The following is a 105,807-nucleotide window of genomic DNA, read 5'->3' as shown; positions in this document are numbered from 1 at the left end:
TTAGTACATAAGACCTGTTATGTTAAGTCCCCCTTTAAAGCAAGCTTTCCCACAAGCGCTGGCCAGACAGTGGTCCCCCCCTATATTTTTGTCTTTCTAAAAGGCTGCAATAATTGCTGTTTTCTAAACTCAAGATGTGCTCATATTTGCATGGCATTAAATTTATCAGTTCAGCTTCAAATATGCACAAAAACTCCATTATCATATTTCAGCTTTTCAAAATAGCAATAAAAGAAACTACCTTAGTGCAAAGTACAATTACAATTGACATCCTTAGTTCAGTGGGGGTCTTATTTTCAGTGTACATACTAGGCTATGGGGGTAAATGTCATACCCTTCAAACAAAGGGAGCAGTGAAAGTGAAATAGGTATTATATTTCATTTACTTACATCTCTTTCCTGGAGTATATCAACATGTCAACATTGGAAGCAACATTAAAGGCACTAAATGTCTGGTCACTGAAGTGTTAATAACAAATAACAATTAATTGAACAATCTCAAAGGAATGCATGCACTCATGATCAGTCTTTGTAGTGACTTGGATAAGACACAAAAAGGTCTACTGGCGCACTCCAGTGGAAAGAAAAGCAACTGCTACCAGATGTTCCAGCAAATTGTTCTTAACCAGGTCAGTTATATCTACATAACTCCTGCACTGTGATTAATGTGACTTTTGGAAGAGATGGCCATCAGATATTTACAGAATTGAACTTGTCAGTGCTGTACTGTCCAGTACACTATATCATGTGTTTAAATGTATTTACATTTGCATAAAAAGTATTTAAAAAAGTGAACAAATGGAATATTTACATATCGATACCATTTATTTTAATATATAGGCCTAATATACTGTATGTAATAATAATGAGATCAAGACTATCTGCTGAGAAGGAGCCACTGTGGGAATTACAATAATTCTAAATGCTAAAATGTAGTCGGACAGTGTCATAAATAGAGAAGAGTCATAAAGTCAGCAAAGTGATGCAATAATTACACAGAAATATGTATCTTAAAGTTAACATCGGCAGACATTTGCCCCCAGAAGTTACTGGTCCTAAAGGACCAAGTAAGACTTTAGAGACAAAACCCCTGCATGTATTGAAGTAAGGGAGTATTATTGCTCAAGATTTCAACTTTTCATTTGTAAGAAGAAGAATATGTTATTTGTTCTTCAAAAAGGTCCGTAGTCTGGCTTTAAGGAAATGGATGTTTGGCTTAGGAGACATAATCTCATTACTTCAGTCTTGCTGAGGTACCCTATCAAACAGATCCAAAATCCAGCACATGTAAAGCTTACAGCTTTGTGAGGAACCTGCTCAGGAGTAAATAAAAAAGCGTTGGCCTTGAAAAGACAGATGAAAAGATCAAAAGCAATATGAGATTTTGATAAAAGTTGTGATTCAAGCCAATTTGCAGCACATGGTATTTTTTTTTCCATCTCTTCATCATTTATGGTTCCACATCCTAGTTTATAAAGGAAATGAACACTTGGAAAGTGTTAAATAAATACCAGCATATGTGGAAACTCGACCCTGACAAGAAGACAGAGAAACACAAGGCCAAACATTGACATATTGTCTTGCTTTATTCAAGAGAATCAAATTAGTAGCATAAGCATACAGAAATAAATATTTATTTTTGTCAAATTGCAGTACTTATCTGTAGTAAGTCACTGAGTTCAAAAAATAATTGTAAACAGAAAAAAAAATACTTTAGTTTGTTCAGAAACAAGCAAAAGAGCTCACAGTGGGTCATTGTAGAAATAGTTGAGTAACCCATAGCTTATACTCTACTGATGACAACAAGTGGCGTTGGGAGGCTTTGCTCTTTTACAGTGAATGTAGTTTCTGTAAGTCAATTCAAATTACATCATAACAGCAGTTCACAGTGTTGACGGTCGGAGTTTGAGTGTTGTATTGAGCTAAAACTATAGCTATTGTTCCATTTACTAAAACAAAAATCAGAAATGTTGAAAATGTAAAAATAAAAATATGGTCTACATGTCAATATTAAAAGAAAGGCAACTTAAAACTGCCATTTTTACTTATATATGGAAGGAAAAAAATGTAACATTGTATGTAGGCTTTGTGTCTCATCTCAGCAAATTGTATCCATGAGTATGTTACAAAATATGACAATACATAGCATCTGTTTTGCATATAGATAGAGAGAGCTGCTGTTTAGCTTATGATCGCCCCCTGCAGATCTTATGGTGGAGTAATATATTTGTAGTCGGCGCTTCTTTGAAAGGTATAGTTTGAAAAGTTGCAGCACCACTACACATTAACTGGCACAATTTTTTTCATAGGAGGCGCTGAGAGTGGATATGGTGTTGCCATGATTAGAGGTTGGACGTCTCTCCCAGGACAGATTTGGTGTTCGGGGAGCTGATGAGCTCCTTCACCCAAGGGGCTGAAGGTCTGACGCACAGCTGACGACCTTTCACTGTCTTCAACCTGAACACACACATAAACACGACGGTCATGCTCAATGCATTTATGAGGCGATACAGTGAGGTTGGTTATATATTTCTCTACGGTTGTGTACTTACAAGATGGCAGGGTTGGAGCACTGCTGGCTGGTCCTGATGTAGCTGACCACTCGCTCTTTAGGCACCGGTTTCTCATTGAAATTAAAACAGCATCTCTTCGGTCCAGGACCACGCAGACCTGCCAACAGACGGGAACAAATTAACAGTTTGCAACAAACACGGACTCTGTGACATCATCTGCTTGTTCCTTTTCTGTTCCCTTTTCTAATTTCCTGTGGGCCTGCCTAAGAGGAAATCTGATAATGTTTGTTTTTTTTTTTAGTTGAGGATATTGTGGCATTGCTCAGATGTTCCATTGTGATACGTAAAAGCTCTTGACCTGTGTTTCTCTCCTGTTTAAATTAGGACCGGTTCAGTTTAGGTAAGTAAGCCATTCAATATTCTAATCTAAACATGTGCAGCTTTAATCATATTAACATTTAGTCCTATTATAGGGTGGATTCTCTTTAAAAATGAGACTGGATCAATATCAAAGTCCTTCAGACAGCTAGTGTACATGTTGCTGGAGCCATCAAATCAACCGTTAAAGCTGCAAGTTTTTTTTGGCCCCTAAGGGGCAGCAGAACAAGACTTATTATCACCTTATAAAGCTGATATTTACACATCCAGCAAACACAGACAATCATTAGCTTTCATTTGAAGTCATATTTACAGCTACATGATAAATGTAAATCCAATAGTCACACTCTATGCTGTTTGGTAGAGCAGAATCAGTTTATCAGAGCCTTTTCACTTAAAACAGCTGTCTGCTGCTGCTGGAGATGAAACTTATGCTAGAAGTGAGATTCAACCAAAACAATGAGCTAAAAGATGCTAAACAATTTCCATAGAGCTGTCTGGAACTGCAGAGTTGGTGATGGGTCTCAACATATTAATGAATTGTTTTTAGGGTCAGAAATACTCATGACCCCAGCCGTTAGAAAGCTGTCAAGTTGTGAGCCCACCCAACTGTTTTACAATTTCAGCAGGTAGGTTAACCTCTTCCAATACAGTACATATTGATGAGTCATACATTATCCATCAAATCAGATGCATGAATGTAATGATCATTTTTAAATAAGATCCCATTTCTTCACCTCTCTCACACACTGATTGAATGTATTACTGTCAAGCTCCTTCTTACCTTCGCTCAGAGTGATGACAGCCAGCATCAGCACAAACACGGACAGAGCGAGACGAGGGGCAGCCATTCTGAAGTGTGGGAGCGTGTACAGCAGTAGGTGAAAATCTCAGTTTAGCTGTATCAGCCTGTTCTCTCTGTTGTGTGAACTTGTACTCCATCTGCCTCCACATTTATACAGCTCAGGAGCAGCCAGGGGAAGACCCCGAGCTCCGTGCTGGGACTTAACTATGACGTGTCACAGCGTCTCTCACCTTTATCTGTCTGTGGGGGTTTACCAGGAGTGGGAGTTTCATGCGTGGGCCTTTTTGTGTATATTTTTTCATTTCAGTTCCCTAAATACAGTGACTACGATGGCGAGAGGAGGCAATGAGGAAGTATATTTTCTTTTCAAACGTAATTTCCCTTTATTTACACCTTGCTTGTGTGAATGTGACGGAACTATCACAGCTTCTGTCACATGGGGTTCTTTTTCTTTCTGACATCACTGACCTTTTATAGCTGTTAAGTGTTGTTTCAATTGTAGCAGCAGCTCACTGCAGTGTGGTTTGCCATGAATATCAGCTATTGTGTGCAACAATGAAGAAACCTACGAAGTGGATAAAAACAAGTCAGAACATCCACTTATAGGTTGTGTATAACAGTGTGTGCAAACAGATTTATGAATCTAATCTAATTAATCAGCCCCTTTCCCTACAAAAAATTTAATTGTTTTTTTGTCCAAAATACCAACTTTAAATTTCCACATATTATAACATTTTGCTTCAGTTTAATTATGTGCAGCTATGAGATAGGTAATGGTTGCAGTCGGGAATGACTTAGTTGATTTGCATTCATTACACTTTCATTACAATGGAAGCTAAACTGCACAGCAGTAAAAACAGTCGGGGAATTCTCAAGGGTTTTCACAAGGATTACTGCATAACGATAAGAATTATATCTTCAATACGAGGATGATCATTCATTTTCACAGTTTGCACTGAAACAGTGGTTCCCAATCTGCGGTTCGGCACCCTCAATGGGTTCTCAGGATACAAGATTAAAGAGGCGGTTTTCTCTGACTTAACAAAGCTCCTCCAGAGGCACAGACAAGATTATACATCAGTTTTTAAAGGATGAGTATGAGTACAACTCCAATAACGAGTAAACTGATCTTCATGGTGTTCCGCTTCCAAAGGACTAGAAAGACAATTGGATTTTTCTCTCATTTTTCTTGTAAGTTACAGGATAGGTTAATCTCTCCAACATCAAGTAATCTTACAAGGAAAAAGTATTTCTGAACTGCTCATAACTCCTTGTCACACTAAGGCAAGGCTGGGAAGTGGGCTCACAAGTAGACAGAATTTAATTTGAAGGGGTTACAGCAGCTGATATTTGTGTGAGGAAATCAGAACATCTCTAGGCTTACTGTCTGTCTGACTCATATAGCTGTCTATATTTTTGCATGATTTAGTCATAGTAATCATCCTGCCAGGTCAGAACCAGTCATGTGTGAACGCACCTTGCAGCAGCTGGATGGGATGAAAGGATCTAGACTGGACAGTTACTTTCACGTACAGAGATTAAGCCATCCAACTGTTTCATTCTTTCACTTCAGATTTGTTGTGTCTTGAAATAACATAACTAAAGCTGTTCACTCGACTGGACAAGAAAATCAGTCTTTTACAGATGCAGTTCTTCAATTAGGTTCCATGAGAGCATAATCTCAAGTTAGTCTATGTCTTCAGCAGCATTGAAAATGGATGAAGACCATGCTGTTGAAAGCTCAAAAAAAGCTAGAAGTTGGACATAATGTGCGGCTTTAGCTCAGTCTGTGTGGGCTCGGCTCGGGAACCAAAAGATGCCTGGTTCTTGTCCAGCATGGAATACTACTGAAGGTGCGAGACCCTGAACCTGTAACTGTTCCCGGACGCTGCACAATGGCCTGCCAGTGCTCCATGTACATTTGGCAGACGCTTTTGTCCAAAGTGACTTACATTTGATGAACAACGTACAAGCATGAGTAAAGTAAGAGTGACAATAGATACTAGTAAGAGCTATTAGCGCGTACGGCATCAAAAGGGTAAATACCTAGGGGAAGAAGTAAGAGTTGACAAATAGTGCAATCAATACAAGAGAATTATAAGCAGAAAGAAGAAGACTAGCACAGGAAGTGCATGTTAGTGGTTAGGGTCTAGAGGTGTTATAAGAGGAAGTGTTGGAAAGGATGCGTTTTGAAGAGCTTCTTGAAGTTAGAGAGGGATGCCCCTGCTCTGATGTTCTCATCTGCGATACCACCATCGTGGTGTCACAGATGAGAACAGGGACTGAGATTGCTTTGTGTGAAGGGATGGCAGAGCCAGGCGGCGTTCGTTGGGGGAGCGCAGTGGCCGAGAAGGAACGTAATCTGTGTGTGTGTTGTGAATTCAATTCATACGGTTCATCAAATAAATAAAATAAAGTAAATAAAACAGGTAATTAGTGAACTTGAATTTGATCCAGGAGGCCATGGGGAGCCAGTGGAAGTCGCTCCAAGTTAGGATTTGTTAAATGCAAATAACACATTTCTCCTCGGTGATCAATAAAGTGTAGCACAAAAAATAATTATAATGGTAAAATACAAGGACTTCCATGCTCAATTCAGTAATGGTGGATTTGCAGTGGAGACAGGTTAAATGAGCTCAACACAATTACTTACTTTTGTCTACTTACTGTGTCGTTACTTCAAGTGTCAGTTTCCTTAAACAGAAAAAAGCTGAAGCTGAAAGAACGTTTTTGATTCTCCAAAATTCTTGAATTTTGAGTCCAAAATTTACAATTCAGGGCAGTGTTAATAATTTTTTGCTTACTTGTGGGCAGTGCAATAAGTTCTAAACACAACACTGACATATTATAGTGAACCTTTATAGTAGATGTGCATATTTACACATGCAGCATGCATAGAGCAACATTAGCATTCACTCAAGATGTGTGCCAATCCACTTGATAGAAGTGCAACCATTCACTTTCCTTTTAGCTGTTTTGGTCACCCTTAGCTGCTAAATTCTCCACTGTGTTCACCAGCTGGTTGCTAACTTTGTTTTTCTGTTTTCATGCTGAGCAGGTAGAGTACAGTGGGTTTTAAGACCTTTAACCAGTTGTTCGTGTAAATATTAGTGCATCTTGTAATGGAAATTCAACCTTTAGTGAGTCTTCTGAAATAAAGAATTCAATCCAGACGTCTTTAAGGGTTTTATTCTTTGCATAGGGTCAGACAAACATACAGAGTGCAAACAGTCTGCAGAGTCAGCGAAGAAACAGGTGACTTTATACTCCAAAGGTATTACACAGCTGTCTTAGGGAGAAAGGGAGTAGGGAACAAATGTCCTAAGATGAAGGCCTATCAAGGACAGTCAGATAAGAAAACCCTCTCATGAGCTACTTTCCCATGGGAACCTTCACCTAACTGAAACACAATAAAATGATCAAAGACCACACAGTGAAACAGACGCCTATAATAACGCAGCATAAAAGGTAAAACAGTAAACAGTAAACTTGTTCAGGTGCTTTTTGGCTGTCTCTGAGAATCAAATGAATAGGATGTTTAAATGTACTGGGAAATATTTGGAAATTAAAACAAAACCGTTTGACATGTTTTCAGTCCACTGATTTCGTGTGAGTCACATACTGCTAATCTGACTTCAGTTTCAGTGTAAGGGGAGTTTTCCACACTTGGACAGAGTACCCTATGTAAATTTTTAGTGCTAGATTTCTCACTGTGTTCATCAAAAGCAGAAGAACTCCTTAAAAGCTTCTTTCACTTCTTCATTCTTTGTCCTTTAAGAGAGACAAACAAGTTAGTTTTTGGTCTCCCCTCAATGTTGTATTCAAATAGCAGCCTCGCTTGTGTGCCTAGACCCAGTGATTCATATTGTGAATGTGACCATGTTGAAAAAAAAAGAAGAAACATCCCACCCATACACAACCCACTCTATGGTGCCCTTTGAGTTGAGTGAAACGTCAATATCAACCAGTGTTTTCACTGACCACGAGTCACTAGTACTAGTAGACCTAACTAAAAACTACTCCAGCACACACGAGGACTTTAGAATAGACACTATTTTATTGAAAGATTACATTAAAAACAGAGGAGCATCACATTGCAGCATCATCAGATTCACTTTGCGCTTGATCATGAGGTGTGCCTTTGAATTATCAGGTGCTGATTAGAATCAGAATCAGAATCAGATAGAGCTTTATTGCAAAGTAGTGCTTTACACATATGAGGAATTTGCTTTGGTGATAAAATGCTACACATACAGTTGACATGAATACATGTAGAAATATATAAATATGGAATAGAAAATGCAAGTTATATAAGAATATTAAAAAGAATAGAGAAAAATAATACAACTATTTGCAGAATAAGAACAACGTAATGGATTAGCGGAGAATCCCATTGATTCACAATCTACACAAGTGCACTCAAACAAAATATCAAGATACATATCAAATCAATAGAAATAGTAACGGGTACTATACAAAATACATAATACATTACAAAAGTAGGAGGAGGTCAATAGTAGAATGTATGTTAAATATACCTGTCTTAACAAGGGAGGGTAGGGAAAGCAGGTTGTGCCAAAGTTTTTTAGTGGCTCAACTTTACCTTCATACGAGGTCACCTGTAGACACAGAGAAACAATGTAAGTTGGGCTCAGAAACGGGCTCAAGCCTAATACCCCATTCAACCCATGTGAAGCTAAAGAGTAGAAAGAATATATCCAATATGCCTACCTTTTCAATAACAGATTTATATTGCCACCCGTAGAATTAGGAGTGATTCTCGATCCCTGTGTATTTAAGTGAGACAGCAGAACCGTGGTTTCTTTCCTTGTAGTGCCTCACAATTGCATGATCCATGTTTTCATTTCTTATAGCTGTTTTAGCTGTTGTCAGTTTGAGATTACGCTTTGTTTGGTCTCCACATATAAAGCCACATGGACACTTCAGCATATGGGTGACATGAGGTGACGACGCAGTGAATAACACACATCCCTTTGGTGATTTCTGTTGTGACACATTCACCAATGTGTCCCTGAGAAAGACACTTGACCCCCAGAGGCAATAGCAATTGTGAGTCACTTTAGATAAAAGCTCCAGCTATTTAGTTAATGTATGTGAAGAAATACGATTAATAAACTCTTTTTAAAAAGAAAGTATATAAATATTACAATTTTTACCTGTGTGAGGGTGGCAAAACGTCTTTGTATCATGTGTTAGAGCAAAATGTACATCTACCACTTCTATATTTCCATGCACCTTCTTGAAGAGCCAATTAGTTTTCATGTCCTCTAAACACAGATAGTAAAAACAGAGTATATTCTTACCCCTATTAAAGTAAAACCTTTGCAGTAGTATTTGGGCAGATATACAAAGACAGGTCACATTATATCAGACCCCAATCTTGTTTGATAATGTTTAAGTCTTCTAGGACTATCTCTGACATTTACTGTATCTCATTATCTTATGGAAATGGAAATGCAGTGCTGTTACATGTGTTTGTGTGGTGGAATTGTAGTTGCTGTTGCCTATTGTTGAAGTGCATTTGTGTTGGAGAATGTGAATATGTTGGATCCTTTGCGACAGCACCTGCTCAATCAAGCACAGAGTGAATCCGATGAAGTGAATATTCTCAGTCATCCAGATCATAGTTGATGACATAGTTTACTGCTTTGTTTTTAATCATCTATCAATATTAGTGTCTATTCTGGTATGCTGATGTGTGCTGGAATATTTTTTGGTTAGGCCTTCATTGTTCTGCTCTGCACCAGCTGGCCCCCAGGAGAGAAGCACTGCTGTGCATCTTCAGCTCTTCAATAGTACTAGTATTATTGTCACTATTGATTGTTGTATTGACTAGTTATGTCCATACAAGCTTTGACTGCAGCCCAGTGAAAGACCCCTGAATGCTCAGAGCTCAAATAACGACACAAAGACACAGATAAAGGGGGAAAACTCCTTTGTTTTTTTTAAAAAGCAGAAGAAAAGAAGCAGTTTTTTGAAGAAGCTTAGAAAGAGAAAAGCTATTGATCCCTCAGCAACATTACAGAGACCAAGCTAGTTGACCCCACCGAGAAACAACCCCCATCCAAAGACAAAAATCTATTTTAAAAAACATGAACAGAGACAAATCATAGAAAATCCAACCCGAAAAGTATAGCAACGTGAGGCATCAACTCTAAACTACAAGCCTGAAGCATTATTACAGTACATGCTGTACGAAAGCTTAGAGCTTCACTCTAAGGGCTTGCTGTGCCCTGGCTAACTGCAGAATACATCTGTCCTGGACTTGAGCAGACAGTGGTTGATGATCAGAAATGTTACAAAATACTCAAAACAGATATTTGTCAGCAATTGACCCATTGGTTAGTTTGCTTTAGACTATAGACACCAAAATAACGCAGGAGTCCTGGCTGATTATTAGTTGTAATACATTGTGAATTATACAGAGAAGACAGAATGACATGTTAGCTGAAATATGTGTTAGTGCTCATGTTTGATTATCAAGCAACAAAATATTTGCTAAAGTGTTTGCATTCAGAACTGGGGATACACAGCTTATTTTGGTGCCTACGTTCTCATCACATAAGTTGAGTTCCCTGTGTATTCCATTAATGACAGTTAATGACAATAATTTGAGAAAAACCTCTAGTGAGAAAAAGAGCCCTGGCTGGAGAGCAACATTTTCATCCACAGCTGCTCCTTCTTAACTCCTACATGTCAACCTGTACTGTGTTTGCTCGTTGTGTTGGCAGTGCTGGGGGTCAGTGTGGTGAGTGTGTAGCTCCACAGAGGCTGTGATGGCTTATATATAATTCAGAGACCATGCCTTGTTAATTCTGGTTGCTTGACTGCTTCACTTAGCAACAGAACCATGAGGCAGAGAAAACTTCTTCAAACACTGCGAGGTTCTCCATTTAGTTTGTCTCTCTGTGGGGCCGTCATACTATGTATCATGATCCTAAATGGCTACATGATAGAACCCTGACCTTTCAGTTACTCAGGCGAGCGTGATATTTGTTATAGTGGTAGGCAATCCTGTAAGGTAACAAAAAACATGATTTACTTCCACAGCAAGAGACGTCCTTCATTCCATGCTAAACAGTATATATACTAGAGTTGTACATCTCAATCACTGAGGCTGATGCAATATGGATCTCGATGCATTGACAAGATCCGATACATTAACGATCATTCCAACAGCCAGCAGGGGGCGACGCCACTGGTTATAATATAAAGTCCGGTTCCATTAGGAAATAATGTCAAAGTGACTCTACTTCCCACTTAATTTATCACATCAGTAAACACTTTCCTGATGAGTTTATGGTCTCAGTCGCTAGTTTCAAGTCTTCTTCAACACAGCATGATGTTCATTTAGTAAATTATGGTCCCATGCAGAGAAAAATAGACCATAAAGCTGGGGATGATGTAGGGCGGGACTACCTTGTGAAGTCGACCTGTCAGACTAGAGTGACTCATGTCCGCTGCACTGTGTAAATTATAAATAAACCAGTGCCGTTGAAAAAGCTTGTTAGGAGTTGGCTGTTCATGTTGAAGATAAAAAAATTAAAGTAAATTACAGATGCACTTTTCTAACCAAGCTAGCAAGTGCCACAGTCTCGTCCAAATATGGCCACAGTCGGTGCCGCTGGTTGCAAAAAATCAAGATGGTGTCAGCCAAACTGTCAAACTAGAGACTTCAACCATCCGGTGACGTCACGATGACTACGTCCACTTCTTCTATACAGTCTATGGACTCGACTCATAATTGTATATAAATAAATCAGATTTTACTGATGCAAAGTTGTTAGAAATGATACATCTTGATTTCATCCCAAATTGTAACCGGTACACACTTATTAGACTGCTATTGCTAAGCAGCATACCAGTTAATGAGTGCGGAAGAAATCCCACCATGCACTACCTGCCCAGCACCAAAAAGTTAGCGACTTTGTACCTTACACCCACCTAATAAGTACTACATGGGTGAGTAAGTATTTATTTTTCACCTTAGATTGCCATCCATCTGGTAAGTTCCCATTTCCTCCCATATTTAATTCAATGAGTGCCTAAGTGACTGAAATGTCAAGGTCCCACCACATATTTCTTCTGTATAAGGGATAAGGCTCACCATGAACATACAACACCAACACAAACCAGAAATTTGCCTTTACAACTTCACCATCACCTTTAATCAACCAATTAGCTTCTATGCCCGCCATCCTCAGTCTGTTATTAAAAATATACAAAAATAGAAACGTAGAACAAGTAAACAAAATAGACTTCAAATGATAAAATGAATTACCTCCACATTACAACTTTTTAAAACAACACAAAGGTGTATAATCATCGTGAAGATGATCCACTGTTTGGATGCTTGCTGCCCTGTCTCTGCATGCTAACAGACGAATTGTATTCAGGTGTTGTGTAATAACATAGGTGAGTTGAAAAGTAAAGGTTATTCAAATGAACTGTCATCACTGTGATCCCTCCAAACCAGAACTTTATTTTACCCTAATAGCAGATTCTCATGGAAACAGTGGCATCTTACTGTAACTCGCTATAAACATGGTGAAACTTGAATTGAAAAAAGCACAAATAAAAACCTTAGTAATATGAAGAATATATTAGTCATAATAATCATAATAATATGTCATAAAGAGACAGAGTGAGTGTCAGAGCAGCCAGGTGACCTGTGGACTCATACTGTAATGAAAAATGGCAGTGGAACAAACATAACAGAACAACTAACATGTTTCCTGTATTAAACACACAAACTGTACACACACACACACACACACACACACACACACGCACACACACAGCAGTAGGATGAATACTCTTGAAACCACATCTGTAAACGCATACTGTACTGTCCATCCTGTGTGTTCAGAGAAACACCAATTAGCACATTTGTATTGAAAAAAACACAATACGATGAGCTGCCCAAACATACACACACATCTGTGTTGAAACTGACACTTGGAAAGCTCTTCTCTAGTGCCAAGACAAAGGCAGGCAGGTCATAAAACTGTTGTAAACATTGTTCAGCGTGCAGACCATGGAAATCAAACAGTATCGGAAAACCTAAACTGTTACTGTAATACATGTTTTATTTAAAGAAACAGGCTTCTACATTAGTGATTCTTTACACACATCTCTAAAAGAAATATACAACATGATTTTGGTAGTTGATCCCATGTTGACTGATGACAACAGGGACACCACTATGATCCACGTGTTCCCAGTAGATCATTGATCTGGAGTTTCCTGCTAACTCGCTAGCATACCTAGTGTTGAGTGATAGGGAGGCCACCGCTAGGCTACTAAAACAAACTCTTCTTTTAAAGCATGAATATGTACATTTTCGAAAGAAGAAATAACACAAACGTCCTCTTAAAAAATAAAAGTTGAATTCAAAAGTAACAAAACACATCCTTCCTTAGTTCAATTCACACCTGGTCTGGTGCGACCAGTAGCTCATGGTGGCTAATGTTAGCAAACTTACGTACGTTAAGTTTTTGCTGTAAAAAGTCAGTTTGCTTACTTTTTTAAACAGAACTGTAAGGTCTGGCTGCATCTCATTTAAGATTACTGATAATGTAGGTTTAGAGCTGCTGTTTTCCAAATTTTGAGATAATGGTGGTGGCCTATCACTCAACACAGCATATGTTCACAGGGAGCCCCATGGCCAACAGGTCTACAGTCTACAGGGTACACAAGGACAATATTAGCATCTACAAGTCTTTTGAAAGTTACACTGACCAAAGACTGCTCTTTACAAAGTTCCAGCTCCTGTTTGAGACCATGGTCTGTTACAAATTGGGAGTTGACTGCTAATGTGAATACTATGCTATAATAACAATTTTATGTATTACAACATTTCCACAGGTTGTAATCTCTGCAGTATATTGCTGTCCAACCAGCAGCAGGAGCAGTGTGTCAATACTGTAACAGGTGAGGGGAGCAGAATTCGGAAGGTGTGTTTAGACTAAAGGTGAAGCAAATTTTTGCATTTGGCTCATTTGACTGCTAGACACTGTGCAGGGGTCAACTTTTGGTAGCTAATAACATACATACAAGATATAGACTTATCTCCCAGATCCTTACAGATCCTTTTCTTCTTATCTCTGTTTGTTCTTGGATTGGAGTCATAAAGCTGTAGGATAAATGCAGTTGAAATATTTATATACATTTTGCAAAATGAAATTCACTTGCATCAATGGAAGTTGTTTTGCTTTCAGTCTGAACACACCTTAAGTTGTGTTGCATTGTAGTATTACTTATGCACTTCTTGAGATCTGTATATTTCATCAAATGTGTGTACTTATACTTGGCATATTGTACAGGGTGTGCGCAGCCTGTAGGTCTTCAAAATGTTTCTGTATTATGAGGTTTTGCAGTTGCGTCACAATATGGCTGTCATCACGGTGATCCGTTGGACAACTGGCTGTGCTCAGACCAACAACTAGGCTGTATACTGTATGTTAGCTAGTACACAAATCAGACATGCTTACAGGACAGTGACGGCTCGCTAAACCAGATAGCTACAGTGGTTTGTTAGCTAACAAGCTCACGATATCTACTCTGTCAAAGACAGCCAAGTCACATGTTGTCATTTGAGTTGAAGACCTCCAATATGGCCACTAGAGGGTATGTTATAACACCCTCTGTACATGATGTGTATCGTTGTGTATCTGCTATATGTAAATCCTCAGTATGTTTCTGTGCATACCTTTATGTGTGTTAAGTGTCACCAGCAAGGTGGAGTCTCACATGCACAAATGCCACACTGGCATACAGTAAGTCTGTGTTTCAGGGCAAAATGCGTCTTGACTTGTCAAGCAGCCAGACTCAAGCAAGCAAGTGTATTAAGCCTCTATATTAATGTTGTAAACTGGTACCATTTCCTATCATGCATCCGCAAAGTCAAATTTTCACCAGTCATGGCTGAAAAACATGCTAGAAACACTGCATCAAACAAACCACTTTTTCTCCTATGCCATGTCTCTTTGTACAATCCCTCTTTTTAGAAACATACCATATAGTATTAAATAGGCATTTAATCTCCCTATAAAAAGTGGTGTGGCAACAATAGAAATTGTATCATATTATTTTTCTCCTTTTAGAAAGACTAGCTTTGTTTGTTTGTTGTTTGTTTGTTTTTTTTTTTTAGAAAAAAAGACACTTGTTGAGGTTCCTGGGACTGATGTGGGAGTAGTAAGGTTAAGGACTGACAGCGGAACTGACCAATAGCCTTTCAGGAAGGAGCACAACACAAGGACACAGATAGTCAGTGTAAAGGCCAGGCAGTAGCTGTACGCTTCATTCTCATCTTTTCAATTATGTGTTTTTTTCTTTTATACACAATCACTAAAGAATGAGGATCCAACTGTCCCTGAAGGTAGAGTCATAAAAAAACTAAAACATACTTACACTACAGCTAAAACAGATCTAATAAAAGGAGTGTATGTAAATTGGCTACATAAAACAATTCACTGTAAATAAAACCCTCTGGATTCAGTTCAACAGGGAGTGTTGGAGGAGAAGACTGGAGAGGCCAGGCGATATTCAACAGTCAAAATGTCGATCAGTTGTGTTTGTGTGTTACTGTATTTAGTGTGTGTGTGTGTGTGTGTGGGTGGTTTACCCAGGAAGATGAATATCTTTCTGGTGTTCTAAACTGAATTCCCCTGCTTATCTCTCCCCACCAGAGTCTTTCCCTTTCATACCACTCCTCTGCTGCTGCTCTCCTCCGCCTTCTTTATAGCCATTCATCCACTGAGCGCTCCTCCAGTGATTCATCCTGTCCATTTCGCCGTCCCGCCAATCCTCTCGCAGAACTGCATTTTGTCTCTGTCAAGCAGCTCCATATCTGTAAACTCGTAATCTCTTCTTCTCTTCTCTGGGTGTCTGTCATTCCCCCATGGCAGTGTTTTAGAAAAATGCTCAGGTGGTCAATCTAAGGCTCCTCTTCCCCAGTGGAAACAGCCAATCGCATTGCCACAGACAGGTGGTCGGTGAGGCCAGCCAACTGGGTGACGAAGCTGAACTCCTCGATTTCCTGCAGGAGGAGAAGAAGAGAACTGTCAGCAACTCCTGAGAAAAAAAAAAGCTAATAAATGCTTAACTGTCTTGACCAGCTAGTCACTACTTATGTCTGTCTGCTGTTTGGTGCTGGGCAGGTAGTGTACAGGTGGATTTATCAGAGCTTTGATGATGACAGCAGGGTTTGGGACTGGAAACCCCAAAAAAACAAGAAAGCTTTGTAGAACTGAGCGGAACTACAGCGATGGAAGACAATTCTCTGCGAGTTTGTCAGAAGTGGAGGCTGCTGTATAAACAGAATACAAATGTCAATATAGTAAAACACAGCTGTAATATTATAAAATATGTCTACATCGGACAACTTCTAATTGTTGACTAACACTCGACAAATGTCCTTATGACTACATTATAGTGTGTTCACTGGTTTAAATGTTTAAATGGAGGGGGGCATAAAGTAAAGTGTCCATCCTTTTGCTACTGCAACTACTACACTACTTGGCCAGAAGTACGTGCCTAGATATTTTCTCAGACATATACTATGAACAGTGTTTACTAAAGTAACAAACCAGATTTGCTGGTTGCTGAGTGCTCTCATGTGTCCTCCAAAAGTGAAGAAGGCAACTGAATAAACAGAAATGACACGTGATGAAATAGCAGGTGCGGAGAAATGTGACAGCGCTTTTAATGGGTTCGAGGTTTGTTCATGAGGAAGCAAAACAACAATATGTTTCACTCTGCAGTGTCGAGTGAAACAGGGCTACAGTGACTACATTCCGGCACAAGGTGGCATCAGCTGGCGCTGGTTTGAGAGACACGGAGTGAGTCAGACGAAGAGAGGGAAGGTGAGGGAGATGTTCTATGTAAATGATGTGATTTGGTTTTCCAATCCTCTCCAATCCCTCACACAGACGGGCAACCATGGCAGTACTGCCCTCATTTCACTTCCCAGTTTGTGTTGTTGTGTTCCATTGTTCCACTCCTTTCTCTCTTTTATGTCTTTAATCCTTTTAAACAAGTCAAACATTCTCCTGTGGTTAACGCTGACAAGTGTCTTGTTGCTAGGAAATGAATCAGAGCAGAACAAGGCAGATCACATCCCTGCTGAGGTGAACTTGGTACACAATTCAACAGAGTTCTTGCACTAAGCTTCTGTGAACGGAAACACTATACTTTCTCTATTGGCAGACTTCTTGGGGGTTGATACACAAAATACTGCAAAAACCTGTTCTGATTCAGATTCTTTTATTACATTTTAATACAATTTTGGCTGAGAATAAATGTTTGGGACTCCCACAGGAGATACTATACATCTGAAGGCTCTTTAGATGATTAACATGTGAGAAGAGCAGCTTTTTTTCTTGTTATATTATTGAAATAGAGCAAGGTTAATCACTTGGTTGAACAAGTAAACATATACAACCTGTGAGGACAGTTCGCAAGTACATGTTGCTTTGTTTTAAGGTTCACATTTCATTACTTTTTCAATCTGACGTTCCACTTTTGAATAAACTAATGCCATCAAATGTAATTAATCTGTCAATATTGATAACAATTTTGGGAAATTGTGAATAACAAAACCCCCATAAAGAAAAAACCTGTATGGATAAAACAATCAAGCTAACCAGCTGCTGGCTGTAGCTTCATGCTAACCGTACAGACATGAGAGCAGTACTGGCCTTTTCATCTCTCTCTCAGCAGGAACGCAAATAAGCAAATTTCCCCAAATGTCAAAGTGAACTACTTAAGGGACACAAAATGAAATTGGATGTTATAGGGTTCATAGATTTACATTTTGCTTAATGTGAGACAATTTAAGATGGAGACTGTGTTTTTATTAATTGTCCTGTAATCCCCTACTAAACCATACCAGTTTCCAGTCCTGCTGCAGGCCCTCGTCGCTGTAGAGGATGTAGTCAATCCGGCGTCCGTTGCCTTTCAGCGGGATCTTCCTCCCCTTCTGACTGCTGGCGGGACACTGGCTTTTACTGGGAGGGAACACCAGGTACTCCTTCCTGCCCTCCTCATTCTCCATCACTCTGACAGAGACACACACAGTGACGAGAAAGGCTCAGTTACTGAAGTTTAGACAGATTCACAAGAGGATGCAGCACACAGGTAATAAAAAGTAATAACACAACAGGAATTCAGAGGGAATTACAGAAATTATGTTAAAAGAGTGCAGAGAACCACAAATCAATGAAGTGTAGTGCTTAGGTCAAAGGTCAGCTTTTGACTGGGACTTAAAGTTACAAGATAATAATAAGAATGTTGATGTTAAGTTTGGTAGGTTTAAAGGAAGGAATGTGGGGCCCACAAATAAAGCAATAAAACAAGTGTCTGCTCCTGGCTGTTGTATCTTTGTAAGGACCAACTTTAGTTTCAGACTTTGAATGAAGACATTTTTGCAAAGCAGGGACATTTTAGTCATCAAACAGCCTTTCCAAGGCTTGGACAGGTTTAGGTTTAGGTCAAGGTTCAGGTTAAGGCTGGACTAGACCTGTGGCTGGTTTAGGGAATGTTTAATGAGCATTATCATCAGTCATCCAGAGTGACAAAAACAAGTCAGTGTGTGTGGGTGACTTACTTTTGTAAACTTTCAGCTGAGCTGACCTCGTCATCATAAAGGCCACTGGGATCCAGTAAAGTACCTGTTGACAATAATGACACATTGACCACAGTGTAGCCAGATCATTTTAATTGAAAGTCCACTCTACTTTTCATTTCTTCATATTCATTATTTCATAAATACCCTCCATTAAATGTAATAGTGTTTAGAAAAGAAGAGCCAGTTACATCCCACAACTTCCATGAGTTCAGTGAAGGACCCCCAAAGATGGAAGTGCTGTTGATCGTCTGAAAGTGGTGGGTGGTGGTCTGAAACTGACTATCCAAGCTTCAAAAAAGGCGCTATTACATTCCTTTACATTCTTCACGTTTCAGCTTTACCCATTGCCTCCTTTCTCTACAGAGCCTCTCAGGTGGGAGGTGTGTAATTGAAATCTGGGTCATGTTGGGAGCAATTGTCAGGACAATTATTCAGAGAGATGAACTGACCTTTCATCTCCAGTCCATGTTTTTCATTCACAGCAACATACCTGCATATATTGCCACCATTATTTTCTGTACACTGTAAACTGACATACTGTATACTTTACAGTCCTCCCCCTCACTATGACAACCAGCTTCTCCCTTTGAGTATCGCTGTTCTAAAAGTACAGCTTGGGTTCTTTCGATGTGGCAAAGTGCAGACAATGTGGGAGCATATATCTCCACCTGTATGGTCCTCAGACCAAAATCATCAACCAGTGAAATATAACAGCCAGAGAGAGATGGCCACTCAGAGCTCCTTTTGACAATGAGGATGTGCGGCTGTGGGCTGAATAATGTGTTTAAAATGCCCCATATGAAGAGAGCAGCACTCTGAAGTTACTCCAGTCAATTCCCGAGTGCTGTGAGCTCTTATGAAAACCAGGCGTCTGATGCACAGCCGGCACTTTTCGCAAGTCTAAGAGCAGGTTTTAGATCACTGAAACAAAGATGGTGAGGTGTTAGGCAGGAGCACGCAGCTACACAGACTGGCTGCTGCCTGTCTGCTGTGTTGCTTTCAGCTTGTTTGGGAGAGTGTAGATATACATAAGATACCCTCTTTCAGGTGGTTACCACAAGCTCTGTTTCTCCGTACCAGCAACCAACACGCTGCAGCATATGCGTGGGGAAGAAAATAAATGTTCTTTCTGACAAATTCTGACCACAGCTCCTAAAATACACAGGAAGCCACAGTTACTGTACTTGTTGGGTTTTTGGTTTGTGGTTGACACGTTTCATCTGCCATCAAACATGAAGTCAAGCGCATCCCCAAATGAGCCATGTCAGTTATGATCAACAGCGAGGGAGTTTTACTGAAACCTTTCATTTTCACAGCTTCAGTCGTGTGATTTTACTTCCATGTCACTGCTTTTTAACTATCAAGTGGTCCCAGGCTAGCTGCAATTCCCTCGTGATCTGAATGTAGCTCAAGTCCTGCATATTGTCTGGGGGACTGGGTGGTCAGAACTAGAAGATTCCTGCAGCTTTCAGAGATTTCATGAAATCTATCAACACACCATTAGGAAGACATCTGACAATAGCTGGCAGCCTAGCTCCTTGCCTGACTTTTTTCTCCGCTATTGTACCCATTGAGGTCTAATCTTCTTTGGATAAGCTTAATGAATCGGGATCATCATTCTTCCTTTTCTTTCATTGATTCATCCTTCTTTTCTTCTGCCCCCCTCTTCCCCTCCTGGCTAATAGCGACCAAATGGGAGTCACAGATCTGTTCCCCTGGATCGCCGAGCAAAGTGTTCCTCTGCAAATAAATAAGCCCTTCTCTAAGCGAGCCCTTTCACTCTGTCCTGCCCACACTGTCCCCGAAATACCGCTGGCCTAAATAACGCTTCACATCCAGACCAAAACCCTCCAGTCTTTGCGTCACTAATGCCCATGTATCAGCACGCTGTACTGGGTGTATTTTAATTCACACAGTGGGTGCATCCTGATTTAGCCAGACAGAGCCAGATTAGAGTCTGCTCTGCTCAGCGTGCACAGTATGGATCACCACATTTCCTGAGCTACAGAGGTTATGTGTCAATAGCAACACCTGCATTTCATAATGTAATGTCACATCACTGTTTGAGGATTAGTTAATGGTGGTGATGTATATTTTTTGTGAATGCATGCATGTATTAGATGTTTATGTATGTTTGCATAAAGATCTACAGTATACGAGATGTCTGACTGTGTTCCTGGAGGACCATGTGACTGTGCTTGTGTGGATGTGGATGTTCTTACCGAGAGCCCACGGTTTGTCCTCTCCTGGCCCCAGGCGACATGGGTCCTTGTATTGAGTAAAAAGTGCATGCTGCTGCTCCAGCTTGTCCTCTGGAAAAATACACATATAGTACAATTTTACACACAGTGTCAGAATATTAGTATAAAGCTCACAAAAGAGTAACACGTTCCTAATTCTTCTTTTGAAGATGATACATGATTTCTGCCTAGTTCTCCCCTTCTGCACAGTGTTCTGCCTGGGGTGCAGGGAGTAACATAAGCATTCATGATCAGGACACCAAATAATGTGGAGCATGCTGAAAAAACCCCCCAAAACATTATTCTTACAAAATTCTTCATTCATACCGCAACACAAAGACAGTCTTGACATTTATTTTGCTTTTTGATGCGTGTCCTTAGCAAGCAAGCCTTGAGCTTGTGTTATTTGTGTAACCCCCAGCACCAACAACTAACACTATTAAATATCACTGATCACTTACGTATGGAATCCCAAGTGTGATAGTATGTGACTGGCTGTTGCCTTTGTGTGAACGAGTAAATATCACATCACAGCCTCCGCCCTGTTTGCCTTGATTGACAGGCAGACTTTTGAGTTAGGAAAAAGAACATTTTGAAATAAAAATGACCTGCAATAAATAAATAATTAAAACAAATTTAATAAAAAACAGTCATAAGTTTAACTAAAAGTCCAGTGAATAGTAGTAGTGTCCCTCCAGCTGGCTGTTTTAATGTGAAGGGCTGTCTGTCATGGCTACCATCAGCTCGTGTCAGTGATGTTCCACCTCTAACCTGTGATTGGACGTTTGATTGTTTCATATTTTTGCATGGACGGCGTGTCTCCATCTCAAAAAGAGAAAGCTCTCCTCCACCTCCTCTTGTAAACGAATGACACTTTGCATTTAGTGTGCTTGCTGCTCTCACCACTGACAGTGAAAGGCAACACGATGCCTCATTTTTTGATTTTAATGCGGCACTAACATTTCTTGTCAGAAAAAGTTAAATAATGTCTTTTTAATGTGTATTTTTCATTTCACTATGACAGTGAATGCACATAAAAAGGAAATACCTATAACAAAGTGTATTATTTCACTTTATTTCTTTGTTTGATTTGTTTATGCATTAATCTCCCATACACACAGACAGAGAGTTGCAGACCATTTAAGAATGTGACACAACTCTTCAAGATAGCCAGATACATTTGATGAATGAAGCATGGTGTACTGGAGAAGAGTTGCGCAACCCGCTTTCATTTTTATGGACTCAGAGAATCATGACAGTGGTTAGGCCGGATAACGGTGTGTCATGTGCTTTCAGTAAATTAACATCAGTCATGTTTAGAGGAGGAAGAAAGAAAGTACTGACTTATTTAGTAATGATGAGTCAAGTGTTTCTACATAAGTTTGTAGTCAAGCTTTCTACATTAATGGTAAATACATTAATAGTTTCTTATTTTCCACTATAAAAACCCTGGCACCATGCAACTATCCTATGTCAGAGCTATGAGAGGTCTCATATACATACACTTCTATAAATGATAAATGATGCAGTTGGGTTTTATGATCACAGTGGAAGAGATACAGAGAGATGAATCCTCCATCATGCTGCTGTGTGAGCTGACTGGCACAGAATGCATAGTTAATAATATACTGATACAGCCCTCACAGCTTCGTACCTGAAGAGCAGTTATCAAAGTTGAGGTCTCCCAGGATGACATCAAAGGCCACCAGGTCTTCCAGCACCTTCTTTCCTGCAGGTGGTTGGGATGAGGATTGGCGAAACTCCGCCCCCCACTGGAGCAACAGGTCCAGCTGCTCACAGCGCACAGATGCGTCACCTGGTAGACAGTGCAGCATGCGTTTGTGGTAGAGAGAGGGTGGAGGTGGGGGAAAGGGGAGAGAGGAAGCAAATGAATACAAAATTTTCGCTGTAAAGTCACCCAAGCATGTCTGAACGAAAAGGACCTGAGCTACAAAAGAAGGAGGAAGAGAGGGACGGCTAAAGATCGAGAGAAGGTCATAGACCACCAACAACTGTAAATTCACAGTGCTGAATTTCAGCACAATGAGTACATAATATAATATATTATACAATATAAACCCTCAGGATATGATATAATAAGGTATGAAACATATATATTACAACAAAACAGGACACAGTATGATGCAACAGAGGACAACAGTCCAGCAATGTTATACAGTCCAATCTGCACTGATCAGAAAACATAGGTCCTGACCTCAAACGACGTATGTCTAGTCAGATCATTTTTGTTTATACAGCCCAAATGAGTTCTTTACAATTAGTAAAACACCACTTCTCCTTAGACCCCTGATTTGGAATCAGCAAAACACTACAAACAACACAGCGGGTCAGGATATGACCAGACACGATTAAAAACTTGGCCAAAAACATGACTCCAAATAAAGGCTAACTATTCCTATTGCTTTGTCTCGGCTGGATGAGTGAAAGGCAACTGCGTGTTAATAGCCATACGAACTTTGTATGATAATATAATATGTGCATATTGTTTTGTTGCCCCTGAGTGGCCAAAAAAATCCGTTAATGTAGGTTTTAAAATCCACTACAGGGACATAATTTATGGGAATGGAGGTTTCTGTGGTTTATCATGTCTTTTTCACCCCAAACTAATTGTTTTTATGTCTGAATGGTGTACTGTCACGTTGTAGGGACAAACTGCACAAAACTGTCCCTGATTTTACTGACAGTTTTCAGTTTTCAGTTCTTTACTTAATGACATTTATTAAACTTAGTCACTGAGTGTATCTATTATGTTACTATTAATAAGTCGCTTTTGATGCGCTTTTGCTTTGGCAGTGTTTTCTTTTGTCCACTCCTGCCAGTAAATTTGGTAAATTGGAGTTAGTGAGAGAAGGGAGGAGGTGAATAAGTGAGGCGGTAGGCGAGAGTGTGTGAGAGAGAAATAACAGCTGAATAGTGAAGAGTGTGAGAAACAAAGAGGTGTCAAGATAGTGGTGGATGAGTAGGTGGCTTTGGCTTTGATTACTCTCAGCTCCAGCTCAAGTACATGTGAAATGTAATGTGTGTGTGTCTGAGATAGATGAAGCTGTACATTTGCCTGTGTGAGTGTGTGTGTGTGTGTGTGTATGCCCGCTTGTTTGTTTCAGCTTGGCATTCTGTGTGTGAACATCCTGCCTGCCAAATAATATAATAATTGGTATATCCGTAACTCAACAAAACTCCTATTCTAATGTAGTGCCAAAGTATGATCAATTGTCCAACCCCCTATCTACAGCAATTATGGTGAAACAGATTTGTTCCAAAGGCTCCTCCAGATCCAAATGAGCAATGCTGCCTTCTTTTGTCCGACTTTGGAAGATACTACCAGAGTATCCGTCACTCTCAGGACTGTAAAACGTGTTAAATATTGCATTAAGGTAGTGTTTGCCAATTCATAACTTTGGGAATTCCAAGTCAACAACCACAAAGCCATCTTTGAATGACTGACAAAGTGGTGAATACCAGTGGGGAATTTGGCCAAGTTCACATGAACTGTGACATTTCACTTCAGCACATGATGGACAACGGTTTCACGTTAAATTTTTGATCTACAACTATTGGCAGTATTAGTTTTTGTCTGTCCAAGGTAAAGGAGTGGAACTTGCAGCAGCACTGTGTTGAATCCTTTGCAGACTGTCTCAGGGAGGAGGTGCAGTTTTTATATAGTCTGGTTCCAGACCTCTGAATTGCTGCCTACATCTCACGACTCTATCCAGCAGTAAAAACAACCAGCCAGTCAGGACACTGAGGCTGGACTAAGAATGGGCATTTAACTGGGCCAGAGATTAACAAATAACTACATTTGTAAAAAAAATAGTGGACCGGTGTTTATGAGTCAAATTAAGTAACAGTATCTGACTGATATGACAAACGTTTAGTTAACTGCTCCTAACAACCGCTACTGCACCTTCTGTGACGACTGAATATAGGGTCAGACAGATATGTCGCTGTCTTCGGATTGGTCAGGACCAAGCGACTAACATGATTAGATGTCAGCCTGAATAAGGAAGTGAAATTAAATGGCAAAGCAGTGTGATTATCAGGCCTCTGAAGAACGCAGCTTCAGAATTGTTGAAGAGCCTGAAAACTCAATCAGGCCGCATTAATGGCACACTAAAACTCTTCAAATAACATTTCCTTGAAATAACTACTTTCCATACTGTGTGGAAGTATGGGGAAATACATTAAAAACAAATACAAATCAGATTTTTACTTCAACTGCCTTGTTGTACATCTTAGGAACTTACAGACCCAATCAAATTAAAGACAAATACATGGTAAACAGTACACGTGATGTATGGTGTTAACAAACAAACAAACAGCTACTAACGGCACCAAAACAACTTGAGAGGGGAAAAATAATTGTATTTCATTAAAAGGGGTGAATTTACAGTTGTTGGTGGAACAGTTGTAGTGAGGACCTGAACATGTGTGCAACACACTGTGACTTTAAAGATATGTTAAAATTAATAGGATGAACAAATATAAAATGAACACTGTGATGTTTGCATGAGTATGTTGGGGCTAGTGTAAAAAGGTTGTCTATTGGTTGTGTATTGTAAAACAGGTAGGCAACTTTTTGGTCTTTAGAAAATGCTCTGTTGTGCTGTTTTCTAGTAAATGCTTTCTGTGTAATTAGTTATAGACCAAAACAACTTCTAATTTAAAAAAACTGTAACTGTCACCGAAATGCACTACTGTTACTAATGATGCTAGTAGCAGCACACTCAGTCAAGAAAGCCTTTACACACCTGAGTGGCTGTCAAGACAGGTGTGTTGGAGAAAACTACTCAAAACTACTCTGAAATTGAACTAATACAAGAGACAAACCAGAGCAATGTGAGATTAAGGGCTATCACTGACAGTTCATGTAGTATCATGTTCAGTATATGTTCTCTATATGTAGTCAGTCACACTGCATCATGCATCGTGCACTCCAGCAGGAAAGATTACTGATTTACTTTCCTCTCAGAAAAAAAAAAATCAGGTCTCCGTGCTCCTCCCCCTTTTTTCCTCCCGTTCTCTCTACCTTTCCCCCATATCCCACTCCCCTCCCCCCAAAGGCTTTATGTTTGATGTATCTTTAGAAACAGCCCTGGCACTGCTATATTTAGGCCTCTGAGAAGCGTAGGAGGAGCCCAGAATAGCAGGCAAAGGGGGGAGCCGTGTCTTTGGTAAAAAATGAGGGAGGCATCGACCGTGGCTTTAAATAGGGCTGTGACGCCCTAAACAGCTTGAGCCAGTCTCCATGGGAACAGCAGGAGGAGGCATGCAGGGGTTTTGATGCGCCCATTTATCTAGCTATCTGGACATACAAATAAACACGCACACACACACACACACACACACACACACACACACACACACACACACACACACACACACAGATTTCAGATGTTCTCCACTCTTAATACAAAACAGCCTTGAAATGCAACGTCATAGAAATCATATGAATACATTCATGTGTGTATGTGCATTTACCTGTGTGTATGTGTGTGTCTGAGACAGAGAGAGAGTTAGGACAGCTGCAGAACATGTAACTGTACCTTCTATGGCATGGAGGTGCGTACACGTGAGATATCCCACAACCCTTTGCTCCTGATGAGACGTGCCCACGTGAACCTGCAGGAGATCAGAGACAAACATGACAAGCTGTCACTCCGCTGTGTTAAAACAAGCAACATCAAGGCACACCAAACAAGTGTGTTTGCGTATGTAAAGCATGCTAGGTAACAGCACAGGCAATTAAATAACACAGGGCAAAATGAAACTTTATTGACCCCTGTGGGGAAAGTAAGTCATTACTGCAGTAATTTCATTACAGCAGTCAGGGTGCGCAACTTCACAGCAGTGGGGCATAATGGGAGAAAGAAGAAAATTGAGAAGTAATTATGTAATGCAATTGTGACTTCTATTTGAGATAAGAATCTTGGAATCACGTCATCCACATCCCATAATTACATGATTTGTTACTTGTAATAACAAGATACCTAGATTGTAATATTTTGTACGGTTTCCATCGTTATGACATCCTTACTTCATAATTATGAAACAGTTTGCTTGTAATTACGAGAACTGTGTTCCATAATTATAACGTTATTTTCTTTTAATCTGTACCTCGTAGTTATGAGATTTCTTTGAAATGACCACATATGGGTCTTGTAATAATGATACCTTTTTTTCATATATATGACATAGGAAAGATCTCGTAATGACATACGTATTGTCTCCAATTGTTTTTCTTTGCTGACTGCAGTGTGCTTCCGTAATGTATTTAGGCTACAGTATAATTATTGAAAAAACATTTTTGATTTCAGATCACAGGCAGTGGCAGTCTGGCCATCTGGAGTACTGGGACAATTCCCGATGGGCTGCCTTTCTTAGCCTGTACTTTTTTACTGAGAAAAAAAACATTGGAGGAAGGTTGAGTAACACGGGCCAACCAGGCTTGTTGGTCTATTCCATATGAAACTTCTACGCAGCCCTTAGCCCCGCCCAATCTGTCTCACTCACACACACCACAGTGACACTGACAGCTGGCAAACGAGCTACAACAGAAAATGGAAAAGCTGAGTTTAAAAATGAAAAACGAAAGAGTCAAAGGTCTTTGCTTAAATGCAAGTAAATGTAATAAAGTAAGTGACTCGTACTAGTGCCAGGGCCACAGACGCTAAGACCGAGAGGAGGAAGATGCCACAGCCCTGTTCACAGGTGAAAGATTAAACAGAGAGGACAGCGAAGCCAGAGATAGTGCTGCTAAACGGTAGAAATGTGTCTAAATGTGTTAATACAACATGTTATCAGAATCCAACAGTGAAATTCAAATGCTATTGGTCAGCTACTGTTGTACATGTACCAGAAAGAAAGAACTGAGGTAAAGAGTAGCCTACAGTTACTGTGTGTTCAAACAACGCGTTCTCATCTCAGTGCGTCATTGCAGACGCTTTCAGACAGCGTGACAAAGTGTAATTATTTTACGCTATAGGTACCCTTCTGCGTCCGTATGAAACGCCACTCTATCTCAGTGAGGATTGTGGATATTTTAGTCTTTTTATCTCAAGGCTTCGTGTGGTGTGAGGTAGTTCAATCATGACAGTTTCAGTGTTTGTTCTGCAGCCTTTTAAAAGTAGTACTGCCATAGTGATCGATGCTGTGATGCTGCTACGTGGTTTATTAGAGGCTGGTCCTGTTTGTACGTGCGTGCATTAGCAGGGCGGCCGTGGTGGAGTATACGGTGAACCGTTCTGGTGGGCTGGGCTGGATCAAAGTCCAGGGCCATTTTTTACTCCTAGTCCGTCCCTGGTCGGAGGGATATGACAAATGAAGAAAACACAGAGATGGCAAAAAAGTCCTGTCATATCTATAAAAACGTTCATATTTATTTATTGGACAAAACAAGACAAGTATTTTTAAATCAATTCCTGAAAACTAACATTGAACAAATATGAAATACAGTGTAGTCTCTTCTACTTGATAAAATATTCATGTGGTAGCTTGTGCATATTTTAAATGTATATGTAATTTAAAGAAAAATCTATTTGCATGAGCTCCTCTTCCTCCACACTGATTGTGCTCAGACAGCTGATTGCAGCCTGCTGCAGCTGGAGCATTAGCATGTATTTTCAGTTGACTAGTGTTGCTAAAAAAAGGCAAGATACAGCGAGCATTGCTGGAAACCTGCTGTCTGCAGTGAGCCCTGTTTTCTCTTCTGATCAGCAGCCAACATCCAGACACAGTATTTGCCTCTTGTGTCCAGTTTCAGAGATACAGTAGCACTAAGACAAAATATTAGTGTTATGAATTATAAATATCTATTATGAAACAATTGTCAGATGGGCTACAGAAATATCCTATCTAAATTAAAGTAGTTCCTTGGTTTATAATTATGCCTCCATTTTTAGCGCTTAGTGCTCTTTTGCTGCATCCTGTAATCAGACAGTCTCCAGTTTGGTCTTTTTCTTTGGATTTCCTGCTTATTTATAGTTTAGGTTTATTCAGGTGGCAATTTTAATTCTTTATGTCCAGCAATATTGTCTATCATTGCTAATGCTAACTATCCGGTTCTTCGAAATATAAAACACATCACTTTGAGGGATGGCAATGTCGGTCAGTCGGCTTTGGTCTAGACTGAAATATGAGGTTGAAAGTTATGGTTCTCCACAAGATGAACTGCAATACTCCATCCATCGTCAACCGCTTATCCTGTGTACAGGGTCGCGGGGGGGGGGAGCCAATCCCAGCTGACATCGGGCGTAAGGCGGGGTACACCCTGGACAGGTTGCCAGTCCATTGCAGGGCCACACACAGACGAACAACCACTCACGCTCACACTCACACCTAAGGACAATTTAGGGTAACCAATCAACCTAGCCTGCATATTTTTGGACGGTGGGAGGAAACCTCTGTGTCTACGCCTCACAGAGCTGCTAGCATGACTGTTTATGACTCCTAGTGTTGTTCTTTAACACAGGGTTTTAGATGGTAAAGACAGTTGCTGTGATTAAAACAAATGAATTTAAAGGCTTTTATCATATAGACATAATTTGAATCGCTGATTGTAGCATTAGGAAATAACAAATAGACATTTTCAACAACATTTTCCTACATGAAAGTGGTGATTATTATTTAAAAGAAGAAAAAATGCTAGATCTTCCTCTCTGATATAGGCAGTCTTGACATTTATACTGCACTATGTATGGTCTGCCATTGTCCCTGTGGCATGAAACATTTTTGTATCCGCAGAAAAAAAATGTCAGCAAAACGTAAGTAAACGAAAGGCAATATTGATGTACAGCTTCACAATACGCTTCATCCAGAGATGATATATTTAGAGTGAGTCTAGTCAACAAGTGAAGTAAAAAGAGAGAGTAGTTGAAACAAGATCATTTGTTTGGAGTGATAATCCCTTACAGTTGTGTCCAATTGCACGATTCAAATGAGCGGCGTTCTGGTAGGCTGACTCAAGCGGCGTGAGCTAAACACGGAGCTGAAGATTTCATTTTTTTAACATGTCCTCATACACTTTTATAGTACTTATTCCCGACCTCAATTTCTCCACTCCCCAAGCAGCAGCATGTGTGCAAAGCTGCAATAATTTGAACATCGCTTGAGATTTAATCAAACTTTAATCAGACACCTTTAGCATCAGTGTTGTGAAGTGCTTCAGCAACACAGGCACAAGACACGGAGCGAAGAGGAGGCAGGCGGCTGTGAAGTGCCAGTGGGTGGATGCAGACTGATGAGGAAGAGGAGGAGGAATAAAGGGTTGCAAAGAAAAGGAGCTGGCGATTGAGGGGTGGTTAGTTTGAAGTGGGAACACGTCTGGGTGGAGTAGATCTATAACAAGACAAACTACACCCTGTTAAGAGGCCAGCTTAGGGACAGCCTTGAACAGGAGTATTGTACAAGGTAAACTGCTCCAGCTCCGACATCATAATCAAGGAGGGATTTTTAGCAACAATCTACACTGCAACATTTAGATACATATATAAAAGACTATTGTTACATAATAGTAATTTAATGCTGTTTATCCATTTAATGAAAGCTTTTAACATTTGCTGTTCTAAAAGCTTGTGGTCTGGTGAGGTTTCTGCCAGGAATAATCCTCTAACAACCAGGAAAATAGGACTTTCACCTTTCTGTTGTTTTATTTCTTTATTTCTTTTTTTTTATATTTAACAGAAGAACAGCTGGCCTTTGTGTGTGAGACTTACATGTTCTCTCTGTGCCTGCATGTGCGTTCCAGTTCGGTTAACCCTAAAGCACTAAAGCTGAGGTCCGTAAAAAAACAAACCAATAAGCTGAAGGCTCCGTACAGCTGTGGGTTGATCACTAGTGACACCTTTCACATTACACACATGCTGTGTCGTCATATGGTCAACATAGCCCACATTACAGTGATGAAGCTGTACAAACTGCCATCTGGTCTGGTCAAAAATACAAAAATAAGCACAATTTTGTAAAAAGAAAACAGAACTTCCCCTTAAAATATGAATACTCTGCTTAAGGTAGAGTAAATGAATCTACCTCCTCATCGTCCTTAACTACCCTTTAACCTCCAGTGACTTTTTACGCAGTGATTTAAATACATGCTTGTTTTATGATGCTCTCATTATGTCAAATTATTGAGCATAATTTAAGAACAATTCATGTCTACTATAATGAAGAAAGATCTCAGTATTTATCTCTCTGGTGAATTAGCATGATATTAAAACACCCCACCGAGGAGAGGACTTTTATTTAGACAAATGGAAACTGATACCAATAATGGGATGGCTGTTTTGGCTGGGTATCTATGCGGGGCTTCGAATGAAAAATCCTAAAAGCCAGAATAAAAGCATTAGACTAATTAGTTTGACTTTAATACCAAACACAAAGCTCACATTGTAGAGTGAGGTACAGTTAATACGCCTTACAGCAAAAGCCATACATTTTCTTTAGAACATTTGAGGCACTAATTCAATCAGTTAATGGAGTGTGAGTTTTGTGAGAATGAATGGGTTACAGAGCAGAGCAACCCTGCCCAATTCTGTTAAATGCATTATCAGGTGGTGCACTAACTTTTCTAATAATGTGATGGGATTTGTAAGATGTGAGTTAATGAAAATTTGTGAGACCCTGTTGGTTTGCTGATAACAGCTGACCGCTGCAGGCAAACACCAGAAACCTATAGCGTACACTTTATTTCCCTTATTTGTTGTTTTAAAACATATCTTTTGCATGGATTAAACAAATGAGATATAACGTGAGCTTTAGAGGCGCTGGTTGGCAGAATTCGTTAACTTTTGGACAGAACCAGGCTAGCTGTCTTTATATTAACCTAAGCTAACCTGCTGCGGGCTGAAGCTCTATATTTATTTTGGGATTCAAAGTGTAGCTTTGCATGATTCACAGTTCCAGAAATACTTATTCATATTATACTGGCCCTGTATGTTGCCCCTCAGGTCATCCGAGGACCCCCTCCATAAACGCTCATTTTCCAATTGATTGTGATTTAGATTGTCCAACTTCCTGTAAGCCTGCAGAGGAGCTTGTGAGTGCTGTTACCAGTTTTCTTTATACACGCAGTACTTGTGACTGTTTATCAGACCACACGAGACAAGAATTAGGTTGGAAAAGTGGTAGACACCACCTGAGTGGAGTGTTTCAGGGGGCCGGTGTGGGTACAAGATATGCTTATTCAGCTGGAGCTGCTTGGTGACTCACTGCTTCCTGCAGAAAAACACAGCTTTTATAACTTTATTCACTGATTTTGGGGAAACTGGATCATATTTTATGGAGTTTCTAGATGGGGAGAAAGCTTTCAAGTATCCACTAACTGCTGCTAACTGCAGCTGGCTAGTTAGCCCAGCTAGCTGTGCAGCTAGTGGTCCTATTAGCTTAGAGCCCGGGTGAGTGCTGACGTTTACACCACTAGCACAGGAGCTTTGGACCGCTGGGAGGAGGGCTCTGAGCTCCCAATCCTAGCTATGGGGACCTCTACCTGCATGACTAACTGAGCTAACTAGTTAATGTCTGTTCAAGTCCGTCAAGAAACACTGTCATTTACAACCGAAAAAACACTCTCTGTGAGACATACTGAACAACCTCCAAAACATGAAGAGTAGTCCCGATCAGAGTAGTCAAGCATAGACCTGTCTCCACACTTCATTTAAGCGCTTTGCCAGCGCTGGAGAAAGCGCTATGAGGCTGATGGGTGCATGGAGTGTATCATAAGCAGATGACCATGTAAGGACATCCCCGCCTAGCAGATGAGAAAGATAACATACGTTTACCTCATTACTGTGTGTGAGTGATTATGTGTGAAATTGATTGGTGTAAACATTTTTTTGTCAATTACATATTCTCACAAATTGTCATTCATTGTTCATGTAAACCCAAATAAACCATTCATTCATTTATTTAAAACTTTCGGCACGTTTAATATGAAGGTCCGACATTGTAACATTATATGTAAATAGATATGAAAACAAGGGAAAGCATAATAGGTCCCTTTTAAATACTATGTGTTAAAATTGTGGAAGTAGTTTCTGTTACATGTTTCTATTCGTTCATTGCTTTTTATTTTTCAATTTGAGTGAATCTCACCACAGGGATCATTAAAGTTTCATCTTATCATTTCGTCTTTTCTTTTTTCTCTCCAACTCTGTCCTCATTCTTTCCCTTTCTGTTGCTTCTTTTCTCCCCTTTCCTTCCCCTCTGCTCTTCTCTCAATCTACATGCTGTGCTTTGTATTAATATTTCAGGGGGTTATCTATGCTTCAATAGGTGTGTGTGTGTGTGCGCCTGAAAACGACAAGAGGCCTGAGGGGATTCTTTTGTGTGTGTGTGTACGCACTCATGCATACAAGAAAGAATGGACTTTCAATGTGTGTGTATGGTCTGTGGTCTATGCAGAAGATGAAGTTCAGATGATGCCAGTGCTAATTGGAGTTCTGCGTACTGACAGACAAAAGCCTTGACTGGAAACAGTTTTTTTTCGGAACTGAGCTGAAAGTGTGTTTTTCCCTTTCTGCTCTGTATTAATATATAATAATGAAATGAAATTAACTGCATTTCTTTAAAATTAAAACAGCAAATGCGTCAGAATGCAGGATATGAGATGCTTTAACTTCCCAAGACTTCCTCTCATTACAGGCAATTGAGACAGAACTGAGCGGAACTGAAATGAGCTGTGAGAGGCGATTTCACACTGGAAGCCAACCAAACCAAGCTGAGTTATAAGAGCCTAATTATGAAACAGCCAAGATTGCTGTAACTAATTACCTTAACTTTACCCTCAGACAAGGAGTGAGCCGAAATTTCACCACGTATTACTCGCATGAGTTTGAGAACTTAACTTGAAAAGCAAGCAGCGATATTGTCATGATGACAGACAGGCGGCATAAAGCAGCAGGGTGACAGATGAGGTGTGGTTTTGTTTGTCAGTCTTTCCAGATCAATAAAACCACGGACACGGACTTATAGTTCAGTTTTTTCAATGTAAGCTTGGCAGCAGTGTTGTCTTTAGTGCAGTCAAAGGGCATTTTGCTGCTGTAAATCCCATGCTGTGCTAAAGATTTACTGGTGTCTGGGTAGAATTCTGCCTGTAGCTGACTAGCTTTCACTTTACTGAATCAGACAATTTGTTATTTAACTTCTCAAATGTTCCTCAAAGTTGCACCCATTTCACCCTGTTCTCCTCCGTTAACTACTTTTTATTACAGAGCTGTTTTGAAGTCTTTTGGGCCAGTTAAAATCAAATCCACTGAGACAAGTTCAAGCCGAGTTGCAAATCAAGACAATTCAAGTGAAGTCTCAAGTCAATCATAAGTACAAGTAAATTCAATAATGACAAGTCTTGAGTAAGTTAAGAGGAGTCTCGATTCAATGAAGAGGAATCTTGAGTCAATTAAGATGAGTCCACATCGTTAGATCCGTTAGATACAATTCAATCGTTCAGTTCATTTAACAGAAACAAACCCCAAAGTGTAATTCTTATAGATTTATCAGTGTAACCTGCATGGTAAAAGTGAGTCCAAATCAAATCTCTGTCTGATAACTTCTGCCACACTATTGTTTTCGTTATGTTGCTGCCTACATAATAAAAGTGCAAAAGCCATCTGTCGAAGCTAGATCAAACGAATGACGTGTATTTGCTATTATCTGACAATTTTTATACAAGTAATATTCTGTTTGAAATAAATAAACAGTTTCATAGTAGCCTGTCCCAAATATAGGCAGGGTCAATTCAGTTATTTTAAGCAAATGAATGGCCGGGCTATTAATCAAAGTTTTAAGGTAATTATTCTAACACTTTAATTTTCTCTTAATAACTTTAATCTAAAAAAGTCTGTTAGTAATTTGTTAATCAAGCAGTTAAGTCTAATTCAAGTCTCAAGTCCTCATTTTTGTTACTTAAGTCAGACTCACTCTGGTATATCATGCAGTTAGTATTAGAGAAGTAACTAGAAATTGGACCTTTTAACTTGGAAATCCACCACAAAAAACTGTGTGAACACAACAAATTATGAGCCACAGTTCCTAAGTCTTTATTAGCCAAAAGAAGTAAGCATTTTGAGTTAAATAAAAAAAGAATAGTTGTTCCGACTGAGATGATGCCTGCTGCTAAAAAGCAAAAAAAGAGAGACTGTACTTCAGAGCTGAGACCTGTGTTGTGTGCTGTTACCTTGGCCAGTGTTTGATTAAGAGACAGGTTGAAATGTCTTTGGTCTTGAATAAGAGAGCAATTTATGTCAGTAAATTGAGTTGACAAATGTATTTTAGGTTATTAAAGGCCAAAAGCAGATTTGGGAATTCTCCCATTGATTTCCAATCATCCATCCAGCCATTAGCAATGCCCGCTTATCCTTTAGAGGGTCGCAGGGGGATGGGTCCAATTCCAGCTGACATTGAGTGAGAGGCAGAGTACACCCTGGACACGTCGCAAGTCAATGACAGTGCTGACATATTGACACAACCATTCACACTCACATTCACACCTACGTGCAATTTTGGAATTGCCAATTATGCTAACCTGCGTGCCTTTGGACAGTGCGAGGATGGCGAGACAGGTACAGGGAGAACATGCAAACTCCACGCAGAAATTATGATGATTATGATTTCCATTCTATCCAATCTAGATTTGAGTGTGTTCCTGTTTTGAAGCCTAATCCGTGGTAATGCATTCAAACTGTGTATTTACATACACATAGATACACACACACACACACACACACACACACACACACACACACACACGACTCTTCAACCATGCACTTAGTAGTTTGAAATAATTATAAGAGGGGATAAATGTTGAGACTGAAAAGCTTTAATTACAGAGCCAGTGCTGGCTGTCTCTTTAGGGAAACATTTTGTAATTAAAATTCTATCTCTGCCTTTCTCTCTCTCTCTCTCTCTCTCTCTAGTGCGTCACTTCTCCACAAGAGACAATTTAGATTTATGTTGCTAACCTGCTGCTGCTCTCCAGGTAAATACACCCACAGGGAAATTATGAGAATGTGTGCGTGCCCCAAGATAGATTTAGAAGAACAGTTTTGTGAATAGTCTAAATACACTGAACAAAATTATAAACGCAAATTTTGGAGTGGCCTTTTATTGTGGCCAGCCTAAGGCACACCTGTACAATACCCATGCTGTCTGACCAGCATCTTGGTATGCCACACCTGTGAGGTGGATGGATTATCTCGGCAAAGGAGTAGTGCTCACTAACACAGCAATATTTGAGAGAAATAGGCCTTTTGTGTACATAGAGAAAGTCTTAGACTTTTGAGTTCAGTTCATGATGAATGGGGGCAAAAACAACAGTGCTGCGTTTATAATCTTTTTCATTGTATATAAATAATTGAAATAAACCAGTCTGGAAACAAGAGCGGAGGATGGTTGGAGGTAGACTTTTGATATCATGGGCTCATTTAATATAAAATTCAGTTAAATTTAATTTACCAGGCAAGGGCGAAGGCGTTGTAATACTGGAGAAACCTCTGAGATTTAAAATTGGGGGGGGGGAGCTTCAGAAGGAGCACCGAAGGGGAAAGGTGTATTTGTTTGGCAGTTGAGTTAAAATCTCAACAATCCTTCTGCAGAATCACTTTCTCTCCCTTTAACCATCACCTTGCTACATAAAGACACACTACTTTCTTCAGTTGGCACTGAACGTTGGCACTTTATTTTAATAGTTAATGATTGATCCCTTGGGTCGCAATAATTTTCTTATCCCACACAAAATGTTTCATGTGTGTCACCAGAAGACACTCTACTGAAATGTCAAGTTTCAGTAAATGGTGTATGGTCAAAACATCATATACAGTATGCTCATTGAAACTGGCTAACAACCTGAAGGAAAAACGTTACATGCTAGATATTGTCTCTAAACTTATTATTCATTTCAAATGAACATATCACACTTGGCTTGATCTGAGTGTGCGTTAGTTTGCACATGGTCACCCCTGGTTCTTTTTAAAATAAATACCAGGTTTTGTGTGGGAACTCTGTTTTTTTTGTGTGCAGTATGAATGAAAAGTTCTTACTGTCTAGCTCTTAAAAGCAAATGAGCTTGAGTCAGCTAAATGAATAAATGTAATGTAATGAGGGTGTTTGAAATAAATAGAAGAACTGAGAAGTTAGCATTAACATTCATAGCTATAATGGTTAACCAGACGAAGAAACCTATGGGAACCTCATCAACAGAAAATCCATGGAAGATGGCGTTACAATACCACCCAAAATGTTTTAACTGACAGGTGGTGTCTGGGAAATAAAGTGCTAAAACAACAATGAGTTCTTATAGTATCAAACAACACAAATTTGAAAAAGGAAGAATTTTAAGGATCATCACTCTAACAATGACTTTGGACTGAGTGTCTTTGTGTTTGAGATGAAAGAACAAACACAGGATCTGGTCGCTGCTAGACAAACGCAGTGTGAACATCAGGTACATCAAATGAACTGCATCTAATGAGATGCATCCCAGCTGGCAGGAAGGCGAACCGGAGATTCAAGTAGTTATGAGGGAAAATGACCAAAGGTTCATGGAGGGAAATCAAGGGTTCACAACAAGATGCTGCCTTGGAAGGCTGCCAAGACTGGAGGATGGAGAGGGGTAAGGAATGGCACATCAAAGGCACATCAAAGCCACTGCAGCTGGCTGGGCATCATGGGTTAAAAGGAATGGTTAGAAAAGCCAATGCTGAACGCTGTTCCATTGATGAGAACAACAACACACGGTTGGGACCCAGCATACAGTACTAAGAAATAAACAGTGTGGCTCTAAAAGCTTGGTCACTATTGATGGTTGAGAGCATGGCACACAAAGTGGCTCTAACAGCTTCTCAAAAGTCCATTTGAACTATGACATGTTTGATTAACTTGTTTGAATATTTGAAAGCGATGCAATTCCACTTCAGAAAACACTGACCTGTGAAGACATTTCCCAGTCTGTGTCAACTTATGTTGGCATCGGGGCTAGACAGTAAATACAATTTATGGAATCATGAATGGATTGCCAACCAAGTTAATCTTACACAAATCTTCAATAACTACTTTTAACTAATTATCTAGTTAACTGTTATTAGGATGTGGATTTTCAGGTCATACTGTATCATTCAGCCACTCATGTATTGGTGGCATTCAAAATCACCCAATGAGCATTTCAGGCTGCAAAAACAGCATGTATGCAACATTTAACAACAGAGCTGTGGGAAACACTATATCTGGGAAACACTGGAAACACCAACAACATCAGCTATCAGTGAAAGCCAGACCAAAACCAGGAGTCAGTCGTACCATCTCCCCAGTTGGCGATTACTTTGAAGCTATCTGTCCATCTATAGAAAATGACACAGTTTCATCAAAATCAGTGAAAAATGTAATAAAAGTTGTGTTTTGGACAGTAATCAGTAAGGCCCCAAACAGATGTGCTAGGCCAGGCATATCTGGTACATACACCAGTGTCTTTCTAAAGTAAATGTTCTCATTATGCAGATAAATGGTCCCTGTCAGTGTTATACTAATATATATGATGTGTTTTGGATTAAAATTACAGTTGCATTCATATGTAGGTTGAATTTTACTGCTGTAGTTGTTGTGGTTGTACTGTTACTACTTTATATACTGTTGGCTAGCTTAATCCACAGTGCATTGCATGCATGCATACCATGCATTTTCCACTTAATCCATGTTTTTTTAAATACTGTGGTTTATTTAGCTTAAAAGCAGGAAGATCTTTGCAAATTTGGAGAGAATCTGAAAAGTATCTCATAATTAAAGCTGCCGGACAAACATAGTGGTGGACTAAAACGTAATTCGCACCTGAGATGTAATACATAACAGCATTGGATGGAAATACTCAAGTAAAGTACAATACCTCGAATATTAACTTAAGTACTTGAGTAAATGTACTTAGTTACATTCCACCACTGCAGACATGTCAGTCATGCTGGAGACATGTGGGTCTATCTTCCTGGCAGTAAGGAGAATAATTTTTGTTTAGCATTGTTCGGTTTCCTTCTCTGTCAGTTAGGGGAGTATAAGCAGCATTAAGACCTGTACCTATCAGCTGGCTGATAGCCAGCTTGTCAGGGGGACCTGGAGTGACCTCATATACAGGGAGGCGGTGAAACGGATGTGAGGCCAGCTTGTCAGCTGCAGTGACAGTCAGCAGGCAGCAGGGCTAACAGGATGAGACTGTCAGCATGCAAGCTGTGAAGGAGTGTGTCTTTATTAGATCTGGTTTATGTAAGGGCATGTACAGACACAAACTAAAACATGCCCATACACATACACACATACAGGTACCCGTCAACAGAACCAGGTCACATAAAGCGGATTCATCCCAGCAGGAACTGCATCAGATCCAGACTCACATCCTGACAGTCACAGTATGTCATTGATTAATGATTGCTAATATCAACGCTCATCACAGGGGCATGCATACATACAGGTACTGACACGTAAACAATGAGGCATACACACACAACTGCTGCTTGCTTCATCGCTGATTCATTGCACGTTGTCTTTACGCAGTGCACTACTGCTTTTTCACTCAAAGGAGAACTGTGTGTGTTTTCTCATTATACAGAATAGAAAGGACTGCAGCTGCAAAGAATCATGAATGAAACTCAAACAGGGATAAGTACACTGGTAGCCATGTCATAAATCCATCCTGCTTCCTATGCTTGTACACTATGCATTAAGACTAAGTCTTGTCATATCTACATGGGATCTGTATTCCAGCTGAAAGTGCCTAATGGAGTCCATTAATTAGAGAACCGTCCCACATTGCTTCTGACTGCATTGAGAAACATGACAGGATGTCCCTCAGCTACTGTTAGGAAGTGGAGCACTGGAAAAACTCTTTCAGTGGCTACATGTGAAAAGATAGTCATCAGTGGTACAACAAATATTAACAAAAGCAAAATGTCGCACTAGTCTACCGACTCTACGTCACGGAGCTGACCTGCGTGCTGACTAATGATTCCTGAGCCACTGAAAGGCTTCGTGGTGAAGCCCACTCACCAGGCACACAGCTGAGCGAATCAATCACAGAAACTCACAATTACTGTAAATTTTAGATATGTGAGTAAAATTTGCCATCACGTATCGTTTATCATTGACATGAATGGGTGCCACATGGACATTTCAAGATGTTACTTCCTCAAACAAAAGAGGAGGGAAGACTAAATCATGCCTACATGCGTGCTGACTCAGCAGGGACGATATTAAATGAGAAAAGTTAATCTACAGGAGAATACATATTTGAAAGTGACGCAGCATGCCTGAGAGCTGCACTGCATTATATTCTATTTTTATAATTTGAATTGTCACCTGTCACCTGAATTTTGTTTCCCTTTATATAAATAAATATTTCCAGAATAAATTTTTACCAGAATGGAGGAAATGAAGTGTCTAATGCTCAAGACTGGTTATGTCCATACAGTCCTTTGGTAGCTGTGTTTAGAAAAAATGCAATTACATATGAATACATTTAAACAATAAAGAGAACTTTATACATTTACTGTAAACAGAAAATGTCAGTTGAAAATTATCATGAGCCATGTTATAGTTGTGTTTTCAATGCAGCAAATAACCTAACATGGAGTGGAGTGATGGTAATTGCTTAACAAACACGTAATGCTGAAACCTTGAAAACACATGACGACGTGTGTTTTTTTGCTTTTTCCACACAGCGGCGGGAGATGTGGAAAGGTTGTGAGGGTTCTGTAATTACTGTGGTGCGAGCGCTCACCACAATGACAGATGCGTAATGTGTGAATGGATGTGGGTGTAAGTAAGTGTATTTACCAAGAACTGTCAGCAATCTGCGGATTCTCCACCGCCGCAGCACTGTGGCAATAGTGCACTGAGTGGCATTATTTACATGAGGTCATCAAATGGGTTATGAAACACAGCCGATAGATACTGGTGTATCAAAGTCTTCATAGTAGGAAACGTTTTCCAATATGATGCCTACTACAGATCTACAGTAATTAATGCAGACAGCTGGCAGGTCATTTTAACTCTGACTCTCTGTCTCTCTTTCACACTCACACTCTTTCACAAATGTATAACAAGTTAATTTAGTATTAAAAGACTTAACGGGCAGATTCAATTACCGCCTTGCCGAAGCTATAGATAGTGGCATCAGAGATGACAAGATTAGCTTTTGGCTAGAACGGCACCAAGCAGCGATCAGTACTTAGACACATGTCTGCTCCAGGAAAAGCGGAAAATTAGGCCCACAGAGACATTTAGCTCTTATTCAGCTCAGTTTAAATGGAATTAGATGAGGAAGAAATTGTTTGTTTCCTGTTACATCTGCAAGTGAAAGCTTTCTCATTCTTTTTACTAAAGATTGCAGTCCTGAAGGCTGCTCAAAAATAGCCCAGTCTAAATATATATTAGTATATTAGTTATTCAATTTCTTAAAATGGCCACACTGACCTTTTAGCGATACAGGCTCTGAAAGTTATTTGTGAAACCATGGCAACATGACAAAAAGGCTGTCTGTCCCAAAACTTTAGACTGCAGTTGTTGGAACATTAATCATATTTTTTGTGTAGGTAGAATTTGATTAATATTACCGAGCTTTAGGGCACCTGTGTGTACTTGTACAACGTAAAAAAAATAAAAATAAAAATGTTTTCCCAATTGTGTATTGTTCATTATTTAAAGGAATTGTTGGAAATGTGTTTATTCGTTTTCTTGCTGTGAGATAAATGAGAAGATCAATACCTGTCCGCTCAATATGGGAATGCATCAAGGATATGGTTAGCCTAGCTTAGCATAAAGACTGGAAGCAGTGGGAAACAGCTAGCCTGGCTCTTTCCATGGGTAAACAAATCTGCCTGCTACCACCTCACACATTAACACATTGTATCTAGTTTGTTTAATTCACACAAAATAGGGTAAAAATGCCACGTTGGTGGTAGCTGCACTGTGTGTGGTTTCAGTGGGGGTTATGTGCTCTTCTATTTCTTCGCTGAGTGACTTCATGGAGTTTTGTTGTCACTGTAAGGTTGCCTCAACAAGTTTTACGGGGACAGAGCCAGAGTATTTGTTTGCCCATTTCCAGTCTTCATACTAAGCTTAGCTAATAATCTTCTGGCTTTAGTTCCACGATGAATGGACAGATATGACAGTGAAATCAATATTCTCATCCAACTCTTGGCAAGAAAGCAAATAAGCATTTTCCTAAAATGGCAAACTCTTTAAAATATGACTAGAATTGGCATTGTACATCAGTACATTTAAAGCATAAGAGTAGGTAGAGAAAGTAGTACAATGTCTGACCTTGGCAAACAGAGCCCCCTTAGCTGCCAGTGCATCCTCTCCTTTCCCGTTGGGGTAGCACTCGTACCGTGCATCCAAAATTGGGTAGCGGCTGGCCAGCATCAGCCCACTGTTAAGGAACTTGAACATTGAGCAGCAGCCTTTCCAGCCATACCGCCCAACATCACTCAGCACAAAGGGGAAGTAGCGATGCAACTGCCGCCGCAGTCTAGTCGTCGCTCCGTGGTCAAACACTTCTTGTAGAGCCAGGAAATCCAGATTGGCAGGGAAAAAGGCAGAGATCTCGTGGTCGAACGTCTCATCTCCGTGGCGGCGTTTTCGTCCAGGGCGCTTAAAGATTGACGTGCGAGGGACATGAGAGAGAGTATTGTTGGAGGATATCCCTACGCCACCGTCACTTCCATGGTATCGAGCGAGGGATTCCCTGGAGGCAGTCATGCTGCCTGTGTCTCCCCCCGCCTGCTCCCCTGGCCGATGGTTCCCTGTATCGGCCTCCTCCTCCTGGGGGTCCGGCTCTGGGGCACTGATGCTGATTTGAACCCCTGAGTTGTGAAGTGGGCAGTCTGGGGATGGTTTTGGCTGGGTCCCTTCACCATGCATGGGGCAGTCATGATGGCCTTGGCCATTCTGAGCCCCTGTGGAATGCATGGGGCAGTCTGAAGCCTCCCCTGTAGTATGAACGGGACAGTCTGAGCTGCTGTTCATCCCTGCAGAGTGGAGTGGGCAGTCTGCTGTCTTGTCTGCTCCATCTGGGTGAAGGGGGCATTCAGCGGAGCCCTGATCTCCTGGAGAGGGGTGAACGGGGCAGTCGGTGGCACCTGAGGGGTGAATCGGGCACTCTTCGGTGTCGGCTGGTCCATTGGTGTGTTTGGTCTGGACGCTGGTCCAGAGAGGAGGTACGGCGAAAACCTGTGGCAAGACTACTAAAGGATGCCGCACTGATAAATAGAACAGAAAGAAAGTAATAAGTATTCAAAATGTATTTGTTTGATTAGTAGTCAATAATTGTCTTTTATTACTGCTAAGACATAAGCAAAAGGAGCCAAGGAGATAGCTGTCCTTACCTGATTGAAGTGTTGGTAGGTGAGTCGATGTAGATTTTAATCTGAGGCCGACTGGCACCATTACGGATCCTCTTCCCCAGCTCCCGGGCTCTCCTCTGGGTGTCTGACAGGTTGTTGAACCTGGCCAAGGAATCGGGCAGCAGGCATACGTTGGCACTACAGAAACAGAAGCTTCTGCCCTGTGGCTTCCATTCCCCAATCCCAACACCCCCTGACCCAGCCTGGCCCTGCTCGGCCTGATGTTTGTCTGGTCTGCAGAAGGGAAGCAACAAAATACTATATCACATCAAACAGAAGCTCTGGAGCACACAAATACACCTCCACAATATGGTAAAAGAATAGTCTGACATTTTAGGAACTTTCACTTCTCCTGGACTGAAATAAGTAATCCTGCTTTGCAAATCTATTACCTTACTACACAATAAACAATACAAAATTGGTATTTTTGAGAGGGATTAGATGGTGAAAGGAGTGAACTTTTTGTGTGTTCCTCCTTTTCACTCGGGCAAAACCATGGAAGATGAGTAGGTAACAGAATAACAGAGAAGTCAGAGGGTTTAATGGCCATGTGGTCTAAATTTTGAGACAATCAGCACTAGCAACACCACAGGCATGAGACAGACGTCACTGTCTAATTTGTTTGAAAACAAGTAGCATTAAAAAAAAAAACCTGTGCCACTTCACCAATGTCCACACTAACCTGTGGAAGGTGTATAAGTAGGGCTGGCGGATGGCCTGCAGCGGAGCCCAGATAATGAAGCCCAGCAAAGCGAAGGGCAGGGAGGCGAGGAGAAGGAGCAGGTAAAGGGGGGCGGAGATCACTACACAAAGAGTGAGGAAGGAGCAGGGGTCCTGGGAGCGTTGGCGCTTCTCCAGTGAGGTGGCCACGCAGGAGGCCAGGAGCCGGTCCAGCAGCCAGTAGCAGGGGAACACCAAGCTCCACGACAAGCCATCCAGGAAGTGCAGACAGGCACTGGAGTAAGGGGTGGTGTGGAGGACCATCTCTTTCCTTCTTTCTCTCTCTTTCTTCCTCTCTGTCACTTTCTTCTCACCTTGCTCACTCTGCCCACGCCCACTCTTTAAAGAAGCTAACACAAATCTGCTGCAGAGATTACATAAACAGAAATAAATAAAAAATAAATCAGACTCGAATGTATACCCTCCCCCCTCCTTGGAGAGAGGTACACTACATGGTTTGGGTGATTTTTTTCTTCACGGGCAAGCTTGTCTGAGTCTCACTACACCTCCCTCATCAATTACACCCTCTACAGGAGGAGTCATGGAGCGCTGTCTGGAGGTAGGGGGTTTCCATGATGAAAGCTTTTCCGTTGATGATGGATCTATGATTGCAAGAACTCCAGCAACCTCGGGAGGTGGCACCCATTAACCATCACTGTTCCTCAGGACCTGGAGAAAGTGTGCAAATCAATAGAAGAAGAGAGGAGGAAAATGGGAGGGGGAGAGAGAGGGGAGGAAAAGAGGCAGTTGATCAGTGACTGACTTGCTCTGATTTAAGCAAAATTAACCTTGTATATTTACTAATGTTTTTGACAGCAAAATAAATATATGTGCACGGGTTAAAATTGTCTGGGTTTGTGTTCTGAATAAAATAATGCTGTTCCAGTTTGTTGTGTTTTGTTGAAATTTTTGAAAACATCCAGATTTTCAACGCTGCTATTGCCTATCCAAACTTTAGTGGATGGAATAAAACCTTATACAAATGAAGAGAAATTGAATTTATTACATTGGATCTCTCTAGTAAAAGGAACATTAATATTCAATAGCATGTAGTTCACTGACGCTACTGTATGCCTAACAACACGCTAAATTAGACTTCAAGATAAAAAAGTCAAACTCAATGTGGGCCATTACATCATGTGCCTAAATTACTTTATTCACACAAACACACATAAAACTTTCATGGTACATATTTTCGCCCTGGGCAAGTTTTCTGCTAACTCTGCTAACAACCTCATTTAAAATAATAATAATAATAATAATCCTTATTTGTAGAGCACTTTTCAAAAACAAGTTACAAAGTGCTTTAACAAGTGTAAAGAATAATACAAAAAAACAAGATAAGAGCATGAAAAATTAATATAAAATTAGTAATATACAATACAATAAAAGGGATAAAATAAGGATAAGGATAATAAAGATCGGGAAAGGCTCTCCAAGAGTTCAGAATTTCAGCTCTCATTTCCTGGTATTCACATCTGGATGTGTTAAACAACTCAGGACATACCACCCTTTGTTGGAACCCACCCATTTTTCAAGTGAGCAAAACTATTGGAACATGTGACTGCAGATGTTTCTTGTTGCCCAGGTGTTGCCTTTTAGGTTGATTGTCCAAACATTAAATATCTCTGCATAACTAGTCTAAATTTTCATCCTCGGTTCAAACCTATAAAGACTGCATTTCCTGTTAAAGAGGATAAACCAACATGAAGACCAGAGAGCTGTCTATGCAAGCCACTGGCAAGCTGAGAAAAGAAGGAAAATCGAGCAGAGCCATTGGACAAACACTGGGCAGAGCAAGCACAACAATTTGGAACGTCCTGAAAAAGAAAGAAACTACTGGTGTACTGAGCAACAGACGTCCAACAGGTCGGCCAAGGAAAAAAACTGTAGTTGATGACAGAAATATCATGAGAGCTGTGAAGAAACCCCCAAAACATCAGTAAGTGACATCAGCGACCTCCACAGTGCAGGGTGAAGGTATCACAATCCACTGTTGGAAGAAGACTCAGGGAGCAGAAATCTAGAGGCCACACCACAAGATGCAAACCACTCATCAGCAGGAAGAATCGCAAAGGCCAGATTGAAATTTGCACAGAAGTACAGAGATGAGCCGCAAAAGTTCTGCAACACAATCTGATGGACTGATGAGACCAAGATTAATCTCTAGCAAAGTGCTGGAAAGGCCAAAGTGTGGAGAAAGAAAGGAACTGCTTCTGATCCGAAGCACACAAGCTCATCTGTGAAGCATGGTGGAGGTGATGTCATGGCTTGGGCGTGCATGGCTGCTTCTGCAACAGGCTCATTAATATTTATTGATGATGGAACTGATGATGGGAGCAGCAGAATGAATTCAGAAGTGGACAGAAACATTTTGTCTGCCAGTTTACAGAGAAATGCATTGAAACTAATGGGGAGGAAGTTTATCATGCAGCAGGACAATGACCCAAAGCACACTGCCAACAAAACAAAGGACTTCATCAGGGGAAAAAGTGGAAGGTTTTAGACTGGCCGAGTCAATCACCTGACCTGAACCCAATAGAGCTGCATTTCACCTCCTTAAGAGGAGACTGAAGGGAGAAACACCCCGAAACAAACAAGAACTGAAAGAAGCTGCAGTAAAAACCTGGAATAGCATCACAAATGAAGAATGCAACAGTTTGGTGATGTCGATGGGTCGCAGGCTTGAGGCAGTTATTGCAAGCAAGGGTTATGCACTAAATATTAAATGTTATTTACTTTAAGATTATTTGTTCCATTACTCTTGCTCACCTAAGAATACTGTGGTCTAATGCAGACGGTGGTATGTCCTGAGTTGTTTAACACATCTAGATGTGAATACCAGGAAATGAGAGCTGAAATTCTGAACTCTTGTCTCATACTCATCTTTTGATCTTAAACCCAAATGTCTTCAGTGAACAACAAAAACAAAGGAATTTGCCTCACATGTTCCAATACTTTTGGAGGGGACTGTAGTAATGTAAGCTATACCATTAATACTTAAGTTCTGCTAACTTGTTAAGCATTTCTACAAATAAAAGCTGTTCCACTACTGTAGCAACACAAATTATGCTCCCATCACATGTTTAGTATAAAATGGGAGGTGGATATAATTCCTAGAAGTACAGGTACTTTACAAAAGGTATACAATCAATACAACACTAACTGCTATTATTTAAAATATGTTATTTTCTTCTTGGCCACAGACAACTTAACCACAAATTAGTCCTTGATTGCTTCTCAACCAACTATAATATCATCACATGAGAGTCAATTCCACCGGTATGAATAAATCATGAATAGATTAATTCACCCATGTCAACAGCCGGGTGTTTAGGAAGACACAAGAGAGCTTTGACCTCAGTGTAACCTCATGTACCCCACAGGAACCACTAGAGCAACAACCTCAAGCTTTTAAGATAACACAGTGTCAAATCTACAGCGTGACAAAATTACTCCATTATCTACCACACAGCTGAAACCCACCATGTGTTGTACATACGCATACCATATAAAAACAAAACTCCATTTACACTGTTAAGCAACTGCACTTATATCTGTCTCTAATAATGTCATAGATTGTAATATATAGTAGTCTTCATCCAATTGACTAAAAAATGTCTAAAGCCTGTAAACTTAAAAGGACAAGATAATGCTCTTGCATGTTTTAATTCTAATGATTAGCTGGGAATCTATTCCTCCATCCTCAATTTTAACTTTATAACTACACCTACACATTGTCCCAATTAAAAAACACAGGACAAAGACAACACATGGTGTGTCATACATTCATTGTGCATCCTGGGTCTTGTTGTTTTAACTTTCCAATATAGAACACTTTTCAACAAAAAACCACTCTGTGAGCCATTCGTCATAACAATCTACAATTTTCTGACAAAATTAGACTCTTTTGTTAGACAGGCTCATCCTCTGAATGGCACATCTATACCAGAATAACAATCACCACAGTCGCCCCCATTCTAGTAGCCTAATCTTCTTCTGTACAGTCAAAACCTTTGTGTACAGTAATGATTCATGTTATGACACAACAGCTGCCTGTTTAGTAAGACGCCTGCTACTGATGGACTTCTTGGTATACTGGTTGACTGGGTGAGAGATGAAGAACCTTCTGACTCACCAGTAGGCCTGACTGCCATGGTTGCTGCTGTGCTTCCAGCGGACTGATTCACAAACTGTTTTACTGTCTGAATGGATGTCTGACTTTATGTGTGATTGACAGATCAGCGTATACACAGACAGGAATTTTAACACAGTAAATTCAGCCTCCTGGTAGTCTGTGATTTGACCTATGGGGAACTTTATATGCCAAATTGTGAATATGGCTGTGATGTTTATGGGTTAAAGCACAGTTTAAACCACTTATCGATTTATTATTATTTAGCATAAACAGATAACTGAGCCGGCAAAAGGAACAGAATTGAATTGAATCAGTGAATTAATGAAAGGAAGCAACCATAAGGCTTACCTCTCTGCTCTAATCCAGACGAATTCACTAATTGCATTGCTGCCTGGCATTTATGCTACAATTTGTAGCCTTTCCTCATTAAACTGCATTAGATTTCACCACAAAATACATGGATAATTCAAAAGAAATGGATCCGGTTAAGCAAGTTTTATTTGAAATGTTCTTGATGTTAAAAAACTTTTTTTTCTGTTGCTACTAGGACACTATTCACCACAGCTAACTGTTACCAAAGCCATCTGATGGCGAGTACAGCTCAGAAAATGCTTCATTAATAGAAAATGAAGAGAAAATGGAAAACCCCAGAGAGTGCTGTTATTCTATGTCAGTAATAAACAAAGACAATGAGAAGTGAAATCAAGTACATGATGGTCATTTAACAGATTTTCACCAGCATGTTCGCATTATTTACATTTTTATCCAGCGTTCAATTAAATCCAGATAGATTCTTGGATGTGTTTATGAAAAATTCAAATTGAGGATTTATTATACTGCATCTTATGGTCTTCATCAGGTGAGATTGAGTCAGCAAGATTCAAATGCAGTTGAAGAACCCAGAAAAAGCTAGAAAGTGGACTTTGAGTTAAAGGATTTTGACATTTTGGAAAATACACTAGTTCGAGTTAGTGTTAGATGAGACGATTGACACCACTCTCATGTCTGTGTGCTAGCAGACAAGTGCGTAGCTTAGCATAAAGACTGGAAAAAGCTTGCCTGACTCTGTCCAAAGGAGGAAGTTACGGCGGTTAACAAAGTAATTCCAGCATGTATGAACTCTTGTTTATTGTAGATTGGCTGCATTTCCCATCTTCCTTGGATGGCATTTCAAGGAAGATAGCTTACCAAAATGATTAACAAGTGGTGGACAGATAAGCTGGCCAACTGAGACAGAACCTTTAATTGCAGTACAGGCTTTGTCATTCATTTTATACTTTTTTGATTGTGCTGTGTTAATTCCAATAACCCAAAATGTTGAAAGGCTCCCACTTTTCAACAACACTTTTTTCCTCAGATTTTGTGAAGAATTTTCCTTTTGGAATTGCAGACACCATCAACAACCAAACACAGAAAAACACCCATCAATCATAGCTGACATATCGGTACAAACTGTCACACTTAGCCTTATAAGGGGAGACGCCTCAGTACATAATTCATACCCAAACACACCGGCTTATAGAGAGACTGAAAGACACAGCGACTGCAAGAGATCCAAGAGAATGTCAGCAGACATTTTAGTGGCAAAATCACTCATACACGTTCAGGCACAGACACAAAACGAAAACAGTCCAAAGACAAATGCATGCATTACACATAAATGTGTTTACAGTGAGTCAGTTTTGTGTCACAGTAAAATCCTCTTTTGTGCTGCATTATGCTGAGGAAGTCTGCTAATTAGAGCAATTGTTTCTGAAATCCTGCTGCCACGGAGGTGTTACCAGAGGAGCAATGTCGACTTTCTGAGACAAACATTGTGTCTGTATTTCTGGTTCTCCTGTTCCGGAAGACTAGAATTGAAACGTTCTCCCCAGAGTTTACTGACAGAGCTCTACTTTCACTTAAAAATATCTTGAAAGCCAGCTTTTTGTTCTATAATGGACTGCACGCCGGAGAAGGAGTAAGAGGTCAAGTGGCCAAGTAGTTTCATTCATTCAATCATTTTTACTGATCAGCCTCCACGGAAGGAGGTTGTGGTTTTGTGCTGAGGCCAGAAAGATATAAATTATTCCATCAGATGTACACAGGTCACCAAAGCCTTAATGTCGAGGGGGCTGAATTCTCCCAGCTGTTTTCCTCTTGGCCCAAATGCGAGTTTGAGCTTGGTTTGAATCTGATGAACAACACAAGGGTGTTGATTGAGGATGGTCTCTGGGTTCAGGTTTAAAATATCAATATTACAGTTAAACATTTTAATGTTACTTTTTGACATTAATATTAAAATGGTTTTGATACCTTAATTACAGTGAATAAGGAAAGACTTGTCCTTGACACATATTATTCTGGTTTTATCAAAGCTTTTTCACTAAAAACAGTTGCCTGCTGCTGCTCAAAATGAGGCTGACAAGAGCTGAGTTTGTGGGTTGCAAAACCAAAACAATGAGCTAAGAGAAGCTAAAAAGCTCTATAGCACTTAATGGATTCTCTTGTGTTACTACGAGAAACCTTTCCTTTCACACATATCTGGCCAAATAAGCGCAGTGTGGCTAACCGATCACTTGATCGGCTTTAGCGTCTGGTTCAGGCTGAAAAAAAGTGATAGCTTCCAGGCTCGTTAGCTATGTGCCTCCTGCTATTAATGAATCCAGAGGGAGTGCCCTGTTTTATATTACAGAGTGATGAAAACCCGCAGCTAGTGTCCAATCTCAATATGAAGTGGTGCTTTTATCAAACACCAGTGTGGGAGTTTGTCTTTTAATTAGACAAAAAAACAAAAACAATGACACCTCAAAATGACCTTTCCCTAATTTACATACATAATGAACAATGTGAATATAATGAAACTAAACAAGTTGTGGGGGATAGAAGCTGCTGTAACAATATAGAGGCCAATAACACACCCAAATCTCCTAATATGCACACTTCACTGTACTGGAAAACTTATTAGAAAATCGGCAAGCAGCAAGTGAATGATGTCTCAGCTTGCAGACTGTAGTTAGTTAAACTTTTCCCACAGATCTACAGAGAATTTCCCCCTCAGCCCCGATCAATACTGCCTGTCTGGATAAAGAGAAGAAAAACTGCTGCGCTCGCTGCTTCAGAGCTTGTATTCATGTGTGTATAGAAAGTCAGTGTCGAATTCACTTGCTTGTGTGTGTGAGCCCAACAGTAGCATGTGTGTTTACTCTGTAAGCGTATTTGAGTGTGCATGACGTCTGTGTACGCTGTGTGAGCATAAACCATTGTGTGTGTGTCCATGTGTGGGTACTGTGCTTGTTTGTCAGTGCAATGTAGTGCAGTGGCTGAATGGAGAATAACAGGGATCAATGCCAACCTTTTGTTATATGTAGGAGAGAGAATAGAGCATCTATGATGAGGGAATGGTGATAAGACAACTAAGACCATCTGGCAGAAACTAAAATAGTGCTGGAGTGCACATTAGAGTAATTACACCCTCTCTGCATCTAATGCATCTTTTAATTTTCCTCACTGTCAGTCTTTTGTCTCCTCTTGTCTTTGTTGCTGCTTTAGTAATTCTCTCTCTCTTCCCCGTTCTTCTTCTCTTTTCATTTTGTGTGTCTGTCTCTCACACACAGCGTACTACAGCATCTGCAGGACCAGCAGTTAATTCAGCAAGTGCCACATGTACTGTACACACATGAAAACACACCTACACACACACACACACACACACACACACACACAAGCAAAGGCCAGTGATGTCACTCTGCTCTTAGCATGCTCCAGGGAGTTCTGTTGTCATGGTGACCTAGTCACATGCACTTAGTAACTGTACTAGTGTGGCTGCCTGTCAGTGTACGGGGCTCACACATGGGCACAGTCAGGAAACAGCTCTCACATACAGTACATACTGAAGCGTTTGCAGGGTATCTACATTATGTGATGTGACACAGACGCTCACCGGCAGCGCATGTATACTGCTACAATGAAGCATGTCAGCAGGTATTTAGTCCATGTGTCATGGTCCAACTGGGGCTATACTAGTAACAAGTGATACCTGTGTTAAGTTTTCCCCTTGATGGTTATTTTCCAATCAATTAAGATTTGTGGCTCTTTTAATGGCTACACATTTCCATCAACAACAAAGCAATCTGTGCTGAGATCAGGCCTGAGGGAACAGCAACAACTCCCCTGAGCGCTCTGGCTTCTCAACTGGACTGGATAAACTATCAAATTATTTATCATCAGCCAGGGGACAGCCTGCAGCTAATTACCCTCAATATTTCACAGCCATATTAAAGCTCATCTCAGGAGGTTGTATGAGCATGTGTGTATTTGTATACATTATGCCTATAGTATGTGTATGACTGGGAAACCACCAATAAAGGTGTGTGTGTGTGTGTACACGTTGCTGTTTGCTATGTGTTCAGTGTGTGTTCTTCCTGGCTGTGTCCAGTTTGATCAGGGCAGAATTTTGTTTCGTTTTTTTTGCCACAGAATTGTGCCTATGTTTCAGCCTGCTCATTCTAACTCAAATCTAGTTTCCTTTATTTTGTTAGCTGAGTTGCACCCACAAACCACTGCAAAAACTGGAGGTGCACCGATTGCAATTTTCTCGGCCGATTCAGAGATGCCGATTCTATATTTTACTATAATAAACACCACATGCAAACATTTTTGCAATTTTTCTTTAATGGAAAATTATTTTTTCCTTTCTGTTTTTATTTAGGATCGCTGTTAGCACCTGCATAAGCATTTGCTATTCTACCCTGGGTCCATTTAAATGTATGCTCATAATAAAACACTATGACTATTATTACATTTTTATTTACATTTTCTCAAAAACCATCAGGTCACTGGACCTTCTCTCCTTCTCCCTCAAACAAACCTCTAAATAGTGTTTCCCACACAATGACTGTGTGTAACTTGTGTGCAATTCAGTTTTCAGCAGTAGGTGAGCCGCTTGTGACGTAGCCTATCAAAACGATCGAGATCACCGTGGCAACGAATCACATCTGTGGTGTGGTGTGTTCACTGTTGTGTCACATGTATGTAAAATTTCCTCCTTATCTGTGTCTTCTAACATTATATAGGATAACATCTCTTTGGTGTGTTTCTCGGCAAAATGTTCAAATTAGTGTTTGTGTGTGTGACAGTAGTAGGTTACGGTCTGTGCTGCTGTGCGGTTTTCTCACCAGGACTCCCATTCGGGTAATTTGTGTCAAAAGGATACAAGTGGCTCCTGTGTTGGACACTGGATCTGTATTGGATTGGATCCTGTATTTTGACTAGTTTAGAAAATGGATTACACATGCTTCTGGTCACACAATTGAAAAAATGACTTTTGTACACATAAAATTACTTACTGTTGAAAATTCTATTTGCGCCCATTTTCAGGAAATGAGAGGCAGAGGTCTAAATGGCTGAGTGTTAAAAATTTAATATCCGCACTCTCTCTGTGTTATTATCAAATTAATTTGCAGGATCTCCTCCACTTTAAATATCTATGAGTATCTTAAGCTACCAAGAGATCACACCCTCCTCTGTCTCCGTCTCTCTGTCTCCTTCGTCAGTGTAATTGTGGTTGTATAACATAGTTAGTGGAAGAATATAATACCATCACTATGAGAGACAATGTAATCAGTGCGGTAATGCGATCACGACCTGCTGCCACCCATTCTTGAGCAACATTGCTCTCATGACAACAAATGAACTGGACAAGCCATACTTACAGCAGGAGGAACACACAGGTTTTGGTAGACCGGTGGTTTTAAAGTGATAAAAAAATAGAGTAAAAGTCTGCAATATTTGAAAGCTCTGCTGCTGGTCTGAAAAGCTTATTGCCTTGAAAAGGCTATAAAATAATGAGGAGCAAAGTAATTCTATTGATTCATACAAAAGCTGTGCTCCGTATTAAACTGTTAATCTTAAACTCTTCTCTTAAACTGCCTTAAAAAAAGATATCATGACATTCATTGTGATAGATGATCTATCTCAAAACTTTGTCTCATCACATGGACATTGACATATACCTACAACTGCCTGGATGGAAGATAAAAATACATCCAAAAGCCTGAACTATGGTTTGGGGAAAAAGTCAGCATTAACATGAACATTATAACATATATACTTTGGAGTGAATGGGTTAGAACAGCACTGCAATGGCCCTTTAAGTGGGTGACATTATAGCTTTGATTATAATCCATGACCTTTTGTTTCATGCTGTCCTCTCCTTCATGTCTCAGTCTGTCTCTCTGTCTCTCTCTTCTGCATTTAGCGTCTCTTTTTCCTGAACATGATCTAATAAATCGCTCTGCAGAGCAGCACAGCATCACCTCTGCACTTTTACATAAATCAAAGGCTGCTGTTATAGGCTTTCTAACATTAGCCGGCTTTTGATTTAGGGCCCACTAATTTATTTGCCACTATGACTTGTCAGTGTCACCTTTAGTTGATGCAGTAAAGTCTGTAATATTTCTACGCAGCCCAGTATCCCTTGGAAATACATCCATAGTGGATGAAGCCACATCTCTGTTTACATCCAGTGGCAATGTTTGGTGAAAATGCATGAGGTAGTGTGCCCTTTATGTAGTGAGGCAGAAGGTAAGGGTGTGGATGTACGGGTGGTGGACAGACGTGTATGTCTGACTTTTGTGTAGGAAACTGGAGTGTGCAGACCTCGCATTAATGTTTGCCTGTTCATTAACCATAGCCAAGTTTTCTGGTTGCCAAACCTTTAAGTGCAAAATTTGTACAGTGTACAATGGGTTGTCAGAGCTATTGTTGCTGAAAACAGCTGTCTGCTTCAGATGGAAACAATGCTGATAAATGCCATAAGATCATAAAAGTGAGCTAAAAGGTGCTAAAATGTTCTGTAGAGATGAGGAAAACTGCACCGTTGGTTGACCCCGATCTCATTCAAGTAATTGTAGTAATGTAATCAATGTTAATGTAAAAATATTGATTGTAGCTGCTTTAACCATAATGTGTTTGCTGACGCCACAAAAATCCTCCAATGCTGGCATTCTTGTCTGACGATGGGGTTGTTCTATATTGCCCTTTATTAGGGCATTCACAGACTTACTAGCCCACTTTGCTATCTATAATGAGCTAAGGCTCGCAGGCTTATGGGTCATCTCAACATCCTCAAAATGGTCCCAGTGTTTCATGAGCTCAAGGGCCTGACCAGGCTGCAAGCTTCCTGTAATCTTAGCTGAACTACTGCAACAGCATTAATTGGCCAGTGGAGTTTCATCTGCCTGTTTTAGGATGTCATTCCCCCTAAGATCCAGTTTATAATCTATTCTATGTCCACATGTCCTCTGATTCTACAAAAGAACAAAGATCACCACTCACAGATTCAATGATTCATTTGAACCTATAATATTACTCTCAGTTCTCCCTTCCCCCAATCCTTTTCTCCTTTTTCATGGCTTGGTAAAATGTTTCCTTAAACAAACAAAGTAAAGCCAACTGAATTATCTCTGTGCATTGCTCTTTCTGTTCTCTACGTACCGACCGTTCACCACTAATTGGCATCCCAATCGAACAGGGAAGTGGCTTAAAAGGTAACTTTCAAAGCAAAGTACACAATGAAGCCACTCAATTACACTAACAAGAGTTACTAATGGCTTCCTTCCTTACTTCCTACAAATCAGTATCTCTCTCATCATAACTGCGTGACCACTTGACAGCCATTATAAGACAATCCATTCAGACCTGCGCACTGCAAAACACGGTCTAACTTGCTACGTTCACATTTTGTGGATTATAATCATGACTCATCCATGAATTACCCAACAGCCCTTTGGGCAGCCATCCACATGGGCTCAGAGCAGGCAGCAGTAGAGCTCAGAAGAACAATGTCTTGTGCGCATGCCCTCTGCCTGTGTGCTTTTGCATGAATGTGTATATGTGCTGCTGTGTAATCCGGAGCAGCCAGGTTGTACTTCAAAATGATGGATGTCAGAGTAGCACAGTTGGAGTAGTGCATGAGAATTGGATTCTGGACTACAAGACCACCCATTTTGCTCAACCAACACATAAGCAAAAAAGGTTTTCTGATTTATGGCTTTGCTTTCACATGGCAGGCTGGACCCCGCTCAGTCTATAGACTTTACATTGACGTCAAGTGCGTGACAATTACATTACAATTGGCTCTGGGAAAGGTTTCACAAATATATAACCTTCATAGCTATTTACCTTGTTTGCAGTTCCAGTTGTGCTATTGACAGTTTCATACATTGTATCTCTCTGTGGTCACAGGGCGTTTTTTAGTTGCAGTACAGCTGTTTATCACTGCGGCAAACTGACAGCAGGGCTGAGTGGCCGCATTGTTTACAGCTTTTTTAACACAACCACGGGTGTCTGGTATGTAAGTGACCCGATTTTACGGTACATTGTGTAGAGACGGGTATGTCTATGATTTCTCCACATCTCAGCCACCTCAGCAGTGGTGGATGGACTCAGTTTTCTATATTTACCAGAGCATTTACCTTTTCCATTCATCATATGGTCAACAGTAACGGAAGATTATGTACAATGAAATGTATCCTCTGCTTACATTGATTACATTGTTTATGATCATAGTTTGCATTTTACTGGCTAAGTACTCATGTAAGTCAAGCTGAAGAAACACCTGCCACCTGAGGAACCAGGATAAACATGCCACATCAAGGTTTCTATTGGAGTACTACAGCTAGCCTATCCTGGTTTCCCAAAAACAGATCCATTATAGTTGACTCTCAGTTGACTCTTCAGTCAGTGGTAGAAGTAGTTGGTGTCAAAACCAAGAGTCACTAAAGTAAACCTGTAAGTGTAATTGTATAAATATTAACTCTGATAGCCAAGAGAGTCTTCATGAAAGCACTGACTGCCGCGAAGCTAGAGCCTGTGTATTTGACCCGGGTCTAAACTAGTAACTAACAAGTAGCCTAAATGAGGGATGTAGGATGTTCTGTTCTCAAGCTGTGGGCCTGTAAAGCATGGGAGTGCTTTTGGTCATTTATATTGACTGTTTTTATCAATATTTCAATGTTTTGGAAGCTTTATGTTATTTGGAACGTGGTTGTATGGACAGAAATAACGTTTTGAAGATAACCAATAAAACTGAACACATAAACATATGGCCAAAACATTGACATTCGCCTGGTATATTTTTGAAAGATTGTGTAATAGCTGTTGTATATCAGTTTCTTTTCATCAAATTTACAGTTACAGTTGTATTCTAGGTGTATTAGAAGATATTCAGGTGCATTATAGTCTACCTTAGGATGGTTTTGATGGTTTATTGCATCAAAATAAAGCTTTTTTTACCAGGCGAGGATGAAAATATTATATTTTTTCTGTATTTCGTATCCATGTAGTCTGTAATGGTAAAATAAATATGTTAATCTACAATGGATTTATGTTCCTTAGCTTCTGACCTTTCAAAGGAGACCAGAATTATGCATCTAGGCCTAATGGTTGAGGAGATATTACTGATTTATTTTGGATATGTTATTTTAGGCGTTTTTCCTAGAAATAGGTGCCAGGTAGGAGATGGTTTTAACATACAGCCTCATACATTATACATTTCAACATTTCATGCTGTAAATAAACGTAAAAAAAATAATAAAAATTTCAATGAAGCCAAAGTTGTAACCCCAATCCTGGGTCGTCAGTGCGCATGTGTAGGCGTAGCGTGGATGTGTGTTGTGGGCGAAGAAGAACACTTGCTGAAGAGACCGAGCCCCAGCTTCACTGGTGTTGTGCCGAGTTGTCCACACCTCGTGGGACTTTCGGATAATTTAGTACCACATGATTAACCACACAAAGAATATTTTATTGTTTTTAAATAGCTGGCTACTTGAAATAGACCCGCGAGGAACCGCGATGTGCATGCAGCTGTCGGCAGCACGGCATGCACGCAAAACTCTGCACAAGACCTGTGAATAACAGGCGAGAGAGAGAGAGAGAGAGAGAGAGAGAGAGAGACAGAGAAAAGGGTCTTCAAAAAGCCTCAGTTTAGCTGGAAATTTACAGTGTAAGTTGAATGAAAAGAGTCTGCAGCTCTGCAGCTTCTCAAGATTAAAGCGAAGCTACCTTGTTGCTATGGGGCTAACACTTGTATAGTTAAGAAATGATCATCTGAGACAGTTAATGTCTAACACTACATAAAAGAGTTGGTAACACTGGTTGGTGTTAAGAAGTGTTAAATTTGAACTCCATTAAAGAGTAAACAATTACACTAAATTAGTGTTAAGGTATCAACACTCCAAAAAGAGTAAAATTAATACTCTTTGGTGTGGACACTTTAAAAGTGTTAAAATCAACTCTGACTGTGTTAATTTGGGTATGCTGATGTTACTGTGCAAGTTCCAAAATCCCCAGGACGCTAATTTCCATGTAAACGTCCTCATAGACAACATGGAGCCAAACACATTAAAAGAAATTAAAATTTAGCTACTGAAGCCATTACATCTTCTGGAAAACAGCATTTGACTTTGCATATCTGGGAAGACTGTTCTTTATCACTTCCATGCAGTCACAGATTCTTGGAACCTGCATCTCGTGATCCACAACAATTGCAGTTTAACACCACTTCCTGACATACAGAGTTCTGATAGATGGATAAGGACGTCTCCAAGGGGAAAAGCTGAAACATCAGATGTTCACTCCTTCCTGTTCGAAAGAGATGTAAGACAATTCCACATCAGCTCCACCTATCAACTACAACTTGTAAAACTAATCGTCATTAACATGAGTGCAGGTATTTGTGGCTGAGTGTTCAGCCTTCCCTGAATTTCACTTGAATTTGAAAAATAACATGGACATTGTTGTTCTCTCTGCTTGGTTGCTATACTGTATATCTATGGTATTTGCAGATTCCCTGTGAGATGGTCTCAGAGATTTGTTTCACAAGTGCAAATCTTCAACTGTATGCACAAGCAAATGACGAGGACATTCGGAGAAACAACCACAAACATGAGCTTCCTCTCACATTATATACATTCTCTTTTTTATTTTTTTCCTCCTATTTCCACCCCGTTCATCCTTTATCTCCATCCTTTTTCTCCCTCCGTTTTCAATTTCATGCTTCTCTGTCTTACTGAACTCTGACCTTTGTCCCCTCCCCCCCACATCAGTCTAACAACCTTTACACACACACACACACACACACACACACACGCAACAACACATACAGACAACTAATAACAGGCATGGAGACATGAGTTTTCACTCTCGGTACATTAAGTCATCAATACTTCACCGGGGCATTAAGATACATATTATCTGCACACACAAGTACAAACACAAACACACACTCACACATACAGTGATCAGTCCCAGTCCTACACTGTACCCTGCTCTCTGGCCTGGCTGCAGACAGAGCATTATAGATTGTTTAGCATTGATTTGTTCTACATTTGTTACAGCCAGCAGCTGCGTGCTGATCCACTGTCAAAACACAATCCCACAACAACAATTTTCACTCCCAGTTAGACCAAGGAGATGTTTTTTATGTCCACATGCCACACGAGCTGCTGCTCTCTAATATTCACAAGCTTGACGTTTCTGATGACCTAGCACTTCAATTATGTTTGGTTTCCTGCCCATACCGCCACAAACCTACTATCATGTGGCCTACATTAGAAAACATATTGCCCGTGGTCATTTCTCAGTATGCTTCCAGTAGGACCTTCTTATTTTGTTTTATGAAATTTAAACTTAAATTTAACATGAATGATTTGTTGTTGTTTGCCAGAATTATCAAATATATAAATAAAATATATATAAATAAAATTTTCCGTCCCGACGTACGACGTATTCAACAACTCAACACACTACACACTGAATTTTCTTCTTTCACAAATGTATTGAACAGTAAAGTTGAGTGTCTCTCTGGCCTTTGAGGGGTAAAATAGACCTGCTGACTTTTCTCTAACATGACAGAGAAGTGAGGAACTTGAGCAAAGGTGCAGTATTTCTAATCCCATAACTTCTTAAACCGGTGCATGGGTCACTGAGTGGGAGTGTTGGCTTTTCTCAACACTTCACAACTTCCTACACTACACAAGTGTGTGCACACATGAACACATACGTACAGAAATAGAGATATTTCAAAAAAGCAGAACCAAAACAAAGGCTAACCTCACTTCTTTAAACTGTGAGCCCACACCAGGTCGCCTTGGGGCCATATTAAGAGGATAGCTGCTAAAGGCAAAGACATCAAACTGTATGAACCTACATTAGAAATACAGTGTAATCTCAAACGTTAGAGATATAATAGACCTAATATTTAAAGCTGCACTAACCGATGCAAGTTTATAACAATGCATTTATTCTGCTTATTTACAGTTTAGAAATAACAACTAAACCAAAACCAAGCTTCCTTTCTCCTCTTAAAGAAGCCATTTAAAAAGACTCACTGTGAATCCAAACTGTGTAATCTTGATGAGTCACAGAAGAAGTGCATTTGGACCGCTGCTTTGATCACTCTGACCATGTGGTTAGCACTGGCATACTATATTAGTATAGAAATGTGTTAGTATGTTTACTTCAATAAAGGATCTGAAGGATCTGAATACTTCTTCCGCCTCTGAACTGGTGGACCCACACTATAATGCTGCTTCCTCCTCCCTGCTGTACTGCTTGAGTAGCTTTCTTTCTTGGTCACCAAAGCCTCTTCCTGTTGTAGATATTATTTATCATACTTGTGCAGCGCATCCTGTCTTGTGCATAATGCATGCTTCATGACTCAATTATACAGTTCTCTATGAGTCGGCTCGGGTGGTGATGGCGCCGTGGGTAAGACGCATTCCTTTGGTGTGAGAGACCCGGGTTCAACTCCCCACTATGACACATCCACCAATGTGTCCCTAAGCAAGACCCTTAACACCTTGTTGCTCCAGAGGCGTGTGACCTCTGACATATATAGTAGTTGTAAGTCACTTTGGATAAAAGCATCCTCATTGAACTTTTTAGCATGTGTTTGGATCCTCCTGTACAGTACTGTTCAGCTCAGGTGGAACTCCAAGCCCAGTGTGTTTTGGCTTACAAAAAACAATCTTCACGGGGATTTTTCTCTTCATCATCATGAAAAACCCTAATTCAAACAAATTTGGAATCACTTAAGCTGAGGTATGGAGACTTTCTCAAACTTTATACATGCTCATGGGAATGGTGATGGAAAGAACTAATGGAAATGGAGTGATAAAGAGGAGGACAAAATCAGTGACTGTACAGGGAAGTGTGGTGAATGTTGCTATGGAAACTGCCCAAAGTTCATGCCATGGCAAACACAGGTAAGTGTCTGGGTGAGAGACTGAAAATGAGATGTCCTTTTACCAGTCCCTATTATTTGGAGAGTATTATTGTTTCCATTGTTTTTAGTTTAAGACAAGATTAAATTGCAATGTTTCTTGGGTGAATACTGAATAGAAAAGTACATGAAATAACATGACCCAAGTCTTCACATATGGACGCTTGGTCAAGACCCCTTGGTGTCACTTTTTAACAGTGCTTTACCGGTTAAGCTTTAACCAAACCTAACCAGTTCGGTTACCAAACTGTGAGCGTTTCACAACGTTAACCACATGTCTTATTTTGAAAGTCTAACCCCACCTTGTATATTTCTTAATACTAACTTAACCAGAAAGTACGCTAAAGGGGTACCCAGTGTGTTAAAATGGGAGTTTTTATGAATATTATTTAATACAGGAAGAGACACAACTAAAATGATCTTAAACTGGTATGACTCCTGCTAGATAGAGGAAATGTAAAAAGTAAATAACTGCTATAAAACACACAGTAAAGATGTAATGTTTAGATTTAAAGTATATCTGTATTTTGTGTTGCATGATGCACTCTGTATTAGAAACTGTTAAGGCTGATTTATTTTTATGTCCTCACTTTATGTCTAATACAAATTTTCCTGTTGGACAGATAAAATCATCTTGAATTATGAATCTTGGGATGCCGTGTAATGCTTGCTTCCATCTTAAATTACTGAGATGTTAAGAACAAAGGAAATAGCATGGAAAAAGCAATGGCCCTAAAATCGCCAAGAAATAGGCAGACTTACCGTCTATACAATTAAAATGTGGAAGAAGTGGTTATTTAGACAAGCTTCATCATTTTATCAGTAATACTCTACTACTACTTACTTACACATCACTCAGTTGGAAAATGGTAAAATATGGAAAATGTGCAGAGTCTGGCACTTTTTTTTAAACCAGCTATGTTACGATATGTGTGTGTGTTGCTTCTGTATGTACATTTACTTGATGATAATAACAATAATAGCTTTATTTGTACAACACTTTTCAATGCAAGTAACAAAGTGCTTTACAAAAATCAATGTAAAACATAAACAAGTCAAATAAAAATGAGTAAAATAAAGCAAAATTAAAATGCACTTCACAGTAAAAGCTTTTTTGTAGAAGTGTGTCTTAAGAAGTGAGATAAAACCAGGAACAGACTCTGTGAGCCTAGATTTTTCCAGAGTGTAGGTGTCCTGACAGTAAATGCCCTGTCTCCTTTGGTTTTTAGCCTAGTCCCCAGAATAGCAAGCATAGCAAGTATAGCTTCATGTGAAAAGGACATGGCTCCACAAGCAGGACAACTCTGCTTTCTCTGTCAACATAGCACGCACTGAAAAAATTTATAGCTTCAATTGACTACATTTACCATAATGGACCTACATATAAAATGTGCTGAGTTGTTCCTTTAAGAATGAACTGGCTGGGCAATCTCAGACTATGGTTGCAGATGAGTGATGTGTGTGTCAGAAAGATTTCCTGTGGTAAACGTGGTGAGCTCTCTTCTGCCTCCGGTGCATGTGAGAAATCTAATTGCATCCAAAGAGACTTTTATTTTTAGGCCAATATGATGCTGATTTTAGGGGAGAACAATTCAACTATTTGAGACATTGAAGTAGATAAATTCACGTTTCTGGAGATGGTGAAAGTTGGGTTGCTGTATTTTCCATGCATAATGATCCTGATGTCATATTTTGGAGGAAAATCATTCATACAATTCATACAACAGCAAAACCGCAACAAACTTTATAGCAAAGTTAACCTTGTTTTGTTGGTTGCCTGCAATTTATTTTCCTTAAACAATTTTCCTTAAATTAAATAATTAATTCAGTTTATAAAAACTACACTGGAATGCTTACAATCAAGCAACAATAAAACAAATGTGACAAAAACAGTAGTGGTTTAGCTATAATAATAATAATAATAATAATAATAATAATAATAATAATAATAATAATAATAATAATAATAATAATGGTTTAAACTGAAAACTCCTCATTATTCTGACGTAAGCAGGCTAACCTATTACTTCAATTTCCAGAGAGAAAATTGAAATCGAGTAAAAAAAACAAAAACAGCACACTTGTTTCCTGTCCTCTACAATCAGATTTAACCAAAACAATTGTAGCCATGTTTCTGCTCTACCACACTGTATTTATCACAGCCAGGGGCCCTTCTCTGTTGGAAAAAAACATCATGCTTCAAGAGCTACATTCAGGAGACCTTGTAGAAAGGAGAGGATGCAGGCAGTTGCTCCGTTTGTTTTGGGTGAAGATGCAGAAAGACAACTGATGATGTTTTCCACTGAATAAACTTACAAGTTACGGCCGACCAGTTTGGTGTGTACAAAACCAAAGAAGTACTTCCCCCAGAATCTAGTGCTGGTGCTTATGATTGAACGTGTGCATCATGGAGCATCACTATGAAAATACGCGGCACTTCCTTAAACATTTTACAGTGACTGGTCCTGCTGCCTTCAGATGGCTTTAGTAATGTAATTCCAAATATGACTGCATAACCTATTGACGAAAGAACCAACAAGCTACCTCAGCTACTTCACTTGTTTTTTTTTTATTGACAGTGCTTTTTCACGCCAGACCAACGTGCTTGTTGTTAAGCTGAATGGTGGGGTGTTGCTAAAGTTAGACTGGCAGTATGATGTTTTAATAGTGGTGACAGTGACAAACAGTGCCGAGGATCAGGGAAAACACTGTCGTTACCAGGCTGTCACCAGTGAAGGCAGGTCAGGGACACGTGTATCATGCTGCTCCGCAAAGCAATAGATTTACGTGCTAGTAAGTGTGGTGGTCGTGACAAGGAAGAGGGAGGAGCTTCTTTGAGGTTAGATAATATGTAATTATTATGGATAAACATATTTCAAAAACATTGTTACAGACATAAACACATATCAATCAACACATTGCTTATATCAGTATGGATCACCCCACACCATACATAAAAAGAATAATTAAGGAGCATAAGTATGACAGGACCATTTGCCATCTGCATGCGTGCGTGAGAAAATGTGCAGGTTTGTGAACAATGCATTATGGGTAGTGTACCCTTTCTGTTATTGGTTGATGTGTGCATGTCAGCCTCAACTCAACTAAAGTTTATTTCTGCGCTTTAGAGCAGACAAATGTGTTAATGTGGCTTGGAATGTGTTTTGGTTTTGCTGACCTTAGTTCAACGGTTTGGATGAAAGGCTAAGATGGATAAGTCAGAGTTTATGTAACATATAATCCTGTTGGTTCTGCCTGTGATTTACTGCAAGGTAACATGTGTTTATCTTGTTCCAACGTGATTGTTTACATTTGTGTGATGTTAGGTTCTTGGTTCAGTTGACAGAGACTGAGGCAGGGAGCTGGCGCAGCTCACATTTTTTATCATTTAGCATAAAAAAAAACTATGGCTCATAGCTGACTGACATTTGCAACATGAAAGGCTTCAATGGAAGATTTTCCTTTCCTTTCCTTTGTAACTCTGTTTTGGTCTCCACCAAATACTGGGAAAAGATCTGGCTTGTTAGCTGCTAAATGTACCAGCTAGTCGCTAACTTTGTCTGTCTGCCATTTGTTGCTGGGCTAATAGTGCATATTGGGTTTATCGGCGCTTTTTTGCTGTCAGTCACAGCTGTCTGCTGTGATTAGAACCAATGCTGATACGAGCGGTGAAAATGAACCAAAACAGTGAAGTTGCCGGCCACAAACCAAAACAATGAGCTGAAAGAGGCTAAAATGCTACATAGAGCTGAGGGGAACAGCAGAGTTGGGTGGTTCTCTGTGAGTTAGTCACTACAAGTGACACCTTTCAAATTACATATTTGAGCCATTGTTCTTATAGCACGATTAATTGGTTTAGCTAACAGTTTACTAACTGCATAGACTGAATACCCTTGTTTTGTCTGCAAGTTGGATTCACTTGGGTTCACAGGGTCCATCTGAGAAGCCTCAAAAAAGCAGCGTCTGTAGCCTGACAGACAGAGCAACAGGCATGCTGTGGCCAAATGACACCAGGTCCTGTTCCAATCTGTCTCATTTCCTCCTGTTGGTTGAAACCGAATCTGTGCTAACCCAACCTAATCAATGCTGCCAGCTACAGTATTTGCATCTGTAACTCCGCATTTTGAATGTACTCAGCCATATGAACACTTTGAATTCCCCACATGGGAGGCTGAGAATAGAAAAAGAATGAGGAGGAAGTCTAAAATCAGGTTAACACACAGCACAGAGCCGCAGCCCACCCTGCCTCGATGTCATCTTTAACCTCAGCACCTCTCTAATTACTGTACAGGGCTGCCTCTCATCCCATCTCCCCACCCCTCCCCTCTCAACCTCACACACACACACACACACCACTCATTCATTGAGGTCAGAACATAGCCCTTAGTCCATGCAGGTAATGAGAGACCATGCATGTAGCTCCAGAAGGATACTGTGCGGCCCTCACATGTACTCGTCTGTTTGAGTTTCATCCCCGTTATCAGTGTGTGGCCAGTTCTCCACCAATTTCTAAAGCCATATGGTTCAATTAGATCGACCACATCTGACATACACACACACATACACACACACACACGACTCCACCCAAATCACCTCTTTTCGACCTCACACAAGAAGTAGATTAGAGCCTTTGGGAGCTAGAACAGGAGGGCACCTCTAGGGCAGACAGAGCGGCAACACAACCACAGCTGCAGCTGACGTTTGTACCAAAGAAACAGAATTGTTTTAGTTGCAGATTACATAAGAACTGCAAAGAATTAGAGCCAAATATCAGTCAATTTTGTCAATAGTCTGAATGATGTTGGTGTCTGTGATTTAATCAGTTAACGGGTAGATGACTGAAAGCACACACACACACACACACACACACACACACACACACACACTAACACAGTTTCCAAATATAAACCTCTGACTGAAAGATTAAGTGAACCAAACATGACCAGCGGTGAAAACATAATCTGTCCATGTTCACACAGTCGGTTTACACTGACCTGCCAACAGCAGCAGGCAGGCAACCAACCCCCTCTTCAACACCAACCACAGACACTCATACACGCACCATCCACTGCACAGCTGCCCCCCCCCCCCCACACACACACAAATGTAGCTTTAGTGAGATGCACATATTTCAACAAAATGAGTTTAATCCTGTGTAAATATCGTTCAACCAATCTCATTCCGATGGATTACAAAGAGGAACCATTCCCTTTCCAAATCACCTCGCAAAAAAACCCAATTTGAACATGTTGATGCTACAATCTGTTGAAGATAAAGTAGTCACTTACCAAAACCAGTGGTTAAAGATTAGCATCTGTAACAAAGTGTATTTAAAGTAGTCACTTCAGCTGGATACTTGTGTATTTACATAGTTATTTAGATCTAATTTCAACATTTACATTTCATATTTTGGAACACTGGTGAATTGGAGTTTTTTTCCCAAAAGAAACTGTTTTTTTCTGTTTTTCATCTTGTTTCTCTTTAGGGACTGTCCGAAAATTATTTGGATGGGGAGAGGGCCTGTGTTTGGCTTTAATTAAAATTGAGAAAAACAAAGCTGCCCTCTCCTTCATTACATCTCAAAATAATATGACTGCATTGAACTGGTACAAATGAATATTTATGACCCATTGAACACGTGAAAAATGTTGATCCTGTCTTAAGCCCCCGGTATGCGATCGTCAAAACCTCTGATTTACTTTTGCCTTTAATGTCGTTTTAAGTAAAATCTCCCAAGGAAAGGTTAAAATCAAATAGAAATAAGAGTTGAGACAAAAAAAGAAAAAAAGACCCTCTCCTTCTCTCCCTAAACCCTCCCTTCAGCAAAAATATAAATTTACCACCCTCCCCCTTTTTTGACCCCCCAAATACTTTTCATATAATCCCTTACCAGTGTATGTCCATTAGTGCGCCTCACAAAACAGTGAGACATTCAATGCAAGTCTGGTTTATTAGATTGCGGCATACTGTTATCTGCAGCCCTCAGTAACAGCTGGGAATATCACATTTTAAAATGTCAAGAGATTTTTGTATGGGAGCTGTTTCTTTTTTTACAATCAATCGCATTGATCTGTTATGTATTTTAATAATCTGTGTCTGTGATTTTATCAGTAGGCTTCAGAGATCCTCCATCGGCAGTGAGCAAGAGTCACTGTTGATTTATGGCACACACGTCTTCTATGTGAATGTGGCAAATGTTTTTGGACGTTGTTCAAAAAGCCAGCCGCAGCGGAGTAGCGTCCTCGCTTCTCAGCAATAAATCAGAGATGAAAGCTGTCGTGTTTTTAGATTTAAGACTAATTTGTCTTCACGCTTTTGACAGTCTAAAAATCACCAGCATTAAAGATTTTAAACTAGTTTATGCGGTAACTCCCTTATCCTATTTTGTATTGCTGAAGATGTTCAGGAACAGCATGGCAGGGAACTGGAAGGTAACATGCCTAAGGACACACACAGACACAGCACGGCTGAAAGGACACGAGTTCAACTGATGGCCACAGTTCCTCCTCTGCTCTCCATTCTGCTCCTCAATTGGATTTAAAATTATAGCAACAGAGCGATTTACAATATAGGCAGAAGACAAGGGATTGTGTATCTGTGTGTGTGTTTGTGCAATTGTGTGCTACTATGTATGACGCATGATGATTTATATAATCTCCTCTATGTGTCACAGAGCACAAGTGAGGTTAACGTGTATCCACTATGTTGGCGTGTGCGTGTATGTGGCTATGCTAAGTCATAGTCCCAGCAGCAGACAGCTGACCTTGGATTGACTGCTTTCTACTCTTTAGATCCTGTTACTGTAACTCCAAACTTCCATTTATGCTATGGGATGGTTCACTAACAAAGACCACACCAATGTGCGGTATAAATTAGATAGTTAATTCGGATAATGAGGAGTATTTATGATGGAGGGATCAAGGGGAGCGGGATGAAGGGGTCGAGAACAGAGGGATGAAGGAGGTTGTTAAGGGTTTGGTGGCCGGAGCGCCTAGGAACTCGGGGGTCGAGACTCAGGGTGGGGGCTCGTGTCGATAAGCCGCTTGGTTATCAACCCCCCACCCCTGTGGGTCCTGTTGTAGAAAAAAGACAAAAATTATTACTTTGGCAGAATTATGGATTTTAGCGTGCATGTCTTTGATGGTGGGAGAAAACCCACCCAAACACAGGAAGAACATGCAAACTCCACACAGAAAGGCCTGGGCTGAGCTAGGCTGAACCTTCATGCTGTGAGGCCACATTGCTGCCCATTAAAAGAGGTGAGAAAACAGGGTTTGGGGGGGAGGGATGTGAGAACTGAGAAACGGGAGAGAAAGGGGTTGTATATGTATGACATATACGTATGTGCAGGTGATTGGATTAGAGAGGCACAGATGGATGAAATGAGTGAAGAACAGGTGGTTGGATCGGAGGCAGCTGTTTAAGGTAAAAAAAAAAGCTTTGTTTAACCAACTTTGCACCAAACTGCAGCACCAAACAGCAGACAGACAAAGTTAGCAGCTAGCTGGTGAACACAGTGGAACATTTAGCAGCTAAAGAGCCACCAGAAAATAAAGGACTGAGAGTATTGAACTTATATTCATCAAGTGGCCAGAAACAGGACTCCCGTGTCTACTTACTATGTAAATAGACAAAAAAAAACTGTATTCTGAAATTTGCAAGTTCCACATGTTGAAAGATGTTAGCAAAGATGACAGAGCATCTAATGCTTTGTTTGTATAATTCACCTTGATATTGTTGCCCTGCAGTGAAAATGTCATTGATCGACGAGGTAACACAAACGTGTTGTACTGGAGTAATGAAGTGAGACGGCATTGGCATTGTCAGCTTAAAACGTACCACCTGACAAAATCAATTAACTTTTCCCAACAGTTAGTTAGTATGCCATTTCAATATCTTAACCACCTACTATCCAGAAGAATATAATGATACCCAACGAAGGTTGAGGTCAAGGGCAACTGGACTTGGTTGAAGATACTAGAACCACCTGAAGTGACCCCCACTTACAGCCTGTGGATACCCTTAAAACATAACATCATAAAACATATAACATATAACCATACAGCCATACAACTGTTAGGGCATTAATACAGTTACCATCTAACCATCTATCTAGCATACATATACCAAAAGTTACAGGACAGCTAAAATATAGAGACAGATTATAATGTATTATTATATTATGTATTATTATTATGAGAGGTGTTCACATTTTTGTATGCTCAAAAGCCAGACCTTAAGATGGTGTGAGAATGTATGGTATGAGGTGGAATTTCTAATATCCACAGGCAATTGGTTCCATAGTTTAGAGGCTCTCACAGAAAAGCATAATTGGCCAAAGGAACTGGACCTACGAGGGACTACACAGTCCCCTCTTAAGGCAGACCTTGTGGTTCTGCTGCTAGATGACTTCTGCTGTATAAAAGTACAGAGAGGTGGGGGAGCCTTCCCATTAATGATTTTAAAGATTAGGCATGCATCACTGTGTTTTAAAATATTTTCCCAATTGAGTAGGTTATAAGTATTAAGAATGTTACAGTGGTGGTAAAGTTGGGTTTTTTGTCCAATACTTTAAGTGCTTGTTTGTAAAGTGATAAAATAGGCCTTAGTGTTGTACTGCATACCTGGGTCCAGCTTGTCATACAATATGTTAGGTGAGGAATTATCATAGTTGTCATGTATAGCTTTGCTACAGGTGTTGTCAAACAGTTCCTTATATACTTAAAGTTCGCTAGGTTATATTTGGTTATTTGCACTACCTTTCTCACTTGATGTTTAAATGATAGAGTAGAGTCAAGAATAATGCCTAGATATTTGAACTGTGTAACTGTTTGAATGACCTCCCCAGACACACAGACATTGAGATACAGTGTTGCTTTTACTAAAAAACATACATACTGTTTTCTTAACATTGAGATTCAGCTGTGAGCCAGTAAGCCATTTACAGAGAAGAGACAGAGACAGAGAAGATGGAAGCGTCAAAATTCTAGTATCTTCAACCAAGTCCAGTTGCCCTTGACCTCAACCTTCATTGGATAACTATGACCTGGATGACTGAGAACCTTCAGACATAATAATGATACATTATAATAATAGCAAGTGCTTATAAGAAGAATGTTCATAAATAAAGCAAAGCTGCCGAGTGGAGATTTTCTATTAGTTACAAACTTGTTGGTTAATTAAATAATGCACTAATAAATTGTAAACAAAAAGACAATATCATGTCTGCATGTAAATAGGCTATAGTAGAGAGAAATGTAACAGGGCTGCTCTTCTGTTTTCTCATTCCTGGCAGAATGGCCTGGACTAGTATCAGGTTCAAATCTTGCAGGAGATGTCCATCATTTTCCTTAGGCATAAGACCAAACTAAATAAACTGCAGCAAAATAGCATTTCATGAGAACAAGGTTTCAGGTTGTGTCTCTCAGCGTCTGAGCACTACTGTTCTTGGGACAATGCACAACCAAAAAGCAATAGAGTTTAGCAGACATCCACCCATGCTGCCATACTGGCACATGGACCTGCCAGCATGGCAGCATGGGTGGATGTAGGGAACGAGATGGACAGATGGAGGATGCAGAGAAGATGGGAGGATGGCAGACATACAAGCGAGATGGTTAGGAGGGATAGAGGGAGAGAGAGGGAGAAGGATGAGAGATGTAAAGGACACACGCCCACATGAAGGCAGGATGAAAAGATGAAGCCCATATAGTCTGAGTAGAAATGAAAGAGAGAAGGAGAGTAAAGAGGGTGGAGGAGAGATTGGTAAGTGAATGTTGATACATGGTCTGGTCTCTAATCAGCTTTACAGGGTCTAATTAGGGCTAAAGTACACATGCTGTAATCATATAGCCCAAATTTATATATATATATATATATATATATAGATGCTGCCTACATATTCTGGTTTAGCGTGGGTGTACTCCCTGACCCTGCGGTACATGTTATTAGTCAGTTAGCCTCATACTCCCAAAATCATATTTTTACAGAGACAGGTAAAACCTTTAGTTGATGGGGGGACTTTTTTCTACATCAGTGCAAATCAGTTTTACTTTTCCTACTACTACTACTGCAAGGCTTGATTATCAATTGGGCAGAACAACTTTCCCGTTGCCCCACAACACCAGCAGCCATGAAGGCTCCAGACATTCTGTGCATCAACTGGTTTGTGCTAATTTAAATCTGATGAATCTGTGAAATCCGTTTTTGAGACCATACTTTTTTGGATTTGTTGCTATGGAAAGTTGCCAGATATGGTCAGTGAGCAAAAGTTCTGGTTTTAGAGATTGCACAGGGTCACTGCACACAGCTGTTGATTGCCAAGAAATACCGTGTGTCGCTGTCCTTAAAACCCCAATCACTTAATTAGTTAGCTTTACGTGTTGGTAGGTAATTCAGTCTACCTGGCTAACTGTTAGCATAGATGCTGCCTACAGTCTTAACGCTAAGCTTCTTGGTGCACTTTGAATAGAAGTGATGTGGGGCAAAATTTATGGTCATCATCCTTTGCAAAAGTGTATTGTACTTAAAAGGCTCTAACTGGAGAACATACCCAGTTCATTTGACCAATTTAAACAGCTAAAGCTGCATTGCATCTTCAGATAAACTTTGAAATACATCTTTGCACACAACGAGGAATGCAGATTTTGTCCCCCATTACATTAAGAAGGGATCTCTTAATGGTCAATGTGAACAGGAGGAATGATTACAGCAAGTGAATCCTTTGTCAATGTACATATGGCCACCTGACTTTATTTTACGACAGATTTAATGTTACATTTATGTTTAAATAACAATAATACATCATGTTTGAATCTTCAAATACTGATACTGGCCTTAACAAAAGGGTTCAACATAAAAACCAGCATTTATGGTGCTTTTATAGAAAAAACTATAGCGCTAACTCCACATGTTTTAGCAAATGCAGAGTTATTGCAGTTTTATTCAGAACTTGCCTGAATAGAGTTTAAGAATCCTTCATTTTACACAGATTAAAAGACTTCTTTTGCAGTACGCACACAGCAACATGCTGACCAGATGTGGCCTTAAGTAGGCCGTCCTAACAAAACACTGAGGATCACGGTGACAATCCTATGAAATAGCTAATCCTAAAGGCTTTCAGTGAGTGGCTGCCGGTCTGATCTGCTCTGTGCTGGAGCTGACAGACGCCATATCACCAGTTCACATGTGGCCTGTTTAGCAGGCAGTGAAAATTTGTCCTCTGAGGGTCTGTAACTTGAAAGTAAGGTGTTTTCTGGGAGGCAGTCACACCTAACTTCAGAAGCATTTTTCTGACTCTTATGTACTCCTAACATCTGTCATTATGCGTGAGTTAAGAATGACAGACAGAGGAAATTATGTTTTCTTCTTAGATTTGAGGCTACAAGACTAAAATAAATAAAACACTTTTCTATTCTATTCTATGTCTGTCAGTAATGGACATTCAAACATTGCAGTGGTTTCTACACACATTGTTTGCTTGCATGTGTGGTGTGTGTGGTGCCTGCTGTTGTGCTGAAAGCTTTAGTTCAACAAAGAGAGAGACAACTGGCTCTACAGGCGAGGTCATGCTGGATGATCTTTATGATGATGCCTAGATTGAATCGACGTCCAAAGCAACTGAAACCTGATAGTGATCCCAGTGTCAACCAATGGGATGTTGCTTATAAACTATATTATGTTGTATAATGTTTCAAGTTAATCACATATTATTTGTTCTGATGCTCATAAATGTCAATGTTTTCAAGCTTTTTCAAAAAAGCTTTTCAATCTAAATTCCATGAACTACAAGAGTAACAATAAACATGGACATGCTTTGTGCAATTTATCACCTTACAGGATGACAGCTACCTGTTCAAAAAGATCTGATGACTCAGTGATAGCTTTGCCCCAGGTTAGAGAAACAATCAACAATCTGATTTTGTTTAGCTGGATTGTCTACATAGCTAGCTATCTACACTGAACAAAATTATAAACGCAACACTTTTGTTTTTGCCCGCATTCATGAGCTGAACTCAACGATCTAAGACTTTCTCTATGTTCACAAAAGGTCTATTTCTCTCAGATATTGTTCACAAATCTGTCCAAATCTGTGTTAGTGAGCTCCTTTGCTAATCCATCCACCTCACAGGTGTGGCATATCAAGATGCTGATGCATGGGTATTGCACAGGTGTGCCGTAGGCTGGCCACAATAAAAGGCCACTCGAAAATGCGCAGTTCCATCACACAATGTTGCAAGTTTTGAGGGAGCTTGCAATTGGCATGCTGACTGAAGGAATGTCCACCAGAGCTGTTGCCTGTGAAGTGAATGTTCATTTCTCTACCATAAGCCGTCTCCAAAGGCGTTTCAGAGAATTTGGCAGTACATCTAACCGGCCTCATAACCGCAGACCACGTGTAACCACACCAGCCCAGGACTTCCACATCCTGCATCTTTACCTCCAAGATTGTCTGAGACCAGCCACCCGGACAGCTGCTACAACAATTGTTTTGCATAACCAAAGAATTTCTGCACAAACTGTCAGGAACCATGTCAGGGAAGCTCATCTGCATGCTCGATGTCCTCATCGGGGTCTCAACCTGAACAATCTGATCAACTATATGCGAAGGAGAAGTGTTGCACTGTGTGAGGCAAATGTTTGGCACACCAGAGACTGACTCCAGACCACCCCCAATACAGTGAAACTGCACATTTTCGAGTGGCCTTTTATTGTGGCCGGCCTAAGGCACACCTCTACAATACCCATGCTGTCTGATCAGCATCTTGATATGCCACACCTGTGAGGTGGATGGATTATCTTGGCAAAGAAGAAGTGCTCACTAACACAGATAATTTGAGAGAAATAGGCCTTTTGTGTACATAGGGAACGTCCTAGATCTTTGAGTTCAGCTCATGATGAATGGGGGAAAAAACAAAAGTTTTCTTTTATAATTTTGTTCAGTACACAGCCAAATCCATGAAACATGGCAACAACCAAAGATGAGATTGATGCAGCTGTACATGTTGTTTTAAGGTAATTTACAGACTCTCAGATCAACATTAGATCAACGTGAAAAATGTTACAATACCTGCCACTGGCAATCGCTAACCGTGAGGTTGAATGAAGGAACTGAAATAAAGTGTCAAATTAGTCCTATTGACAGGCTAACACCTTTACATCAAATTATCTTTAACACAGTAGTATTTTACAGTACTATACACTACAGCTGAGAAAGTACGTGTCCTGGTGCCAGTAAAGTCTCAATAGAGAGTCAGCCATTGCAGCCACATTTCACACCCTGTTTGTATCTTCACAGTTTGAAATTAACAGCATAAACCCACAGGGATCACACATCCTTCAAGGTTCGCAATTGCTGATTCAAAAGACAGCAGGGCTCCACTCAGCTGTCCACAACAACTCTCTCATCTCTGCTGTAGACCATTCGCTGCTGCAGCAAGGCAACAGCATGAGGACAGAAACAGATTTCAGGAAAAAAAATGGGTTTCCTGCAGTTTGAGCTACCTTTGTGTGGTTACTTTGGATCAGGTGTCTTGTCTTACCATGGATCTAAGCGGGAAACCCAGCCCTCCTATGCTGCCAGTGGTTGTGACAATTCACTCTATTCAAGCCCATATAAGAGCACCTAGTGGAGGAGAAGAGAGGAAATAATAGAGATGCAGTAAAGTGTGAAGTCTCAACACACATATAAAGACAATTCTTGTCTTTGTATCCTTGTTGAAGATGGGCATGATAAAGAAGCAGAGAAGTGGTAAGGGGTTAGCTTATCACATGGCTTGACATGCATATACTATCTGCTAATCTAGCAGAGTTTCGAAAATGTGGGGTAAGAGGACACCAAAGAGTTATTGAGGACCTGTGGGAGTCCTTGAGGGGGTTCAGAAGAGTTCCAAGGAAACAGATGAATGTTGTGTATGTACATGCACGTGTTGTACACAGTGTCATGCTAAATCAGGACCATCTACATAACGGAGGATGGCAATGCTGTTTGGTATGTCGTTCCACCACTTTAGTCCTGGCTGAAATAAAAACTATTGGACTGGCTGCCATGACATTTTGTAAAGACATTCATGGTGCCTGGATGATGATTGCTACTGACTTTGGTGATCCTCTGACTTTTACTCTAATGCAGCATGAGGTTCACATTTGTGGTTTTTAGTGAAATGTCATGCCAACTATTGGATAGAGTGCCATTAAATGTCCCCTCAGGATCAGTTTTCATCCAGTGCCATTCATCACATCAAAATTTTAATTTCTCCAATACTTTGGTTTACACGTGGTACATGGTACAAACAAACAGTGTACCTGCTAATCATCAGCACTTTGCATTGTCATTAAGAGCATGTTGATGTTAGGATTCAGCTACAAGCACCTCTGTGCCTAGGTATAGCCTCACAATGCTTTGAGCTGCTGCAACAATGTGGTGGTCTATGACATAAAACGATCTGTGAACCTCAAATCTAGAGGCTACAGTCAAATTTGGAATAAAAATGTTTCCCAAGAGTTATCACTTAAAAGGTAGTGGGGCTGTTGATATTGGCATTAAATCATCTATCAAATAAATGGCCCAAGTACACGCCCTGTCGATGATTAACATCCATTTTGCTGAAGTGTCCTTTAAACAACACAAGTGGTCTCTGACCTCTGACCTCCCCAGGAGAATGTCCCTTTTAGGAATGGATACAACAAGAAAAACAAAATTTGTCATCCCACCACAAATGGTGTCAGTGCTCTCTGGGGCTAATCAAATACAAGTAAACCAACTTTGTATAAAAATTGAGCATTGATCATGGTATTAACCACAGTTACTCCATCTTATCCAGTACTGTACATAGTTAAGTATTAACAAGTCTGCATCTACAAAGAGGTAGAGAAACCAGATCCTGCACTATCAGGTGTCACTGGACTCCAGGACTCGTTGGTGAGTCCCACTCAACCCCCCCCCCCCCCCCCCCCACACCTGGCTGCCATATCCAGCTCCACTCAACCACCTGCCTACTCTGTCATGAACAGAAACCCAGTCCGCTGGACACCCAGGGGCCCGTTTGGAGCATGTGGATAGAGAGGACGGTTGGGGGGTTGACCTTTTCACCCTTGCTGACTATTTGTCCAACTACAGAGAGGCCCTTGGATGTGGGTGGGACGGGGGCATGAAACAGTCATCAGTTGGTAAGAAAAGTGACATTTAACTGCAGTCTTGTGTTATTTGGAAAATGCAGCACAAATGGAAGCAGCAAAATCACTGAAGCCATCAATCAATAATCAGCGCTCGTCACGCAGGCTCGGAATAATTAACCTGCTCTAAGCTTGAATTAAAATGTTTATCTGCCTTCAGGGTCGTTCAGGGATTTTGAGCATCAAAGCTCTCTGCGTCCACTGAGTTTAATAAAGACATTAGGCCTGTGATTTGAGAAATTGCAGATCTAAAACTCCCAATTCAAAAAACATACTCAAACATTATGTAACAGGCACTCATCAAAGGTTGACATCGCATTTTTAATTTAAAAAATGTCCAACAGAAGGTGATGATTTAACCACTCAAACTGGCAAAAAAAGAGACATCATGCAAGCCAGACTGAAAAGGTTAGTCTCAAGATTATGTTTAAAGATGTGGGCATATTGCAAGGCCTTCTGCTCCACTGGCAAGCTGGACTCAAGCCAAGACCCATATGACAGTAAATAACTCACAGAATCAAAGGCAAATATCTATTAACTAAAGGCACATGGTAAATGTGAGAAGAGTTGGGCTATAGGCCCACAGCGAGAGGAATGAAAATCACAATATATATTTTTTTAAAAACAGTGTGGCGCTGCTCTCCATCAACCTATATTTAGATCTTTACTGAACACGCTAAATGTATATCATGTAGCCCTGTCATAATGTCAGCAAAGTCACCTTTCATATATCTGCCTGTGTGCTAAAATGTCAAGATGTGTACACTTCAGGAAGCACAGAGAGCTCGAGCTGCACCCTGCCAGCACCCAGATGGTCTGTGTGCATCTTGTGGAAGCCGAGTGGAAAGTTGAAAAAGACTAACATACGTACATAACACTGAGCTGCACAAACACCGGATTCCTCCTGCCTCAGGAACATAACCATGATGTGTTATGAACAAGAAACAGGGTTGTTACCACCACACCATGTTGAAACTGTGCCATTTTAGAAGGTTGTAGGCTTTGTATAGTGATAAACTTGAGTTGATGGGGGATTTCAAATTTCAGGACGCAAAAGTAAGGTGTTCTTACCGTGACATTTGATGGACAAGAAAATAAGAACATTTGGTTTTGAGACAAGAAAATGAGAGGAGAGAAAATAGGAGAGGAGAGAAGAAAATAGAAAAGAGGAGAGAGGCAGGAAACTAGAAACCAAAGGAGAGGAAGGTTCACAAAAAAGAAGAGAGGTGGGGAGAGCCAGGAACAAGAACTGGAAAAGAGAGAAGGAAGGAAAGGGGATGAGGAAAGAGAAGAGTAGGAAACAAGCAAGGAAAAGAGCAAGGAGAGGAGAGTAGAGGCCAACCAGGCCACACCTAAGTGTACTCTGGAATCAAAAAAAGCAAGCCTCTCAACAGATTCACCGGCTCCTGTATTTTCCTCCACAAGCTGTGATGCTGTCTCAGCTACCAAGAAACACAGTAGCAGCCTGACCACTAACTGGCCAGTCCCAGTATGTCTCCTGCTGGAAAACAGTAAAACCATAAAACCACTACATGTTGGCCCTGGGTCAGTAAACTGGATCCAATCACAACTGAATGACTAGACACCACATAATCAAATTAATTTGAGGTTACAATTAGAGTGTAGATGGTGGTGTTCCTTTGTAACCAGCTTGTGTTGAGGGAGGACACACACACACACACACACACACACACACACATAGAGAGATATAGAAATAAGGAGGGAAAGAGAGAGCGGGAGAGAGAGAGGGAGAGAGAGGTTATGTTGGTATTTTTTATTCAGTTGTATTGAGCTCTGCTTTTCTGATTTTAGGTATTCATGCAAAGAAAGTGTGTATGTATGCGCGTGTGTGCATGAGCGAGCGAGAGAGAGAGAGAGAGAGAGAGAGAGAGAGAGCGAGAGAGCGAGCATCTCTGACCATTGGATCATGCAAATATGAGTCAAATGTTTTACCCCAGGCAGGCACAGGGTAAGATTTAGGCGCGGCTGGAAGACTTGCCTCAGTGGACACACACGGGCTGATAATTACAGACAGCAGGGGTATATATATATATCTGTATCATTTCACAACCAAGATCCCACTGGAAAATATCACTTATGATTTATTAGCGTTTCTTAGAGAGTGAAGTATCCAACCCTGCTGCTTTCCGACACATTAGACAGAGAAATAGACAGAAAAGAGGAGACTTACTTGTTGGAAATCTCCCACATGGGCTTCGGTGGATGTATAAATAGTGCTGAGTTAAATTTTTCTTCTGTGTCCTCCTGCAATGAGCGCTAATTAACTGTGAGCTGTGCGGCGGTGAAATCCAGCGTCCACCGACCAGCTGATGGCTGCAGACCAACCGAGCGACCGAGCGAGCGACTGGCTGTCTGTCTGAGAGGAGAGGGGAGGCGAGGAGAGTTGTCTCTTCAGCACCACAGCACTTTGAACAGCTCCCGCTGACGTCACTACCCAGCTACGACGCCACGCCCACTTCTCCAGCGACCGCCTCGAGCGGACGGAATGGGGGGGGGCACCAAAACCACTAGCCTTCTTCTATTTAAAAGGGACCTGCAGATTATTATTACTGGTGCCTGAAGTGGGAAAAAAATATGTGCTAGTCCTCCTCATTCACATGTTGGCTTTGAGTTTCAGCTGGATGAAACAGCAAATTCATGTTTGTAGTCTCTCATTTGTTAATGCTAAGCAGGCTACTAACTCGTGAATATATTACACATAGCTAGGTGTCATTACACTGGGGACGCTGGGGACATGTCCCCACCACATTTTGAAAGCATTTGTTAAAACTCTTCTGAACAAATAGCTTGCACCAAGCAATGTTGACTAACAAATAAAGCCAGAAAACATGCAATGAAATTTAAATATAGAAGAAACACATGTGCATTGTCTAAAAAAAGTAAGCTAAAAAAACAAGCTGCTGATTGATGCATTATATTCTGTTTTATTTTTATATTTATGAATTGTCACCTGCCAGCTGAATTTTTTGTTTCCATTACATGAATAAACACATTTCCATCCTAAATTGGTGCAGAAAATGTCTCCAGACTGCAGAAAATTAAGTGTTTAATGATCAAAACTTTCAGGGGAGGACCCCCAGACCCCCCCTCTCATGTATTCAGCATTTCATATTTCTTCAAAATAGCGTTATGAATCTTCTTGTCTTGTGACTCTATCATCATGCCCCTTATCTCTGCCCTTATGTCCCCACCACTTTTCAACACAAACTAACGCCCTTGCTCATAGCCATTCATGCAGAACGAGTTCAACGTTTGGAAAGGTGACGAGCAACAGCATGCACACACTTGCGCAAAAGGCATCTGATCTTCTTATTACTCAGTCTCCGCAGCAGGCAGGCCAGAACAGTAACAGGTGAGCGTCACATAATGTCAACTGGGTAATGCAGTTTATTTGGGGCCATATGAATCTCCCAGAGATATTGAGAGGGCAGAAAAGAGAAATTGCAGCTTGTGAGCAGTCACGGCACGCCATAGAGTGAAATATGCCATCCAATCAAGCACTGCTTTCAAGTGATGATTGATTCTCCTACTCCATGAAATAGGCCTATAGTACAATGTGCTGTATACTGAGTCATAGCCCTACAAAAACCAACAGTGCAATATTTGATTTATTAGCACTGGGGTAAAAAAGCTAACAGGTCAATTAAACCAAAATTCCTTGGGACTCATTCACTGTTCCCTTAATAATAGACACTCTGTCACTTCACTCTATATTGAGCAGTAAAATAAGAGTTCAGACACTTATGAACCATCGTCATCGCAAATAAATCCAAAGCTCCTAGGCTTGATACTGCTAAAGTTTTTCAGTTTGGGAGAACTGATCCTTTAAATATCAGTTTCCTTGTGTGTGTGAAGTGCAAAAAACATAAAAGGTTTGAGGAAAACTGTTGTTTTGGATAGGCCTAGCTATTCGTTTGATTTGATCAAATGAAACATTTCCAGTCTGTTTGGAAGAAAAACACTTCCCATCAGTGGAGCTTCCAGCCTGTCGTTCCCTGTAAGCTGATGTATTAATGATCTACATCTAGACATTGATCACACTCTACAAATACCAGTAATAAGATGGCTGTCTGTCATCAGCCATGGCTCCTCTTTGTCTTAAGAGATTTTGTCAGTTGACGTAAGCAGGTTTTCACTGTTTTAATGAAATCCGACAGAGTTCAGCTGCTGTAAAGTGATGTTGACTCATCTAAGTGATGTATTAAATCTTAAGACAGACACTTCAACAGAAGCATCACTCCCTCAGAGAGGCAATGTATAATTTTCTGTATACAAAATAGCTGTTTTTTGGAACAAACGTATGTCAGGGATGGATAAACATCTTGTCAGTCATAAGCTGCGACTCCTATTTGCTCCTCAAACGTAGTCTATTTATGTAAGTGGATTTAGAGGGTTTGGAGGAAAATGATATTAAATACAGATACAGAGACAGAGCTTAGGATTTAATGAACCAAAAACCCCACAGTGCACTGAATGTAAGTGAAATATTTGTCACTTGCTCTTGGAAATAAAATATAAACCCTTCACTTGTCGACTGTAGACAGAGGACAAAATATGATGTCGCAGAAAATGTGGTCTCAGCAAAAGACACAACTCGAAAGTAACAAAGGGAAAACTTTGGCACTGAAGGACTGGTCCCTAAAAAACCCAAAATAAATCCCTGTGAAATGAGGCTTGTAAAATGGCATGTTGTATACTGCATGTCTACAAAGCCCAACAAGGCTTTTTCCATTTGTTGAGCATACCACCAGCAGGCCAAAGTTCCACTTATCAAGCAAATTAACTCAAAATGGATTGGCACAAAAGATTGTTGACATTCCCAGACAATGAATCCGGCTGACTTTGGTGATCCTTATCACCTGCTAAAACCATGACATTCCCATCAGCCTCAGCTGTACTGTATGTGTTGTACTTATGTTCTGTATACTGTTCTGTAGTACTGTGTGCTAGCATGCTCATCTTAGCATTAGCTGAAATTGCCGCCACTAGCATGGCTGTGACGCCTCTAAGCCTTGTTTGAACTGGAAAATCTGATTGCTGTTCTGTTTCCCACTAAGGTTACCTACACAGACTCTCTGTGGTCAACTAGAAAGAAAATCTTTTATCCTAAATCACTATTAACCCCAAGATCAATAAAGCTTTAGCATAAAATAGATATTATATTTAATAATCATTGTTAAACTTCACACAATGACAAACAATAACATTTATGATTCATAGGCTTCTACAGAAAACATGAAAATTGTATTAGGTGAGGGAATCAGGTAATCAGACAGAAAACAACTAAAAGATCCCTCCTGAAAAGCGTCTATTCATCCTGTAGGATATCTTTTCACCCCTTTCATTCTGTTCAGCCTCATTTCACTCATCGTTGTGAATTGAATCCTCTTTTGCTCTGGCAATGACATCTTGTGTATTTCATGCCAATAAAGCACCTTTGAAATGAGCTGTGAGATGGTGAATGCAGACGAGGATAAGCCAGACGGAGGAAAAAGCCAAAAGCGTTTTGTGTTGCACTGTTTGCAGTGAGGATGGAGGTGCCCTCGCTGCAGTTGAGTGCTCTTTGTGAGCACCTTCCTATAACTTCGTAAGGAGCAAATAAATGCTGTGACATATTTAAATGCTTATGGTCAGAAGGTAATGCACTAAATATAGATCCTAAAAAAAGGATCCAAATCAATGCTGCAGAACCATCTACTTTTATTCCACAAATTATTTTTTTGTTAAAACCTGGCGCCTACATTCTCCACAGTGCAACTCAACAACAGAGATTAAGCATGTTATGCTAGTAGCTGCTAACATAACTCCCAGCTGCTAGCCTCCAGCAGAAATGAGAAGCTGGCTACAGAGGTCTGGTAAGCTCACTTATTTCTAGCGCCACACACCCAGATTTCTTTTCATTTTCAAATCGCTAACTCAAGTGGCATCACTTATTCGACTTTGCGGCCCACTCCCTGGAGCCACAAAAGGCTTTATACAACGTTTTTCACACGCAGTAGTACTCCTCAACACCTGTAAACAGACCTTGATGTGTGTGCGAATGTTCTGAAAATCCAAGCTGTAATAAACCATTTTTAAATAGACCACTTAAATGGTAAGTGCCTATATTTATATAGTGCTTTTATCTAAAAAGCGCCTTACAAAGTTTTTGCCACTCATTCACCCACGCAGTCATAGCATATAGCAGAGAGCTACAACGCAGGGTGCTGGCCAAACACATGGACGGGATGAGATGGGGATTGAACCGCCCCACTCTACCTCTATAGCCGCAGCCATTTATTTATATATTTGCAAGCAGGTCAGAGAAGCAGCCTTGGAGTCAAGTCAGGTTTTAGCATGTCTGGTTGATTCACATTTGGAACGTTGCATTCTCATGAATTGAGATGAAGCAACATTTTGTTCCTGCATCATGAAAACAATCACACACATCTAACTGCCTGCAGTAAAGCCAAAACTATTTTTTTATCAACTCATTTCATTTCACATATGTAGCAGCAAGTATTCCTCTGCTTTCTCTCTGTTGACATGAACTGCTTTTCCAGTTCATAGTTCACATTTGCAATAAATCTAATATGACATGAATGTGGCATAATTCTTTCGCCGTTGACTGGCTATGGAAATGAGCAAACATTAATCAAAATGCTCTGATTCTGCAGTAAACCTAATTTTCATATCTACATCTTCTAAACCTAAATTATCTAAACTCAGACTGGAGCGTCTTTGCATCATAAGTTTGACCAGGCAGCACAACATCTGAATGAAGTGAGGATTTATTGGTTGGATGGAGAGGGGAGGACGGAGGCCTTGGCAGTTTGTTGCTACGGGATATTTGAGCTCCGGGCTTGGAAGGTGGCCTCTGCAGTCCTCAGCAGACCTGTAGACAGAAATTGGTGAGATTAGAGATGGTGGAGAGGCAGAGCAAGAGAGCTGTAACAATGAATTTCGGACATGAGGGACAGTGGGGGCTTACATCATTCTGGTTGGGTGATCTGTGAGTCAGATAGTGTCTAAGGTGATGTATGTGAGCAGCACCTGAATTCAGTGAATGGCTGAGGGAATAACTCTTAACAGAATCTACTTTGTCAATGAAAATCCTGTGAATTCCCATTACTGTGAATTAGGACAATTCTTCGTAAGTAAAGGGTGGGACCAGCATGTGTTTAAACACTATGCGAAGTGTTTAGTACTCGCTACTTTAGTACTCGCTACTTTAGTACTCGCTACTCAAGACGACAATGAGGTCCAGGTAATCTCTTGAAAGGGAATATGACAAGTTCAACATACTTTCATTAAATGTTAATGGGCTAAATAACCAAATTAGGAGGCAGAACATTTAACTGCAAATACAACCTGTTGTCGACAAGCCGAGCAGAACAGCGACTACAGCGGACAAGAGCAACTTATTATAAGCATGGGGACAGGGTAAGTCATCTTTTAGCCTCCCAGCTAAGGCATCAATGTGTCTTGTACTTTTAAACCTGGGACCTATTTTCACATATTTTGGTGTGGCAATGAATAGTAGGTAAAAAAAGTTTTGGAATCCGTGCAGAAGATGGGTTCAGCCTCCAGCTGCAGCATATTCCTTCAGGGCAGATGCACCCGTCAAAATCTCGTCCACAAAAAGTGCTTCTTGTTGCCACCGACAGGCTCAGACTGGTATACCAGGTGTCTGGCAACCTCATGGAAAGGATCCCTACGAGTGACTCCCGGGAACACCCTTTCTTTTTAAGAGGAAACTGAAGTCTTGCTTCAGAACAGTTCTTGCTCTGAAATCTCTTGGTGGAAAGATGAGTCAGCGTTAGAGAGAGGAGTTTGTTGTGCTGTATAAAAATCCAATGTTCAAAGGGGCAAGACACGAACACCATCTCTCACTGTATATTCGTAATCTGTATAGAGCCAGTTGCAGAAAGTAAAAAAGTAAAAATAACACTAAATGCGTGTAAGTAAAGAACAACATAATACACTAATACTATAAGATGTGATCATTTTACTGCAGTGTTTTACTTAAACACAAGAGCGATTAATTGAATAAGTGATTAGTTGTCTAATATTAAATTATTCTGCAACTTTTTGGATAATAAATTAATTATTAGATTAATTGGTTTGAGGATGAGATTTGATTCCAGCATCTTAAAGCTGGTTTCTTTGCTCCTCTATGACAGTAAACTGAGTATCTTTGGATTGTGGACAAAACAAGACATTTATGGATGTCATCATGGGCTTTGGGAGAAAACGGTCAACATTTCTTTCCCCATATTTTGATATAAAACCACTATTTGATTAATCGAGGAAATAATTGGCAGATTAATCAACAATGAAAATAATCATTAGTTGTAGCCCCGATCGAACACACAGTCTTTGCAGCACAGACACAAATGAACCTTTTGATAACTTATACATCACTGTGGGGCCTTTTAATTACATTTATCTGTCTGTATTGCCATATAGAATCAGAATCACTAGCATGGAATTCTTGGGTCATATGAATATTGATCAATATTCATTGTGTTTATATATATTTCATTGTTTTGGGGGCATAGAAATAATATGTTTTGAAGCAAAACTCCCAGTAAACAGTCAACATGACAATGGTAAACATGACCAAAACATGGAGACCACCTGAGCATATCTTTATAAATTGTATCATATTTTTATTTGTGTCTTTTCATCAAATTTACAGTTGTGTCAGGATTCAGATGAGTGAAAAAAGGAGAGAGCCCAAACGCAAGACAATAGAGAGCCAACGTCAAGTTCAGTGATTTTAATCCAAACAGAAACAAGTAATAAAGCTTCCAGTGGCCTGTACTACGAAGGGAGTTCAACCTACTCAGAGTTAACTCAGAGTTATCAGGCAAACTCAGGGTTGACAAACTCTGACCGCCCACACTGGAGTTAAACGGTACTACAACGGTGGATAAGATGTTGGTTAGTTGAGTCTGTGTAAACCCAGTGTTAACTTAATTGGAGTTGGTGCGCGTTCGCATAAAAGGGGTGTATTTTTTCGCAACGGCGCATGCTCCGTATTTCTCCAGAGGAATGCACATTGGTAGTGTCAGGAAATTATGAATGTAAAGACAAGTTAACGACAAAGCCAGGGTAGCTTGTTGGCATAGCATTGAGTTAATTTGTGCCATTTCAGTACAGTGAACTCATTTTCATGGTCAAGAAAACAATTTGAATTGATTCGAGCTTTGTGACATGGTGCGTTATCCTGCTGGAAGTAGCCATCAGAGGATGGGTACATGGTGGCCATAAAGGGATGGACATGGTCAGAAACAATGCTCAGGTAGGCCGCGGCATTTAAACGATGCCCAATTGGCACTAAGGGGCCTAAAGTGTGCCAAGAAAACATCCCCCACACCATTACACCACCACCACCAGCCTGCACAGTGGTAACAAGGCATGATGGGTCCATGTTCTCATTCTGTTTACGCCAAATTCTGACTCTACCATCTGAATGTCTCAACAGAAATCGAGACTCATCAGACCAGGCAACATTTTTCCAGTCTTCAACTGTCCAATTTTGGTGAGCTCTTGCAAACTGTAGCCTCTTTTTCCTATTTGTAGTGGAGATGAGTGGTCTTCTGCTGTTGTAGCCCATCCGCCTCAAGGTTGTGCGTGTTGTGGCTTCACAAATGCTTTGCTGCATACCTCGGTTGTAACGAGTGGTTATTTCAGTCAAAGTTGCTCTTCTATCAGCTTGAATCAGTCGGCCCATTCTCCTCTGACCTCTAGCATCAACAAGGCATTTTCGCCCACAGGACTGCCGCATACTGGATGTTTTTCCCTTTTCACACCATTCTTTGTAAACCCTAGAAAGGGTTGTGCGTGAAAATCCCAGTAACTGAGCAGATTGTGAACCAACAACCATGCCACGCTCAAAATTGCTTAAATCACCTTTCTTTCCCATTCTGACATTCAGTTTGGAGTTCAGGAGATTGTCTTGACCAGGACCACACCCCTAAATGCATTGAAGCAACTGCCATGTGATTGGTTGATTAGATAATTGCATTAATGAGAAATTGAACAGGTGTTCCTAATAATCCTTTAGGTGAGTGTATATTGCTTTGTATGTTGAGTGTGTATATGTTTATTTGTAGGTATTTGGTCGTCTTCTGTGTGCTTTCTGTACACATTGGTAAGCTTTTGTTTTTACTTTTGCTGAAAGGAGCTGTTTCCCTCTAGTCCTCGGAAAACTAGTTATTTGCCTTTTCTTGTTGCTGTCTTGAACACACCTAATTCCTCCTGCGGATCAATGACTTGAATCACTCACTCAGTGAGTGAATGTGTCCCTGCATGTTGGCTCACAACTGACCGAGAGCTCAACTGAACTGACTGAGAGAATGGATTGTTTCAGAAAGTGAGTCAGTTCAGTTAGTCAACCCAAAAGATTTGTTGACACAACACAAATCAGCCACCTGTCCACTCCTGCTCACACCTGGCTAGTAATGGTGTGGTTATTATATAACACGAAGCTCTTTAAGGGATCCATCTGGTTGAGAGTCAAACTGAAGCTTCTTGTTCATTTTTTAATACCCCCCCCGTGACAGTGAGCTGAGAACAGCATTTTGTGGCTTTGTTTATGTAGCGTACTGACTCGGAAAGCACTGTGAAGTGCTTTTAGATGCTTTTTTGATGGTCTGTCAAGTGCAAACATCCTTTGAGGAGGTTGCGGTACACACACATGGACAGATACAGTCTGAGTAGTAATGAACTCCTCTTACAAGCATTCAGATGAATTATACAAAGTTGTCCAAAAGCAGCATCTTGTCCTGTGAGACCATTAACCATGACAGTAATTCCTGCCCCTGCCAAGATGAAGTGGTGATCCATAGTGTGTGTGTGTGTGTGTGTGTGAGAGAGAGAGAGAGAGTGCGTATATGCAGAGAGAAAGAGTTGGCAAGCACATATTTGCTGAGTAGCTCATATTCAAGCCACAAAATTCCTGTTACACTCTGATTGATCATCAGACAAACTGCAGTGCAGACTCAAGATGAGGTAGTCAAGTTCAGTTGCACGGCAAGTGTACATCATTGTGTGTGTTTGTGTGTTTTAAGCGTAGAGACAGGGGTAAAAATCCTACCATCCCACATTCTTTGACTTACAGTGCTTCAGAGGATGAAATAAAAAGTATTATCAGTACTGGCTGCAGCTGAGATGAAGTCACTATATCACTGAATAAATGTCTGAAGTATTGGAGAGAACTGTTGCAAACATGTAGTTCACTCCCAAACCATAAGTCCTGCAGACTACTACTAGCAGGGTGAGGTACAGAAATGTCTTTCTAATTCACTGACTTCTGTGGCTAGATTTTGGTCCATCAACAGGAATGAGTGGAGAGTAAAAGCTAGAACAGAAAGACATTTCACCCTTAATTAGCACTTCTTTGCTAGACATGATCAATCTGTCTTTATTAACAGGCTATGGACCACAGTACTTTAAAGTAGCTGTTATCGAACCTCTTCTTAAAAACACCACTCTTGATCCAGGGGTTTTAGCCAACTATAGACCTATATCTAACCTTCTCTTATTCTCTAAGATCCTGGAGAAAGCAGTCACCAAACAGCTGTGTGACTTTCTACATAGCAATAGTTTATTTGAGGATTTTCAGTCAGGATTTAGAGGTCATCATAGCACAGAGACAGCACTCGTGAAAATGACAAATAATCTTCTAATTGCATCAGACAAAGGACTTGTCTGCTGTTAGATCTTATTGCTGCATTCAACGCCATTGACCATCACATCCTATTAGAGAGACGGAAATATTTAATTGCAATAAAGGTCCAATCCTATTCACCTTATATAGTCTTGCTTTAGGCAATATTGCAGGAAACCCCTAAACGTTCACTGTTATGCAGATGATCGTGATCATATCTATCGATCAAGCCAGATGAATCAGTTAGCTAAACTTCAAGTGTGCTTTCAGGATGTTAAAACCTGGATGACCTGTAATTTTCTAATATTAAATTAAAGTTATTGTTCTGGGGCTATATAAATAAAATTGAATTGAATTAGAGAGATTGCTATTTGGTGTTTGGGCTCTGACATCATTACTCCCCATAAGAAAACTCAAAACAATACATAAAGCTGTAATTTAACTTATTGTCTACACTGCATGTGCAAGAGCCTGTACCAAGAAGTATGTTTATCTAGATTACTTTGCAAAGTAACAAATGCAGCATGTTCTCTGCACTTAACTGGGCACCATCTTCTGTGCAGCTGCACCAATAATGTGTACACACTTGTGTAAGTCGCACTCTCTCGCACTCCTTGCAGGACTTGCCATTGCTCTCAGACACTCTAAAGGAACAGATCTACAGCAGGTACATGTTGATGCCCTCAGGAAACTTTCAAAATGGCTGTATGTCACCTTTTCTGTTCTTGCCTCAGCTAGTCTTTAGAAAAACATTGGCTTTGTGATTGCCTGTGCATTTTAAAGAAGTGGGAGGAGGAGGCTTTTAAGGAACAGAAAGTGATTCGGCTTTGGGGTACCACAGACATACAAGCCAATCATTAGTAAGGAGTGTTGTGTAGTTGATGCACCTCCAGGTCCACAATTTTTATTTAAGTTTTTTTGCTAGGTCCACAAGCCAGCCATGGTGGAGGTTTACAGATGCATGTAAGAGATTGTGCAGGCCAGCACAAGAACAATGCATTAGGCCTAAAACCTGAAAGCTCACTCTGGAACATAGACTAATATAAAGAAAGCTGTTCCAGGTTTTACTCAGAAAAGTTCTTCAGATAACACAGTAACCATGCTACTTGAAGCAGAATCTGCTGTTAATGAAATGAAATCATACTGTAGGAAAACAAGTAAGTGAAGAAGTCTATTTGGCAGGTGACAGTTTATTAAAATGAGAAGTTCAGCTGCTGACCAGCCTGTTCAGAGTCTACAGCTCCTCCGGACATGAATAGACTCTCCTGTGACTTGTTTATTATGTATCATACAGTGTGAAAAATGAAATACATGCAGAACTAGCAGAGTCAGCCACCATAGCCCTACCACTATTTTTTCTACAGTGTAGTGACAGATTGGCATTCGTTTGCGCTTTCAAACATAGATATCTAGACTTTTAGTCATATCCTGCAGTCTTTTTACTGCCAGTAACAAATTACACAGACACTACAATTTTAATAAACCCCTTGTCTGATAAGCTCTGGCACTCATTTTCATTTGGCCTATGTGTTCATTCTGTGTTCATCTCCACCTCCATGACATGACTGCGAGACAAACACAAAGACATGCTCATCAATAACACAACGGAAAAGCATACACACACATTGTCTTGGATTGGTCATCCTATTTGCAAGCTACCTGGATCCTACACCACACTTACTGTATTATCCATCTCACTTCACACTGCTGGTAATACTGACTCCTCTGCATCCTTTTCTTTCCTCTTCTCTCTTGTCTCTTTCATTCTTCCCTTCCCTCTGACCTTGATTCCCAGGTATAAATGCAGTTTTAATTTCCTGTTTGGTAAGCCTCACCCAAATGCAGACACCGGAGGTACAGCAGGTGCAGTACAATAATTTAATGAGTAAAAGTCAATGTACAAAAGGCTTACCGGATGGTGAGGGAGGCAAGGGGTCAAAACCAGAAAGCAGTCCAATACAGGCAAACAAATCTGACGAGGAACAGGCAGAAAATCGAAAACAAACAAAACAGACAAGGTCCTGGAAAGCAGTCCTATAAACATTAGAAACAAACACTGGGGAAATAGTTGGAACACTAGACACAAGAAGAACTGACACTAGAGCAAAGGAACAGACAAACCAAATACACCACTGATGTGAGGCTAACTAGACACTGGTGAAACTGATCAGACAATCGTAACTGGTGGGAAAACCAAACTGTACAAAGGCAGGAAGTAAAGTAACCCAAGACACATGAGGACGGATTCTTTCAAAATAAAACAGGAAATAATGAAACTAAAACCTAAAACCATGACAGCATCCCCCTTGAAGGGACAACCCCCAGACGTCCCTTCAAAAACATGTCCAAGTAGAGCCGAATGGGTGAAGGAGGTTCAGGGAAGAGGTTCAGTGTTGGACGGGGGGTCGCCTTGAGGCAGGAAAAAAAGCAGAGCTGAAAACCTCAGGTTGGCAGCAAGGGGGCAGGACATAAGTGGAGCTGGAGACCTCAGTCGCACGCCGTGAGGTCAAAACAGACAGGCGGTACTGTCTGGATGACAACTAGGAGACAGGGCCAAAGACCGGAGTAGGTCTGGAGGGCGAAGAGGAGGCAGGGCTGAAGGACGGAGCATCTCTCTCGACGATGGTAGCGGAGCAGTTCTGGTGAACTGCAGCCCTCCAGTGATGAAAGAGGAACCCCTCTGGAGGCCTGGCAACTAAGGCAGGATTCCTCTGGAGGCTGGTGGTGAAGGTGGGACCCCTATGCAGACAGGAGAATGCTGCCATAATGCAGGAACAGTGGATGGCTGCAGCACTGAAACCTGCTGCCCTTTTAGCAGCTCAGACTTACCACAGCTCTCTGTTGCAGTGAAGAGCAGTGGGTTTATCTGCAGACACAGTTACAGAGGAGTTTGTCGAGGTGAAGCCTGTCTACCTGATGTGCCATTATCACACCAGCAGTCATTTGGTCCACAAGGCTGTTGTCCCAAGCTGGTGGCGACACACACACACACACACACACACACACACACACACACCCCTACTACCTGCAGAAGTGTGAATGAAGGACAGGATCAGGAGGCTAAGTACACTATATTTATTATTTATAAATCTTTAAAACACAAAACTGGTTTCAATCAGTTACAAAGTATACGTAGTAATTTGGACCACTTTATCAAAACTTAAATACCTATATGCACATACAACACATTTTGTAAATGATATTTAAATGATGTATTAAATTAAATATTATTGCAAAATATACAATGAAGCTGAAATCTTTAACTTCTCCAATACTGTTGCATTGTGCGTCACAGATGTCTGGAATGAAACGTTATCCTCACATTCAATGTGTTGGCTCTACTCTGATCAGACTTATTACTTACTTACTCTCTCAAATCGTTTGTCAGACAACCTGTTCCTCCTTAAGACCGTAGTGGACCCTTGCATACTCGCGGACGCAGAAAGTATAATCCTTGCCTCAGAGCCCAGGCTAAAGAGCCTTGTCACTGGCACAGAGTGGCACAGACTTGCCACACTAGAGGGTATCGCTGTCCTTTCGCGAAACAATATGAAGCAAAACCTCCAGTACCTCGAAAGATGTCTTTGGCAGCTCTGCCATTTCTGCGTCCTCGTGAACTGCCGCTGAAGTCAAAAGTAGGAAAAGTGTTACTCAAACACGCACGAAAAGGGATGTTTATTTTTCTCTCCTCCCGTTATGCGATAGTTCAAGAACCAGTTCGGAAGTAACGCAATGATGTGGTTACTTAAGTTATCAACAGTAGGCTAATGCGTTACATTACTGCGTTACAAAGTAATCTGATTACAGGAATGCGTTACTTTGTAACATGTTACCCCCAACACTGCTCCTATCCCTCACCTCCTGTAATCTTATCATGTTCTGTGTGAGGGATTTGCTGCTCTTAAGTAAGCAGACTGGCTCACAGTGTGTCATGGAAGCAAGGCAGATTTTTTTCGTGTGACATAGAAATGGAGCTCTGAAGAAATAACAAGCTATTAAGCAAACAGAATGAAGAAACCAGTAATAGCAATAAACCAGTTTGTGTCATCAGGACGTCCTCTTCTAAGAGAACTTATCTGGACTCTTCACTCTCCACCTCACTGAGAGGCAACTATGTCTATGAATGAATAATGCATCTGTGGTAATGTGTGGAGCAGCCTCCAGCAATTGGCTGATGGAAGTCCTCGTCAGAGAGATAAATGATAGCAGCGCTGACCCCAGGGTAGCTGCAGATATAAACAGGACTGAAGGATGACTATGATGTGATGATAGGACAGGCAGATGTGGAAGGATGGGGGGACAGGATTGTCTTCAGAAACAGTGATTAACAGTAATATGGCAAGAGAGAAGCCACAGCAAACATGTAAGCTAATAAATTTTTTTTTTAGATCTTGTATGCAATGGGAGTTTGTTAGCTGGTATATCTCACTTTATCAGCCTCTTTCTTTAGTATGTGTGTAAATGTGTGTGTGTGTGTGTGTGTGTGTGTGTGTGTGTTGCTGTCAATAGACTCAGCCTGTACATGTTGATGTGATGCTAATAGGTAGCAGGGGCAGCGTGGAGTTTGCCTCCAGGGCCAAAACCAGCTAACAAGAGCTACTCTATAAAGATTATGAGATTAAATAGGCTTTGAGCGAATCCACTCCCCAAATGATTTCACTCTTTTGCCTGCTTCAGCTCATCGCACATAACTGACCTTTGTTGCTTTGAAAAGCCTTTGGTAAGGCTGTGTGGTGTTATCATTTATATGGCTTTGTTATTTTTGCACTATACTACCGGTGTATCATTCACTGCACCACACTATACAATACTATACAATCCTATTCGATACTGTATGACAGTATCCTACAATGTGATGATGAAATGCAATAAGAAGTTGTACGATATGAAATCATGGAAAACCATCCCATAGATACAATATCTGTTGTATGGTTAGATACGATATGATTCGAAACACTATAATAAAATGTACTCTGTCACTCCACAGAAATTAAAAAGTTAACAGAGTAACCATGCCATAGATAAACAACAACTATATAATAAATTTACAATATATTGATCTTTTACAAAGCACCCAATAATTCATCTTCTTATTTTACAACAAATGTATAACCTTAGATACAGTCAGGTAAGACATGTACAGTGATTGGTTAAACCTATATCATCCGTTATAGCGATGGACACAGTAAATACATATATATTCATAATTTACTGCGATAACTTTTAAAAGAGGGCTCCTGGTGTCCAATATGTTCTATAGTTTAGGTTAAATAGGGTCAAAGCTGGACTTCAGAGAATATGAATTAGTTGAATACTGTATTTTTTACCACCTGTCTTTTTGCAGACTGGTGGATTTGAGTGACATCTTTCTTTAAGTTTTGCTTCAGCAGAGGCTTCTTCTGGGAACCTGGTTTGTGTCTTTTCAGTTTGTTTATTACAAATAAACATAAAAGTATCAGTTCATTTGTTTATCTGCGAATACTACTGTGTCTGTTGGAGTCCTGTTTGAAGGTGAAAGGGTTTCACTGCATCAGGTAAAACTAGATATAAAAACCAGCTGATTTCCTGTTGTTGGTGCTCACAGGGTGTTGATAAGAGATGGCTATGGTTTGTTGAAAACCTCACCCAAAGCCATCCAAAATATGTAATAAATAAACCAATATATCTCAAATGAAGGTTCATGTTATGATGTAATATCAATTTACATACAAAGGCTACAACTTATATATGATATTTTCAGGTCAACAAATGTGCAAAAAGTTCTTTTCCAAAGCCACAGTGGAGGAATGAAAATGTATCTTATCTCAGAGGCAAACACTTTTTTAGTTACGTTCAAGCTTCAACACCTTGTTGTAGAAGTACAAGATGAATGTATTTACTGTGATCATTTCACTCAAGTAATTGAGTTGGAAGTGCTGAGATTTGAATAAATACGTATTTGCGAGAAGCCCATATGTGAACATCTTGTACACTTAAACACAATAGTGCTTGTGTGCACAAATAAGATTGTATTTTGTTTGTAAATGATGTTATTTGCACACACAATGTGTGCTCAAAGGCTCACGTCTTTTGTGTGTATAGCAGAGGGACAAAGCTGTTTGTCAACAGGAGCACAGGGACTGTATTGAGAAACAAACACACATACACACACACACACACACACACACACACACACACACACACACACACACACACACACACACACACACACACACACACACACACACACACACACACACACACACATTCATAGACACACTGTTAAACTCATCAGGGAAAATGTGATTTGCCAAAATACAGTTTGCGAGAGTTTGATGGAAATTGATATCAGTTTAATTTCATTATGTTAGGTGGTGTGAGGAAGGAATCTAGCCTCTTTAAAAAAGGAGAAAAAATACACCTTCTGACAGCTCCAAAATTAGAATTAAACAAGGAGCCACAGAGATTAGCGCCGGTTAGCTCATACTTGCTAACCCTCCCAGTTTTCACGGGAGACTCCCGTATTTCATTGTCCTCTCAAGGTTCACAAGTGTTCACAATTTTCTGTTCTTTTCAATTCCGTTTCCTGGGCTGTACAACACATCTGCCCAACTCACTAACGTTATAGTCACTACACTCCACTTTGTCCACACGGACAAGTAGCATGCACATAACTCAGAAGAGAGCTCGACCTTAGGCATCATTTAATGTTAATAATGTAATTCAATGTTCTATATATTTACACAAAAACATATGCATGTTTGCATGCACAAAAGGACCTATGTCTTTCAGTACAAGACAATCACTCCACCTTACTTAACAACCAGGTATTTCAATTGAAGATGCACAATTAGTCCATTATTATTAAGCTACTGTAGATGTCAGCCATGATAGGAAGGAAGGAGGTTAGAAAGGGACTGAGTAAAATGGGTTGCTTTATGAGCAATGATGTATAAGAGGTATCAAATTATAATCATTTCAGAGAAAGATCAAGTCATAACATTAAATATTATCATGTTATATCATCAGGTAGGCCTACCTACAGACGACAAGAAAAAAAAAGTTCACCCCAGCGAGTTATACATTATGCGCTCAATACAAAACCCACAGTTTAACCACCTTATCTCAATTTGAATCTCCACAAGAGTCTATATGTCAATAAAAACAACCTTTTCTGGATCCCAGCAAGCAAAAAAAAAGGAAACTCAGTTTAAGGTTCAATACAAATGTTTGCCAAGGAAAGTAGAACCAAGTGACGCCTCTCGCGTCTAATAGACAAGCGAAGTAATTCTCTGACAACACCGGAGTACCCCACCACCTGTAGCAGGCCGATGCTGCTGGTAAGCAGCACACTAGCTGTAACTGAGGACAGACTGGGCCTTTTTCAGACCAGTGAGTTTGGTTTCACCCGCCACCGCCAACAATTTCCTCGCGGATGCTAATTTCATTCCCTGTTTGACACTAAAGTTTCCGCAGTGTCAGGTTCTGTCAAGCCTGAGGCCATTGTACAAGTCACTGTACAGCGTAGTGTAAAGGGAATTCCATGAGTACCATCTTCAAACACAGTCATGTAATTAACGTTACTCACTGAGGGCCTCTGGTTTATCGGGTATTGGGACAATGGGAGGTATATGTGTGTGATGCTTTACGATGTGGCCAAAAGGGGGTCATGTCTTTTATTTACAACTTGTGGCTTGACTTCACAATTGATTTAGATTGAGTGTTCTCCAGAAACAACATGAAAGACAACATGTTCCAGTGGTGAGATAGTGCTGACCCCTGATAAAATCTGCATGTGCCAACTTGCCAAGTTGATGCTTCCTCTGCAGGCTCTTGCGTGTCATGTGACCACAGTGTAATCGCAGCGTTTGAGATTACAAAACCTTGTCTTATCATATTGTGATATTATCGCAAATACAATTAATGGTTCAGCCCTAATATAAAAACATTGATTATATCAGCTTAAACATTTGTCCCAGGTCTAAAGAGTGACACAGGAGCAAATCTGCTTGGTACTGAAATTAAAGCCTTTTCCCAATACTTGGCCTTAATGCTTCCCTGCAGTCCAAATAGAGGCATGCCAGGGGCTGAGATAAAATAACTCCACTATGGGTTGCCATTTGCAGCTTCTACACGTCATCAGATGACACCGTTTAATGTCAACCATTAAGCATCAACATTGAGACAGATGGATTTTTTCCTCTTCTCCTTGGGCAGTTTAAAAGTGGATTCATTTATTGTTGCATTACCGCCCTTTACTGCGGAGAAAGGCCATTGTCGTGGGTAGAAATGTCACACCACAGGAAGAATCGTCGCCACCACAGGTAGAAAAGCTATCACTGTGGGAATAGTTGTTCTCATCACAAGCAGAGACATTAGCACTAAGGACAGACACATCGTCAAAGCAGGTAGAAGCATCACTGCAACTAGAAGCGTCATCTTGACATTTAGAAATGTTGTTGCCATTGAACTGAAAGTAGATACACTGCAACAGGCAGAACTCCATCACAGCAGGAAAAAACATCCTATAGGCTATAGGAACAACTAAGGAGTGGAACTGACCCTGTAGGAACATTGTAGGCAGAGATCGGTTGAAAAATTAAATACCAACATCCTTAGCAGTGGTATACTGGCCATCTGGGATGCCGAGCTGTCAAATAATAAAGAGCATGCGGCATGCATGTTCAGGGACTGGGCTCACTGGCCAATCACAACCAAGTCACTTAAACGGTGCTTACATCATAAGATATACTATAGCGTACTCTCTCAGTAGTGTTGCATTTTAAGCGTCACAACTCCTGCGAAATGCCTCGTTTCACTGTAACAATTGGGTGGTATTAGTAGAAACGTCATCACGTCATGTGGGTTGAAATTCTATGCTAGGTTCAGTTAAGTGTACGTCATGTACAGTGTAATCGCAGCATTTGCCACCGTTGTAAGAGGCACAAATCAGTGAAATACGCCACCATTGTTGCAGAATTGACTCAGAATGCAAAAGTGAAGTAAATCTATACTGCATGTACAGTATTTTCAGATTTGTACAACACATGAACTTATGCTTCCACTTGCGTTAGCAGGCTAGCTGTGTACGTAACAGAAGTTATGCTCAGTAATTGGATGTTTTGTATCAAAATGCACATTTGTAGTCATAGTTGTTGTTTGCAGTGGCTTGGAACTTTTGACGTTATCAAAGAATATTTTTCTTTTGTCTTGATGGTCTAACCGGGACAGTTTCATGCTAACCCTAGTCTAGCCTAGCCTAGCCAACAATCTGCTATGCACCTACTATTGTCTGGAAGTAAACATCCTTTTACTTAAAGAACTCTGGATTCCCAAAGTAATTCTACCAACTTCAACCACAGATTCATTGTAAGTGTGAGAATGCTGTCAGTGCAGAAAGAAATGGTGACACTGTCTCTGTGGGTCAAATGTTAAAGCAGCAGCCACAAAGATCATTAGTATGAATCTGTAAAATGTGATTATTGCAGTTACACATTTAAGGAATATGAAACAGCATTCCGGCTGTAATCTGGAATATACAGGCACATCACCTGCCATGCCACTTTTTCCGGATGCCATATTCAGATGCAGACAAAATTTTAAATATTATCAAAACACACACACTATAAAATTAGCACCTTTTAAAAAGAAAGTAACAAAGTTAGTGCTTTCCAGTAAATACAATAAAAAAAACAAAACATAAGATATGAAGCAATATAAAACCATTTAAATAGTTACAACAAATATCATCATGTAAGAAAAAGCCATAAGATAAAAGGAAGTTTTGAGAAGAGATTTAAAAGAAGACACTGAGTTTGCCTGCCTGAGATCTGGTTTTCCTTCTGAATCTTAACAGCAATGTAATCACCAGCCAAAGACCATGTTGATTCAGGTAAATGGGGGAGGCATGAGTGAATGGTCGAAGTCACTGGCAAAAAAGAATGTAAATCTATGAGTTTGGTTAAAAAAAACATTTTGTTTGCTGAAGCAGGTTTGGTCAGATCAAAAAAGTAACTAAGTAAATATGTTCTTCTGTCTAAATATGTTTATTTTGCTTGTTTTGTTTTGCTATTTTATCCATTTACTGCAGAGTCTCCACAGTCTTGTGTCAACAGAAGTCAAACATCTGTGTCAGTATTTGGTCAGCATAAACAGGATTTTGAATTATGGGCTAAACTCAGTGCTTAAGAGTACAGTAACTCATTGTAGAGCAAGTAAGGCAACAAATTTTGAATGTAAATCCATCACAGTTAAACAGGAGATGATGGTGTGTGTGTGTGTGTGTGTGTGTGTGTGTGTGTGTTTCATGGGTGTTTAACATGAGAAACATATGTGACACAGTAGCACATTGTGGAAGAAAGAACACGGACACACACAAACATCTGCCCGCAACCCCCCACCTCCCACCCACAATCCCTTTCCATCCACCCTGTCATTTTAAGCAGGGATAGTGGACTCTTTCCAGGTCTTGCTTGGAACAGCTTTTTAAAAAAGTATTTATATCTTCAAACTCCAACACGCCTTGTCATTAGAAAGCCCCATTTAGCAACAAGGCTGGTTCCACCCATCACAGCTCCACTCCCACACCCCTTTCTCTCCACATCTCCCTTTCTCATCGAGGCCCACACCTTTGTGGTTTTGCTTAGCCTCATGGCTTTTTCAATCAGTGTTATATTTATTATATCCAAACATAACTTTTATTCTATTATAATTTGCTCATTATAAAACCCCAATGTACAGTAGCAAATATCTGGCTGTGCCATCATAAATCCACAGTGCCTTACACAAGCAGCCTCGTTCACCATGTAGTGTCCAATAAAACTCACTAAATTCAATTAACCTCCCATGTACTTCCCCAATTGAATTCAACTTATGTAAGTAGCTTTAAGGTAGTTAAAACTGAATTAAATATTCAAAACAAATACTTTTTTATGGCTGCACCATTCCTGCTTGTTAAGAGGTTAAAAACTGTTAAAATCTTGAAAAACCTGCTAGACCACCCTAAACTCCATTAGAAATATAAGTATTACTGACCAGTACCTTTTATGTAATAATTATGTAGACACAGAAATGATCTATATATTCGTGTAAATTAAGTTACATTTGGGTAGTCCTATAGCTTCTGCAGCAGTTTCAAGTTAAATGTTACTGGACAACTACAATTTACTGGTGAAAAACAACTAGTCACTGAAGAGAACGCAAGTCTTAATATCATGTTCAGGTTTCTCCTCTAGCTTCTGCCACTCATTGCATGAAAATTACATCCACTGAGTAAGATTCTATTCCAAGGCTGGATTTTTAGTTATCAGCATCATTGCAAATGTCAATGGGATTTTGAAGTTTCCTAACTCTTGGAACAAAACCAGGAAATGATGGAAGTTTGGCTGTCCATGATGCCAAGGCTCCAGCACCACTTTTTGATACGAGAATACATTTTGTTTTTGCCACTTTCTGGTGTGGCCTAAGCCTCTATATGGCTTGTGTATTTCGACATTTTTAAAGTTAAATAGTCTAGTTTTATATTTATTTCAAATGAGCAACCATGTTTGCTTTGCTGTCATAGTTTACTGTTATTTAGCTTATTTTAAAAATTATACACACACAAAAAAATAACATTTGACTGTTAAATGTATAAGGGATCCATTAATGATTTAGGTGTTTATTTAAATCAGAGTGTAAATACTCGCTGAAAGTTGGAAAATATGGAGGAAGGTGCAATGTGGGTTTGGAGGCAATACGAGGAAGACAGGGAGGTGAAGGGGGCAGGAGGAGGGAGGCTGGGAGGAGTCAAAATAGTCAAGGGAGGAGGTGGAGGTAAAACTGGTGTATAATTACTCTCTTACTCTCTTAAATTAGAGGGGAGGACAGTGCTGTCAACCTCCTGCTGGTGCCTAATGTCTGGACCAGCATCCCTCCTCCACTCCTTTCTTATTTTTTTTCTTCCTTTCCTGCCCTGAAATATTACAGAAACGATTTCTGAAGAGACAATGCTGGAATTTTGACATTCATTTAAATTTCTCAACTGCCAAAGTAGCTTTTGCGTTATGCAAGAGTCATTATGATCTAAATGGTTATATGCCAAAGTGATGAGAAGACATCTGCATTTAAAAGAAAACGAGGTCTCTTTTTAAACAGGACGAGTTATTAAAGTGGAATTGATTTTCAGTGGAGAGAGTTCTTGGTGAAGGAACAGCAAGGACTGAAATGTCCTTACAGGTTCAGGGATTGTTCCTAACAAATGCTCTAGGTTAATAAAAATGTTAGGACATACCCAAACTTTTCATCAGCAGTAGTGCCAGGATGTCTGTATCATGCTGTATGTTGCTTCACTATTTACCAAGTTGGTAAAGGTTTTTCAGTATTGCGCATTACAGATCTTTTAGGGACGCTTGTGTATATAGTATCACCAGAGCAGCAGAAAGTAATTATCAAAGATTAAAGAATTCAAATCAATATGACAAAATTGTTAAAACTAGCATGCACAATAAGTAGGGGTGGAATGATTCAACCAGTAGATGCTGCAGCGAATGTTTCTCAGATCATGTGCTGCACTGCTTTTGTTTCGGTGTTTGATCATCATCCATCAACCTACGGACATTTTTGCATTTCCCCAGTATCTCCAGGCATGGGAAATTTAGGGGAATCACGTTTTCTGATGACTCTTTCAGGTGTATGTCAAGCAGGCTACAGACTATTTTAATGTTCAGAAGTTTTAGTAAATTTTAAAGTAAAAGCTCAGTTCAACTCCAATACTGCATTACAGTAAACAAGCTTCTCACGCATTTATTAGGCAAAAGGAAGTGATTATGTGAGTAACTCTTGCCGTCATGACGGAGATCTCTTTCAGCACCACTACTCAAATACATATACAGTATATAACACAATTTCTAACCAGCATGCTTATGTAAGTCCAGCATGTCACGTAGTTAGCACTGCACAGTCAATTGGCTATCTCTGAGTGCTTTGCTAGCACATCTTGCAGGTCCTTTCATATAGCTCATGGAGGTCCAAGGAGTCTTGCCGGTTTTGGTAGTTTTGGGGGGTCTGCTCTCTGCCTCAGGCTTCTATGGGTGCACACTCTCCCTGCTATTGGCCTTCCACGTAGGTACATCGAAGGGCAGAGAGGCCCTGAAACACAGCAATACCAGCAAAAAAACGCGTCTCGGATGAGGGAAACCAATGACTCGAGCTCGGGTTGCCTCTCGCCTTGCCTCCTCTGCAATTCTGCAGGCTCCCACAGAGCGCATCCCCATTCTCTTTGCTAGGAGCCAAACACTGCAGCAGCATAGCTTCCTTATAGCACTAGCTTCCTATAGTGCATGTGTGTGTTTTTATGTGTGTTGGTCATCATCTGCTGAACGCTACCTTCAGCCAAAGTATCAATTATCCTCAATGCTCAGGGCCACGAGTGCCCCATATCTGCTCTTTTTTTTTTATATATAGTTGCAGGAAAAAGTATGTGAACCCTTTGGAATTACCTGGATTTCTGCATAAATTTGTCATAAAATGTGATCTGAATGTAATCTGATTTTCATCTAAGTCACAACAATAGACAAACACAGTCTGCTTAAACTAACTCCACACAAACAATTAAATGTTTTCATGTTTTTATGGAACACACTGAGTAAACAGTCACAATGCAGGGTGGAAAAAGTATGTGAACCCCTAGGCTAATGACTCCAAAAGCTAATTGGAGTCAGAAGTCAGCCAACCTAAAGTCTAGTCAATGAGACGAGATTGGAGGTGTTGGTTAGAGCTGCCCTGCTGTATAAAAGAAATTAAAAAAAAATTATTTTGCTATTCCCATGAAGCGTGGGTGGCGTGGTGGTGCAGTGGTTAGCACTGTGTGGGGTTTAAATGTTCTCCCCGTGTCTGCGTGGATGCTCCGGCTTCCTCCCGCCATCCAAAGACATGCAGGCTAGGTTAATGGGTGTCTCCAAAATTGTCCTTAGGTGTGGATGTGAGAGTGAGTGGTTGCTTTTCTATGTGTGGCCCTGCGATGGACTTGCGACCTGTCCAGGGTGTACCCTGCCTTTCGCCCAATGTAAGCTGGGATTGGCTCCAACCCTCCACAACCTTGTATGCAGGATAAGCGGTTGCTACTCTCCCTAGGAGTGGCCGTCCTGCGAAGATGACTGCACGAGCACAGATTAGAATGCTCAATGAGGTTAAGAAGGATCCTAGAGTGTCAGCTGAAGACTCACAGAAATCTCTGCAACGTGCTAACATCTCTGTTGACAACTCCACAATACATAAAGCTCTAAACAAGAATGGAGTTCATGGGAGGACACCACAGAGGAAGCCACTACTGTCCAAAAAAACACTGCTGCATGTCTGAAGTTTGCAAAAGAGCAAACTACAGGAAATGTTTGGTTGAGGTTATTGCTGCCAAGGAGAGTCAACCAGTTCCAAGGGTTCACATTCTTTTCCCACCCTGCACTGTGACTGTTTCCACTTTGTGTTCAATAAAAACATGACAACATTTAATTGAATGAATTTGTAACTGCATGACTGTTTAAAAGGGGTCAGATGTGCTGTATAATTAACCTACATTTTAATCACAGTCTTCACGATTAGCTAATTGATTTGAAAAAGATCTATTTTTCAGCACTAATATTAACTGTCCTTTCCGCTCTGTTGTGGTCTTCAACAACTCTTGAAACACATATATGGCTCTTGAACTGCTAAAGGCTCTACAAGCCCCCAGACCCCTTCCCTGAAAAAAAGCTGCTTCCTACTGCTGGAAAAATGGGTGACTAAAGCACTGAACCAAAACAATAAAACTGTAGGCCGCAAGCTGAAAGCTAAAAATCTCTGTAGAGCTGAGGGGAACTGCAAAATTGGGTAAGATTTCTTTGTGGGTTTGTCACTATGAGCAACTCCCTTCATGTTACACCTACTCAGTAATACTTAATTAATATACAAATATTGACTAGTGTAGCTTTAATGTTGTGATGCTTCCATCTCTGGAAGTTATCTTGGTAAACAAAAGCTGAGTAGGCAGGAGAAGTAGAAAGCTTTTAGCAGAGTGAGAGGCTTTGTTATTTCCTCGAAGCAGTACATACCAGTGTCTGCACATACCTATATACTGAACTTGAAAAGAATAGACTTTAAAAAGCACTTGCAGCTGGTTCAGTTTTTTTATGTGCAAAAGATATTAGTGATACATTTCTTTTTCTCCCCCTCATCTCCGGGTCTCTACAGTCTTCACACCCCCTCACACTGAAGTCTCCTTTTTTCTCCATTCATCTCCATTCTATCACATCCACAGTTATTGCTACTGATGACTGTCTTGGAGTCTACAGTAGAGTCTTAAAGGCCTTCCAATTTCAGACCTGAATGTAATTCCAACTTAGTTGATACTGTAAATTGATATACAGACAGAAAGATGCAGGCCGCATTGCAAACATTAGGTCTTGATAATGCAATTTGTTTCCTGCGGGGACATTTGATGAGATTATATTTTTAAATGTGTAACATAAAGTGGGACAACACAACACCAACGTTGTCACCAGTGTTGAGTCAATGAAAGGGAAACTCATTTTCATTATCCTGTTTTGGTACAGTGTGTGCTGCTCTCCTCTTGTTTTGCCAGACTGGAAATTTAATCTATACAATTATTTCTTGAAGGCAGAGCCTTTCAGGAATATGAATACAAATATTTTTTCAACTGCTAAAGGCTTTGTTACATTCACCAAGTTTAAAACTATCAGTTTAGTTGGAGGAGGAGAAATGTGAAGAAGATGAGACTTGGAAGTGTGCTGGTTTTAGAGTTGGCTGGACATTGTAGTTTTTAGTACATTTTACTCAAACAGGAGTAAATTGTGCATGTGGTGGACATTAGGATGGTGTGCATGGCATTGAGTCAAATTTAATGGTGATTATTATTAAAATAAGGTGTAGAAGCTGTGTTTCTGGGTAAAAGCATCATGCTGGGCTGCCGGCTGTAAAGTCTCAGCCGGCAGTTGGGTATTATTACTTCGTACACATATGGATGTAACGTTTAGGCCTGATAGACATCCCCTAATCAGAAACAGAGGACACTACCTGCATCACTGCCGATGTCATTTGACCAGGGAGTGAATGGTGATTAATACGACTGTCATCAGTTTTTTCCTAGTGTCTCCTTTTGTTCTTTCACTTCACTGTGTTTCGAGTGTTCCTGTCTGTCCCTGTGTTTGTTATTGCCCCATGCTCAGTCTCCTGGCTCAGCTGCATCTACTCACATGCACTGGATTGCACCAGCTCTGTATTTCTTCTCTCCTAAATTAGGGCATAAAGTCTACACTAGAGGTGTTTGGGGATAACACAAGCTCCACTGTTTTACCCCACTGAATTGTCCTCCCCCTCTGCAGACAAAGATGTTTCACCTGAACATGAAAGACCACTTGGTGTCACAGCTTTAGATCAGCCATCAGCAGCAGTGTGGTGTGACCCAGTCCAATGGTTGGAAATTACAGCTACAGCTGATTCAGTAACCTCTGGATCCACTCAGGACTTTTTCTCTCACTTAAACATTAGACATTTTCTATATGTGTTTCTACATGATCTATAATTACCTTGTTTTATTTAGCTCCTTATATTATGCATATAAATAGCACAGAGGTGCAGTCTGACAGAGAAGCTGCTTGTCTTTTATTTTCACCATATATGATTTCTGCTGTTGCACCTGAATTTCCTCTAGTGCAGTCTTGTCTTAACTAGTATACATGATCATATAGCCTATGGACTTGCAAAGTTTCTATAATCATGTCTTGTGCTATACCATATATGCTTCTACTGGTGGGTGCTGCTGAAATTAGAAAGATATTATGGCTAATTTGGCTGCCAATTCACAGCCAAATTTTTAATAATGACTGCATTTCAGTAATGTAGTTATGATTATGTAGTTTGTCATTTGTTCTTGTAGAGGCAGCAAAATAGGCATAACATTTCATTATACTTCTAATTTTAAGATAATTAAATGTTAAAATGTTCTTCAATTATGTGTAGAAGGTTCCTACACCAGGTAATGACAGATAGAAACAGCGACGTCACCTCACAAAGCCTGACCTGCACACGTTTATTTGACGTAATTTTTTTCATCCTGAAAAAAATTGTTTTAAAATAGTTTTAAAAGCTAAGAAATAAATGTTTACCTTCTGAGCCATGACCCTCTAATTTCCAAGTTTTGCAGTTTAAGAAGCAACATTACATATTTAATGCACGCTTTTCTTCCCCTATGTACATTGATCTGAACTGACACTGTTGACAAAACCTGGACTCATCACATGGAGAACTTTATTCCATAGGGCAGGAAAGTTTGTTGTCTCTTTATGCTACACACAGAATATAACAGATAGTTAAATATACATTTGAATATGGTAACATAAAAAATGACCTATACAGTTATTATTTTACCCAGGAAGTAATAGTCCAGTGCATTTTCTCAATTTGTGTCTGGGAGAATGTAAACAGCAGTAAGATCGTAATGATAATATGGTTTTCTCCACAAGGATCTCAGTCACTGCAAAAAAAATTGATAATCCAGTACTTGATGTCACTGATACAGTTTATCTTAAAAAACTGTAGTGGAGGAAGGACTAATGTAAACACCATCACATTTGATTCAGTGAAGCACATTCATTGTTTAATAAAGTGCTGATATCCTTCTGTATGTTGCATTGGATTTATTTAGCTGTAACCTGATGGGGACAAAATGCAGGTGGCAATAACTGAAGACGAAATTATGAATCAAACAGATAAGCCAGTTTACTCAAAGACCTGTGAATGTAAAGTCACAGTCCAACCCATTAATAAAGATTGTGGTGATTTACAATTGAAAATTAGTGTAGGTTCAAACTGACTCTATTTTACATTAAAAAAGCTTGCTCATTTTGGA

At 40.3% G+C, this 105,807-nt stretch overlaps 2 protein-coding genes and 1 long non-coding RNA gene across 3 annotated transcripts; all 3 read right to left on the bottom strand.

The window, feature by feature from the left end:
* Positions 1-1,562: 1,562 nt before the first annotated feature.
* Positions 1,563-3,829, bottom strand: LOC119894313 (C-C motif chemokine 4-like). The gene is made up of 3 exons (XM_038706996.1): positions 3,676-3,829; positions 2,553-2,670; positions 1,563-2,457 (listed from the first exon to the last, which is right to left on the bottom strand). The coding sequence occupies exons 1-3, from the start codon at positions 3,740-3,742 to the stop codon at positions 2,343-2,345; spliced, it is 300 nt and encodes a 99-aa protein (XP_038562924.1). The 5' UTR covers positions 3,743-3,829; the 3' UTR covers positions 1,563-2,342.
* Positions 3,830-12,179: 8,350 nt separating this feature from the next.
* On the bottom strand, positions 12,180-78,696 carry LOC119894236 (sphingomyelin phosphodiesterase 3-like). The gene is given in 11 exon segments (XM_038706879.1): positions 12,180-15,757; positions 17,609-17,777; positions 18,326-18,389; positions 20,569-20,658; positions 22,241-22,402; positions 26,151-26,226; positions 41,893-42,757; positions 42,759-42,830; positions 42,957-43,208; positions 43,657-44,363; positions 78,462-78,696. Coding segments are annotated over 10 exon segments (2,154 nt in total). The 5' UTR covers positions 43,959-44,363; positions 78,462-78,696; the 3' UTR covers positions 12,180-15,655.
* A 10,425-nt stretch (positions 78,697-89,121) lies between these two features.
* Positions 89,122-90,035, bottom strand: LOC119894330. Its single transcript, XR_005442902.1, has 3 exons — positions 89,860-90,035; positions 89,629-89,730; positions 89,122-89,512 (listed from the first exon to the last, which is right to left on the bottom strand). It is a non-coding gene; the product is annotated as an uncharacterized LOC119894330 (long non-coding RNA).
* Positions 90,036-105,807: the final 15,772 nt, after the last annotated feature.

Source organism: Micropterus salmoides, unplaced genomic scaffold (genome assembly GCF_014851395.1).
Source record: "Micropterus salmoides isolate LMB-PRFRI ecotype aquatic unplaced genomic scaffold, ASM1485139v1 Ms_hic_scaffold_8, whole genome shotgun sequence".
NCBI classification, from domain to species: domain Eukaryota; kingdom Metazoa; phylum Chordata; class Actinopteri; order Centrarchiformes; family Centrarchidae; genus Micropterus; species Micropterus salmoides.
This window is presented reverse-complemented; position numbering and strand designations above follow the sequence as displayed.

Coding starts and splice junctions, on each gene's coding strand:
- LOC119894313 (XM_038706996.1), bottom strand. CDS start 3,742: ATGGCTGCCCCTCGTCTCGCTCTGTCCGTGTTTGTGCTGATGCTGGCT. Junction 2,671..3,675: donor TGTCATCACTCTGAGCGAAG/GTAAGAAGGAGC, acceptor GTCTGTTGGCAG/GTCTGCGTGGTCCTGGACCG. Junction 2,458..2,552: donor TGCTCCAACCCTGCCATCTT/GTAAGTACACAA, acceptor GTGTGTGTTCAG/GTTGAAGACAGTGAAAGGTC.